The sequence below is a fragment of the Pseudophryne corroboree genome, chromosome 4 (assembly GCF_028390025.1).
Source record: "Pseudophryne corroboree isolate aPseCor3 chromosome 4, aPseCor3.hap2, whole genome shotgun sequence".
In the NCBI taxonomy this organism is placed as follows: domain Eukaryota; kingdom Metazoa; phylum Chordata; class Amphibia; order Anura; family Myobatrachidae; genus Pseudophryne; species Pseudophryne corroboree.
Window position 1 is genome coordinate 842700678 of NC_086447.1, and position 144179 is coordinate 842844856.

Here is a 144179-nt window from a genome sequence, read left to right on the forward strand (position 1 = left end):
CTTACAATTTTTTTGTCCGTTTCTCCATGTGACCACAGCCTCCTATGGATTTTTCTGAAATGCGGTTGCCAAAAAATCGCTGAACTACGTGAGCACCCCCGTATTGCATGCAACTCAGAATCGGGCCCACATTGCGCCTGCAGTTTGTGATGCAATTGCAGCCTACTCTCTCATTGGTCCCAATGCAATGGTTTCATCATATCAACATAGCTGCGTTTGTTGAGATTGCCAAGCCGTAACACCAGATACAACTGTAATACAGCCAGCACTACTGCGAATACTAATAGTACATTGCTATGCTAATGCATCCTACTGAACCGCTTGCTAGTTTCCTCTAACACATTTTTCATTACAGTATAGAACGTTTAGTGGAGATTCTATTGTTAGCCGGTGTCTACTGCGATGTGATATTGGTTTTATTCACACCATCTTACAAATGAAAATTACCTTTGGAAAAGGAAAAAGTAGATTCTGACAGGAGCAGGCCCATTAATCATTTAGGGAAACGGGTGTCGTTCCATCTGTTGTCAGTCGGCTGAGTCACGTAGAGCTTCAATCATCTGCCATTCTGCTTCCACAAATGTGACAACACTTATGAGTCTTTTGTTGCCAGGCTGGATGTAATGACACCAAAGCTTTCTATGATTGTGCTGGTTAGAGAATATGTGAAAAATACAAATTGCATTATCAGAAAGCTAAAATGAAAATCCTGAGCGTTCTGTACTTCAGATGGAGCCAACTGCGTAGATTGCTCCGCTTACGCATTACTGGCAGCGTTACCATTGCTGTCTGAAAACAGGATACTGCATCATTAATCACGTAATAACTAAAAATAAATTCACTTCAGTTGAACGAAATAAACCATGTAATAACTGATAGGAAAGGAGGTGTTACCACTAGTTTATGCTGAGACCGGGTATCATACGTGTGTTCTACCATCTTGGTGGCTTTGCAAGTGAATGCAGTGGCCAATCAGATGCAGGAATTCAGGTTATACCATTCATAGGTGAGGGCAAGGGCGTAGCTACCATAGGTGCAGGCAGTGCAGCTGCTATGGGGCCCAGAGCTGAGAGGGGCCCACCTTCCATGTCACAGTTATGTGTGATATACATTTTTTGCCATTGGGTGGTACGTAGGGGTCCTTTCAAACTTTGTCCTTGGGGCCTACAATAAATCTAGGTATGCCCCTGGACCTGCTCATTGTAGTGTGCTATAAAATGAGCTGGAGGGCATTATAATGTTATATAATATGAACTAGGGCACTGTAATGAGGCACAATATGAATGGGGAGCACTATATATGATAATGTGAATTGGGGATACTATGCGGCATAATGTGTACTGGCAGCTCTGAAATGTGACATAGGGTGAACTTAACCACTACTATGATTCATAAAAGAAACTAGGTCACTACTATGGGGCATAACATTAAATAAGGCTCTACTAAGGTTCAGAAAATGAACTAGGGCACTATTATAGGGCATAAAATTAACAACTGCGGCAGAAAAGTGTCTCTCTAGAAGCATTGGGATGGGGGCCCCTTCAGAATCTTGCTATGGGGCCCACAAAGTTCTGGCTATGCCCCTGGGTAAGGGCAGGACCTGTGAAGCCTCACCTAGCTGGTAAGATGCATGCTGATTATAATCAGAGGCTGTACTGCAGTGAGTGGTGGGGTGTGTGGTCGCTATGGTTCCCAGGTGCCTTATGTCAGCTCCCCTTGTTTTCTGAAGAGAGTGTAGTGGAATCATCTTCTGAGCTGCCCGCACATGCTCAGAAAACACAAACCCCATGCTCCGATGTAGAATCAGGGGTTGGAGGTAAATGCAGTAGCACCAGGTTACAAATATAGCTATGGTAGTTGGCGATGCAGTCAAAAAAAACCTCAGCAAACCTATTATTCTTAAAGAGAAATAGGTTAAAATTTATTTTTAGTAATACATAACAGTTTATTAAAACACACAGAAATAAACATTAAAAAAAACTAACTAAACATGTTAAATGTAAGAAGACAAAATGTGTATGTTATAAAGTAAAACAGTAAATGTAAGCCTCCAAGCTCTGGAGGTGCGAGACTTTTGACAAGTCTGCCCATTTTTTAAAAGCAGCAATCACTTACAGAGTGGTACTTGGCGATGCCCAGTCCTACCCCTAATTTGACACGCACATGTAAAGTATGTGAAATATATATATATATATATATATATATATATATACATACATATACAGTATATATGAAAAAATGTATAACTAAGCGCACAGGTGTTGAATAATCACACATGATTGAGGGGATCTTAATGAAGTCCATGCTATGGACGAAATGCATTGGGACTCTGCTGTACCTAGGAATACCACCTTGGTCAGATAAGCTTCTATAATTTTGACCTTTTGTACGTGTGCTACTTACTATCACCTGCTATTTGCTACTTACAGTATGTTTTTAATCAAATGAAAACTGTGTTAAACTTGCATTTAGTGGTGGCAAAAGAGATTTTATTTTGGGATTGCTTTCCCCCACCCACACACAGTTATCGCTCATTTGTTTTTAAACAAATATGCAGTGTTAAGACAATACACACGATGTTCTCTACATTTGTACCTTGGCAATATGGTGGTCATGTGACCGAAGACACAAATAAGAAGCTAAGTTATTTTCCCCAAAAATATTTATTTACTTTAGCACTTTTTTTGATTTGCTCTAATAGGCACTTTAAGCATACCATTGACCCTATGTATGTGTATGTGTATATATATATATATATATATATATATATATATATATATATATATACACACACACACACACACACACAGTGGGGATTGAAAGTTTGGGCACCCCAGGCAAAAATTAATTTTAATGTGCAAAAAGATGGAAAAATCTCCAAAAGGTATCAAATTACAGATTAGACATTCTTATAACATGTCAAAAAAAGTTTGATTTTATTTCCATCATTTACATTTCAAAAGAACAGAAAACAAAAAATGGCGTCTGCAAAAGTTTGGACACCCTGCAGAGTTAATACCTTGTACTGCCCCCTTTGGTAAGTATCACAGCTTTTAAACGCTTTTTGTAGCCAGCCAAGAGTCTTTCAATTCTTGTTTGAGGTATCTTCACCCATTCTTCCTTACAAAAGTCTTCCAGTTCTTTGAGATTCCTGGGCTGTCTGTGACGCACTGCTCTTTTAAGGTCTATCCATAGATTTTCAATTATGTTGAGGTCAGGAAATTGTGAAGGCCATGGCAAAACCTTCAGTTTACGCCTCTTGATGTAATCCACCGTGGATTTTGAGGTGTGTTTAGGATCATTATCCATTTGTAGAAGCCAGCCTCTCTTTAACTTCAGCTTTTTCACAGATGGCATCAAGTTAGCGTCCAAAATTTGCTGGAATCTTATTGAATCCATTTTTCCTTCTACTCATGAAATGTTCCCTGTGCCACTGGCTGCAACACAACCGCAAAGCATGATTGATCCACCCCCATGCTTAACAGTTGGACAGAGGTTCTTTTCATTAAATTATGTGCCCTTCCTTCTCCAAACGTACCTTTGCTCATTCCGGCCAAAAAGTTCTATTTTAACCTCATCGGTCCATAGAACTTTATTCCAAAATGCATCAGGTTCATTTGCAAACTTCTAACGCTGATTTTTGTGGTGAGGACGTAGAAGAGGTTTTCTTCTGATGACTCTTCCATGAAGACCATATTTATATAAGTATCTCTTTATAGTGGAATAGTGTACCACAACTCCAGTGTCTGCCAGATCTTCCTGGAGGGATCGTGCAGTCAAACGTGGATTTTGACTTGCTTTTCTCACAATCCTGCGAGCTGTTCTGTCTGATATTTTTCTTGGTCTTCCAGATCTTGCTTTAACTTCCACTGTTCCTGATGACTGCCATTTCTTAATTACATTCCGAACAGAGGATATGGGCATCTGATAATGCTTTTCTATCTTCTTATAGCCTTCTCCTGTTTTGTGAGCGTCAACTATTCTCAGTTTCAGTGTTCTACACAACTGCTTAGAGGTACCCATGGTGCTGATTGTTGGCGCAAGGTCAGATGAGTCTGGGCTTTTAAAACCTTTGAGATTGACATCACCTGGTCTTTCCAGACGATGATTGAGAACAATCCATGACACTGCCAGGTCTCAGCTGTCCAAAGGGGGCAGTACAAGGTATTAACTCTGCAGGGTGTCCAAACTTTTGCAGACGCCATTTTTTGTTTTCTGTTCTTTTGAAAGTGTAAATGATGGAAATAAAATCAATCTTTTTTTGACATGTTATAAGAATGTCTAATCTGTAATTTGATAACTTTTGGAGATTTTTCCATCTTTCCTTGGCTTCTTTTTGCACATTAAAATTCATTTTTGCCTGGGGTGCCCAAACTTTCAAACCCCACTGTATATCAGTGTCAGGGGAAAAGGTACCACCTCTTGGGGTAGATGGCAGCTTGCAGCAGCTGAGAGATCACACAAGTCAGTTGTTTTGGTGCAGAAAAACAGAAGAACACAAGAAGTTTTTTTTACCAGGCACAGCTCGCTGGATTTCAATAGCAGGTATCTGTTACAGAGACTTCATAGCCTCTTTTTCCCCAATCACTGTGAGAGACTAAGGGGGTATTCAATTAGTGCCGCTTTTTCGGCAAGTCGAAAAAACTGCATTTTTCTACAGTTTTTAGGTCGAACTTACATTCGACCTATTCAATGTCATTGTTACTCATTTATGGTGTGCTGACAAGCGGGACAGAGGCACACTGATGAGCGGAATCGGCTGTGGTTGTGACGAGCGGAAGTGACGCTCAGGAGGGTGCACGCGCGAGCCAAGGAGCGCACCGAGCAAGCCGGGCACCGAGGGAGCCGAAATAACGGAGCCAACAGCGGGGGAGAAGGGTGCCAAGCGGTGGTGAGAGGCGGAGCAAGGTGCCAGGAGTGTCAAGTGCCAGGAGGGGTCTGGCTGAGGCTGGAACCAAGAGCAGGGTTCTGGGAACAAGGTGCCACAGGCTGCTGGAAGGAGCCAACATAGGGGAAGCAGGTACATGTGAGTAGGTACTGCTGCAGGTGGTCCTGACTCCCACCAGAAACATAAGTATCATTTTGATTACTGTATTGACTGTTTTGCATTGATACATCATTATACATTGTATGACATTTACTTTTCTGTGGTTGAAAATAGTTTCTCTTCACAGCTAGGCTATAGTACCGTATTATATTACATAGTTTGTATTGTATTGTTTTTCTGAAGGTAACAGGGAGTTAGTTTTTTAAACACAATGGGAGGGGCCGTGATTGAGAATCTTACTCAGTGCATGTCGTACAAGATGTACGCGCACCTGGAGCAACCGTCCAAGTGCGAGTACATCTGCGTGAGGTGTGTGTGAACGGTTGCCCTGGAAACCCAGGTGACTGAGGAATATTCACAATCTCGAGCAGAGCTTAGATAGAACGGTGGAGGAGTTGCAGGGGGGACACCGGTAGAGGACAGTCAGGTAGCCAGCTGGGTCACGGTTAGAAGGAAGAAAAAGAGGGGGAGGCAGGACATCTCTGAACTGGCAAACCCCAATAAATTCGCCCGATTGGACGAATGTCCGGGGGATGGCAGTGAGGAAATGACGGAGCTGGAGGATACCGTTCCCTCTAGCAACCGGAGGAGCAGTCCCTCCGGCACAAAGGGGATAAGAGAAAGCGAGGTACCTAGTCAGATTGTGGTGGTAGGGGATTCTATTATTAGGAAGACAGACAGGGCAATCTGCTACCGGGACCATGATCGCCGTACAGTCTGTTGTCTCTTGGGTGCACGGGTACAGCACATTGCGGGTAGAAAGATTGTTGGGGGGGGGGGCGGGAATGACCCGGCGGTCTTGGTGCACGTTGGCACCAACGACAAAGTTAGTGATAGGTGTGATGTCCTTAAGAAAGATTCTAGGGACCTAGGCCAGAAAGTAAAGGCAAGGACATCTAAGATAATTTGCTCAGAACAGTGGCGTAACTAGAAATTTTTCTCCCCCAAGCCAAAAAATTCTTCGGCGCCCCCCCCCCCCCCCCCCCCCTTCATGCTCCATAATTGGGAGCAAGAAAGGGCTAAATATGCGCGCGCCGAAGGCGCGCGCGCCAAAAAAAAGGGGCGTGGTTTTGTTGGAGTGGGCGTGGTTTCGCATAAAGGGGCGTGGTATTGCAGGAAAAGACTACCTTATACCCCAGTTTTGTAACCTGCACGCCCATACGTTGGCCACCACAGGAAAGAAAAATAATCCTGATTCATGCCCCTTACATTATTTGTCATTTTTCCTCCTTATAGTAATGCCCAGTATACATTATGCCACATACTGCAATGGCCCTTAGACATTATGCCGCACACAATAATGCACGACACAATATGCACACACTGTAATGCCCCCGACACATTATGCCACACACCGTAATGTCTGTGACACATTATGCCACACACCGTAATGCCTATGACACATTATGACAGGAATCGCAATGCCCGTTATACATTATGCTACACACTGCAATGCCCCCGATACATTATAGCACATACAATGTCTGTGACACATTATGACACACACCGCAATGTCCGTGATACATTATGCCACACACTGCAATGCCCGATACATTATAGCACATACAATGCCTGTGACACATTATGCCACACACTGCAATGACCTTGAGACATTATACCACAATGCCCGTGATATAGTATACCATACACCGTAATGCCTGTGACACATACCGCAATGCCCTGCCCGTTATACCCTATGCCACACATCGCAATGCCCGTTATGTATTATGCCACACTGCAATGACCCTGAGACATTATACCACATACCACAATGCCCGTGATATAGTATACCACACACCGTAATGCCTGACACATTATGACACACACCGCAATGTCCGTGATACATTATGCCACACACTGCAATGACCCTGAGACATTATACCACATATCACAATGCCCGCGATATAGTATACCATACACCGTAATGCCTGACACATTATGACACACACCGCAATGTCCGTGAAACATTATGCCACACACCGTAATGCCCATTACACATTAAGTCCTACAGTAAGGCTTCTAATTACTTTTCAATTACCTGCTCGTTGTCAGGGGTTTCATGCACTGGGTGTCATGCTCGTTGCCAGGGGTTTCATGCTCTTGGTTCCATGCACGGTGCCAGGGGTTTTCATGCTCAGGGTGTCATGCTCGTTGCCAGGTGTTTCATGCACTGGGTGTCATGCTCGTTGCCAGTTGTTTCATGCACTGGGTGTCATGCTCGTTGCCAGGTGTTTCATGCACTGGGTGTCATGCTCGTTGCTAGGAGGTAGTCCTTGTTGCTAGGGCTGTGCTCCCAGTGCCACATATGTCCCCAGTGCCAGATATTCCCCCACGGTGCCAGGTACTTACATGCCCCAGTGCCAAATATAGTCGTCGTCCCCATGTGCCAGGTACACATATACCCCCCAGTGCCACATATGCCCCCAGTGCCACATATGCCCCCAGTGCCAGATATGCCCCCCCAGTGCCAGATATGCCCCCCCAGTGCCAGATATGCCCCCCCAGTGCCAGATATTCCCCCCCAGTGCCAGATATTCCCCCCGTGCCATATATGCCCCCAGTGCCAGATATCCCCCCCAGTGCCATATATGCCCCCAGTGCCAGATATTCCCCCCCAGTGCCATATATGCCCCCAGTGCCAGATATTCCCCCCCAGTGCCATATATGCCCCAGTGCCAGATATCCCCCCCAGTGCCAGATATTCCCCCCAGTGCCATATATGCCCCAGTGCCATATATGCCCCAGTGCCAGATATCCCCCCCCCAGTGCCAGATATTCCCCCCAGTGCCATATATGCCCCAGTGCCAGATATCCCCCCCCCCCAGTGCCAGATATGCCCCCAGTGCCAGATATTCCCCCCAGTGCCAGAAATGCCCCAGTGCCAGATTTTCCTCCCCCCCCCCGTGCCATATATGCCCCCAGTGCCAGATATTTACCCCCCCCGCCGTTGCTTTTTGGAGGGACACGGAGGGCACAGCTCGTCTCTCCTGTGTCCCTCCTGCTGCATCATCTCCGGCGGCCGCGGGTCTAATAGGGGGAAGTGCCGGTTCGTGAGCCAATTAGAGCTCACGGACGGCACTTCCCCCTATTTGACCCGCGGCCGCCGGAGATGATGCAGCAGGAGGGACACCGTGAGGCGCGCTGTGTGCCCTCCGTGTCCCTCCAAAAAGCGGCGGAGGGAAGGAGACTGCAGACTGACATGCGGACGCTCGTCCGCATGTCAGTCTGCTGTAAATCAGTGGCGCCCCCGCAGCCCCTCACCCCCAAGCCACCGCGAGGACTGCGGGGGCAGTAGTTACGCCACTGGCTCAGAAATATTACCTGTGCCACGTGCTAGTCCAGGGAGGCAGAAGGAGATTAGGGAGGTAAATGTGTGGTTTAGAGATTGGTGTAGGAAGGAGGTGTTTGGAACACTGGACGGACTTCTCAGTCAGGCGCCATCTTTTTTGTCGCGATGGATTGCACCTGAATGAGGAGGGGGCAGCAGTGCTGGGAGGTTGGATGGTTAGAAGGTTGGAGGAGATTTTAAAGTAGGTGCCTGGGGGGAGGGATTAGAAAGAATTAGTGGGACAACTAAAGATCCAAGAAAAGAGGGATGTGTAAAGTATAATGGGGGTGGAGGGGGGGGGGTGAGGAGAAAATTAGTCAGCAATGGCAAATTAAGGGAAAATCAAGCTCCTAAGGAAATGTTATCTACAACAAAACTTGCAGATCAGGGACTTACTAAACTTAAGTGTATGCTTAACAAGAAGCCTAACAAGTAAAATGGAGGAATTAGAAATAATTGCACTTAATGACCAATATGATATAACAGGCATTACAGAGACATGGTGGGACGATTCTCACGACTGGGCAGCAAACATGGAGGGGTACACCCTCTTCAGGCAGGATAGGACTAATAAAAAGGGAGGGGGTGTTTGTCTTTATGTTAAGCCATTCTTAAAACCATATTTAAAACCATATTATAAGGAGGTCATTTACGAGGGGATTGGAGATAACGTGGAGTCATTATGGGTTGAGATTTCGATCATTACTTAGAAGTTTGGTTAGAAGTGATCTTCCAATTAAAAAAAAAAAAAAAGGTATTAGAAGCACTAAGGGGTTCCACCGCTGTGGATCTTGTTTGGGCTGCAAAGAAATTAAAACAGATAGTGGTAAAAAATTAGAGAAACTGGGAATCAATGGGCAGACACATGAAATATGTGATTTTGTGACATGCAATGCGAAATTTTTTATCTATGTGATAGAATGTACTTGTCATTTATTTTATATAGGGCGAACATCAAGGCCCTTAAAGATACGAGTTGGGGAACACCTCAGAAATATATGGAAGGGCTTAGAGATTCATGCCCTTTCAAATCATTTTAAAAAATATCATAAGTGTGATCCCAAGCAGTTAGTGAGGTTCGTGGGGATCAAACGGGTAGAGTGTAGCCATTGTCAGAAAAATACTGCTAAATTTGCTCGCAAAAATGGAAATGCAATTTATCTATAAGTATAATACCCTGATACCTACGGGATCAAACTCTGACTTCGAGTTAAAATATTTTTTTGTAATTGGAGGTCTAGTTCTAAAGTGAGCTTATAATTGTGGATTTATTATTATAGATTACATGTATTTAGTAATACCAATGCTCCCATCTGAATATTGTCCATGTTTTATATGTAGGGTTGAATGATGGATCATATACTATGTTTTAGACTGATGATAATGACTTCTATAAAACCTTGGATTATATCACAGTGGCTCGTTGCATAACGATTGTACACAGGAAGTGATGTTATTCTATAATGAACGAGGACCCATCGCCATGGAAACCTAACAACCAGAACGGAGGGAGGAGATGACGTCCCCGCAGTGTCAAGGGGGAAGTGACGCTCCGTTCCCGAATGGGCACAGGGGGGATGTTATGGTTTCCTAGTAACAAGAACTGGACAGGAGCGCTGCGAAGATCATGAGCGCTACTGCCGATGTAGATGCTGTGGCGTAGAGCCACTGTGTGAGATCGATGTAAAGTAGAGATAGGATGTTTATAATTATGGCGAATATTGTGGCCTGGATTATATGCTGCACGGGGGTCATGTGACCAACGGTGGTAACCTAGTAACGAGGATATACATATGGAGGGAGCCATGTAAGATTCAGGTGTCCGATGTAAGCTGTAATGAGTATTTCTGATTGGATGAACTGGAAATAAAAGGGATTGTTTTACTGTGAGCACATTCGCCTTGAAAAAGAGCCCAGGGGAGCTTGAAACGCGTTGGTGCTGCACAAGGGACTGTTTCTGATGTGTCCAGAGGGGTGACAATCAGGATCCAGAACGCTGCTACCCGGAATGCCATCTGGAGTCTTTTGTTTACACCTGTTTGAGGACTGATTTCAGTCCTCTAACTTTCCGGTAATTACAACCTCTTGACCCTTCTATGAAACTTTTCCTGTGCTACATGTGCTTTTTTTACATCAATTGATCTATATGATCTATTTTATGGATTTTTTCATGTTTTTACGTGTGGTTTTTTAGAATCAATTGTGCTCTGTTTGTCTTTATGAAATTAAAAAACTTATTGCACGAGATTTCCCCATTTTTCTGTTTTTTATGACAACGTTGAATACTATAGCGGGAGTGGAAATAAAATAGGGGGTTCTCCAAAAGGAGCACCTGGAGTTGATTCTACATGCTGGAAACAAAGTTTATTACAGGAACGTATACATCATATTTTATTGAACCTGTGGTGTTATGTCTGTGAAATCAATGTTATTGCATATACAAAGCTGTGACTTATTTGTTTGAGAGCGCCTAGTACATAGGACACAATTTATTTGGATTTTATAGTGTTTCTCTGGGGTATAGGAATTACCCCATAAGTGTGCCTAGTGTTAAGGCAGCTCCAGTTTTGCGCACCAGGGAGAGTCTCAGATTTTATAGCTATTAAACGAGGAAGTAGTCCGGGAGAGACTAAGTAAAATTAAGATAAATAAATCTCCTGGGCCGGATGGACTTCACCCCAGGGTTCTTATGGAACTTAACTCTGAGCTATCAAGACCCCTATATTTGATTTTCAGTGAGTCAATTACATCAGGAATGATAACGAAGGCCTGGCGTATAGCAGAGGTAGTCCCAATATTTAAAAAAGGAATTAAAACTCATCCCGGTAACTAAAGACCGGTAAGTTTGAAATCTATAGTGGGGAAAATACTGGAAGGTATATTAAGGGATAGCATACTAGAGTATTTGGATACCTCCAAGGTTATTACTAGGAATCAACATGGTTTTGTTAAAGACAGGTCATGTCAAACTAACTTAATGAGCTTCTACGAGAAAGTGAGCGATAATATTGATCAGGGTAAAGCAGTGGATGTGGTCTTTTTGGACTTTGCTAAGGCCTCTGACAAAGTCCCACACAAGAGACTAATTTTCAAATTAAGAGAGCTTGGGGTAGGATACACTATTTGTACATGGGTGAGTAATTGGCTGTATAACAGGGAACAGCGAGTGGTGAGTAATGGGATGTTCTCTGAATGGGCCTCAGTGCTCAGTGGAATACCGCAGGGTTCAGTACTCGGGCCACTGCTGTTTAACATATTCATTAATGACCTAGGAGTGGGCCTAGAAAGCACAGTGTCAATTTCCGCAGACAATACTACACTATGCAGAGTAATTAATTCAGACAAGGATGTTGAGTCTCTACGGAATGATTTATCTAGACTTGAGGTCTGGGCAGACAAATGGAGAATGAGGTTCAATATAGACAAATGTAAAGTTATGCACTTTGGGGCTAAGAACAATAGGGCAGCCTACAAACTAAATGGGGAAATGTAGGGATAATTGTAGTTAAAAGATTGGGGGTGCTTATCGATAATAGACTTAGTAGCAGTATGCAACGTCAAAATGCAGCAACAAAAGCATATAAGGTATTAGCATGCATAAAACGGGGAATGAAGACAAGGGATGAAAGTGTAATCCTGCCACTGTATAAATCATTGGTGCGGCCACACCTGGAATATTGTGTACAGTTATGGGCACCTCACTATAAAAAAGATATCTTGGAATTCGAAAAGGTTCAGAGGCGAGCCACCAAACTGGTTAAGGGGATAGAGGCACTAAATTATGAGGAAAGACTAAAAAGGTTAGATATGTTCACACTGGAAAAGAGGCGACTGAGAGGGGACATTATTAATATTTATAAATACATAAAGGTACAATTCAAGGATTTATCAGACGATCTGTTAATAAAATAAATAAAAAAACGCTACACAGGACACGCAGGACACCCCCTCAGGTTAGAAGAAAAAAAATGTAATTCACGGCAGAGAAAAGGGTTCTTCACAGTAAGAGCAGTAAGGATTTGGAATTCTCTGCCAGAGAGGGTAGTAATGGTGGACTCAATCAATAAGTTTAAAAATGGACTAGATAAATTCCTAATTCAAAGAAATACCCAAGGATACAAGTTAATTGCTATAAAATTTTGTAAATACAAGTTGAAATCGATGGACATTTGTCTTTTTTCAGCCTCAACAACTATGTAACTATGTAATGCCCATGCTGTTTTTTTTCGACTGGTCGAAAAATCCGGCACTGGCGAAAACCATGTGTATCGGCAAATTTGCCGCCAATACACGTGTGAGATGAGCGGATTCGGTTTTACTCGGTTTTACTCGGTTCTCAAAACCGAATCTTATTGGCTATCCAAAACACGTGACATCCGTGAGCCAATAAGATTCGGTTTTGAGAACCGAGTAAAACCGAGTAAAACCGAATCCGCTCATCTCTAGTGTTTTGACATATTCACGGGTGTATTTGCCTGTTTTTTGGCGCAATTCTCAACCATGCCGATTCGACAAAAAAAAGTGAAACGGTATGGGCGAAAATGGATTAAAAAACGGGTGGTTGAAGACCAGTCAAAAAAAACGGCACTTAATTGAAAACCCCCCTATTAATCAGTCTGACAGCCTTTGTAACACACCCAGACAGCTGAAAGCCCTAAGTAGCCATCAGTGAGGCTAACAGTCCCAAGATCCAGCCTGGGCCTAAATGGATGGAGAACCCTCCTTCTCTTCTTCTATCCAGCCCCAGGAACCCTGTCTGGATTTTAGTAAAAGCCAAAAGCTCTCAGCAGAGCCAATACAATATTCCTGGGGTTTTAAAGCACATACAGTAGGTAAGAAACATGGGGCAAATATACCTGCCTTCCACCACTATTCCAGTTATCTTGTCACAATATATAGACACCTCTGCCGCCTGCTGTATATACTTATCCTGTTCCTTTTCCAATGCAGAATGGTTCTCTGTCCAGGTCTGTCTCATTGCTTGCTGCATGTAAAAGGACAGACCCTTCCACATTATTTTATACTGGCCTCCCTACCCCCTGATCAAGCTCTGTTCAGTCCACACCCCCTCTATTAATTTTGGGATGCAAAGAATGTTAAGAAGTTGAATGGCCAAAAAGTGCTACTGATTTTTAAAATCAGCTTTGCATTTCAGCAAGATACATCACATATATAATATCAAACACATATGGAGAAAAGACAGGTGTAGATTTCAATGCACACTGGCATCCTGTTGTTCTTATATAGGCCTCCCATGAGCTGAATATTGTGGCAGGAGAGGTACTTTGCCACCTGTAAGCTACACACAGGGTCCTGGGGGTGGATGGGAAGTGTGGATGGATTGAGTTCCCATCCATTTGGCCCAGACCAGGTCTTATAGGCTTCTTAGCACAAGAAGAGGCTTCATCAGCCAGCACCTGGGTGCTGGGTTTAAAGCAGAGTCTCTTCCATGAGTCAGGGCTCCTGAAGGCAGTTAGTGTCCAGGTGATAGGCCTGCTAGGGACAGTAGGACCCGGAGGGCTGTGCACTAGTGTCAGGATACCGGGACCTGAAGGGTTCCTTATTAAGTTAGAGGGAGTGAGGCAGGGCCTAACCTCACTGGTAGTTTATACTAAAGACAGTGATCTTTGTTTATGTATATCTTTGTTTCCCCTGGTGTACAGCCATGCCTCTGTGACTATGTGCTAATGCCAGTATCAGCCCTTCCCCTGGTGTACAGCCATGCCTCTGTGACTATGTGCTACTGCCAGTATCAGCCCTTCCCCTGCTGTACAGCCATGCCTCTGTGACTATGTACTAATGCCAGTATCAGCCCTTCCCCTGGTGTATAGCCATGCCTCTGTGACTATGTACTAATGCCGATATCGGTTTGGGTTTGACATGCCGGCAGTCGGGATACCAGTATCTCGATAGTGAGAATACCCCCCCAACCCTAACTCTGCCCCCCAGCAGCTTAACCCTCCGTGGTAGTGCCTGAACCTACCCCCCACTTCCCAGCAGCCTAACCTAACCCTCCTAAACCTAAGTCCCCCCGCCTCCATTGCAGGCCGGCAGACGATCGTTTTGGATCCCGGCACCAGTGTTGTGCCCCTTGTCAGGATGCCGACGTCGCCTTTCCAAGACGTATCAATTCCACTGTTGGCATTTTGACTGCCGGGACCCCGTCCGCCGGGATTCTGACTGGATCCCCCCGGTATCAGCCCTTCCCCTGGAAAACAGCCATGTCTCTGACTGTATAAGGACTGAGGCACGCACTTTGAGCACCCATTGTACCTGCCCTGTGCTAGGTGCACAGTCTCCATTACAGTATGGCATCTGATGGGGGGGATTAAGTGTTGTATACGCAACCACTTCAACACTCCCATAACAGGCCAAAGGACGGACCATCCCTCTGCATCTGAATAACCACATCCCTGTCACTGTGAGCAAACGCCCAGCACATATCCAGTACATTTCTGATACTGCTTGTCTCCATGGCAACTGTGACTCTATGCGTACTCACTGTGTGACGCATGTGCCGTAAATTTTTAGGGTTTTTTCGGCGCAAATGCAGTAACATAAAATGACTCATATGTACATGATATGTACACAATGGTGTTAAAACTCTACATTTAAGAAGTTGTATTAAATAAATCCGCTGTGCATTCAATGCATCTAGTCGCACTACAGCATCACACTGTCAGTGATTTAGAGGTGGTGACGACTCCTTTATTTCTGCAAATGGAGGAGTGTCGCCACCATTGCAAGGGAAAGGATGAGGCCAGGATCTCAGTCAGAGGACTAAAATTTCCTGGCCTTCAGGATAGAGGAGAGCGAGTGTCCAGAAATATTAACAGGGTTAACCATGGCTATATGGAGTAGAAGCAGTATGGTACAGCAGCAATGGAGCAATATATCACAGAAATAAGTATATAGTGGTCCTCCAGGTGTATGTGGGTGTCACAATATTGGAGGCACTTATGGAGTGTGAGACTGGCAGCACTTACTGCTGAGCACAGGAGAGAAGCTGCACACACACAGCACAGTGCCACCTCAGACACGCAGACCCAGCAAGGGAGGTAAGATGGCGGCTCCGTGGCGGGAAAGTGAGCCCGCGGTGGTCAGCTCCCCAGACCCGGCAAGGAGAGGCTCCACTGTCGCACCCACTGCAGTCCGTCAGAGCCCAGGGTCCTCAGCCGCCAGCCGGAGCGGCCAGGAGATAGCCGCGACCGGAAGTAGGTAGCCGCGTCCGGAAGTAGCGCTGCGCTTGGCACAGGATTGCCAGGTGGGGCCGGCGGCTGCGTCCCCCACACAGGCCGCAAAGGAGAGTTAGGAAGGGCAAGGAAGCATTGCAGGCACAGCCTCACCACACTCACCGGAGGGTGAGTATGTATTCATACACCTGCACAGCAAGTTGCAAACAGCTCAGCGCCAGGGATCAGGATGTTATAAACAGATGTATGGAGGGAGCTACAGCTTAGTGCTGCTACTCCATGCAGATCCAAGCCTCGCCTCCCCAGTTGCTTGTTTTTTATTTGTGAGGCTGTACTCATGCAGAGCTTTTTTCTGTTATATTACTTTGCCCATAATTGTTTTTCTTGTCAACTCAAAAAGGCTAACTGGTTTAAAACTTCATCTGACTTCAGAGCACGATCTTGAGGGGGGTTTCTAAGCAATCTGACTAGATTGCTTAGAAATGAAGCACGGATCTCTCCGTCTGTATGCCCCATAGTGATAGCGATGCGCGGCCCTGCACGTCGCTATCGCTGGTTCTAGATTAGCCTGCATGCAAGCCAATCTAGTTACATCGCTCACTTCACCGCTGGGTGAAATGAGCGCTCCACCCCCCCCCCCCCCCCCCCTTCACAGCACACATTGCGTTGCGCTGAGCGGGGGGAAGAGATGTGTGCTGAGCAGTCTGTGCTAGATCGCTCAGCACACATCTCTCCGTGTGTACCCCCTTTATACAGGCCCCATGTAAACGTCACTGCCTAAGTACATTAATTGTTGTCCTTAATTGTCCTTCCTTGCTTTATCACCATTACGATTAAGTTTTATGTTATCCCAGGGACATGTCTTTCTGAGAAACACGGACAAAAGCCAGAAAAGATACAGTCAGCACGTACAAGTCAATAACTCCAAGGCCAACTAAAGGCAGACAATGCTTTTGCTTTTAATGATAAGACAATAATTTATTTCAATTATACATATGACGTAAATCCCAAATATACATAGTATGTGTTATTAATTTTACATACAGTATAATGGAGAGATAGTGCTGAATATGCAAACTATATATAAGCCAGGCACCACTATCTAATTATGGGGACGATCAGTCCTGAATCAGCGGACAATTATTATTCTTACAAGGTTCTGATGATAGAATATGGAGGTTTAATAAATTAGCACTGCTTTCGCTTGTTTGTCCACTTTGATACCACTCTGATTTGTCTTTAGTCTTGTGGATGGTTCCACACTATTGATATTGCACTTTGCCTCGCTCGTGGCTAAGTGAATTGACCCCCTTACTGTTAATCTTAGGGGATACGGTCGTTAGATCGACAGTCATTAGGTCGACCACTATTGGTCGACATGCAGTAGGTCGACAGGGTTGCTAGGTCGACCGGGTCTATAGGTCGACATGTGATGGATCAACATGAAAAAAGGTCGACATGAGTTTTTCACAATTTTTTCTACTTTTTCATAATTTACGATCCACATGGACTACAATCGGGAATGGTAACCTGTGCCCGAAGCATGGCGAGCGAAGCGAGCCATGCGAGGGGACACGGTGCACTAATTGGGGTTCCCGGTTACTCTACGAAGGAAACACCACCAAAAAAATTCAGGAAAAAAAAAATGGGTCGACATTTTTTCGTGTCAACCTATAGACCAAGTCGACCTAGCAACCCTGTCGACCTACTGCATGTTGACCAATAGTGATCGACCTAATGACTGTCGACTTAAGTGTGGTCGACTCAACGACCCATACCCAATCTTAGAAACCTTTTGTGGTTTATGTAATTCTTTAGCAGATATTCTTAATTTAAAAAACTGATAACACAGTGAAGCAGGCTGCATGTCTGCACTCCCCCTCTCCCCTCCCTGCAATGATCCCAGCATCCACACCGTGCCTTGCATCTGAAAGCCGCGTACCTGTCACAAAAACATAAGCAGACACACCTGGAACAAGGATCTGGGTGGAATGCTTGTGAAATTGATCCTGGCGAGAACACGGGTGTATGACTGAAACCTCATGTCTAGGATTACTGCTATGGTATGGATGTGACTTCATGTAGAGCAGAAAAGGGACAATGGGCCTAATTCAGATCTGATCGCTTGCTACGGGTTTTTTGCAGTCCAGCGTTCGCATAGTCGCCGCCCAGCTCACAGTGTAAGCAGCATGATCAACCCATTAATGGGCATCACTGAAAAGCATCTGGCACTGGGCAAGATTGCCTGGTCAATTAGCTACATAATCGTACAAGTTGTTAGAATAAAACTGAAGTTTATTAATAGAGATATATATCACACAGACAAAGAATGGTACAAATTGGGGGGTGGGGGGGGGCAAAGGAAATTGGGCACAGAAGTGGGATGGTTAGGTCGTGGCAGAGGATTTGCACCAAGCCCACACCTGGGTCCCTGGTGAGTACAGCAATCACCTATATGTATGTAAGAAGGCTGAAATATCCACACAACGTTGCTTCTCCTTTTTGCATGTAAGCACATACTGAGGCACCTTCTTGCAGCCAGCCCGCATCAGCAAAATAGTGGTCGCTAAAGTCCAGCAAATACAACCACGTAACCTGCCAAAGCAAACTGTGCAGTGCGGCGCCCTTACCAGGGTGATAACAGAAGAGAAGTTCACTATCTAATGATCTTTCATTATAACCTACTGTGCATTTCAGATGTTAAGATGTAGCTCAGTGGGAGGAAAGAAAAGACCTACAGTACATTTTGCATTTATATCTTACCAATGAATAAATGTGTTGTAATGTTAAATATGTTGCATATCAAAGAAAGTCAGCCAGACAACGATTCGCTGAAGCGCACAGTTCCAGAGGTCCCTTTGATCATCTGCGGCTACACAGCGAGACAAGTACAAATTGGATACAGAGCTTGCGCCACGCACCATGCATCAACGCTTTATAGGATCTGTGCTGGAACATTGCCGAGACCTCATTTATTACAGCATGGAGATTTTATACAAGAATCCTATATTTCCTTTCCCGTATTGGTTCCTCTGTGCACAGAATGTACTGCACGTGTATTAAAGGCCTGATTCAGCATGGATCGCTTAAGCAAAATCTTTCTCTAATGGGCAAAACCATGGGGCGTCATTCTGACCTGATCGCTCGCTGCAGTTCTTCGCAGCGATCAGGTCAGAACAGCGCATGCGCCGGAACCGCTGATTGACAGGCATTTGGCTGCCGTTCTGTAGGCGCGGTCTGGCCAACGCAGGCATGACCGGATCGTGCAGGGGGGGCGGGCCGCAGCGGCTGCGTGACGTCACACGCAGTCGCTGCGAGCCGGGCAGCGACGAGAAGCTCCCGCCCAGCACGCAAAAGCTACGCTGGCCGGGAGCTACTCCTGAAGTGCAAAAACATCGCCGCTGTGTGATGCTTTTGCACTTCTGCGACGGGGCAGGGACTGACATGCGGGGCGGGCTAGCCCTGTGCTGGGCATCCCCCCGCATGTATGTGCTCCTGATCGTAGCTGTGCTAAATGCACAGCTGATGGGGTGAATACCATCAGCCAACCAAAAGCGGATGGACAGTACTGCTGTTAGTTGCCATCACTGCATATTTACATCAGTGTTCCAACACGCACAAGACGCACACACACTTGCCTTCTGTTCTGGAACATCTAGGAGGCTCCCTGAAACTCCCAGATGCTAACAAGAGTAGTCAAGTCTCCTAGCAGGCTGCCTATCGGCCAATTATGCCGTTTTTACAGTGGCGTTAATCACGAGGGCCCTATGATAATGTAATCACGCTCCCTGCTATGTATTGCCGACGTGGCTAATCCCTCCCGTAGGGAGAGGCCAGAAAGTCAGCAAATGTGGCAAGATATACCACTCCTAACAATGCTACTGGCAGATGCATCCAAGCAGGAGTGGATTTAGGCACGGGCAAGCAGGGTGGGCTCCCGGGACGCTGTGCGCAGTGGCAGGGAAGCAGGAGCGGGGTTGGTGAGTATTTTTTTTTGTGTGTTTGTAAGTGGCACTGCAAGGGGGCATCTCTACTGGCGGCACGTCTAATGGGGGCATGTCTACTGGGGGCACATCTAGGGGGCATTACTACAGGGGCATCTCTACTGGGGATACATCTAATCAGGGCATCTCTACTGAGGGCACATCTAAAGGGGCATAACTACAGGGGCATCTCTACTGATGGCTCATCTAATGGGGGCATCTCTACTGGGGATACATCTAAGGGGGCATAACTACAGGGGCATCTTTACTGGGAGCACATCTAATGGGGGCATCTCTACTGGGGGCACAACTACAGGGGCATCTCTACTGGGGGCACATCTAAGGGGCATAAATACAGGGGCATCTCTACTGAGGGCACATCTAATGAGGGCACATCTAATGGGGGCAAATCTACAGGGGGCATCTCTACTGGGGGCACATCTAAGGGAGCATCTCTACTGGGGGCATATCTAAGGGGACATTTCTACTGGGGGCACATCTAAGGGGACATTTCTACTGGGGGCACATCTACTGGGGGGAGGGGGGGGGGGGGGGGCAAAGGAAACTTTTGCCCTGGGCGTCACAAGGTCTAACACCGGCCCTGCATCCAAATCTAATCTTATCCAAGTCTCAGATATACGTATGAACCTGCCCTTGCTATGCCTGTGCATGCAAACACAAAAGCAATACCCTCTACTGTGGATTTAATCCAAGTGAGATAATACAGTTGGTGGAAGATGCAGAACTACAGATGGTGACAAACAAAGCCTGGGCTGTAATAATTGTAACATATCTCATGATCAAAATTTGCATAATGTGGACTTTCTGATAGATCACAACAAAACAATATAGTATTTATTTTAGGTATTACCTGTTATATAGTGCACACAAATTCTGCAGCACTTATCCAGAGAATTCACATCAGTCCCTTCCCTAGTGGAGCTTGCAATCTATATTCTTGCGGTGGCTTAAAAGAGGAGGGAATCTACGGGGGGGAATTCAACTGCTGGCAAAGGAAGCGAATTGCCGCTGCCGTGACCTTTAAACACCAACAAACTCAGCCTGATTCACCCTTTGCCCAGCTAATTCGCACCCTATGGGGTAGCGAACATTTTTGAGCAAGATCCTGTTGCCATAAGGTGCAGCAGGTATCATGCAGATTCCCCCCTATGTCCAGTCTCAGGTGTGTGTAGACTCTGGCACTGAGACAGTGGCGTAAGTTTGTCCCAGGTGCTCGGAGGCAAGGAAAATATTGATATATATATATATATATATATATATATATACACACACACATTTGCTCCTGCATAGAAAGCCTTCTGATTCTAACTACATGATGAAGCTACTACAAAACCGTTGCAACTAGGCAGATCTATGTAGTGGTCCAGCCACACACTACATAGATCTGCTCAGTCACTCACAATGCTGATTATTTCTCTGACAATTAGTTTGCAAGTGTCATATCCAGGATTAAAACCCACAACCTATTACACTAGAAGCATGCACCTTACTGATGGAGATATCTGCTGTTGCATAGGAAGTATGAGAATTCTAACTATATGAAGTTACTTGTAATTGTCAGAGAAATAACTTCATATAGTTAGAATTCTCATGCTTCCTTTATAGGGGCAAATAGCTTCATCAGTAAGGTGTCTACTTCCAGTGTATCTATAATAAAGAGGGTGTGATTTGTAAGGTGTAGTGACTAGTGGGGAAGTCGGCTACGGAAGAGATACCGGCTGCTGTCAATGAACTTAATTGATTAATGTCGCTGAACACATGTAACAGGAGGAGAGGTGCCCCCCTTCAAAGCAGGAGCCCGGCGGCAGCTGACTCCGTTGCCTCCCAGAGTTCTGCCTCTGCACGGAGAGTCTATTGCACACGCGCTGGTCCATGAGAAAATGAAGTCCACAACATGTTCCTAGTGACTTCTCTACTGTACATGATTTAAAACGTATTATTGATGGATTCCACCCTAATATTAAATTATATATTTTCCATTGAAATGAAACACCAAATCAAGTTCTGTTTAATGTTCCGAAATAAAGGTCTACATGTATCAATGCTTTGAGAGAGATAAAGTACCAATCAACCAGCTCTTAACTGTCATTTTCCTGCGTCTTCTTACATGTAGCCTCAATACGCCATATAATGCTAGACGCCTGGTGTGAGTGAGCCGCTAGGTCCCGCGCAACTCTGCTAACGTGCGTTTTTTTGTTTAGTTTTTATGCTATAAATTTAGTTTTTTGCAATGCGACTAGGATGCAGAAGGAGACTGTGCTGATTAACTTGTTATATGACACTTGTATATTGTGTATGACTGAGACTGTATACGGAGCAGAACACTTATAATGGAGAAAAGCAGACTCAAGGGGGTACACACAGGGAGAGATGTGTGCTAAGCGATCTATCACAGACCGCTCAGCACACATCTCTCCCCCCGCTCAGCACACAGTGCGATGGGGGGGGGGGGAGGCAGGACGCTCACTTCACCGAGCGGTGAAGTGAGTGATCTACTAGATTGTGCCTGCATGCAGGCCAATCTAGAACCGGCTATAGCACAGCGCGGCTACAGGGCATACACACCAAGAAATACATGCTTAATTTCTAAGCAATCTAGTCAGAAATTAAGCACGGATCTCTCCGTGTGTACTTCCTTTAGTCACACTGGATTGCGAATAAGACACATTTTTGGCAAAAATGATGCCTGACCCTTGAAGAAACTCATGGGACCTGGCGTGCAGTAAAGATGTATGAGGACACATGTGTACATGGCAGTTAGGAGCTGGTTGGCTGGTACTTTATCTCTCTCCAAGCTAGGATACATCCAGCCCATAGTATAATACATACAACAAATCAGTAGCTTTCTTCAAAAATGTCAAGAAAAAAACAAACAAAACACTTCTGCCCTCAGATATAAGTGGGTATTGCCAGGGGCGTAGCCAGAACTTTGTGGGCCCCATAGCAACATTTTGTGGGGCCCTTGCTTCTAGAGAGACACCTCTCTGCAGCAGTTGCTAATTTTATGCCCCATAATAGTGCTTTAGTTCATTTTCTGAACGATAGTAGTGCTTTAATTAATGTTATGGCCCATAGTAGTGCTTTAGTTTATTTTATGAATCATAGTAGTGCCCTAGTTCACATTATACCCCACATTGTAGGGCCACCAGTACACATTACACAACAGTACCTAATACACATTATGACATGCAGTGCCCTAGTTCATATTATGCCATACTATAGTGCCTCCACTTCATACTGTGCCACATTACAGTGCCCCAGCTCATATTATGTAACATTATAATACCCTCCTGTTAACTTTATACCACATTACATTGGGAGTCATTCCGAGTTGATCACTCGCTAGCAGTTTTTAGCAGCCGTGCAAACGCATAGTCGCCGCCCACGGGGGAGTGTATTTTCACTTTACAGGAGTGTGAACGCCTGTGCAGTCGAGCGCTTGCAAACACATTTTGTGCAAAAGAATTCCAGCCCTGTAGTTACTTATCCTGTGCGATGATTGCTGCGACGAGTGACACGGTAATGACGTCAGATACCGGCCCAGCAAACACCCGGCTACGCCTGCGTTTTTTCCAAACACTCCCAGAAAACGGTCAGTTGACACCCATAAAAGCCCTCTTTCTGTCAATCTCCTTGCGTTCGGCTGTGTGATTGGAATCGTCGCTAGAACCAGTGCAAAACCACAAAGGACTTTGTACCCGTACGACGCGCTTGCGCATTGCGGTGCATACGCATGCGCAGATTAGCCGTTTTTTTTTACTGATCGCTACGCAGCGAACAACGGCAGCGAGCGATCAACTCGGAATGACCCCCATTGAGCGGGTCCAGGGGCATAACTAGATATACTGTAGACACCATGGCAAAAGTTTGTAAGGGCCCTTATGTACTACCCAATGGTGAAAAATGTATATAACATATGTAACTCTGACAAGCAAGATGGGCCCCTCTCAGCTCTGGGCCCCATAGCATCTGCACTTATGGTAGCTACGCCCTTGGGTATTGCACAGCCGCAGGGATGCAGCTATGCAAAATTCAAATGCAGCAAGAGGCATCTGTAGGAGATAGACACCTCCTGGATGCATCTACTAGATCACTGGATCACTATTTTGAAAATCAGTCGTGATTCGCGATGTTTGCAGGCAATGGTCGGTCCGCATACTGCCCCCCACATGCTTCACATGCTACAACTGACAAGAGAAAATACAAGTTGACCCCTGTATACACAGCATGACTGAGTATGCAGGGGCACCGCGGCAATGATTCCGATCGCAGGAAACGCAGGTGACGTCTTGGCCGGCCCCAAAAACGACCATGACACGACTGCATTTCCAGTGACACCGTACCCCAATGCCGCATTGACGCCCCCGGTCGCCCGTCGCCTGTCAACCATGATGCGATTGCATCCTACCGGGATGCGATCGAATAATGATTTATCGCGCACTTCAGCCGCTTCGCATGTGCAGACGGACAGTAAGCGGCCGTTGTGCGATCGCAGCAGCTGCATTCCAGTCTGAATAAGGCCCAAAATCCCTTTTTGTATCTTCACTTTAATTAATTTCTGCATAGAAGTCTATACAGTTATTTACTCCAATAAAGAAAGATAATGGGGTATATGCAATTGCGGTCGAATTCCCGAAAATGTCGAAAAACGGGACATTTTCGCCAAAAAAAAAAATTCGACAAAGCAATTCAGTACTTTTCGCCAAAAAAACGGACTTTCCAAATTCGACTTTTAGAAATTCGACATTTGTCAAATTCGACATTTCTGTAATGGTACAAATGCGGCAATTCGACAAAAGTATATTCAATTGAAGATTGTAAATTCGACAACAGTGCTTTTAGACAGTAAATTCGTCATTTTCAATCCGCCACACTTTGCTGGCGGAATCTAATAAAAAAAAATTAAAAGTTTTTTTTTTGTGTTTTTTTTATTGGTAATAGCATATCTATTTATATTAGAAGGGATTAGGTACTTGGTTTGTCAGCTCAGACGCGCATAGCCAATCAGCAGAGTGCCACGACGTTGCGCTCGCTGATTGGCTGAAGGGACCCTCTGTGACAGGAGTCATGTGGGGTCCCGGCATTCGTGGAAAGGGGTCCCATGTGTAAACATGGGACCCCTTTCAGTCAGTTTGGTCCGGGTTGCCGTTTTGATGTTTTGCCAAGTACGTGGATTACAAATCACAGGACACTGGATCAGGTGAGTATAATTTTATTCACAGGTACCCCGGATCGTCGGATCAGGAGACGTGGCAGTCGGCGTGTCAACATAGGTAAGTATGTATGTGTCGGCATGTATGAAATAAAGTTTTACTTTCACGGTGTGTGTCTCCTGTTTTTATTTGGGTATTTTTTTCCCAGTAGAACTACAGGTACCAGCGGGCCCGTTTTTCCACCCGCATGCTGGTACTTGTGGTTTCCAAGTACCAGCTTGCGGGGGAGGCTTGCTGGGACTTGTAGTTCTTCTGTAAAAAACAATATTCTATCATTTTACTCAAGGCTATCAGCCCCCCATCCGCAGCCCTTGGATGGGGGGGACAGCCTCGGGCTTCACCCCTGGCCCTTGGGTGGCTGGGGGGGGGACCCCTTGATTGAAGGGGTCCCCACTCCCCCAGGGTACCCCGGCCAGGGGTGACTAGTTGGATATTTAATGCCACGGCCGCAGGGCGCTGTATAAAAGTGACCCCCGGCTGTGGCATTATCTGTCCAGCTAGTGGAGCCCGATGCTGGTGTAAAAAATATGGGGGACCCCTACGCTTTTTGTCCCCCGTATTTTTTGCACCAGGCGCAGAGCCCGGTGCTGGTTTTAAAAATACGGGGGATCCCCTGTCAGTTTTTTCCCCGGATTTTTAGAACCAGGACCGGCTCGAAGAGCCCGAGGCTGGTTATGCTTAGGAGAGGGGACCCTACGCAATTTTTTTTCGGTGTTTTTCCTGTTTTTTTTACATTTTTACAAGTCTAATCAAAATCCGTCAAATCGGCCGTTTTTCGACAGCGGGACTGTCGAATCCGTTTTTTATTGAATATGTTGAATTCCGGCACCCACCTGCCGGAATTCGACGGTCGAATTGTGTCGAATTAAAAAACGGGCGAAAAATTACCGTGATTCGCCGGCAATTGCATATACCCCAATATTGGTCAATCTTATTGGGAGGGCTGAATCGTTATTACATTCTTGTTTTATCACCAGAGGGTTTTCTAGAAGCCAGCTCATCTCTTTCCTCCACACTGTTCATGAAATCAGTACTCTGAGAACTATTTCACAATGCATAACCCCATCTACCTGGCCACTGAAGCATAATAAACATAGATTCATTAGCTTAGTACTCCCACGCACGGCTGTACAGAGAATAGCATACCTGATGACAGATTTCTATTTTAGAGTTTGTCTGCACATTGTTACTGCACTTACAGAACATTACAATTGAATAATGCCGACGGCACAGTGTTCATTAGAGAATTTTGTGGAGCGAGTGAGAACCCCAAGGTCATGAGAATTACAGACTCTTTTGGGATTAGTCACTCTCCATATACAATAGAAAATGCATTATATTACATTATACATATGATTTTTCTTTATGATGGGACTTTATTTTTCATTTGGAAACACTTCTTCCTGCAACTTGTATCACCAGCTACTTAACTGACCAGGAAGACACTTACCTGGACCATAGGGCATTCACTAGTGTAGGTGAGTACTGCCATATTTTCATGGAAAACATGCACTGTACCTACCGAAATTTACCTGACGATAAGAAACTAGTGACAAGACGGGTGTCAATCTTGGTACGGCATTGTTTATCTTGATAACGACTGACCTGCAGAGATGGAACATAGCAGTGGAGAGTTGGGACCCTGGGGTGACATACTGGTAATGCCAAGCCATTTTTTTTTAGCTCTGGGCCCCATAAAGGCTGCACATGCAATCTATATAAAACAGTAGCATCTTCAATGAGGGAATAAAGGAAGGGCAGCCTGCAGCCTACAAAGCACTCAGTCAGTCAGTGCCGGTGGCAAGCTTCCGCAGAGCAACCCAGAGCGCCATTAGGACATTTCAGACACTCCACTGATCCTGGCACCAGAGGTGATGATTTATGTTTTTTCTGGTGGATGCTCAAACCTGTGACGCCCGCCAGCGAGGGGGCATGGCCTCGCAGGAAAAAGACTACCTTACACCGCAGTTTTTGACCCAGCACCATCAGACCTCGGTAACCACAGGAAAAAAAAAAAATTCCACCATATTAAGCCACACACCGCAATGCCGTGATACAATATGCCCTACAGTAAAGCTTCTAATTACTTTTAAATTACCTGGTCGCTACTAAGAGTTTCACACGCTGGATTTCATGCACGTTGCCAGGGGTTTCATGTGCTGGGTGTCATGCTTGTTGCCAGGGGTTTCATGGGCTGGGTATCTTGCTCGTTGCCAGGGGTTTCATGCTCTGGGATCCATGCTCATTGCCAGGGGTTTCATGCTCTGGGACGGGTGTCATGCTCGTTGCCAGGGGTGTGTAATGCTAGTTGCCAGGGATAATGCTCGTTGTCAGGGGTGTGTACAGTCAGCCATCCCGCCCGCCAGCTCCCCGTCATAGTACTCCACTTGGGGGGGCGGAGTTTTGCAAAATTGACGCGTTGCATCGTGATGTCATTCCGCAAAACTCTGCCGCCCCCCCCCCTTCCCCGAGCGGAGTACTATGACAGGAAGGAGGGGGTGCAGTCGGGACAGGGGAAAAGTGCCACAGCAAACAAAAACGGCACTGCCTGTTGCACTCGCTTATGGTCCCGGGACCAGACGTGGGTGCTCATCATTTTTTGTAGGTGCTCAGGCCCGGGAGCACCCACAGAATAGGCACCTATACCTGGCACCCTTAGCGGTCAGCACGTGATGCATTATCATCCTATATAGTCTGGTGCGACTGATGATGATGATAATAAATACGCCCCCAAATAAGATGATAAATTGAGTTACATTATGACTATTACACAGATAAACATAATGTATTGTAATCTATAGAAGCTGTCTTCTCAACCTTCAGATGTTGTCATTGTTTGAGAAACAGACATTCTTCCGGCAGTCCATTATTAACAACAGCAAGCCCTTCAGGCTGACTCCTTTCTAAGGAGTGATAAATCTAGATTATCCTGTTCTAAACCTACTCAATAAACACCATGAAAGCCTAAGTGAATGACACTAGATAACGCCAGAAGCCACGCTTGGTGTAATGTCAGTTTCATCAGGAAGTAAACAAAATCACAAAAACAAAGCCTCAGGCCAGTAGTCAGCACCTCTACTAATTCCATTAGGTGCAAAGCCCCATCAAATACACATACCAAAAATATCATTTCAGCATTTCACAAACATAACTTCGAATCACATCACTGGCAAAGCGGGCAAACAAGCAGGTTTAGCTTTACACAAGTGTCACAGTGAACCCAAAAAGAATAATTACAAGAACTGACCTCTGTATACTGGCCCTCATTCAGCTTCTGTAGCAGTTTTGCTAAAATAACAAAACTGTACTGCTTATAATCACATGCCAGGGGCTGCCCAGCACAGGGCAAGGCAGCCCAGTATGTTAAGTGTCGCCCAGCGATGCGATCGAATCTCAGAAAATGGTAAATTATGGTAGTGTGTTGCCAACGCAGCACCGTTATGTTTTCTCTAACGTCCTAGTGGATGCTGGGGACTCCGTAAGGACCATGGGGATAGACGGGCTCCGCAGGAGACAGGGCACTTTAAGAAAGAATTTGGATACTGGTGTGCTCTGGCTCCTCCCTCTATGTCCCTCCTCCAGACCTCAGTTAGAATCTGTGCCCGGACGAGCTGGGTGCTACCTAGTGAGCTCTCCTGAGCTTGCTATAAGAAAGTATTTTGTTAGGTTTTTTTATTTTCAGAGAGATCTGCTGGCAACAGACTCTCTGCAGCGTGGGACTGAGGGGAGAGAAGCAGCCCTACTCACTGAAGATAGGTCCTGCTTTTTAGGCTACTGGACACCATTAGCTCCAGAGGGATCGTACACAGGATCTCACCCTTTGTCATCCGATCCCGGAGCCGCGCCGCCGTCCCCCTCGCAGAGCCGGAAGACAGAAGCCGGTGACAGAACCAAGAAGACTTCAAAATCGGCGGCAGAAGACTCCAGTCTTCAAACTGAGGTAGCGCACAGCACTGCAGCTGTGCGCCATTGCTCCCACATTAAACCCACATATTCCGGTCACTGTAGGGTTCAGGGTGCAGGCGCAGGATGGGGCGCCCTGGGCAGCAATTAGGAACCTCTTGGCAAAAGTGAGCATATATACAGTTGGGCACTGTATATATGCATGAGCCCCCGCCATTATTTTACACAGAAACGCGGGACAGAAGCCCGCCGCTGAGGGGGGCGGGGCTTCTTCCTCAGCACTCACCAGCGCCATTTTCTCTCCACAGCTCCGCCGAGAGGAAGCTCCCCAGGCTCTCCCCTGCAGAAACACGGTAGAAGAGTGTAAAAAGAGAGGGGGGGCACATAAATTAGGCGCAAAAGCTTTATATACAGCAGCTACTGGGTTAACACTAAGTTACTGTGTGATTCCTGGGACATATAGCGCTGGGGTGTATGCTGGCATACTCTCTCTCTGTCTCTCCAAAGGGCCTTGTGGGGGAACTGTCTTCAAAAAGAGCATCCCCTGTATGTGTGTGGTGTGTCGGTACGCTTGTGTCGACGAGGAAGGCTATGTGGAAGCAGAGCGGGAGCAAATGAATGTGGGGTCGCCGCCGACACCTGATTGGATGGATATGTGGAAGGTTTTAAATGATAATGTTAATTCCTTGCATAAAAGGTTGGATAAAGTTGAAACCTTAGGACAGTTGGGGTCGCAGCCCGTGCCTGATCCTATGTCGCAGAGGCCGTCAGGGTCTCATAAGCGCCCACTATCCCAAATTGTTGACACAGATACCGACACGAAGTCTGACTCCAGTGTCGACTATGATGATGCAAAGTTACAGCCTAAATTGGCTAAAGCTATACGTTATATGATTATAGCAATGAAGCAGGTGTTGCACATCACAGAGGAAACCCCAGTCCCTGACAAGAGGGTTCATATGTATGGGGAAAAAAGGCAGGAGGTGACCTTTCCCCCCTCACACGAGCTCAATGAGTTATGTGAAAAGGCTTGGGAATCTCCAGATAAAAAACTGCAGATTTCCAAACGGATGCTTATGGCGTATCCTTTCCCGCCAACGGACAGGTTACGCTGGGAATCCTCCCCTAGGGTGGACAAAGCTCTAACACGCTTATCCAAGAGGGTAGCCCTGCCGTCACAGGATACGGCCACCCTAAAAGATGCTGCGGATAGAAAGCAAGAGGGTACCCTGAAGTCCATTTACACACCTTCAGGTACCTTGCTAAGACCGGCAATTGCGTCGGCCTGGGTGTGTAGTGCTGTAGCAGCATGGACGGATACCTTATCTGAGGATCTGGATACCTTAGACAAGGATACTATATTAATGACCCTGGGGCATATAAAAGACGCCGTCCTGTATATGAGAGATGCTCAAAGAGACATTAGCCTACTGGGCTCTAGAATAAATGCAATGTCGATTTCTGCCAGAAGGGTCCTGTGGACTCGGCAATGGACAGGCGATGCCGACTCAAAAAGGCACATGGAGGTTTTACCTTACAAGGGTGAGGAATTGTTTGGGGAGGGTCTCTCGGACCTGGTCTCCACAGCTACTGCTGGAAAGTCAAATTTTTTGCCATATGTTCCCTCACAACCTAAGAAAGCACCGTATTACCAAATACAGTCCTTTCGTTCACAAAAAGGCAAGAAAGTCCGAGGTGCGTCCTTTCTTGCCAGAGGCAAGGGTAGAGGAAAGAAGCTGCACAACACAGCTTGTTCCCAGGAACAGAAGTCCTCCCCGGCTTCTACTAAATCCACCGCATGACGCTGGGGCTCCACAGGCGGAGCTAGGCCCGGTGGGGGCGCGTCTCCGAAATTTCAGCCACAAGTGGGTTCACTCCCAGGTGGATCCCTGGGTAATAGAGATTGTATCTCAGGGATACAAGCTGGAATTCGAAGAGATGCCCCCTCACCGATACCTCAAATCGGCCCTGCCAGCTTCCCCATTAGAGAGGGAAATTGTGTTAGCTGCAATTCACAAATTGTATCTAGAGCAGGTGGTGGTCAAGGTTCCCCTCCTTCAACAAGGAAAGGGTTATTATTCGACCATGTTTGTGGTTCCGAAACCGGACGGTTCGGTCAGACCGATATTGAATTTAAAATCCCTGAACATATACCTGAAAAGGTTCAAGTTCAAGATGGAATCGCTCAGAGCGGTCATCGCAAGCCTGGAAGGGGGGGATTTTATGGTGTCTCTGGACATAAAGGATGCATACCTTCATGTCCCCATTTATCCACCTCATCAGGCGTACCTCAGATTTGTGGTACAGGATTGTCATTACCAATTCCAGAGGTCGCCGTTTGGTCTCTCCACGGCACCGAGAATATTTACCAAGGTAATGGCGGAAATGATGGTGCTCCTGCGAAAGCAAGGGGTCACAATTATCCCATACTTGGACGATCTCCTCATAAAGGCGAGGTCCAGAGAGCAGTTGATGATCAGCGTAACACGCTCTCGGGAAGTGTTACAACAGCACGGCTGGATTCTAAATATTCCAAAGTCGCAGCTGATTCCTACGACGCGTCTGCCCTTCCTGGGCATGATTCTGGACACAGACCAGAAGAAGGTTTTTCTCCCGACCGAGAAGGCTCAGGAACTCATGACACTGGTCAGAGACCTCTTAAAACCAAAACAGGTGTCGGTGCATCACTGCACGCGAATCCTGGGAAAGATGGTGGCATCATACGAGGCCATTCCCTTCGGCAGGTTCCATGCGAGGACCTTTCAATGGGATCTGTTGGACAAGTGGTCCGGATCACATCTACAGATGCATCGGCTGATCACCCTATCCCCCAGGGCCAGGGTGTCTCTTCTGTGGTGGCTGCAGAGTGCTCACCTTCTCGAGGGCCGCAGATTCGGCATTCAGGACTGGGTCCTGGTGACCACGGATGCAAGCCTTCGAGGGTGGGGGGCAGTCACACAGGGAAGAAATTTCCAGGGTCTGTGGTCAAGTCAGGAGACTTGCCTTCACATCAATATCCTGGAACTAAGGACCATATACAACGCCCTAAGTCAAGCAGAGACCCTGCTTCGCGACCAATCGGTGCTGATTCAGTCAGACAACATCACCGCAGTGGCTCATGTAAACCGCCAAGGCGGCACAAGGAGCAGGGTGGCGATGGCGGAAGCCACCAGAATTCTTCGCTGGTCGGAGAATCACGTAAGAGCACTGTCAGCAGTGTTCATTCCGGGAGTGGACAACTGGGAAGCAGACTTCCTCAGCAGGCACGACCTCCACCCGGGAGAGTGGGGACTTCATCAAGAAGTCTTCGCGCAGATTGCAGGTCGGTGGGAACTGCCACAGGTGGACATGATGGCAACCCGCCTCAACAAAAAGCTACAGAGGTATTGCGCCAGGTCAAGAGACCCTCAGGCGATAGCTGTAGACGCACTAGTGACACCGTGGGTGTTCCAGTCGGTTTATGTATTTCCTCCTCTTCCTCTCATACCCAAGGTGCTGAGAATCATAAGAAAAAATAAGAATTTACTTACCGATAATTCTATTTCTCGGAGTCCGTAGTGGATGCTGGGGTTCCTGAAAGGACCATGGGGAATAGCGGCTCCGCAGGAGACAGGGCACAAAAAAGTAAAGCTTTTACCAGATCAGGTGGTGTGCACTGGCTCCTCCCCCTATGACCCTCCTCCAGACTCCAGTTAGGTACTGTGCCCGGACGAGCGTACACAATAAGGGAGGCAATTTGAATCCCGGGTAAGACTCATACCAGCCACACCAATCACACCGTACAACTTGTGATCTAAACCCAGTTAACAGTATGATAACAGAAAGAGCCTCTTAAAGATGGCTCCTTAACAATATAACCCGAATTTGTTAACAATAACTATGTACAGTATTGCAGATAATCCGCACTTGGGATGGGCGCCCAGCATCCACTACGGACTCCGAGAAATAGAATTATCGGTAAGTAAATTCTTATTTTCTCTATCGTCCTAAGTGGATGCTGGGGTTCCTGAAAGGACCATGGGGATTATACCAAAGCTCCCAAACGGGCGGGAGAGTGCGGATGACTCTGCAGCACCGAATGAGAGAATTCCAAGTCCTCTTTTGCCAGGGTATCAAATTTGTAGAATTTTACAAACGTGTTTTCCCCCGACCACGTAGCTGCTCGGCAGAATTGTAATGCCGAGACCCCTCGGGCAGCCGCCCAAGATGAGCCCACCTTCCTTGTGGAATGGGCCTTAACAGATTTAGGCTGTGGCAGGCCTGCCACAGAATGAGCAAGTTGAATTGTGTTACAAATCCAACGAGCAATCGTCTGCTTAGAAGCAGGGGCACCCAACTTGTTGGGTGCATATAGTATCAACAGCGAGTCAGATTTTCTGACTTCAGCCGTCCTTGAAATGTATATTTTTAAGGCTCTGACAACGTCCAACAACTTGGAGTCCTCCAAGTCGCCAGTGGCCGCAGGCACCACAATAGGTTGGTTCAGGTGAAACGCTGATACCACCTTAGGGAGAAAATGCGGACGAGTCCTCAGTTCTGCCCTATCCGAATGGAAGATTAGATAAGGGCTTTTATAAGATAAAGCCGCCAATTCAGATACTCTCCTGGCGGAAGCCAGGGCCAGTAACATAGTCACTTTCCATGTGAGATATTTAAAATCCACCTTTTTCAATGGTTCAAACCAATGGGATTTGAGGAAATCTAAAACTACATTTAGATCCCACGGTGCCACCGGAGGCACCACAGGAGGCTGTATATGCAGTACTCCTTTAACAAAAGTCTGTACCTCAGGAACTGAGGCCAATTCTTTTTGGAAGAATATTGACAGGGCCGAAATTTGAACCTTAATAGATCTCAATTTGAGACCCATAGACAATCCTGATTGTAGGAAATGTAGGAAACGACCCAGTTGAAATTCCTCCGTCGGAACACTCCGATCCTCGCACCACGCGACATATTTTCGCCAAATGCGGTGATAATGTTTCGCGGTGACTTCCTTCCTTGCCTTAATCAAGGTAGGAATGACTCCTTCTGGAATGCCTTTCCCTTTTAGGATCTGGCGTTCAACCGCCATGCCGTCAAACGCAGCCGCGGTAAGTCTTGAAAGAGACAGGGACCCTGTTGTAGCAGGTCCCTTCTCAGAAGTAGAGGGCACGGGTCGTCCGTGACCAACTCTTGAAGTTCCGGGTACCAAGTCCTTCTTGGCCAATCCGGAGCCACTAGTATTGTTCTTACTCCTCCTCACCGTATAATCTTCAATACCTTTGGTATGAGAGGCAGAGGAGGAAACACATATACTGATTTGTACACCCAAGGTGTTACCAGTGCGTCCACAGCTATTGCCTGTGGATCTCTTGACCTGGCGCAATACTTGTCCAGTTTCTTGTTGAGGCGAGACGCCATCATGTCTACCATTGGTCTTTCCCAACAGTTTATTAGCATGTGGAAGACTTCTGGATGAAGACCCCCCTCTCCCGGGTGAATATCGTGTCTGCTGAGGAAGTCTGCTTCCCAGTTGTCCACGCCCGGGAAGAACACTGCTGACAGTGCTATTACGTGATTCTCCGCCCAGCGAAGAATCTTGGCAGCTTCTGCCATTGCACTCCTGCTTCTTGTGCCGCCCTGTCTGTTTACATGGGCGACCGCCGTGATGTTGTCCGACTGAATCAACACCGGTTTTCCTTGCAGGAGTGGTTCCGCCTGGCTTAGAGCATTTTAGATTGCTCTTAGTACCAGAATGTTTATGTGAAGAGACTTTTCCAGGTTCGTCCATACCCCCTGGAAGTTTCTTCCTTGTGTGACTGCTCCCCAACCTCTCAGGCTGGCGTCCGTGGTCACCAGGATCAAATCCTGTATGCCGAATCTGCGGCCCTCCAATAGATGAGCCTTTTGCAACCACCACAGAAGATATACCCTTGTCCTTGGCGACAGGGTTATTCGCAGGTGCATCTGAGGATGCGACCCTGACCATTTGTCCAACAGATCCCTTTGGAAAATTCTTGCATGGAATCTGCCGAATGGAATTGCTTCGTAAAAAGCCACCATTTTTCCCAGGACTCTTGTGCATTGATGTACAGACACCTTTCCTGGTTTTAGGAGGTTCCTGACAGGTCGGATAACTCCTTGGCTTTTTCCTCGGGAAGAAAAACCTTTTTCTGAACCGTGTCCAGAATCATCCCTAGGAACAGCAGACGTATCGTCGGAAAACAGCTGCGATTCTTGGAATATTTAGAATCCAGTCGTGCCGTCGAAGAACTACTTTAGATAGTGCTCTTCCGACCTCCAACTGTTCTCTGGAACTTGCCCTTTTTAGGTCGTGCAAGTAAGGGATAATTTAGATGCCTTTTTTCTTTGAAGAAACATCTTTTCGGCCATTACCTTGGTAAAAAGGCCCGGGGTGCCGTGGATAATTCAAACGGCATCGTCTGAAACTGATATTGACAGTTCTGTACCACGAACCAGAGGTACCCTTGATGAGAAGGACAAAATTTGGACATGGAGGTAATCCTTGATGTCCAGGGACACCATATAGTCCCCTTTTTTCCGGTTCGCTATCACTGCTCTGAGTGACTTTATCTCGATTTGAACCTTTTATGTAAGTGTTCAAAACATTTTAGATTTAGACTATGTGTCACCAAGCCGTCTGGCTTCAGTACCACAATATAGTGTGGAAAAATAATACCCTTTTCCTTGTCGTAGGAGGGGTACTTTGATTATCACCTGCTGGATATACAGCTTGTGAATTGTTTCCAATGCTGCCTCCCTGTCGGAGGGAGCCGTTGGTAAAGCAGACTTCAGGAACCTGCGAGGAGAAGATGTCTCGACTCTCCAATCTTTACCCCTGGGATAATACTCGTACGATCTAGGGGTCAACTTGCGAGTGATCCCACTGCGCCCTGAGACTCTTGAGACTACCCCCCCACCTTGAGTCCGCTTGCACGGCCCCAGCGTCATGCTGAGGACTTGGCAGACGCGGTGGAGGGCTTCTTTTCCTGGGAAAGGGCTGCCTGCTGCAGTCTACTTCCCTTACCTCTATGTCTGGGCAGATATGACTGGCCTTTTGCCTGCATGCCCTCATGGGAAAGGAAAGATTGAGGCTGAAAAGACGGTGTCTTTTTTAGCTGAGATGTAACTTGGGGTAAAAAAGGTTGGATTTCCCAGCTGTTGCTGTGGTCCCCAGGTCCGATGGACCGACCCCCAAATAACTCCTTCCCTTTATACAGCAATACTTCCATCTGCCGTATGGGATCTGTATCACCTGACCACTGTCGTGTCCCTGACATCTTCTGGGAGATATGGACAACGCACTTATCTTGATGCCAGAGAGCAAATATCCCTCTGTGCATCTCACATACATATATATAGAATGCATCCTATTAAATGCTCTACATGAATAAAATATTTTCAGTCAGGGAATCCGACCAAGCCAACCCAGCACTGCATCTCCAGGCTGATGGCGATCGCTGGTCGCAGTATAACCACCGTATGTGTGTATATACTTTTTAGGATATTTTTCCAGCTTCCTATCAGCTGGCTCCTTGAGGGCGGCCGTATCTGGAGACGGTAACGCCACTTGATAAGCGTGTGAGCGCCTTATCACCCTAAGGGGTGTTTCCCAACGTACCCTAATTTCTGGCGGGAAAGGGTATAACGCCAATATTTGCTATCGGGGTAACCCTACGCATCATCACACACTTCATTTTATTTTATCTGATTCAGGAAAAACTACAGGTAGTTTTTTCACTCCCACATAATACCCTTTCTTGTGGTACTTGTAGTATCAGAAACACGTAACACCTCCTTCATTGCCCTTAACGTGTGGCCCTAATGAGAAATACGTTTGTTTATTCACCGTCGACACTGTATTCAGTGTCCGTGTCTGTGTCTGTGTCGACCGACTGAGGTAAATGGGCGTTTTTAAAAACCCCTGACGGTGTTTCTGAGACGCCTGGACCGGTCCTAATAGATTGTCGGCCGTCTCATGTCGTCAACCGACCTTGCAGCGTGTTGACATTCTCACGTAATTCTCTAAATAAGCCATCCATTCCGGTGTCGACTCCCTAGAGAGTGACATCACCATTACAGGCAATTTCTCCGCCTCCTCACCAACATCGTCCTCATACATGTCGACACACACGTACCGACACACAGCACACACACCGGGAATGCTCTGACAGAGGACAGGACCCACTAGCCCTTTGGGGAGACAGAGGGAGAGTCTGCCAGCACACACCAAAAACGCTATAATTATATAGGGACAACCTTATATAAGTGTTTCTCCCTTATAGCATCTTTTATATATATACAATATCGCCAAAATCAGTGCCCCCCCTCTCTGTTTTAACCCTGTTTCTGTAGTGCAGTGCAGGGGAGAGCCTGGGAGCCTTCTCTCCAGCTTTTCTGTGAGAGAAAATGGCGCTGTGTGCTGAGGAGATAGGCCCCGCCCCTTTTTCGGCGGGCTCGTCTCCCGCTATTTTTGAAGTTAGGCAGGGGTTAAATATCTCCATATAGCCTCTGTGGGCTATATGTGAGGTATTTTTTGCCTCTAATAAGGTTTTTATTTGCCTCTCAGAGCGCCCCCCCCAGCGCTCTGCACCCTCAGTGACTGTTGTGTGAAGTGTGCTGAGAGGAAAATGGCGCACAGCTGCAGTGCTGTGCGCTACCTTTATGAAGACTCAGGAGTCTTCAGCCGCCGATTTTGGACCTCTTCTCTCTTCAGCGTCTGCAAGGGGGCCGGCGGCGCGGCTCCGGTGACCATCCAGGCTGTACCTGTGATCGTCCCTCTGGAGCTAGTGTCCAGTAGCCAAGCAGCAAATCCACTCTGCACGCAGGTGAGTTCACTACTTCTCCCCTAAGTCCCTCGTTGCAGTGATCCTGTTGCCAGCAGGACTCACTGTAAAGTAAAAAACCTAAGCTAAACTTTCTCTAAGCAGCTCTTTAGGAGAGCCACCTAGATTGCACCCTTCTCGTTCGGGCACAAAATCTAACTGGAGTCTGGAGGAGGGTCATAGGGGGAGGAGCCAGTGCACACCACCTGATCTGGTAAAAGCTTTACTTTTTTGTGCCCTGTCTCCTGCGGAGCCGCTATTCCCCATGGTCCTTTCAGGAACCCCAGCATCCACTTAGGACGATAGAGAAAGAGGAGTGAGAACAATACTCATTGTTCCGGATTGGCCAAGAAGGACTTCGTATCCAGAGCTGCAAGAAATGCTCACAGAGGACCCATGGCCTCTGCCTCTAAGACAGGACCTGTTGCAACAGGGGCCCTGTCTGTTCCAAGACTTACCGCGGCTGCGTTTGACGGCATGGCGGTTGAACGCCGGATCCTAGCAGAAAAAGGCATTCCGGATGAGGTTATTCCTACGCTGATAAAGGCTAGGAAGGACGTGACGGCTAAACATTATCACCGTATATGGCAAAAATATGTTGCTTGGTGTGAGGCCAGGAATGCCCCTACGGAGGAATTCCAGCTGGGCCGGTTCCTTCACTTCCTACAGTCGGGAGTGACTTTGGGCCTAAAATTGGGTACCATTAAGGTCCAGATTTTGGCCCTATCCATTTTCTTTCAAAAAGAACTGGCTTCTCTTCCTGAAGTCCAGACGTTTGTAAAGGGAGTGCTGCATATTCAGCCTCCTTTTGTGCCTCCAGTGGCACCTTGGGATCTTAACGTGGTGTTGAGTTTCCTGAAGTCACACTGGTTTGAGCCACTCAAAACCGTGGAGTTAAAATTTCTCACGTGGAAGGTGGTCATGCTATTAGCCTTGGCTTCAGCTAGGCGTGTGTCAGAATTAGCGGCTTTGTCACATAAAAGCCCCTATCTGGTTTTCCATATGGACAGGGCAGAATTGCGGACCCGTCCACAATTTCTGCCAAAAGTGGTGTCATCCTTTCATATGAACCAACCTATTGTGGTGCCTGTGGATACTCGTGACTTGGAGGATTCAGAGTTACTAGATGTAGTCAGGGCTTTGAAGGTTTATGTAGCCAGAACGGCTAGAGTCAGGAAAACTGAGTCGCTGTTTATCCTGTATGCACCCAACAAGCTGGGTGCTCCTGCTTCAAAGCAAACTATTGCTCGCTGGATCTGTAACACGATTCAGCAGGCTCATTCTGCGGCTGGATTGCCGCTTCCAAAATCAGTAAAAGCCCACTCCACAAGGAAGGTGGGCTCTTCTTGGGCGGCTGCCCGAGGGGTCTCGGCATTACAGCTTTGCCGAGCGGCTACTTGGTCAGGTTCGAACACTTTTGCAAAGTTTTACAAGTTTGATACCCTGGCTGAGGAGGACCTTGTGTTTGCTCATTCGGTGCTGCAGAGTCATCCGCACTCTCCCGCCCGTTTGGGAGCTTTGGTATAATCCCCATGGTCCTTACGGAGTCCCCAGCATCCACTAGGACGTTAGAGAAAATACGATTTTACTTACCGGTAAATCTATTTCTCGTAGTCCGTAGTGGATGCTGGGCGCCCGTCCCAAGTGCGGACTTATTCTGCAATACTTGTATATAGTTATTGCTTAAATAAGGGTTATGTTTGGTTGCATCAGGGTTGATCTGATGCTCCGTTGTTGTTCATACTGTTAACTGGGTAAGTTTATCACAAGTTATACGGTGTGATTGGTGTGACTGGTATGAGTCTTACCCTGGATTCCAAAATCCTTTCCTTGTACTGTCAGCTCTTCTGGGCACAGTTTCTCTAACTGAGGTCTGGAGGAGGGACATAGAGGGAGGAGCCAGAGCACACCAGTATTCAAATTCTTTCTTAAAGTGCCCTGTCTCCTGCGGAGCCCGTCTATCCCCATGGTCCTTACGGAGTCCCCAGCATCCACTACGGACTACGAGAAATAGATTTACCGGTAAGTAAAATCTTATTTTCTATCACAGGAAACGCAGGCGTAGTCATCGGGCATCCCAAAAACAGCCATGACACACCAGCATTTTCTGGTCCCCACTCTCCCAACGCTGCGTCACCGACCCTGAATGCCCGCTGCCTGTCACTCACATTGCGATCGTATCCTTCTTGGATGTGATTGCGTTGTGAGTGCCCGCGCACGGGAGCGCTGCCGGCTCTGCACATGCGCAAATGGCCGAAAAGCATCCACTTGCGTTTTTAGCAGATTAACGACTGAAGCTGAATGAAGCCTATGTACACTATCATGGGATTATATTACAAACTCACCTAAATTAAGGAGGGAATTCCATTGCCGGCAAAGGGTACACATTGCTGTTGCACCAGCATTTGAATACCGTCTCGCATCCTTCGCCAACCTGGCCAGCGAATGCCCATTTGCACAAAGATGCTCATTACCCTATGGGGTAGCAGAAAATAAGAATTTACTTACCGATAATTCTATTTCTCGGAGTCCGTAGTGGATGCTGGGGTTCCTGAAAGGACCATGGGGAATAGCGGCTCCGCAGGAGACAGGGCACAAAAGTAAAGCTTTCCGATCAGGTGGTGTGCACTGGCTCCTCCCCCTATGACCCTCCTCCAAGCCAGTTAGGTACTGTGCCCGGACGAGCGTACACAATAAGGGAGGAATTTTGAATCCCGGGTAAGACTCATACCAGCCACACCAATCACACCGTACAACTTGTGATCTAAACCCAGTTAACAGTATGATAACAGCGGAGCCTCTGAAAAGATGGCTCACAACAATAATAACCCGATTTTTGTAACTATGTACAAGTATTGCAGATAATCCGCACTTGGGATGGGCGCCCAGCATCCACTACGGACTCCGAGAAATAGAATTATCGGTAAGTAAATTCTTATTTTCTCTATCGTCCTAGTGGATGCTGGGGTTCCTGAAAGGACCATGGGGATTATACCAAAGCTCCCAAACGGGCGGGAGAGTGCGGATGACTCTGCAGCACCGAATGAGAGAACTCCAGGTCCTCCTTAGCCAGGGTATCAAATTTGTAGGATTTTACAAACGTGTTTGCCCCTGACTAAATAACCGCTCGGCAAAGTTGTAAAGCCGAGACCCCTCGGGCAGCCGCCCAAGATGAGCCCACCTTCCTTGTGGAATGGGCATTTACATATTTTGGCTGTGGCAGGCCTGCCACAGAATGTGCAAGCTGAATTGTATTACACATCCAACTAGCAATAGTCTGCTTAAAAGCAAGAGCACCCAGTTTGTTGGGTGCATACAGGATAACAGCAAGTCAGTTTTCCTGACTCCAGCCGTCCTGGAACCTATATTTTCAGGGCCCTGACAACATCTAGCAACTTGGAGTCCTCCAAGTCCCTAGTAGGTGCAAGGCACCACAATAAGCTGGTTCAGGTGAAACACTGACACCACCTTAGGGAGAGAACTGGGGACGAGTCCGCAGCTCTGCCAGTCCGAATGGACAAACAAATATGGGCTTTTTTGAGAAAAAAAACCACCAATTTGACACTCGCCTGGTCCAGGCCAGGGCCAAGAACATGGTCACTTTTCATGTGAGATGCTTCAAATCCACAGATTTGACTGGTTTTAAACCAATGTGATTTGAAGAATCCCAGAACTACGTTGAGATCCCACAGTGCCACTGGAGGCACAAAAGAGGGTTGTATATGCAATACTCCCTTGACAAAGTTCTGGACTTCAGGAACTGAAGCCAATTCTTTCTGGAAGAAAATTGACAGGGCCGAAATTTGAACCTTAATGGACCCCAATTTGAGGCCCATAGACACTCCTGTTTGCAGGAAATGCAGGAATCGACCGAGTTGAAATTTCTTTGTGGGGCCTTCCTGGCCTCACACCACGCAACATATTTTCGCCACATGTGGTGATAATGTTGTGCGGTCACCTCCTTTCTGGCTTTGACCAGGGTAGGAATGACCTCTTCCGGAATGCCTTTTTCCCTTAGGATCCGGCGTTCCACCGCCATGCCAACAAACGCAGCTGCGGTAAGTCTTGGAACAGACATGGTACTTGCTGAAGCAAGTCCCTTCTTAGCGGCAGAGGCCATAAGACCTCTGTAAACATCTCTTGAAGTTCCGGGTACCAAGTCCTTCTTGGCCAATCCGGAGCCATGAGTATAGTTCTTACTCCTCTACGTCTTATAATTCTCAGCACCTTAGGTATGAGAAGCAGAGGAGGGAACACATACACCGACTGGTACACCCACGGTGTTACCAGAACGTCCACAGCTATTGTCTGAGGGTCTCTTGACCTGGCGCAATACCTGTCCCGTTTTTTGTTCAGACGGGACGCCATCATGTCCACCTTTGGTATTTCCCAACGGTTTACAATCATGTGGAAAAAACTTCCCGATGAAGTTTCCACTCTCCCGGGTGGTCTGCTTCCCAGTTTCCATTCCCGGGATGAAACACTGCTGACAGTGCTATCACATGATTTTCCGCCCAGCGAAAAGTCCTTGCAGTTTTTGCCATTGCCCTCCTGCTTCTTGTGTCGCCCTGTCTGTTTACGTGGGCGACTGCCGTGATGTTTTTCCCACTGGATCAATACCGGCTGACCTTGAAGCAGAGGTCTTGCTAAGCTTAGAGCATTATAAATTTACCCTTAGCTCCAGTATATTTATGTGGAGAAAAGTCTCCAGACTTGATCACACTCCCTGGAAATTTTTTCCTTGTGTGACTGCTCCCCAGCCTCTCGGGCTGGGCTCCGTGGTCACCAGCATCCAATCCTGAATGCCGAATCTGCGGCCCTCTAGAAGATGAGCACTCTATAACCACCACAGGAGAGACACCCTTGTCCTTGGATATAGGGTTATCCGCTGATGCATCTGAAGATGCGATCCGGACCATTTGTCCAGCAGATCCCACTGAAAAGTTCTTGCGTGAAATCTGCCGAATGGAATTGCTTCGTAGGAAGCCACCATTTTCTACCAGGACCCTTGTGCAATGATGCACTGTTTTTAGGAGGTTCCTGACTAGCTCGGATAACTCCCTGGCTTTCTCTTTCGGGAGAAACACCTTTTTCTGGACTGTGTCCAGAATCATCCCTAGGCACAGCAGACGTGTCGTCGGGATCAGCTGCGATTTTGGAATATTTAGAATCCACCCGTGCTGTTGTAGCAGTATCCGAGATAGTGCTACTCCTACCTCCAACTGTTCCCTGGACTATGCCCTTATCAGGAGATCGTCCAAGTAAGGGATAATTAAGACGCCTTTTCTTCGAAGAAGAATCATCATTTCGGCCATTACCTTAGTAAAGACCCGGGGTGCCGTGGACAATCCAAACGGCAGCGTCTGAAACTGATAGTGACAGTTCTGCACCACGAACCTGAGGTACCCTTAGTGAGAAGGGCAAATTTGGGACATAGAGGTAAGCATCCCTGATGTCCCGGGACACTATATAGTCCCCTTCTTCCTGTTCGTTATCACTGCTCTGAGTGACTCCATCTTGATTTGAACCTTTGTAAGTGTTCAAAAAAATTTTTAGATTTAGAATAAGTCTCACCTAGCCTTCTGGCTTCAGTACCACAATATAGTGTGGAATAATACCCCTTTTCTTGTAGTAGGAGGGGTAATTTAATTATCACCTGCTGGGAATACAGCTTGTGAATTTTTTCCCATACTGCCTCCTTGTCGGAGGGAGACCTTGGTAAAGCAGACTTCAGGAGCCTGCGAAGGGGAAACGTCTCGACATTCCAATCTGTACCCCTGGGATACTACTTGTAGGATCCAGGGGTCCTGTACGGTCTCAGCGCCATGCTGAGAACTTGTCAGAAGCGGTGGAACGCTTCTGTTCCTGGGAATGGGCTGCCTGCTGCAGTCTTCTTCCCTTTCCTCTATCCCTGGGCAGATATGATCTTATAGGGACGAAAGGACTGAGGCTGAAAAGACGGTGTCTTTTTCTGCAGAGATGTGACTTAGGGTAAAAACGGTGGATTTTCCAGCAGTTGCCGTGGCCACCAGGTCCGATGGACCGACCCCAAATAACTCCCCTTCCTTTATACGGCAATACACCTTTGTGCCGTTTGGAATCTGCATCACCTGACCACTGTCGTGTCCATAACATCTTCTGGCAGTTATGGACATCTCTTGATGCCAGAGTGCAAATATCCCTCTGTGCATCTCGCATATCTAGAAATGCATCCTTTAAATGCTCTATAGTCAATAAAATACTGTCCCTGTCAAGGGTATCAATATTTTTAGTCAGGGAATCCGACCAAGCCACCCCAGCTCTGCACATCCAGGCTGAGGCGATCGCTGGTCGCAGTATAACACCAGTATGTGTGTATATACTTTTTATGATATTTTCCAGCCTCCTGTCAGCTGGTCCTTGAGGACGGCCCTATCTATAGACGGTACCGCCACTTGTTTTGATAAGCGTGTGAGCGCCTTATCCACCCTAAGGGGTGTTTCCCAACGCGCCCTAACTTCTGGCGGGAAAGGGTATACCGCCCATAATTTTCTATCGGGGGGAACCCACGCATCATCACACACTTTATTTAATTTATCTGATTCAGGAAAAACTATGGTAGTTTTTTCACATCCCACATAATACCCTCTTTTGTGGTACTTGTAGTATCAGAAATATGTAACACCTCCTTCATTGCCTTTAACGTGTGGCCCTAATAAGGAATAAGTTTGTTTATTCACCGTCGACACTGAATTCAGTGTCCCTGTCTGTGTCTGTGTCGACCGACTAAAGTAAACGGGCGTTTTAAAACCCCTGACGGTGTTTTTGAGACGTCTGGACCGGTACTAATTGTTTGTCGGCCGTCTCATGTCGTCAACCGACCTTGCAGCGTGTTGACATTATCACGTAATTCCCTAAATAAGCCATCCATTCCGGTGTCGACTCCCTAGAGAGTGACATCACCATTACAGGCAATTGCTCCGCCTCCTCACCAACATCGTCCTCCTACATGTCGACACACACGTACCGACACACAGCACACACACAGGGAATGCTCTGATAGAGGACAGGACCCACTAGCCCTTTGGAGAGACAGAGGGAGAGTTTGCCAGCACACACCAAAAACGCTATAATTATATAGGGACAACCTTATATAAGTGTTTTCCCTTATAGCATCTTTTTTATATATTTCTAACGCCAAATTAGTGCCCCCCCTCTCTGTTTTAACCCTGTTTCTGTAGTGCAGTGCAGGGGAGAGCCTGGGAGCCTTCCCTCCAGCCTTTCTGTGAGGGAAAATGGCGCTGTGTGCTGAGGAGATAGGCCCCGCCCCTTTTTCGGCGGCCTCGTCTCCCGCTCTTAACGGATTCTGGCAGGGGTTAAATATCTCCATATAGCCTCCGGAGGCTATATGTGAGGTATTTTTAGCCAAAATAGGTTTTCATTTGCCTCCCAGGGCGCCCCCCTCCCAGCGCCCTGTACCCTCAGTGACTGCCGTGTGAAGTGTGCTGAGAGGAAAATGGCGCACAGCTGCAGTGCTGTGCGCTACCTTTAGAAGACTGAGGAGTCTTCTGCCGCCGATTCTGGACCTCTTCTTATTTCAGCATCTGCAAGGGGGCCGGCGGCAAGGCTCCGGTGACCATCCAGGCTGTACCTGTGATCGTCCCTCTGGAGCTGATGTCCAGTAGCCAAGAAGCCAATCCATCCTGCACGCAGGTGAGTTCACTTCTTCTCCCCTAAGTCCCTCGTTGCAGTGATCCTGTTGCCAGCAGGACTCACTGTAAAATAAAAAACCTAAGCTAAACTTTTCTAAGCAGCTCTTTAGGAGAGCCACCTAGATTGCACCCTTCTCGGCCGGGCACAAAAATCTAACTGGCTTGGAGGAGGGCCATAGGGGGAGGAGCCAGTGCACACCACCTGATCGGAAAGCTTTACTTTTGTGCCCTGTCTCCTGCGGAGCCGCTATTCCCCATGGTCCTTTCAGGAACCCCAGCATCCACTAGGACGATAGAGAAACTTTAGTGCGAGATTCCACTGCCGCAAAGTGCAGCAAGTGCCGCGTACATTCGGCCGGGTGAAGGATTCGCCGGCAACTGAATTCCTCCCTAAGTGTGAAGTGTGTCCTGTATAATGGGGAGATGTATCAAGCAGAGTAGAGAGTGGAGAAGTGGAAAAGTTACCCATAGCATCGGATTAGAGGTAACATTTATCAAGTGCATCAAAATGCCTCATCCTGTTCTCCATTACCGTTTTTGTATCTTTATTCTAGATTTCTCTGTTCTGACAAAGGGAATGAGAGGCTGATCCAGCCCTACAAGTTCTTCACCTCCAGCACAATACAAATTAGTGTAGGCTCCAGAGACTAACAAAGCGAGCATAAAAAATATTATAGAGTAAGGAGTAGATCATTTACCACATACAGACATAACAGCAAACGAAAAAAACAGAACACATAATATCAACCAAGACTCCACTCCACTCACACACAAATCTTTTAGGGACAGTTCGGAAGGACCCTGCGCTCAAAAGACTGGTCAGAGCGCAGTAATTCAACACACTCAGCTGCCATCACCCACGATAACATTAAAAAAGGTGTCATGGGTCACCTCTAAATAACAAGTGCACAAGCACGACAACCCCAACATTCACACAATGGGGGTCATTCTGAGTTGTTGATTAGGCATAAAAGCGGCACTTCTGCGCATGCGGCGCAATGCGCATGCGCGATGTACTTTCACAACAGCCAAAGTAGTTTCACACAAGGTCTAGTGACGCTTTTCAGTCGCACTGCTGGCCGCAGAGTGATTGGCAGGAAAGGGGTGTTTCTGGGAGGTAACTGACCGTTTTCAGGGAGTGTGCTGAAAAACGCAGGCGTGTCAGATACAAACGCAGGTGTGCCTGGGAGAACGCAGGCGTGGCTGGCCGAACGCAGGGCGTGTTTGTGACGTCAAAACAGGAACTAAACAGTCTGAAGTGATCGCAAGCTAGGAGCAGGTCTGGAGCTGCTCAGAAAATGCACAATATTTTTTTGTAGCCGCTGTGCGATCCTTTCGGTCGCACTTCTGCTAAGCTAAGATACACTCCCAGAGGGCGGCGGCCTAGCGTTTGCACGGCTGCTAAAAGCAGCTAGTGAGCGATCAACTCGGAATGAGGGCCAATACGCGGTTTGCCACCTGCTTCAGCAAATAATAACAGTCTATTACATAGTCTTGCGGTCTCACTTGGGTTCTGGGAACATATATGAATTAACTAAACAAAGAACAGCTATATTTACAAAAAGGTACAGTGCTTATTTAGAAAAGAATGCCAACAAGAAACGGTTACAAAATACATACAGGCAAGCAAACAAAATAAACATGACACACAGCCAATCTGTCCCGGGAGAAACAGAAGGAAATTGCAGAGACTACAGGTTTCAAACATCTATGCCAAGCACAGATTCTCCAAAGTCTGAACGCAGAACAGGTGATCATACCTTTATCAGCAGAGTATCACACCATGGGTAAAGTCACATAAGTCCCTGCTAATTGGCTGGATAGATACTTGAGGCTAGGATCCTCCCTGACTTGCGCATATAACTCGAATTTACATAATTGGGAATAATTTGCTGATCTAGAAAATGGGGTGCCCATATTACTCGCTGCTATTTTAACTACAAAATGACACTAAATATGATACATTGTGAGGTGGGATTGGCCTAGATACTTCAAATTCGACCCGATCGCTCGCTGCAGTTTGTCGCAGTGCAGCAATCGTGTCGGAACCGGCGCATGGCACTCGTCGCTGCCTAGCGATTGCCTCTGAGTCAGAGGCGGTCGCTGGGCGGGAGGGGGCTGAACGGCGACGTTAGGAGGCGCGGTCCGGCCAACGCAGGCATGGCCGGACCGTTGGGGGGGGCGGGCCACAGCGGCTACGTGACATCTCATGCAGTCGCTACGGCCAGTGGCAGCGACAAACTACTCCAGGCCAGCCGCAGGAGCTGCGCACACTACTGAGCCTCATTTTGACTTGTTTTAAGGACATTACATCAAAGTTGGATCAGCCTGTAGTGTGTTTTTCCACTAAAATTTTGAGTGTGACTCCCAATCCAGACCTTCATGGGTTAATAAATTTGATTTCCATTGATAATTTTTGTGTGATTTTGTTGTCAGCACATTCAACTATGTAAAGAACAAAGCATTTAATAAGAATATTTCATTCATTCAGATCTAGGATGTGTTATTATAGTGTTCCCTTTATTTTTATTTTTCTGAGCAGTGTGTATATATATATATATATATATATATATATATATATATATATATATATACACACACACACACACACACACACACACACACACACACGCTCTCTTTCACGGTCTATTTCTTATAGACTACATTAGTTTTATCCAGGAATATCAGAATACCCCAAGAGAGCTGCAATCTACTGTATATTATTTATATATTGCATTAGTGTGGTTTCACAATAACTGAAGTGCCTGAATTGATTTCCTTTATTTAGGATTATCATCATTATTTAGAATTCTTTACCTCACCTGTATTGCTCTGTGATGGCAGCGATAAAGCAGGAGATAGATCAAGACATAAATCTTCTCCCAATGTTCCAGGTGAAGGCTCCTGTTGCAGGAGCCCTTCTGATATATCATACGTACAGGACAGATCCAAGACACTGCTACATTCAGACGTCTGGCTGGGCGCTGCTCCTCTCTCTTCCATCCCTCTGCCAAAGCAAACCATGCAAAGTGTTACACAGAAATACAGGTACATATTCTGTACATCACTAAAAGGTACCACAATTCCTGTTGCTGAAGCATAACAACAATCTGCAACAATTTGGAAACTGCTAATCAAATGCAGATGTATGAATGGCCTGATGAAGAGATGAATGCAAACCTGAAGTAACTGCTCCCACAATGTGTTCATGGAACTAAGGGGGTAATTCAGACTGGATCGCTGCATGCAGCAGCGTTCACAGTCTGGTGTGCGCACGAGCAGCGGTCGCACTACACGTGCGCACACAGTGAGATGCGAAAGCCTCTTACTGGTGCAATCGCGGTCACGGGTGTGTTGGCAGCGTTGGGGAGGGGTTTGGCGGCGTTGGGGGAGGGGGGGGGGCGGTCCGAACAATGCAGGCGTGTCCGGACCCAAAACATAGCGGGTAGCTGCCCGCCTCCTACCTAGGCAGGGACCTACTCGGGGGGGGGGACTGGTAGGTCCAAGAATGCCGGGCGGACTAGCCCTGTGCTAGCCATCCCCCTGCATGCCTTAGATTGTGATCGTAAAACGAGAATTATGGTAAGAACTTACCTTTGTTAAATCTCTTTCTGCGAGGTACACTGGGCTCCACAAGGATAGACATTGGAGTGTAGAGTAGGATCTTGATCCGAGGCACCAACAGGCTCAAAGCTTTGACTGTTACCAGAATGCACAGCGCCGCCTCCTCTATAACCCCGCCTCCCTGCACAGGAGCTCAGTTTTTAGTTAACCAGACCAATGCAGTAGCAGGAAAAGAGACGACAACGGTTAGTAGCCACATACACCACACTCTCACGACAAGAGAAGTGTCAGCGGCTAATGCCATACCAACCCAAAGAAGCTAAGTGCGTCAGGGTGGGCGCCTTGTGGAGCCCAGTGTACCTCGCAGGAAGAGTTTTAACAAAGGTAAGTTCTTACCATAAATCTCGTTTTCTGCTGCGGGGTACACTGGGCTCCACAAGGATAGACATTGGGGATGTCCTAAAGCAGTTCCTTATGGGAGGGGACACACTGTAGCGGGCACAAGAACCCTGCGTCCAAAGGAAGCATCCTGGGAAGCGACAGTATCGAAGGCATAGAACCTTATGAACGTGTTCACAGATGACCACGTAGCCGCCTTGCACAATTGTTCAAGGGTCGCACCACGGCGGGCGGCCCGAGAAGGTCCAACAGACCGAGTAGAATGGGCCGTAATGTGAGCAGGAGCAGAGAGGCCCGCCCTCACATAAGCATGTGCAATCACCATTCTAATCCACCTGGCCAAAGTTTGCTTGTGAGCAGGCCAGCCCCGTTTGTGAAATCCAAATAGCACAAATAGAGAATCAGATTTCCTAACAGAAGCAGTTCTCTTCACATAGATACGGAGAGCCCGTACCACATCCAAAGATCTCTCTTTGGAAGACAGATCAGGAGAAACAAGTGCCGGAACCACAATCTCCTGTTTAAGGTGGAAGAAACCACCTTAGGTAAGTATCCGGTACGAGTCCTAAGAACCAAGAAAAATATGTGTATGTTGTCCTGCGCTGCAATTTCAAGCTGCCGTTTAAAATCGATGGGATTCACCCTCCAAAATCCCCACAAACATATACAACAAATACAAAGATGATTGAAAACAGGCGCTATCTAAAGAATTAAAACTTTAAAAAAAATAATGCAAATCCACTCCAAACTTTTGTGGCTTCCTCCATATCAGTGCACAGGTGTTAACGTGGGGTTGAAAAGACACTTACATAGCAGTTCAACCTCGCGTTCCTTAAAAGGTGTCTTTAAACAGGTCTGGGTGGAATCAATTCTATCACAAATAGCGGTCACACAAAATGACACTTAAATTTAATTTCTGTCTCGAATGCACTGAAATGTTTCTTTCAAACGACCCCCATACGTAATGGACAGGAAGCAGCCAAACCAACGTACATAAAAATACACTGGTTTTATTCATAAAATAGAACAAACATAAAAACTGCAGCAACAGCGTCCCATGGGGGGTAGATGTTCGTCACAGCATGGATAACTTCAACACGTTTCAAGGATTCCCCTTTAGGCACTTCTTGATAAAGGGGAAAGAATCCTTGGAGTCCTAAGAACCGCCCGGTCACGGTGAAATATCAGATATGGGGAACTACAGGACAAGGCACCCAAATCCGACAATCTTCTAGCTGAGGCAATAGCCAGCAGAAACACCACCTTAAGGGAAAGCCACTTAAGATCAGCTGAACCAAGAGGTTCAAACGGAGACTTTTGTAACGCCTCCAAAACCACCGACAATCCCAAGGAGCCACAGGCGGGACATATGGAGGCTGGTTACGCAACACACCCTGAGTAAAGGTATGCACATCAGGTAAGGCCGCAATTTTTCTCTGAAACCACACGACTAGGCAGATATTTGAACCTTGAGGGAGGCCAGACGAAGCCTAAGTCCAGGCCCTGCTGAAGAAAAGCCAACAACTTGGCTATACTAAACTTGGAAGCGTTATAATCGTTAGATGCGCACCAAACAAAGTAAGAATGCCAGACCATATAGTAAATCCGAGCCGAAGCCGGTTTCCGGGCCCGCAACATAGTTTGAATGACCGCCTCAGAAAACCCTTTAGCCCTTAAGACGGAAGCTTCAAGAGCCACGCCGTCAAAGACAGCCGGGCTAGGTCCTGGTAGACATAAGGGCCCTGAACGAGGAGGTCTGGGTGTTGTGGAAGTAGAATTGGACGCTCTGACGATAGGCCTTGCAGGTCTGAGAACCAGTGCTGTCTGGGCCACGCTGGAGCTATGAGAAGCAGATGTCCTTTTTCTTGCTTGAACTTCCGAATTACCCTGGGCAGGAGTGACACCGGAGGGAACACGTACGGCAGCCGAAACCTCCACGGCACCGCCAGCGCATCCACGAATGCTGCTTGAGGATCCCTTGTCCTTGTTCCGAAGACCGGAACCTTGTGATTGTGTCGAGACGCCATCAGATCTACGTCTGGAAGGCCCCACTTTTCCACTAGGAGTTGAAACACTTCTGGATGGAGGCCCCACTCGCCGGCATGTACATCCTGACGACTGAGAAAGTCAGCTTCCCAATTCAGGACTCCCGGAATGAATATTGCCGATATGGCCGGTAGATGGCGTTCTGCCCAATGTAAAATCCGTGAGACTTCCTTCATTGCCAAACGGCTTCGAGTGCCGCCTTGATGATTTATATAAGCCACTGTGGTGGCGTTGTATGACTGTACTTGAACAGGACGGTTCTGAATTAAATGCTGGGCCAGGTTCAATGCATTGAAGACCGCCCGCAATTCCAGAATGTTGATCGAGAGGAGGGATTCCTCCTTGGTCCACCGACCCTGAAGGAAGTGCTGCTCCAGCACCGCGCCCCAACCTCTTAGACTGGCATCTGTCGTCAACAGGACCCAGTTGGATATCCAGAATGGACGGCCCCTGCACAATTGTCGGTCCTGGAGCCACCAGAGCAGCGACAGACGGACTTCCGGAGTCAATGAGATCATGTGAGACCTGATCCGGTGAAGCAGGCCGTCCCACTTGGCTAGAATCAGCTTCTGGAGGGTGCGAGAATGGAATTGAGCATACTCCACCATGTGGAATGCTGATACCATGAGGCCCAGCACCTGCATCGCCGAATGTATCGACACTTGCGGACGAGAAAGGAAGCAACGAATCCTGTCCTGAAGCTTCAGGACTTTCTCCTGAGACAAGAACAACCACTGGTTGCGAGTGTCCAATAGCGCTCCCAGGACCCATTCGGTTTCGGGACTAGAAACAGCAGAGAATAGTACCCCCAGCCCCTCTGCGCAAGAGGCACCTGTACTACGACTCCTGTATCCAGGAGGGTCTGTACCACCGAATGTAGAGTGTTTGCCTCTGTCTGGTCCAACGGGACGTCTGTTTGGTAAAATCGATGAGGGGGTCGGTTTTTGAAGGCTATGGCGTAACCTCGAGTGACGACTTCCCGTACCCAGGAATCTGAAGTGGTCTTCAACCATTCCTGGGTATACCCTAGAAGCCGGCCCCCACCCTGGGATCCCCCAGGGGGAGGCCCGCCCCGTCATGCGGCAGGCTTATCGGTCTTGGAAGCTGGCTGACTGGCCGCCCAGGCTCTTTTGGGCTTTGGCTTACCAGGTTTGGAAGTGCGGGCCTGCTTGTTGTACGCCTGACCTTTTGCTTTACCTGAAGGACGAAAGGAAGTACCTTTAGCCTTCGACACAGAGGGAGCGGTACTTGGCAGAAGCCAAGTCAGCCACAATCTTATTTAAGTCCTCCCCAAACAGAATATCTCCCTTGAAAGGGAGTACCTCCAGGGTTTTTCTAGAGTCCAGATCCACAGACCAGGATCTCAGCCACAATATCCGGTGAGCCAGGACTGACGTAGTAGAGGCCTTGGCTGCTAGGATACCGGCATCAGAAGCCGTCTCTTTAATATAGCGAGAAGCTGTGACAATATAAGACAAGCATTGCCCAGCATGGAAGAGATTTCAGCTTCTAACTCCAAGGCCCATGCTTCAATAGCCTCTGCAGCCCATGTTGCTGCAATAGTGGGCCTTTGTGCAGCACCCGTGAGGGTGTAAATACCTTTCAGACAGCCCTCCACACGTTTATCCGTAGGCTCTTTTAGAGACGTGACGGTAGTGACAGGTAGAGCTGAGGAAACCACCATCCTAGCCACATGTGAGTCTACTGGAGGAGGCGTTTCCCAATTCTTAGACAGCTCTGGTGCGAGGGGATAGCGAGCCAGCATCTTCTTTTGAGGCACAAACTTCGTACCCGGTTTTCCCAGGGTTCCTGACGTATATCCACTAGGTGGTCAGAGTGAGGTAAAACTTGTTTAACCACCTTCTGACGCTTGAACCTATCTGGTTTCTTAGGAGTGACGGATGGCTCGGGATCTTCCGTAATCTGCAGAATCAACTTAATAGCCTCCAAAAGATCAGGAACATCCACATGTGAACTACCCTCCCCATCAGCCGTATCCGAGTCAGAACCTGTGGGGTTAGTGTAAGTGCCGTCTTCATCAGACGAGGTGTCAGTGACAGCAGTGGATTGTGAGGAGACAAGAGCTCGCTTAGAGGACCCCTTGGGCTTAGGCGAGCGATGGTCAGACTTTTTAGTAGTCAGGGACTGGTTCAGCTTCCTCAATTGAGCAGATAAATCGTCCGCCCACAGCGGGTTAGCTGCAGGGACCACATACGGCTGTACCGGCATAGGGAGTCCCATAGGGGGTGTTAATTTATTAACTAGCGTATGTAGAAGCGTGGAAAAAGCGGCCCATGGTGGGTCATTATGTACCCCCATTGCCACAGTCCCACTGGTGGGCAAGGAGCCCCCAGAACCAGAGCCCCCAGCTGCTATATTTTCCTCATAGGGGTCTGTGGCTTCAGCAACACCTGTAGCGTGTTCAGACCCAGAGCCGTTACCCTCAGAAGCAGACATGATATAACTTGCAGTATCAGGTAACTTAGTACAATTATCAGCAGCACAATACCTCTTACCCAAACCCCTGCGCACTGTAGTCAGCACTAGCAGAGATAAAGGAGAGATACAGTGACTAAATCACATAGAAAAATACGTATTAAAGTATTTCTTTGTGAAAATCCTATAAAACCTGACGCAGCAAGCCCCCTCAGGTTATAGAATATAGGGTTAGCAAGTTGAGTGAAAGACACGAAATGGACACCACTCAGCTAGCTAATGCACACACAGATAGTCACAGTTTGTACAATGCAGAGGTTATTACTAACAATAATACTGCACTGGACTAGCTTGTATATATATATATATATATATATATATATATATAGTCTTCAGTATGCCGGCTGTCGGGATCCCGGCGCACAGTATACCGGCGCCGGGATCCCGACAGCAGGCATACCGACACTTATTCTCCCTCGTGGGGGTCCACAAGCCCCCTGGAGGGAGAATAAAATAGCGTGGCGCGCATAGTGCGCCATCGTGCCCGCATAGCGCGCCACCGTGCCCGCAGCGAGCCCGCAACGGGCTCATTTGCGCTCGCCACACTGTCTGTAAGCCGGCGGTCGGGCTCCTGGCGCCGGTATGCTGGTCGCCGGGAGCCCGACCGCCGGCATACCGTAGTGAACCCATATATAGCTATGTAGTCAATAGATATAACACTGCACAGTAAGAACTGGATGTATATCACAGGGTAATTGTACTAGAAAACCCTGACTAAATGCACTCTTTCTTAACTAGCACTGTCTAAAAAGGCAGGTAGAATACTTAAGTGTCATGTAAAGTCACAGCACTGACAACCAGGCTGCTTTACACAGGAGGATTTGCCCAAGCAGTCCCAGGAACAGTGAAGCTGAGATATAATGGCGCCCAGACACTGACAGGGAGTGAGGGAGAGACAGATATGCAGCTCCAGGGCGGGAACATTTGCGGGAAATGGCGCTCTAGGGCTGGGGGAGGAGCTTCAGGTCTAAGCCTTATCCCCCTGCTGGCAAAATCACCGGGTACTGTGGGCTACTGAAAATGGTTTAGAGAGAAAACCTGACCTGCACCCATGCCCTGGTGATCTAGTGGGATCGCCTGTACTGCCACAGTGTCCACCGCCAGCGCACGCGGGCCGCCTCCCACTGACCGCGCCAGATCGCGATAAAGACCGGGTCCCGCAAGCGGGACCCACTTACCACCTCCCGAAGCGCGGCCACGCGATCCCGGAGAGCCCCCGTCGTGTGTGCCCGACTGTGAAGAAAACCGGAGCCTCCTGCTGTAGTTACCCGGCAACCAGGGCCTGGGAGTGTACAGCGCCGCTGGGGAGAGTTGGAGCTGCAGCAGTGAATGTCTTCTGACATTTACCACCGCTGCTGCCCTTGTAGTCTTCACCTTTTTCTTCAAAAAAAGCCTTTCTTAGGGCTGCCTGGAGCAGCCCCTCTGTTATGTGCCTGCTTACTGCAGCACCAACTACAAAACTGAGCTCCTGTGCAGGGAGGCGGGGTTATAGAGGAGGCGGCGCTGTGCATTCTGGGAACAGTCAAAGCTTTGAGCCTGTTGGTGCCTCGGATCAAGATCCTACTCTACACTCCAATGTCTATCCTTGTGGAGCCCAGTGTACCCTGCAGCAGAAAATAAGAATTTACTTACCGATAATTCTATTTCTCGGAGTCCGTAGTGGATGCTGGGGTTCCTGAAAGGACCATGGGGAATAGCGGCTCCGCAGGAGACAGGGCACAAAAAGTAAAGCTTTAGGATCAGGTGGTGTGCACTGGCTCCTCCCCCTATGACCCTCCTCCAAGCCTCAGTTAGGATACTGTGCCCGGACGAGCGTACACAATAAGGAAGGATTTATGAATCCCGGGTAAGACTCATACCAGCCACACCAATCACACTGTACAACCTGTGATCTGAACCCAGTTAACAGTATGATAACAGCGGAGCCTCTGAAAAGATGGCTCACAACAATAATAACCCGATTTTTGTAACTATGTACAAGTAATGCAGATAATCCGCACTTGGGATGGGCGCCCAGCATCCACTACGGACTCCGAGAAATAGAATTATCGGTAAGTAAATTCTTATTTTCTCTATCGTCCTAGTGGATGCTGGGGTTCCTGAAAGGACCATGGGGATTATACCAAAGCTCCCAAACGGGCGGGAGAGTGCGGATGACTCTGCAGCACCGAATGAGAGAACTCCAGGTCCTCCTTAGCCAGGGTATCAAATTTGTAGGATTTTACAAACGTGTTTGCCCCTGACTAAATAGCCGCTCGGCAAAGTTGTAAAGCCGAGACCCCTCGGGCAGCCGCCCAAGATGAGCCCACCTTCCTTGTGGAATGGGCATTTACATATTTTGGCTGTGGCAGGCCTGCCACAGAATGTGCAAGCTGAATTGTATTACACATCCAACTAGCAAAAGTCTGCTTAAAAGCAAGAGCACCCAGTTTGTTGGGTGCATACAGGATAACAGCAAGTCAGTTTTCCTGACTCCAGCCGTCCTGGAACCTATATTTTCAGGGCCCTGACCACATCTAGTAACTTGGAGTCCTCCAAGTCCCTAGTAGGCGCAAGACACCACAATAAGCTGGTTCAGGTGAAACACTGACACCACCTTAGGGAGAGAACTGGGGACGAGTCCGCAGCTCTGCCCTGTCCGAATGGACAAACAGATATGGGCTTTTTTGAGAAAAAAACCACCAATTTGACACTCGCCTGGTCCAGGCCAGGTCCAAGAGCATGTTCACTTTTCATGTGAGATGCTTCAAATCCACAGATTTGACTGGTTTTAAACCAATGTGTTTTGAGGAATCCCAGAACTACGTTGAGATCCCACAGTGCCACTGGAGGCACAAAAGGGGGTTGTATATGCAATACTCCCTTGACAAACTTCTGGACTTCAGGAACTGAAGCCACTTCTTTCTGGAAGAAAAATCGACAGGGCCGAAATTTGAACCTTAATGGACCCCAATTTGAGGCCCATAGACACTCCTGTTTGCAAGAAATGCAGGAATCGACCGAGTTTAAATTTCTTCGTGGGGCCTTCCTGGCCTCACACCACGCAACATATTTTCGCCACATGTGGTGATAATGTTGTGCGGTCACCTCCTTTCTGGCTTTGACCAGGGTAGGAATGACCTCTTCCTGAATGCCTTTTCCCTTAGGATCCGGCGTTCCACCGCCATGCCGTCAAATGCAGCTGCGGTAAGTCTTGGAACAGACATGGTACTTGCTGAAACAAGTCCCTTCTTAGCGGCAGAGGCCATAAGTCCTCTGTGAGCATCTCTTGAAGTTCCGGGTACCAAGTCCTTCTTGGCCAATCCGGAGCCATGAGTATAGTTCTTACTCCTCTACGTCTTATAATTCTCAGTACCTTAGGTATGAAAAGCAGAGGATGGAACACATACACCGACTGGTACACCCACGGTGTTACCAGAACGTCCACAGCTATTGCCTGAGGGTCTCTTAACCTGGCGCAATACCTGTCCCGTTTTTTGTTCAGACGGGACGCCATCATGTCCACCTTTGGTAATTCCCAACGGTTTACAATTATGTGGAAAACTTCCCCATGAAGTTCCCACTCTGCCGGGTGGAGGTCGTGCCTACTGAGGAAGTCTGCTTCCCAGTTTCCATTCCCGGAATGAAACACTGCTGACAGTGCTATCACATGATTTTCCGCCCAGCGAAAAGTCCTTGCAGTTTTTGCCACTGCCCTCCTGCTTCTTGCGCCGCCCTGTCTATTTACGTGGGCGACTGCCGTGATGTTTTATCCCACTGGATCAATACCGGCTGACCTTGAAGCAGAGGTCTTGCTAAGCTTAGAGCATTATAAATTTACCCTTAGCTATATTTATGTGGAGAAAAAATAAGAATTTACTTACCGATAATTCTATTTCTCGGAGTCCGTAGTGGATGCTGGGGTTCCTGAAAGGACCATGGGGAATAGCGGCTCCGCAGGAGACAGGGCACAAAAAGTAAAGCTTTACGATCAGGTGGTGTGTACTGGCTCCTCCCCCTATGACCCTCCTCCAGACTCCAGTTAGGTACTGTGCCCGGACGAGCGTACACAATAAGGGAGGAATTTTGAATCCCGGGTAAGACTCATACCAGCCACACCAATCACACCGTACAACTTGTGATCTGAACCCAGTTAACAGTATGATAACAGCAGAGCCTCTGAAAAGATGGCTCACAACAATAATAACCCGATTTTTGTAACTATGTACAAGTATTGCAGATAATCCGCACTTGGGATGGGCGCCCAGCATCCACTACGGACTCCGAGAAATAGAATTATCGGTAAGTAAATTCTTATTTTCTCTATCGTCCTAGTGGATGCTGGGGTTCCTGAAAGGACCATGGGGATTATACCAAAGCTCCCAAACGGGCGGGAGAGTGCGGATGACTCTGCAGCACCGAATGAGAGAACTCCAGGTCCTCCTTAGCCAGGGTATCAAATTTGTAGGATTTTACAAACGTGTTTGCCCCTGACTAAATAGCCGCTCGGCAAAGTTGTAAAGCCGAGACCCCTCGGGCAGCCGCCCAAGATGAGCCCACCTTCCTTGTGGAATGGGCATTTACATATTTTGGCTGTGGCAGGCCTGCCACAGAATGTGCAAGCTGAATTGTATTACACATCCAACTAGCAATAGTCTGCTTAAAAGCAAGATCACCCAGTTTGTTGGGTGCATACAGGATAACAGCAAGTCAGTTTTCCTGACTCCAGCCGTCCTGGAACCTATATTTTCAGGGCCCTGACAACATCTAGCAACTTGGAGTCCTCCAAGTCCCTAGTAGGTGCAAGGCACCACAATAAGCTGGTTCAGGTGAAACACTGACACCACCTTAGGGAGAGAACTGGGGACGAGTCCGCAGCTCTGCCCTGTCCGAATGGACAAACAAATATGGGCTTTTTTGAGAAAAAAACCACCAATTTGACACTCGCCTGGTCCAGGCCAGGGCCAAGAGCATGGTCACTTTCCATGTGAGATGCTTCAAATCCACAGATTTGACTGGTTTTAAACCAATGTGATTTGAGGAATCCCAGAACTACGTTGAGATCCCACAGTGCCACTGGAGGCACAAAAGAGGGTTGTATATGCAATACTCCCTTGACAAAGTTCTGGACTTCAGGAACTGAAGCCAATTCTTTCTGGAAGAAAATTGACAGGGCCGAAATTTGAACCTTAATGGACCCCAATTTGAGGCCCATAGACACTCCTGTTTGCAGGAAATGCAGGAATCGACCGAGTTGAAATTTCTTTGTGGGGCCTTCCTGGCCTCACACCACGCAACATATTTTCGCCACATGTGGTGATAATGTTGTGCGGTCACCTCCTTTCTGGTTTTGACCAGGGTAGGAATGACCTCTTCCGGAATGCCTTTTTCCCTTAGGATCCGGCGTTCCACCGCCATGCCGACAAACGCAGCTGCGGTAAGTCTTGGAACAGACATGGTACTTGCTGAAGCAAGTCCCTTCTTAGCGGCAGAGGCCATAAGACCTCTGTAAGCATCTCTTGAAGTTCCGGGTACCAAGTCCTTCTTGGCCAATCCGGAGCCATGAGTATAGTTCTTACTCCTCTACGTCTTATAATTCTCAGCACCTTAGGTATGAGAAGCAGAGGAGGGAACACATACACCGACTGGTACACCCACGGTGTTACCAGAACGTCCACAGCTATTGCCTGAGGGTCTCTTGACCTGGCGCAATACCTGTCCCGTTTTTTGTTCAGACGGGACGCCATCAAGTCCACCTTTGGTATTTCCCAACGGTTTACAATCATGTGGAAAAAACTTCCCGATGAAGTTTCCACTCTCCCGGGTGGAGGTCGTGCCTGCTGAGGAAGACTGCTTCCCAGTTTCCATTCCCGGGATGAAACACTGCTGACAGTGCTATCACATGATTTTCCGCCTAGCGAAAAGTCCTTGCAGTTTTTGCCATTGCCCTCCTGCTTCTTGTGTCGCCCTGTCTGTTTACGTGGGCGACTGCCGTGATGTTTTTCCCACTGGATCAATACCGGCTGACCTTGAAGCAGAGGTCTTGCTAAGCTTAGAGCATTATAAATTTACCCTTAGCTCCAGTATATTTATGTGGAGAAAAGTCTCCAGACTTGATCACACTCCCTGGAAATTTTTTCCTTGTGTGACTGCTCCCCAGCCTCTCGGGCTGGCCTCCGTGGTCACCAGCATCCAATCCTGAATGCCGAATCTGCGGCCCTCTAGAAGATGAGCACTCTATAACCACCACAGGAGAGACACCCTTGTCCTTGGATATAGGGTTATCCGCTGATGCATCTGAAGATGCGATCCGGACCATTTGTCCAGCAGATCCCACTGAAAAGTTCTTGCGTGAAATCTGCCGAATGGAATTGCTTCGTAGGAAGCCACCATTTTTACCAGGACCCTTGTGCAATGATGCACTGTTTTTAGGAGGTTCCTGACTAGCTCGGATAACTCCCTGGCTTTCTCTTCCGGGAGAAACACCTTTTTCTGGACTGTGTCCAGAATCATCCCTAGGCACAGCAGACGTGTCGTCGGGATCAGCTGCGATTTTGGAATATTTAGAATCCAGCCGTGCTGTTGTAGCAGTATCCGAGATAGTGCTACTCCGACCTCCAACTGTTCCCTGGACTATGCCCTTATCAGGAGATCGTCCAAGTAAGGGATAATTAAGACGCCTTTTCTTCGACGAAGAATCATCATTTCGGCCATTACCTTGGTAAAGACCCGGGGTGCCGCGGACAATCCAAACGGCAGCGTCTGAAACTGATAGTGACAGTTCTGCACCACGAACCTGAGGTACCCTTAGTGAGAAGGGCAAATTTGGGACATAGAGGTAAGCATCCCTGATGTCCCGGGACACTATATAGTCCCCTTCTGGTTCGTTATCACTGCTCTGAGTGACTCCATCTTGATTTGAACCTTTGTAAGTGTTCAAAATTTTTTAGATTTAGAATAAGTCTCACCTAGCCTTCTGGCTTCAGTACCACAATATAGTGTGGAATAATACCCCTTTTCTTGTAGTAGGAGGGGTAATTTAATTATCACCTGCTGGGAATACAGCTTGTGAATTTTTTCCCATACTGCCTCCTTGTCGGAGGGAGACCTTGGTAAAGCAGACTTCAGGAGCCTGCGAAGGGGAAACGTCTCGACATTCCAATCTGTACCCCTGGGATACTACTTGTAGGATCCAGGGGTCCTGTACGGTCTCAGCGCCATGCTGAGAACTTGTCAGAAGCGGTGGAACGCTTCTGTTCCTGGGAATGGGCTGCCTGCTGCAGTCTTCTTCCCTTTCCTCTATCCCTGGGCAGATATGATCTTATAGGGACGAAAGGACTGAGGCTGAAAAGACGGTGTCTTTTTCTGCAGAGATGTGACTTAGGGTAAAAACGGTGGATTTTCCAGCAGTTGCCGTGGCCACCAGGTCCGATGGACCGACCCCAAATAACTCCTCTTCCTTTATACGGCAATACACCTTTGTGCCGTTTGGAATCTGCATCACCTGACCACTGTTGTGTCCATAAACATCTTCTGTATGGACATCGCATTTACTCTTGATGCCAGAGTGCAAATATCCCTCTGTGCATCTCGCATATATAGAAATGCATCCTTTAAATGCTCTATAGTCAATAAAATACTGTCCCTGTCAAGGGTATCAATATTTTTAGTCAGGGAATCCGACCAAGCCACCCCAGCTCTGCACATCCAGGCTGAGGCGATCGCTGGTCGCAGTATAACACCAGTATGTGTGTATATACTTTTTATGATATTTTCCAGCCTCCTGTCAGCTGGTCCTTGAGGACGGCCCTATCTATAGACGGTACCGCCACTTGTTTTGATAAGCGTGTGAGCGCCTTATCCACCCTAAGGGGTGTTTCCCAACGCGCCCTAACTTCTGGCGGGAAAGGGTATACCGCCCATAATTTTCTATCAGGGGGAACCCACGCATCATCACACACTTTATTTAATTTATCTGATTCAGGAAAAACTATGGTAGTTTTTTCACATCCCACATAATACCCTCTTTTGTGGTACTTGTAGTATCAGAAATATGTAACACCTCCTTCATTGCCCTTAACGTGTGGCCCTAATAAGGAATACGTTTGTTTATTCACCGTCGACACTGGATTCAGTGTCCCTGTCTGTGTCTGTGTCGACCGACTAAAGTAAACGGGCGTTTTAAAAACCCCTGACGGTGTTTTTGAGACGTCTGGACCGGTACTAATTGTTTGTCGGCCGTCTCATGTCAACCGACCTTGCAGCGTGTTGACATTATCACGTAATTCCCTAAATAAGCCATCCATTCCGGTGTCGACTCCCTAGAGAGTGACATCACCATTACAGGCAATTGCTCCGCCTCCTCACCAACATCGTCCTCATACATGTCGACACACACGTACCGACACACAGCACACACACAGGGAATGCTCTGATAGAGGACAGGACCCACTAGCCCTTTGGAGAGACAGAGGGAGAGTTTGCCAGCACACACCAAAAACGCTATAATTATATAGGGACAACCTTATATAAGTGTTTTCCCTTATAGCATCTTTTCTATATATTTCTAACGCCAAATTTAATGCCCCCCCTCTCTGTTTTAACCCTGTTTCTGTAGTGCAGTGCAGGGGAGAGCCTGGGAGCCTTCCCTCCAGCCTTTCTGTGAGGGAAAATGGCGCTGTGTGCTGAGGAGATAGGCCCCGCCCCTTTTTCGGCGGCCTCGTCTCCCGCTCTTAACGGATTCTGGCAGGGGTTAAATATCTCCATATAGCCTCCGGAGGCTATATGTGAGGTATTTTTAGCCAAAATAGGTTTTCATTTGCCTCCCAGGGCGCCCCCCTCCCAGCGCCCTGCACCCTCAGTGACTGCCGTGTGAAGTGTGCTGAGAGGAAAATGGCGCACAGCTGCAGTGCTGTGCGCTACCTTTAGAAGACTGAGGAGTCTTCTGCCGCCGATTCTGGACCTCTTCTTATTTCAGCATCTGCAAGGGGGCCGGCGGCAAGGCTCCGGTGACCATCCAGGCTGTACCTGTGATCGTCCCTCTGGAGCTGATGTCCAGTAGCCAAGAAGCCAATCCATCCTGCACGCAGGTGAGTTCACTTCTTCTCCCCTAAGTCCCTCGTTGCAGTGATCCTGTTGCCAGCAGGACTCACTGTAAAATAAAAAACCTAAGCTAAACTTTTCTAAGCAGCTCTTTAGGAGAGCCACCTAGATTGCACCCTTCTCGGCCGGGCACAAAAATCTAACTGAGGCTTGGAGGAGGGTCATAGGGGGAGGAGCCAGTGCACACCACCTGATCCTAAAGCTTTACTTTTTGTGCCCTGTCTCCTGCGGAGCCGCTATTCCCCATGGTCCTTTCAGGAACCCCAGCATCCACTAGGACGATAGAGAAATGTGTTTTTTGCACATCTACGATCAGCTCTGAATTAGGCCCATTATGCACAGTCACATGCGTCTCTGCAACCAGACTGCCCCCCTCCGTATGCCGGGCATCATAGTTGTCAGTATCGTCAGTGTGCACTTGCAGCAAAGCATCAGGTAAGCACAGCACTGCATAGCCCAAAGTCCCGCTGACGCACCCTCGGTGAGCTTACAGTAGCCTACGTGTGAGTTCCCCATTACCACCCAGTGGAGCTCCAGCCAAGTTGCATACGGCTCAGTATTGCCGGTACTTGCACAAGCAAGATAAGTCTGCAAACCGTATTTTCCAAAAATATCCAATTAGTAGAGTTTAATTAAAGTATTACAAAATAAACCATTAACATACAGGATATGAAATGTGTTCAATCTGTGCATATTATCAATTTATGCAGGTATATACTACATTGAAGATGATGTATTCACCCATAATGAAACTTGTCCATAAAACCTGATACCTATAAATGATGCTGGAATTAAACAGAAATTTTAAGACAAATATAGGTGTTGAACCGATCAATAGTGATGCATTAAACTCTGGAGGCCAGCAGTGTGGGTTGATAGAAGATAAAAAACAAAACAAGCAGAATAAAATAAACAAAAACACTACTTTAAAAACAAAGCAAACAAAAAACCCACAAACCTTGGCTGGGTGAGTAGGGGCTATGCCATGATGGGCACTTTTATCATGGATTTACACAGCAAAGGTAGAACCCTTGTTTTAGTCTGTAGGGCGAGGTCTAAACAAGTGGTTCTCAACCTCAATCCTCAAGATTCCCACTGGATCATGTTTTGAGGATTTCTGTCTTGGGAGCAGATGGGATAATTACTGGCCCAGCAAAATACATGAACTCAACTCTACATGATTAAAGAAATCCACAAAACATGACCTGTTGGTGGCACTTGAGAACTGGAGTTGAAACCCCTGATCTATATCAATACTTTAGGTTTTGCCCCTATATAAAAAGTTCTATGCAACAGATCTTTGCCACCAGGCCACTTATGATTAGTGTGGTTACAACTTTGGTGACAATTCCCAGTACATTTAGCACATAATTTTATACGTGTTGGCCCTACACAAGCGTTCAAATCAGGCAGATACAACCATTTGGTTCTGGGCCAAGCAGACGGACCACACGGAGCCTTGTAAGCATGGTCAGCACAGGACAGGTAAGCTGGGCACACACTGAACGAGCACGTCAGCGGGTGTGTACCCGATACGTATTTAACTTACGTTGCTCACAGACATATTGCGTTGGCCCTGCAGAACAGCCTATTGGAGATATAGCTACATAAAATCGGGGCATCTGGCCGTGTGTAAGAGCACTTGCTGCAGGGATCATCGGTGACTGACATCTCAAATGGTCGCGCACATTTAAATTCCCGCCCAGTTGTGAGGTGAGGCACGACACATTGGTTGGACGATTGCTAAGTGTGTATTCACTTACCAATTGTCAGATAGGTTGGCTGATCCATCGGCCAGGTTTGTAGCCAGCTGTAATGTGGATTGACAGTGAATTTTCGCTCATGTTCATAAATCTAGTTTACTGACTGACTTAGGTTTATTCAGGCCCTTTCTGAGGCCACATATGTATTGCTGTGTGTTCTTCCACTTTTAAGAATTTTAATCAGTTGTCTTCATAAATAATGTTTCAGTGAATTCTTTGTACACACAAAACAATTTATCTTTAATAGACAATTTATGATGACCATGCAGAATTGTTATTTTCAAAGTATGATAACACTCATATAAACACAATTGTTTTCAAGTATTGCCTGTCAGAGCAACGATACTTAGATGATTATATTAAAGTAAGATATTCTGGGTTCACAGATCATCACTTTAGGGAGCCAATTCAATTGTTGTGCCCCTTGGCTACCACTCGATAATAGAAAAATTGTTATGGTAATAGAAAGAATGAAATAATGAAAAAATTAATGAAGCGGCGTCCTGCTCAGGCCTCTTACCGGTAAAAGGTTAAATGTTATATTCCCGTTGTTCAGAACCTTGTGGCAAATGCTGCAGTTCAGAGTGTCCTTCTTCCTTATAAGCGCTGGATCCCCGCCGGTAATAACACCCAGAAAGTCCTTGGTCCGGTCTTGCGGGCATTTTCGCCCATTATTTAATCCTTTTTCACCCATGCAGTTTCACTTTTTTTTTTTTTTGTCAAATCTGCATGGGCGAAAATTGCGCCAAAAAGGGCAAAAACGCCCGTGAAGTCCCCAAAACACGTGTATCAGCTGCAAATTCGCCGATACACTTGGTTTTTGCCAGTGCCGGATTCTTCAACCAGACGAAAAAATAGGATTTTGAATTACCTACCGGTAAATCCTTTTCTCGTAGTCCGTAGAGGATGCTGGGGTCCATATTAATACCATGGGGTATAGACGGGTCCACCAGGAGCTATTGGCACTTTCAGAGTTTAATAGTGTAGGCTGGCTCCTCCCTCTATGCCCCTCCTACCAGACTCAGTCTAGAAACTGAGCCTGAGGAGACGACATACTTCGAGTGAAGGAATTACACGGATAGTGGCGAGATTCATACCAGCTCACACAACATACAAATCCGGCTAACATGCCGGAAAACTCAGCAACAGCTGAAACAGTACTGGAACAGTAAACAACGCAGAACTTACCTAGAAACCAGGCAGTACTGAACTATAAAACCAATGCAGGAAAACGAAGCGCTGGGCGGGCGCCCAGCATCTTCTACGGACTACGAGAAAAGGACTTACCGGTAGGTAATTAAAATCCTATTTTCTCTTACGTCCTAGAGAATGCTGGGGTCCAAATTAGTACCATGGAGATGTACCAAAGCTCCCAGTACGGGAGGGAGAGCGCGGAGGCTCCTGCAACACTGCTTGACCAAACGTGAGGTCATCAGAGGCCAAAGTATCGAACTGGTAAAACTTAGCAAACATGTTCGAACCAGACCAAGTAGCAGCTCGGCAAAGCTGTAAAGCTGAGACACCCTGGGCAGCCGCCCAGGAAGAACCCACTTTACGAGTAGAGTGGGCCTTAACCGATTTCGGACATGGCCATCCTGCCGTAGAATACGCATGCTGGATAGTGAACCTGATCCAGCACGAAATCAACTGCTTAGGAGCAGGACACCCAATTTTCTTGGGATCGTAGAGGACAAAGAGAGAGTCAGTTTTTCTATGACGAGCTGTCCTCTTCACATAGATCTTTAAAAACCTGACAACATCCAAAGCCTTTGAAGCAATCGAGGAGTCAGTAGCCACTGGCACCACAATAGGTTGGTTGATATGGAAAGCCGATACACCTTAGGCAGGAAATGTGGACGAGTCCTAAGATCCGCCCTGTCTTCATGGAAGATCACATAAGGCAGCGGTGGCCAACCTGTGGCTCTTGAGCCACATGTGGCTCTTTCTTTATTCAAATGTGGCTCCCAACACTCTAAATCATGTGACCACAACAGATACAGAAACCGCTGCACTCCAGCCAGACGCACAGCAGCATTACAGGGACTGAAAACTGAAGGAGTCAGATAATAGAGGTGAGACACCCACAAGCAAACAGAGGACACATTAGGGACTACTGCAATGGCATGAGTTGATGGGGGGCTATAGTGATACATGAGGGTGTGCTAGAGTGACACATGGCAGAGCTGGCTGGAGAGACACAGGAGGGTCCTGGCTGGAGTGACGCGGGAACAGCTGGAAGTAGTGACACATGGGAGAGCTGACTGGAGTGATATAGGAGGGTGGTAGCAGTAGTGACACATGGGAGAGCTGGCTGGAGTGACATAGAAGGTTGGTAGCAGGAGTGACACTGGGGGAGCTGGCTGGAGTGATATAGGAGGGTGGTAGCAGTAGTGACACATGGAAGAGCTGGCTGGAGTGACAGGAGGGTGTTGGCTGGAGTGACACATGGGAGACCTGGCTGGAGTGACACAGCAGGGTCTTGGCAGTAGTGACACCTGGGAGAGCTGGCTGGAGTGACATGGTGGAGCTGGCTGGAGTGACATAGGAGGGTGCTAGCAGGAGTGACACATGGAAGAGCTGGCTGGAGTGACACATGGAAGAGCTGGCTGGAATAACAGGAGGGTGTTGGCAGTAGTGACACATGGGAGACCTGGCTGGAGTGACACAGCAGGGTCTTGGCAGTAGTGACACATTGGAGACCTGGCTGGAGTGACACAGCAGGGTCTTGGCAGTAGTGACACATGGGAGAGCTGGCTGGAGTGACACGGGGGAGCTGGCTGGAGTGATATAGGAGGGTGCTAGCAGGAGTGACACATGGGGGAGCTGGCTGGAGTGACAGGAAGGTGTTGGCTGGAGTGACACATGGGGGAGCTGAAGTTTATTATGTGAATCTAGCTTTTTCAATTATTTTATGTGAAAGTGGCTTTTTCAATGGATCTGGCTTTAAAAAAATTATTTTATGGCGTTCTGGCTTTTTCAATGTGTTTTATACCGGGGGTGTGGTCTAGCAGGCACAAGGCCACATTCCATTTTTGCATGCGCTCCATCCGCTCGATGTTGGCTCTTTGACGTACCTAACAAGGTTTTTTGGCTCTTTGTCACTGACTGGTTGGCCTCCCCTGACATAAGGGCTTTTACAAGATAAAGCACCTAATTCCGACACGCGTCGGGCAGAAGCCAAGGCCAACAAAGTGACCGCCTTCCACGTGAGAAACTTGATGTCAGCCTCCAGCAGAGGCTCAAACCAAGCTGATTGCAGAAACTGCAACACCACATCTAGATCCCAGGGTGCCGTTGGCGCCACAAAGGGAGGCTGGATGTGCAGAACCCCTTTCAAAAAGGTCTGAACCTCAGGGAGAACAGCCAATTGTTTTTGAAAAAAGATGGACAAAGCAGAGATCTGGACCTTGATGGATCCTAATCTCAGGCCCACATCCACTCCCGCCTGAAGGAAAAGGAGAAAACGTCCAAGTTTAAACTCCACTGCAGGAAATTTTCTTGATTCACACCAAGAAACATATTTCTTCCAAATACGGTGGTAATGTTTAGACGTTGCCCCCTTCCTAGCCTGAATCAGGGTAGGAATGACTTCACTCGAAATACCTTTCTGAGCTAAGATCTGGCACTCAACCGCCATGCCGTCAAACGTAGCCGTGGTAAGTCTGGATAGGCGAACGGCCCCTGCAGTAGCAGATCCTCCCGAAGAGGTAACGGCCTTGGATCTTCCAGCAGAAGATCCAGTAGATACGCATACCAAGCCCTCTTTGGCCAGTCCGGTGCAATGAGGATTGCCAGAACCTTTGTTCTTCTTACCAGCTGAAGAACCTTTGGAATCACAGGAAGTGGAGGGAACACATACACTGACGGGAACACCCACAGAGTTACCAGTGCGTCCACCGCCACTGCCTGAGGGTCTCATGACCGGGAACAGTACCTCCCCAGCTTCTTGTTGAGGCGGGAGGCCATCATGTCTATGTGAGGAACCCCCCACCAACTGGTTACCTCCTCGAACACCTCCGGATGGAGGCCCCACTAACCTGGATGGAGATCGTGCCTGCTGAGGAAATCTGCTTCCCAGTTGTCTACTCCCGGAATGAAGATTGCTGACACCGCTACAGTGTGCCTTTCCGCCCAGAGGAGGATTCTTGACACCTCTGACATTGCAGCCCTGCTCTTCGTTCCGCCTTGTCAGTTTATGTAGGCTACAGTGGTCACGTTGTCCGGCTGCACCTGAACAACCCGATCCTGTAGAAGGTGTGCTGCTTGCAGAAGGGCGTTGTACACGGCTCTTAGCTCCAGGATGTTTATTGGGAGAAGGGATTCTTGATTCGACCACCTTCCTTGAAAGGTTTCCCCCAGAGCGACTGCTCACCAACCTCTTAGACTTGCATCTGTGGTTAAAAGGATCCAGTCCTGAATTCCGAACCTTCGGCCTTCCAGAAGATGTGGAAGTTGTAGCCACCAGAGGAGTGAAATCCTGGATTTCGGAGACAGGCGTATCCTCTTGTGCATGTGTAGGTGAGAGCCCGACCACTGGTCCAATAGGTCCAGCTGAAAAAGGTCGAGCATGAAACCTGCCGTACTGCAGAGCCTCGTAGGCGGCAACCATCTTCCCCAGAAGGTGGATGCATTGATGAACCGATACCCGGGTAGGCTTTAAGACATCCCAGACCATTGTTTGAATCACCAATGCTTTCTCCAATGGGAGAAATACCCTCTGCACTTCCGTGTCGAGGATCATTTCCAGGAAAGACAGCCTCCTTGTCGGTTCCAGATGAGACTTTGGAAGGTTTGGATCCAACCGTGCTTCCTGAGCAGCTGTGTCATGAGCATGATGGATCGCAACAACCTCTCCCTGGACGACGCCTTGATCAGGAGATCGTCCAGATATGGAATTATGTTCACCCCCTGTTTGCGGAGGAGAACCATCATCTCCGCCATCACCTTGGTGAAGATCCTTGGTGCTGTGGAGAGGCCAAACGGCAGCGCCTGGAACCGATAGTGATCGTCCAACAGTGCAAACCTGAGATATACCTGATGCGGCGACCAAATGGGAATGTGGAGGTAAGCATCCTTGATGTCCAGCGACACCAGGAACTCCCCTTCCGTCAGTCCTGAGATGACAGCTCTCAGAGATTCCATCTTGAATTTGAACTCCCTGAGATAAGGGTTCAAAGGCTTTAAGTTTAGAATAGGCCATACCGAAACCATCCGGTTTCGGTACCACAAAAAGGTTCGAATAATAACCCTTGTTCCACTGCTGAGGTGGAACTGGAACAATGACCTCTGACACCACCAATTTTCTGATGGCCTCCAGAAGAATTGTTCTGTCTGCCAGCAGAGCTGGCAAGCCTGACTTGAAGAAACGGTGAGGTGGGGGATCTTGAAACTCCAGTCTGTACCCCCTGGACACTATATCCAGGACCCAGGGGCCCAGGCCAGACGACACCCCGACGTGGCTGAACTGCCGGAGTCTTGCCCCCACCTGACCTTCCCCCAGGCCTAGCTGTCCCCGTCATGCAGAGGACTTAGGGGTATCAGAAGCGGGCTTCTGGGTTTGGGAACCTGTGGGAGCAGGTTTCGTTCCTTTAGCACGACCACCTCTGAAGGTGTTCGAAGGCTTGTTCTTTCTAGACCTCGCGGGCCGAAAGTACTGTGACGTGGCTGGTGTATAAGGCTTCTTCATAGCCGGTGCAGCTGAGGGGAGAAAAGGAGGAGACTTACCCGTGGTAGCCGTGGCAATCTACGCATCCAGCATCTCCCCAAAGAGAGCCTGACCTGTATAGGATAGGCCCTCCACGCTCTTCCTGGATTCCATGTCCGCAGACCATTGGCGCAGCCAGAGACCCCTGCGAGCCGAGATGGACATGGAGGAGATCCCTGCAGAGATGGAACCCAGGTCCTTCATGGAATCTCCCAGGAACCCTGCAGAATACTGAATATGGTGTAAAAATAAATCAACGTCACCTCTATCCAGCGAAGCCGACTTCTCCTGCAGAGTGATTGACCACCTGGCAATAGCTTTTGCAATCCAAGCACAGGCTATAGTAGGCTGTAATATAGCCCCGGAAGCCGTGTAAATGGATTTTAGCGTAGCATCCACCTTGCAATCTGCCGGGTCCTTCAACGCGGTACGGTAGATCCCGGGACTGGCAACACCACCTGTTTGGACAGCCTGGATACAGAGGCGTCGACTATCGGTGGGGACTCCCATTTCTTTCTATCTTTCTCTGGGAAGGGAAAAGCAACCAAGACCCTCTTAGGGATCTGAAATTTCTTTTCCGGAGTTTCCCAGGCTTTGGATGCCGGGAAGGTGAGGGGGGGGGGGGGGGGGGGCTTCTTATTATCTGTAAAAAAGGCCTGCTCAGGAGCTGTGTCAGAACTATGTAAAACATCCCTTACAGCTTCAATCATCATCTGCACCCAGGCTCGGACTGGCCCACAAGGGTACAGGGGAAACCACCGGTAGGCCCCACTGCCAGGGGGGCCCTCCTCCTCTAGGGATCAGGTTCTAGACTGTGCACTTGAATTATATATTATACATGTGTTACCTTATACTGCACAGGATTATGATGTATTCTCTACAGTACATTGCTGTCATTAATCTGGCGCATTATCATGCATGCACTAGCATGAATTACTATATAAATCATCAAGGAGTCCAGACCAGGTACTCTATAATGGTTAGCCAAACCTCTGTGGTGGCTGGCCACACCTCTAATCATGGGCCCCTACCACTGCATACCCCAGGTGGGTCCTTCATGCTCCAGTCCGACACTGACTGCACCCCCTTAGCAAGTGATGCTGTCCCCCTTGACACATCCCCGTCACTGTCTGCAGTGTCAGAGTCGGTGTCCGTGTCATCCTGCATAAGCATTGCAAGTGCACGTTTCTGAGAATGTACCGCAGAGGACCCAGCGGAAGCAGTATCAGACCATACAACCATAGAGGATTGTAGGACCTGAGTGGCATGCTTAGTCCTAGCAACCCTATCAGAAATCTGAGAAATAGTCCCCCTCAGATAGTCTAACCATTCTGGCTCTCTAGCCGGGATCTGCGCTACAACAGTGCAATCCTGATTACATGGTATGGAGTCTTCCTGGGAAGACAAATCCTCTGCAGCATATGAAACAGTGTCCCTAGACATTTTGTCACACACTCCAAACACCCCACAAACACACAGGGTATTTACTAGATAGAGTTTTCCCCCAAGAATGGCAGAGAGACACAGAGATTGGAGCCAACCCACACACAGCGCTATTAGATGGTGTAGGGAGACCCTAACCAGCGCTGACTGTGTCCCTTAATAGGTGACACAGCCTAAATACAGCCTCCCCTCCTTTCTACAACCCCCTGGTACCGTACAGATAGCTGGAGTTGCTCTGGAGGGACCTGGACATCCACTGGCAGTTATTGCAGGCAGGAAAAATGGAGCTGAACGCTGCTGGATCCGCTCTGAGAAGCTCCTCCCCTTCAATGGCGCTGTCTTCCCGCTCTCGAAGATTATACTGGCCTGAGGAAATCTGCGCTGGCTGAGATCCGCGGACCCCGACAGGCTGGAAATGGTCAGTGCAGGGTTCTGTGCTGGCTCAGGGTGCCCCTCACAGCGCCGCACCGCAGAGCCGTCAGGGAGCGCGGTTAATACCGCGCTCCCACCCTTAAAGCTGCCCTTTTCACACTGACCCCCCCCCCGCTTGTAAGGGGGGACAGTGACTAACTCGACACACTTCAGCACTGTGAGGGGGTGGTGGCTGGCTGCCGGGGTGAGCGTTCCCCTGTGGCAAGGCGTGATCTGTTCCCTCTGGAGCTCAATGTCCAGTCAGCGGAGGTAGTGGCTCAAGACCCCGCAGGGCGGACACTGCTCGCCCCCTCAGTCCCTCGATGCAGGGAGGCTGTTGCTAGCAGCCTCCCTGTAAAATAACAAACTCAAAAAAAAAAAAACTTTTACTAGAGAAGCTCTGTAGAGCTCCCGTAGCTGTGACCGGCTCCTCCGGGCACATTTTCCAAACTGAGTCTGGTAGGAGGGGCATAGAGGGAGGAGCCAGCCCACACTATTAAACTCTTAAAGTGCCAATGGCTCCTGGTGGACCCGTCTATATCCCATGGTACTAATATGGACCCCAGCATCCTCTAGGACGTAAGAGAAAACAGCACGGGCATTGAATAGGTCAAATGTAAAATCGACCTTAAAACGGGCGAAAAGTGCAGTTTTTTCGACTGGTCAAAAAAATGGCACTTATTGAATACACCCCTTTCCTCTTTTCACAGAGCAATTCAATTGTTGTTCTACGTTTGGACACCCATTAGCTGTGGAAGAGACATTTCTTCTCGCTGCCTCCAGAGGCGACGAGAAGAAATGTGCGAAAAGTAACGTTTGGGTGCTCTACGCAGGTCATTATTTGTGGCTAAACCCCGTCTATTTGGGCATTCATTACTTTTATAATGTGCCCAATCGGAGCAACATTTGAATTGCTCTGACAGGCGCCCCCCAAAAAATATAATTGCCCCCTAGATGTTTTATGTATCACTCACACTAAATTATAATTGGATACGCTTATAAAATATAATAACATTGCATTTCAAGGCTATTGGGAATTACATTTCACAAACATGATTATGCTATTTCAGCGTCATAGTTATTGATAATGAAAAAAAAACATACAAGTCAATTTCACATTAATTTTACTGACAACATTAAAAATAAGAATTTACTCACCGGTAATTCTATTTCTCGTAGTCCGTAGTGGATGCTGGGAACTCCGTAAGGACCATGGGGAATAGCGGGCTCCGAAGGAGGCTGGGCACTCTAGAAAGATTTATGACTACCTAGTGTGCACTGGCTCCTCCCACTATGACCCTCCTCCAAGCCTCAGTTAGGACACTGTGCCCGGACGAGCTGACATAATAAGGAAGGATTTAGAATCCCGGGTAAGACTCTTACCAGCCACACCAATCACACCGTACAATTCGTGATACTATATCCAGTTAACAGTATGAAAAACAACTGAGCCTCTGAACAGATGGCTCAACAATAACCCTTTAGTTAACAATAACTATTTACAAGTATTGCAGACAATCCGCACTTGGGATGGGCGCCCAGCATCCACTACGGACTACGAGAAATAGAATTACCGGTGAGTAAATTCTTATTTTCTCTGACGTCCTAGTGGATGCTGGGAACTCCGTAAGGACCATGGGGATTATACCAAAGCTCCCAAACGGGCGGGAGAGTGCGGATGACTCTGTAGCACCGAATGAGAGAACTCCAGGTCCTCCTCAGCCAGGGTATCAAATTTGTAGAATTTTGCAAACGTGTTTGCCCCTGACCAAGTAGCTGCTCGGCAAAGTTGTAAAGCCGAGACCCCTCGGGCAGCCGCCCAAGATGAGCCCACCTTCCTTGTGGAATGGGCATTTACAGAGTTTGGCTGTGGTATGCCTGCCACAGAATGTGCAAGCTGAATTGTACTACAAATCCAGCGAGCAATAGACTGCTTAGAAGCAGGAGCACCCAGCTTGTTGGGTGCATACAGGATAAACAGCGAGTCAGATTTTCTGACTCCAGCCGTCCTGGAAACATATATTTTCAGGGCCCTGACAACGTCTAGCAACTTGGAGTCCTCCAATTCACTAGTAGCCGCCGGCACCACAATAGGCTGGTTCAGGTGAAACGCTGACACCACCTTAGGGAGAAATTGGGGACGAGTCCTCAACTCTGCCCTATCCATATGGAAAATCAGATAAGGGCTTTTACATGATAAAGCCGCCAATTCTGACACTCGCCTGGCTGAAGCCAAGGCTAATAACATGACCACTTTCCACGTGAGATATTTCAGATCCACGGTTTTTAGTGGCTCAAACCAATGTGATTTTAAGAAACTCAACATCACGTTGAGATCCCAAGGTGCCACAGGAGGCACAAACGGGGGCTGAATATGCAGCACTCCTTTCACAAATGTCTGAACTTCAGGTACTGAAGCTAGTTCTTTTTGAAAGAAAATCGACAGAGCCGAGATCTGTACTTTAATGGAGCCTAGTTTTAGGCCCATATCCACTCCTGCTTGCAGGAAATGCAGAAATCGACCTAGTTGAAATTCCTCTGTTGGGGCCTTATTGGCCTCGCACCATGCAACATATTTCCGCCATATGCGGTGATAATGCGTTGCCGTAACATCTTTCCTGGCCTTAATAAGCGTAGGAATGACTTCTTCCGGAATACCCTTTTCCTTTAGGATCCGGTGTTCAACCGCCATGCCGTCAAACGCAGCCGCGGTAAGTCTTGGAACCGACAGGGCCCCTGCTGTATCAGGTCCTGTCTGAGCGGTAGAGGCCACGGGTCCTCTGAGAGCATCTCTTGAAGTTCCGGGTACCACGCTCGTCTTGGCCAATCCGGAACCACGAGAATTGTGTTTACTCCTCGCTTTCTTATTATTCTCAATACCTTTGGAATGAGAGGCAGAGGAGGGAACACATAAACCGACTGGTACACCCACGGTGTCACTAGAGCGTCCACAGTTATCGCCTGAGGGTCCCTTGACCTGGCGCAATATCTTTTTAACTTTTTGTTGAGACGGGACGCCATCATGTCCACCTGTGGTTTTTCCCAACGGTTTACCAGCATCTGGAAGACTTCTGGGTGAAGTCCCCACTCTCCCGGGTGGAGGTCGTGTCTGCTGAGGAAGTCTGCTTCCCAGTTGTCCACTCCCGGAATGAACACTGCTGACAGTGCTAGTACATGATTCTCCGCCCATCGGAGAATTCTTGTGGCTTCTGCCATCGCCATCCTGCTTCTTGTGCCGCCCTGTCGATTTACATGGGCGACTGCCGTGATGTTGTCTGACTGGATCAGCACCGGCTGGTGTAGGAGCAGGGATCTTGCTTGACTTAGGGCATTGTAGATGGCCCTTAGTTCCAGAATATTTATGTGAAGGGAAGTCTCCTGACTCGACCATAGTCCTTGGAAGTTTCTTCCCTGTATGACTGCCCCCCAGCCTCGAAGGCTGGCATCCGTGGTCACCAGAACCCAGTCCTGTATGCCGAACCTGCGGCCCTCTAGAAGATGGGCACTCTGCAGCCACCACAGTAGAGACACCCTGGTTCTTGGAGACAGGGTTATTAAGCGATGCATCTGAAGATGCGATCCGGACCACTGGTCCAACAGGTCCCACTGAAAGATTCTGGCATGGAACCTGCCGAAGGGAATTGCTTCGTAAGAAGCCACCATCTTTCCCAGGACCCGTGTGCAGCGATGCACTGATACCTGTTTTGGTTTCAGGAGGTCTCTGACTAGAGATGACAACTCCCTGGCTTTCTCCTCCGGGAGAAACTTTCTTCTGGACTGTATCCAGAATCATACCCAGGAACAGTAGCCGTGTCATCGGAACCAGCTGTGACTTTGGGATATTCAGAATCCAGCCGTGCTGGTGCAGCACCTCCTGAGATAGTGCTACTCCCACCAACAACTGTTCCTTGGACCTCGCTTTTATTAGGAGATCGTCCAAGTACGGGATAATTAAAACTCCCTTTTTTCGAAGGAGTATCATCATTTCCGCCATAACCTTGGTAAATACCCTCGGTGCCGTGGACAGGCCAAACAGCAGCGTCAGGAATTGGTAATGGCAATCCTGTACCACAAATCTGAGGTACTCCTGGTGAGGATGGTAAATGGGGACATGCAAGTAAGCATCCTTGATGTCCAGGGATACCATGTAATCCCCCTCGTCCAGGCTTGCAATAACCGCCCTGAGCGATTCCATCTTGAACTTGAATTTTATTATGTACGTGTTCAAGGATTTTAAATTTAAAATGGGTCTCACCGAACCGTCCGGTTTCGGTACCACAAATAGTGTGGAATAATAACCCCGGCCTTGTTGAAGTAGGGGTACCTTGATTATCACCTGCTGGGAATACAGCTTGTGAATTGCCGCTAGCACCGCCTCCCTGTCTGAGGGAGCAATCGGCAAGGCAGATTTTAGGAACCGGTGGGGTGGGGACGCCTCGAATTCCAGTTTGTACCCCTGAGATACTATTTGCAGGATCCAGGGATCCACCTGTGAGCGAGCCCACTGATCGCTGAAATTCTTGAGGCGACCCCCCACCGTACCTGGCTCCGCCTGTGGAGCCCCACCGTCATGCGGCGGACTTGGAAGAAGAAGCGGGGGAGGATTTTTGCTCCTGGGAACCTGCTGTTTGTTGCAGCCTTTTTCCCCTACCTCTGCCTCTGGACAGAAAGGACCCGCCTTTTCCACGCCTGTTTTTCTGGGTCCGAAAGGACTGAACCGGATAAAACGGCGCCTTCTTAGGCTGTGAGGGGACATGGGGTAAAAATGCTGACTTCCCAGACGTTGCTGTGGAAACTAGGTCCGAGAGACCATCCCCAAATAATTCCTCACCCTTATATGGCAACACTTCCATGTGCTTTTTAGAATCTGCATCTCCTGTCCACTGGCGAGTCCATAAGCCTCTCCTAGCAGAAATGGACAATGCACTTACTTTAGATGCCAGTCGGCAGATTTCCCTCTGTGCATCTCTCATATATAAGACTGAGTCTTTTATATGGTCTATGGTTAACAGGATCGTGTCTCTGTCTAATGTGTCAATATTTTCTGACAGTTTATCTGACCACGCAGCGGCAGCACTGCACATCCAGGCTGACGCAATAGCTGGCCTAAGTATAATGCCTGAGTGTGTATATACAGACTTCAGGATCGCCTCCTGCTTTCTATCAGCAGGTTCCTTGAGGGCGGCCGTATCCGGAGACGGTAGTGCCACCTTTTTAGACAAACGTGTGAGCGCTTTGTCCACCCTGGGGGGTGTTTCCCAACACCACCTATCCTCTGGCGGGAAAGGGAACGCCATTAGTACCTTCTTAGGAATTACCAATTTTTTATCCGGGAAAGCCCACGCTTCTTCACACACTTCATTTAATTCATCTGATGGGGGAAAAAATAAGAATTTACTTACCGATAATTCTATTTCTCGGAGTCCGTAGTGGATGCTGGGGTTCCTGAAAGGACCATGGGGAATAGCGGCTCCGCAGGAGACAGGGCACAAAAAGTAAAGCTTTTCCAGATCAGGTGGTGTGCACTGGCTCCTCCCCCTATGACCCTCCTCCAGACTCCAGTTAGGTACTGTGCCCGGACGAGCGTACACAATAAGGGAGGATTTTGAATCCCGGGTAAGACTCATACCAGCCACACCAATCACACCGTACAACTTGTGATCTAAACCCAGTTAACAGTATGATAACAGAGGAGCCTCTGAAAGATGGCTCCCTAAACAATAACCCGAATTAGTTAACAATAACTATGTACAAGTATTGCAGATAATCCGCACTTGGGATGGGCGCCCAGCATCCACTACGGACTCCGAGAAATAGAATTATCGGTAAGTAAATTCTTATTTTCTCTATCGTCCTAGTGGATGCTGGGGTTCCTGAAAGGACCATGGGGATTATACCAAAGCTCCCAAACGGGCGGGAGAGTGCGGATGACTCTGCAGCACCGAATGAGAGAACTCCAGGTCCTCTTTTGCCAGGGTATCAAATTTGTAGAATTTTACAAACGTGTTCTCCCCTGACCACGTAGCTGCTCGGCAGAGTTGTAATGCCGAGACCCCTCGGGCAGCCGCCCAAGATGAGCCCACCTTCCTTGTGGAATGGGCCTTAACAGATTTAGGCTGTGGCAGGCCTGCCACAGAATGTGCAAGTTGAATTGTGTTACAAATCCAACGAGCAATCGACTGCTTAGAAGCAGGCGCACCCAACTTGTTGGGTGCATACAGTATAAACAGCGAGTCAGATTTTCTGACTCCAGCCGTCCTTGAAATGTATATTTTTAAAGCTCTGACAACGTCCAACAACTTGGAGTCCTCCAAGTCGCTTGTAGCCGCAGGCACTACAATAGGCTGGTTCAGGTGAAACGCTGATACCACCTTAGGGAGAAAATGCGGACGCGTCCGCAGCTCTGCCCTATCCGAATGGAAAATTAAATAAGGGCTTTTATAAGATAAAGCCGCCAGTTCAGATACTCTCCTGGCGGAAGCCAGGGCCAGTAACATAGTCACTTTCCATGTGAGATATTTCAAATCCACATTTTTTAGTGGTTCAAACCAATGGGATTTGAGGAAATCTAAAACTACATTTAGATCCCACGGTGCCACCGGAGGCACCACAGGAGGCTGTATATGCAGTACTCCTTTGACAAAAGTCTGGACCTCAGGGACTGAGGCCAATTCTTTTTGGAAGAATATTGACAGGGCCGAAATTTGAACCTTAATAGATCCCAATTTGAGACCCATAGACAATCCTGATTGCAGGAAATGTAGGAAACGACCCAGTTGAAATTCCACCGTCGGAGCACTCCGATCCTCGCACCACGCAACATATTTCCGCCAAATGCGGTGATAATGCTTCGCGGTGACTTCCTTTCTTGCCTTAATCAAGGTAGGAATGACTTCTTCTGGAATGCCTTTTCCTTTTAGGATCTGGCGTTCAACCGCCATGCCGTCAAACGCAGCCGCGGTAAGTCTTGAAAGAGGCAGGGACCCTGTTGAAGCAGGTCCCTTCTCAGAGGTAGAGGCCACGGATCGTCCGTGACCATCTCTTGAAGTTCCGGGTACCAAGACCTTCTTGGCCAATCCGGAGCCACTAGTATCGTTCTTACTCTGCTTTGCCGTATGATTCTCAATACCTTTGGTATGAGAGGCAGAGGAGGAAACACATACACCGACTGGTACACCCAAGGTGTTACCAGCGCGTCCACAGCTATTGCCTGCGGATCTCTTGACCTGGCGCAATACCTGTCCAGTTTTTTGTTGAGGCGAGACGCCATCATGTCCACCATTGGTCTTTCCCAACGGTTTATTAGCATGTGGAAAACTTCTGGATGAAGTCCCCACTCTCCCGGGTGAAGATCGTGTCTGCTGAGGAAGTCTGCTTCCCAGTTGTCCACGCCCGGGATGAACACTGCTGACAGTGCTATCACGTGATTCTCCGCCCAGCGAAGGATCCTGGCAGCTTCTGCCATTGCACTCCTGCTTCTTGTGCCGCCCTGTCTGTTTACATGGGCGACTGCCGTGATGTTGTCCGACTGGATCAACACCGGTCTTCCTTGAAGCAGAGGTTCCGCCTGGCTTAGAGCATTGTAGATTGCTCTTAGTTCCAGAATGTTTATGTGAAGAGACTTTTCCAGGCTCGACCACACTCCCTGGAAGTTTCTTCCTTGTGTGACTGCTCCCCAGCCTCTCAGGCTGGCGTCCGTGGTCACCAGGATCCAATCCTGTATGCCGAATCTGCGGCCCTCCAATAGATGAGCCCTCTGCAACCACCACAGAAGAGATACCCTTGTCCTTGGAGACAGGGTTATCCGCAGGTGCATCTGAAGATGCGACCCTGACCATTTGTCCAACAGATCCCTTTGGAAAATTCTTGCATGGAATCTGCCGAATGGAATTGCTTCGTAAGAAGCCACCATTTTTCCCAGGACTCTTGTGCATTGATGTACAGACACCTTTCCTGGTTTTAGGAGGTTCCTGACCAGGTCGGATAACTCCTTGGCTTTTTCCTCGGGAAGAAAAACCTTTTTCTGAACCGTGTCCAGAATCATCCCTAGGAACAGCAGACGAGTTGTCGGCATTAATTGGGATTTTGGAATATTCAGAATCCATCCGTGCTGCTTTAGCACCTCTTGAGATAGTGCTAATCCCATCTCTAGCTGTTCTCTGGACCTTGCCCTTATTAGGAGATCGTCCAAGTATGGGATAATTAATACGCCTTTTCTTCGAAGAAGAATCATCATCTCGGCCATTACCTTTGTAAAGACCCGAGGTGCCGTGGACAAACCAAACGGCAGCGTCTGAAACTGATAGTGACAGTTTTGTACAACGAACCTGAGGTACCCCTGGTGTGAGGGGTAAATTGGAACGTGGAGATACGCATCCTTGATGTCCAAGGATACCATAAAGTCCCCTTCTTCCAGGTTCGCTATCACTGCTCTGAGTGACTCCATCTTGAACTTGAACTTCTTTATGTACAGGTTCAAGGACTTCAGATTTAGAATAGGCCTTACCGAGCCATCCGGCTTCGGTACCACAAATAGAGTGGAATAATACCCCTTCCCTTGTTGTAGAAGAGGTACCTTGACTATCACCTGCTGAGAGTACAGCTTGTGAATGGCTTCCAAAACCGTCTCCCTTTCGGAGGGGGACGTTGGTAAAGCAGACTTCAGGAAACGGCGAGGTGGATCTGTCTCTAATTCCAACCTGTACCCCTGAGATATTATCTGCAGGATCCAGGGATCTACCTGCGAGTGACCCCACTGCGCGCTGTAATTTTTGAGACGACCGCCCACCGTCCCCGAGTCCGCTTGAGAAGCCCCAGCGTCATGCTGAGGCTTTTGTAGAAGCCGGGGAGGGCTTCTGTTCCTGGGAAGGAGCTGCCTGTTGCTGTCTCTTCCCTCGACCTCTGCCTCGTGGCAGATATGAATAGCCCTTTGCTCTCTTATTTTTAAAGGAACGAAAGGGCTGCGGTTGAAAAGTCGGTGCCTTTTTCTGTTGGGGAGTGACTTGAGGTAGAAAGGTGGATTTCCCGGCTGTAGCCGTGGCCACCAAATCTGATAGACCGACTCCAAATAACTCCTCCCCTTTATACGGCAAAACTTCCATATGCCGTTTTGAATCCGCATCGCCTGTCCACTGTCGCGTCCATAAAGCTCTTCTGGCCGAAATGGACATAGCACTTACCCGTGATGCCAGTGTGCAGATATCCCTCTGTGCATCACGCATATAAAGAAATGCATCCTTTATTTGTTCTAACGACAGTAAAATATTGTCCCTGTCCAGGGTATCAATATTTTCAATCAGGGACTCTGACCAAACTACCCCAGCACTGCACATCCAGGCAGTCGCTATAGCTGGTCGTAGTATAACACCTGCATGTGTGTATATACTTTTTTGGATATTTTCCATCCTCCTATCTGATGGATCTTTTAGTGCGGCCGTCTCAGGAGAGGGTAACGCCACTTGTTTAGATAAGCGTGTTAGCGCCTTGTCCACCCTAGGAGGTGTTTCCCAGCGCTCCCTAACCTCTGGCGGGAAAGGGTATAATGCCAATAATTTCTTTGAAATTATCAGCTTTTTATCAGGGGCAACCCACGCTTCATCACACACGTCATTTAATTCTTCTGATTCAGGAAAAAATAAGAATTTACTTACCGATAATTCTATTTCTCGGAGTCCGTAGTGGATGCTGGGGTTCCTGAAAGGACCATGGGGAATAGCGGCTCCGCAGGAGACAGGGCACAAAAAGTAAAGCTTTTCCAGATCAGGTGGTGTGCACTGGCTCCTCCCCCTATGACCCTCCTCCAGACTCCAGTTAGGTACTGTGCCCGGACGAGCGTACACAATAAGGGAGGATTTTGAATCCCGGGTAAGACTCATACCAGCCACACCAATCACACCGTACAACTTGTGATCTAAACCCAGTTAACAGTATGATAACAGAGGAGCCTCTGAAAGATGGCTCCCTAAACAATAACCCGAATTAGTTAACAATAACTATGTACAAGTATTGCAGATAATCCGCACTTGGGATGGGCGCCCAGCATCCACTACGGACTCCGAGAAATAGAATTATCGGTAAGTAAATTCTTATTTTCTCTATCGTCCTAGTGGATGCTGGGGTTCCTGAAAGGACCATGGGGATTATACCAAAGCTCCCAAACGGGCGGGAGAGTGCGGATGACTCTGCAGCACCGAATGAGAGAACTCCAGGTCCTCTTTTGCCAGGGTATCAAATTTGTAGAATTTTACAAACGTGTTCTCCCCTGACCACGTAGCTGCTCGGCAGAGTTGTAATGCCGAGACCCCTCGGGCAGCCGCCCAAGATGAGCCCACCTTCCTTGTGGAATGGGCCTTAACAGATTTAGGCTGTGGCAGGCCTGCCACAGAATGTGCAAGTTGAATTGTGTTACAAATCCAACGAGCAATCGACTGCTTAGAAGCAGGCGCACCCAACTTGTTGGGTGCATACAGTATAAACAGCGAGTCAGATTTTCTGACTCCAGCCGTCCTTGAAATGTATATTTTTAAAGCTCTGACAACGTCCAACAACTTGGAGTCCTCCAAGTCGCTTGTAGCCGCAGGCACTACAATAGGCTGGTTCAGGTGAAACGCTGATACCACCTTAGGGAGAAAATGCGGACGCGTCCGCAGCTCTGCCCTATCCGAATGGAAAATTAAATAAGGGCTTTTATAAGATAAAGCCGCCAGTTCAGATACTCTCCTGGCGGAAGCCAGGGCCAGTAACATAGTCACTTTCCATGTGAGATATTTCAAATCCACATTTTTTAGTGGTTCAAACCAATGGGATTTGAGGAAATCTAAAACTACATTTAGATCCCACGGTGCCACCGGAGGCACCACAGGAGGCTGTATATGCAGTACTCCTTTGACAAAAGTCTGGACCTCAGGGACTGAGGCCAATTCTTTTTGGAAGAATATTGACAGGGCCGAAATTTGAACCTTAATAGATCCCAATTTGAGACCCATAGACAATCCTGATTGCAGGAAATGTAGGAAACGACCCAGTTGAAATTCCACCGTCGGAGCACTCCGATCCTCGCACCACGCAACATATTTCCGCCAAATGCGGTGATAATGCTTCGCGGTGACTTCCTTTCTTGCCTTAATCAAGGTAGGAATGACTTCTTCTGGAATGCCTTTTCCTTTTAGGATCTGGCGTTCAACCGCCATGCCGTCAAACGCAGCCGCGGTAAGTCTTGAAAGAGGCAGGGACCCTGTTGAAGCAGGTCCCTTCTCAGAGGTAGAGGCCACGGATCGTCCGTGACCATCTCTTGAAGTTCCGGGTACCAAGACCTTCTTGGCCAATCCGGAGCCACTAGTATCGTTCTTACTCCGCTTTGCCGTATGATTCTCAATACCTTTGGTATGAGAGGCAGAGGAGGAAACACATACACCGACTGGTACACCCAAGGTGTTACCAGCGCGTCCACAGCTATTGCCTGCGGATCTCTTGACCTGGCGCAATACCTGTCCAGTTTTTTGTTGAGGCGAGACGCCATCATGTCCACCATTGGTCTTTCCCAACGGTTTATTAGCATGTGGAAAACTTCTGGATGAAGTCCCCACTCTCCCGGGTGAAGATCGTGTCTGCTGAGGAAGTCTGCTTCCCAGTTGTCCACGCCCGGGATGAACACTGCTGACAGTGCTATCACGTGATTCTCCGCCCAGCGAAGGATCCTGGCAGCTTCTGCCATTGCACTCCTGCTTCTTGTGCCGCCCTGTCTGTTTACATGGGCGACTGCCGTGATGTTGTCCGACTGGATCAACACCGGTCTTCCTTGAAGCAGAGGTTCCGCCTGGCTTAGAGCATTGTAGATTGCTCTTAGTTCCAGAATGTTTATGTGAAGAGACTTTTCCAGGCTCGACCACACTCCCTGGAAGTTTCTTCCTTGTGTGACTGCTCCCCAGCCTCTCAGGCTGGCGTCCGTGGTCACCAGGATCCAATCCTGTATGCCGAATCTGCGGCCCTCCAATAGATGAGCCCTCTGCAACCACCACAGAAGAGATACCCTTGTCCTTGGAGACAGGGTTATCCGCAGGTGCATCTGAAGATGCGACCCTGACCATTTGTCCAACAGATCCCTTTGGAAAATTCTTGCATGGAATCTGCCGAATGGAATTGCTTCGTAAGAAGCCACCATTTTTCCCAGGACTCTTGTGCATTGATGTACAGACACCTTTCCTGGTTTTAGGAGGTTCCTGACCAGGTCGGATAACTCCTTGGCTTTTTCCTCGGGAAGAAAAACCTTTTTCTGAACCGTGTCCAGAATCATCCCTAGGAACAGCAGACGAGTTGTCGGCATTAATTGGGATTTTGGAATATTCAGAATCCATCCGTGCTGCTTTAGCACCTCTTGAGATAGTGCTAATCCCATCTCTAGCTGTTCTCTGGACCTTGCCCTTATTAGGAGATCGTCCAAGTATGGGATAATTAATACGCCTTTTCTTCGAAGAAGAATCATCATCTCGGCCATTACCTTTGTAAAGACCCGAGGTGCCGTGGACAAACCAAACGGCAGCGTCTGAAACTGATAGTGACAGTTTTGTACAACGAACCTGAGGTACCCCTGGTGTGAGGGGTAAATTGGAACGTGGAGATACGCATCCTTGATGTCCAAGGATACCATAAAGTCCCCTTCTTCCAGGTTCGCTATCACTGCTCTGAGTGACTCCATCTTGAACTTGAACTTCTTTATGTACAGGTTCAAGGACTTCAGATTTAGAATAGGCCTTACCGAGCCATCCGGCTTCGGTACCACAAATAGAGTGGAATAATACCCCTTCCCTTGTTGTAGAAGAGGTACCTTGACTATCACCTGCTGAGAGTACAGCTTGTGAATGGCTTCCAAAACCGTCTCCCTTTCGGAGGGGGACGTTGGTAAAGCAGACTTCAGGAAACGGCGAGGTGGATCTGTCTCTAATTCCAACCTGTACCCCTGAGATATTATCTGCAGGATCCAGGGATCTACCTGCGAGTGAGCCCACTGCGCGCTGTAATTTTTGAGACGACCGCCCACCGTCCCCGAGTCCGCTTGAGAAGCCCCAGCGTCATGCTGAGGCTTTTGTAGAAGCCGGGGAGGGCTTCTGTTCCTGGGAAGGAGCTGCCTGTTGCTGTCTCTTCCCTCGACCTCTGCCTCGTGGCAGATATGAATAGCCCTTTGCTCTCTTATTTTTAAAGGAACGAAAGGGCTGCGGTTGAAAAGTCGGTGCCTTTTTCTGTTGGGGAGTGACTTGAGGTAGAAAGGTGGATTTCCCGGCTGTAGCCGTGGCCACCAAATCTGATAGACCGACTCCAAATAACTCCTCCCCTTTATACGGCAAAACTTCCATATGCCGTTTTGAATCCGCATCGCCTGTCCACTGTCGCGTCCATAAAGCTCTTCTGGCCGAAATGGACATAGCACTTACCCGTGATGCCAGTGTGCAGATATCCCTCTGTGCATCACGCATATAAAGAAATGCATCCTTTATTTGTTCTAACGACAGTAAAATATTGTCCCTGTCCAGGGTATCAATATTTTCAATCAGGGACTCTGACCAAACTACCCCAGCACTGCACATCCAGGCAGTCGCTATAGCTGGTCGTAGTATAACACCTGCATGTGTGTATATACTTTTTTGGATATTTTCCATCCTCCTATCTGATGGATCTTTAAGTGCGGCCGTCTCAGGAGAGGGTAACGCCACTTGTTTAGATAAGCGTGTTAGCGCCTTGTCCACCCTAGGAGGTGTTTCCCAGCGCTCCCTAACCTCTGGCGGGAAAGGGTATAATGCCAATAATTTCTTTGAAATTATCAGCTTTTTATCAGGGGCAACCCACGCTTCATCACACACGTCATTTAATTCTTCTGATTCAGGAAAAACTATAGGTAGTTTTTTCACACCCCACATAATACCCTGTTTAGTGGTACCTGTAGTATCAGCTAAATGTAACGCCTCCTTCATTGCCAAAATCATATAACGTGTGGCCCTACTGGAAAATACGGTTGATTCGTCACCGTCACCACTGGAATCAGTGCCTGTGTCTGGGTCTGTGTCGACCGACTGAGGCAAAGGGCGTTTCACAGCCCCTGACGGTGTTTGAGGCGCCTGGACAGGCACTAATTGATTGTCCGGCCGCCTCATGTCGTCAAACGACTGCTTAAGCGAGTTGACGCTATCCCGTAATTCCACAAATAAAGGCATCCATTCTGGTGTCGACCCCCTAGGAGGTGACATCCCCATATTTGGCAATTGCTCCGCCTCCACACCAATATCGTCCTCATACATGTCGACACACGTACCGACACACAGCAGACACACAGGGAATGCTCTACACGAAGACAGGACCCACTAGCCCTTTGGGGAGACAGAGGGAGAGTCTGCCAGCACACACCAAAAAAAAAAGCGCTATATATGACAGGGATAGCCTTATAATAAGTGCTCCCTTATAGCTGCTTTATATATATCAAAATATTGCCATTAAATTTGCCCCCCCTCTCTGTTTTACCCTGTTTCTGTAGTGCAGTGCAGGGGAGAGACCTGGGAGCCGTCCTGACCAGCGGAGCTGTGAGAGGAAATGACGCCGTGTGCTGAGGAGATAGGCCCCGCCCCTTTTCCGGCGGGCTCGTCTCCCGCTATTTTGTGAATCCAGGCAGGGGTTAAATATCTCCATATAGCCTCTGGGGGCTATATGTGAGGTATTTTTAGCCTTTTAATAGGTTTTCATTTGCCTCCCAGGGCGCCCCCCCCCAGCGCCCTGCACCCTCAGTGACTGCGTGTGAAGTGTGCTGAGAGGAAAATGGCGCACAGCTGCAGTGCTGTGCGCTACCTTTAGAAGACTGCAGGAGTCTTCAGCCGCCGATTCTGGACCTCTTCTTACTTCAGCATCTGCAAGGGGGCCGGCGGCGCGGCTCCGGTGACCATCCAGGCTGTACCTGTGATCGTCCCTCTGGAGCTGATGTCCAGTAGCCAAGAAGCCAATCCATCCTGCACGCAGGTGAGTTCACTTCTTCTCCCCTCTGTCCCTCGTTGCAGTGATCCTGTTGCCAGCAGGAATCACTGTAAAATAAAAAACCTAAGCTAAACTTTCTCTAAGCAGCTCTTTATGAGAGCCACCTAGAATTGCACCCTTCTCGGCCGGGCACAAAAATCTAACTGGAGTCTGGAGGAGGGTCATAGGGGGAGGAGCCAGTGCACACCACCTGATCTGGAAAAGCTTTACTTTTTGTGCCCTGTCTCCTGCGGAGCCGCTATTCCCCATGGTCCTTTCAGGAACCCCAGCATCCACTAGGACGATAGAGAAACTACGGGTAGTTTTTTCTCTCCAAACATAATACCCTTTTTAGTGGTACCTGTAGTTATATCAGAAATGTGTAACACCTCTTTCATTGCCTCAATCATGCAGTGAATGGCCTTAGTGGGCATCAGGTTAGACTCATCGTCGTCGACACTGGTGTCAGTATCAGTGTCGACATCTGGGTCTGCTTGCGGTAGCGGGCGTTTTAGAGCCCCTGACGACCCATGCGACGCCTGAGCAGGCACGAGCTGAGAAGTCGGCTGTCCCACACTTGGCATGTCGTCAATTTTCTTATGTAAGGTGTCTATACGTGCACTCATTACTTTCCATAAGCTCATCCACTCAGGTGTCTGCCCCGCAGGGGGTGACATCCCTTCTAAAGGCATCTGCTCCGCCTCCACATCATTATCCTCATCAAACATGTCGACACAGCCGTACCGACACACCGCACACACACAAGGAATGCTCCGAATGAGGACAGGACCCACAAAAGCCCTTTGGGGGGACAGAGTGAGAGTATGCCAGCACACACCAGAGCGCTATATAATGCAGGGACTAACTGAGTTATGTCCCCTATAGCTGCTTTTTCTATATATTATATACTGCGCCTAAATTTAGTGCCCCCCCTCTCTGTTTTTACCCTGTTCTGTAGTGTAGACTGCAGGGGAGAGCCAGGGAGCTTCCTTCCAGCGGATCTGTGAAGGAGAAATGGCGCCAGTGTGCTGTGAAAGATAGCTCCGCCCCTTTTCCGCGGACTATTCTCACGCTTTTTTCCATATTCTGGCAGGGGTATTTTCCACATATATAGCCTCTGGGACTATATATTGTGGAATTTTTGCCAGCCAAGGTGTTATTATTGCTTCTCAGGGCGCCCCCCCCCAGCGCCCTGCACCCTTAGTGACCGGAGTATGAAGTGTGTATGAGGAGCAATGGCGCACAGCTGCAGTGCTGTGCGCTACCTTGGTGAAGACTGATGTCTTCTGCCGCCGTTTTTCCGGACCTCTTCTTGCTTCTGGCTCTGTAAGGGGGACGGCGGCGCGGCTCCGGGACCGAACACCAAGGACTGGGCCTGCGGTCGATCCCTCTGGAGCTAATGGTGTCCAGTAACCTAAGAAGCCCAATCCGGCTGCAAGCAGGCAAGTTCGCTTCTTCTCCCCTTAGTCCCTCGCTGCAGTGAGCCTGTTGCCAGCAGGTCTCACTGAAAATAAAAAACCTAAATCTATACTTTCTTTCTAAGGGCTCAGGAGAGCCCCTAGTGTGCATCCAACCTCGGCCGGGCACAAAATCTAACTGAGGCTTGGAGGAGGGTCATAGTGGGAGGAGCCAGTGCACACCAGGTAGTCATAAATCTTTCTAGAGTGCCCAGCCTCCTTCGGAGCCCGCTATTCCCCATGGTCCTTACGGAGTTCCCAGCATCCACTAGGACGTCAGAGAAATAATAATAAAATGTTAGAGTATTGTGTAATGGCATTAGGAAAGAGCAGGTGCAGGGTATTAAATAGACTGGAGTCACAGAAATTCTCACGCATTAAAAAGCTCTCAGATTGTAAAATACAGCTGTAGCTATTTCCTGTCCAGCCGCCTAGGAAGGTGGCCAAATGCACAGTTCTCATTTCATACAGACTCTTCTATATTGTTTCCTTGTGATCAGTGTATTGGGGGTAATTCTAAGTTGATCGCAGCAGGAATTTGGTTAGCAGTTGGGCAAAACCATGTGCACTGCAGGGGAGGCAGATTTAACATGTGCAGAGAGAGTTAGATTTGGGTGTGGTGTGTTCAATCTGCAATCTAAATTGCAGTGTTAAAATAAAGCTGCCAGTATTTACCCTGCACAGAAACAAAATAACCCACCCAAATCTAACTCTCTCCGCAAATGTTATCTCTGCCCCCCCTGCAGTGCACATGGCTTTGCCCAACTGCTAACAAAATTCCTGCTGCAGTGTTAAAGGATCACCTAACACAACCTCAGCCATTAAATAATACAATACAGCTGTTGTTAATTCATTTTATCATTCACAAAGGGCACTGAATGGTACAATAACCCTCGGTATCATCTGCATATACAACGCAAAATACATTTCAGTATATAGGGCCTCATTCAGAGTTGATCGCTCACTAGCAACTTTTGGCTGTGCTGCGATCAGATAGTCGCCGCCTACAGGGTAGTGTATTTTTGCTTTGCAAATGTGCGAACGCTTTTGCAGCAGACGGCACAAAATAGTTTTTTTGCAGTTTCTGAGTAGTTCTGGACTTACTCAGCACTTGCGATCACTCAGTCTTTTTGGTCCCAGAATTGATGTCAGACACCCGCCCTGCAAACGCCTGGACACGCCTGCGTTTTCCCAAACACTCCCAGAAAACGGTCAGTTGACACCTATCAACGCCCTCTTTCTGTCAATCACCTTGCGATCGGCTGTGCAAATGGATTTTTCTTTAAATCCATTGCCCAGCACCGATCATCTTTGTACACATGCGACGCACCCGCGCATTGTGGTGCATATGCATGCATAGTTTTGCTGAGTTTTAACCTGATCACAGCGCTGCAAAACATTGCTAGCGAGCGATCAAATCGGAATGAGGACCATAGTCTACGCCAGGTATAGGTAACGTCCGGCGTGCCAGCTGCTTGGAACTACATTTCCTATATTTGCAAGCAGTGCCACACTTTTACCATGCCCGAACAGCAAAACGGTGAGTGGTCATGCTGGGATGTGTAGTTCCCCAGCAACTGTATTGCCATAGGTCGCCTACCCCCACTTTATGCATTTGAGAGGTGCCAGGCAATGTACTGGGTAGCTGGGTGCAGTGCGGCCATCTAGGGTTACCATAGGCAGTATCAGGACGGAGATAATCCCCTTTTCGGCTACTGCACCTTTATCCTCCCCACAGCCCTTCAACGCCCAGCTCCTGGGCCTTCCTACTCCCTGCACCCATCTCCTACAGAGTGTGGCTAGTTACTGTGGGCTGGCCCCTCTTCTGGGACCAGCCCTGCGTCCTTCTGACCTCCCACCTCTCCTCATTTCCCACTGGGTTCAGCTGAAAATGTACCCTGCAAAGTCTTATTACCATCCATGCACAGCCTTGGGTAGGATGTGACCTATGAGTGGGTCCTGTTTCTTTATCTTCTACATGAAGGTAAGTTACTCACATGTTACAACTTACGTATTAGGGGCACATTTATTTTGCACAAATCCCCTGAAAACCCTTAAAATGTAAGTATTCCCTGAAAGAATTACATGGGTTCTGCAGCAGGAATCAAAGGTATCCACTACCCTTTCCCAGTTCCCGACTGCAATGGCGACGGCGTTCGCCACTGTAGCCCATGGGCTACATACCGCATAATTTACGGTCACTGGCGCATGCAGTAGGTCTACAACATGAAGTAAATCGATCGCTGATACAATCACTTTACACATCACAGGGACAGTCTCCTATCGAAGCATCGATCCCTTGATGTGATTTTTAATGCATCTGGGTGGAAATTAGTTTCATACTGCCCGAGGGTGTGGTACAGAAGTTAGACAGTATAAAGATAGACAGTCACTAGGTCTACACCAATGGTCAAACGGTCAACGCAATTTATTGGGACACGCCAAGGATAACGCTGCAGCGATCGGGATCCCAGCGTTGACATAGTGACCGCCAGGATCCCGAGCACCGGTCACATGACCGGATCCCCTCCTACCACATATACACACACATTCATGTTAGGGTTTTTTTTGTTTGGGGCCAATTAAAAGACCAGTATATTTGGATTGTGGGAGGAAACCGGAGAAAATTCACGCAAGCACAGGGAAAATATACAAACTCCACACAGTTAGGGCCATGGTGGGAGTCGTACTGTGAGGCAGTAATGCTAACCATTACACCATCTCTCACCGTCAGTGAGGTGCAAAAAGAATTGACTGGTTCAATGCGAGTTGCTAATTGGATTGCAAAAAAGAATGTATTAATAATCCATATAGCAATGTGAATAATACATAGAATACACCATTGTGCAGGTACTAATAATAACATAACAAATACAGAATGTATTAATAACCCATATAGCAATATTTCTTATACATAGTACACCATTGTGCAGGTAGTAACAATAACATAACAGGAAGAGAAACATGAGGAATCAGGCATGGTTGTAATGGTAATGACTATACATTACAGCCTAAGCAGAAATATGTTCTGATCAGTTTGAAATAGTCAGTACTGTAACCTATGGAGCTGGTAGCTTTATTGTGAGGGGAAAAAAGAAAGTGAATTATAAATACTCCTACAGCATTAAAGCCATCTAAGGACCCTGATAATAAGCAGCTGGAGGACTGTGTGCTGCACTGGAGATTATGCAATTGCAGACATGTTTAACCCCTGGAGTGCCGCAAGCACAGCTACTACAGGTATGGACAGGTTTGCAGATAGAAAGCCCATATAAAAAGCACTGTACCTACATGGTTTCACGCTGTATGAGAGGAGACTGCTGGGATGTGAGCTTTCACTTTCAGCAGACTGGCAGTGAGATACAGTATACTGCAGCTGCTGTCCCGGGATCAGGAAGGCTCACAGCAGCTCTGCAGTTGATAGATCTAGACTGCAGCAGACAGCATAATCGATCTGAAAATCTTTGATGCCGGCAAAGCAGCTAGCACAGATTCCACACAGCGTGACAGCGGGGACTGATTGCAGCTGGCTGAGGGAGCTGAATGGAGGTTTCGCGCCTGCTTCAAATCCGGCGCCAAGGGCACATCCCCCATCTCACTCAAACCCCCAGAAAAAATAAGATTTTACTCACCGGTAAATCTATTTCTCGTAGTCCGTAGTGGATGCTGGGAACTCCGTAAGGACCATGGGGAATAGACGGGCTCCGCAGGAGACTGGGCACTCTAAAAGAAAGATTAGGTACTATCTGGTGTGCACTGGCTCCTCCCTCTATGCCCCTCCTCCAGACCTCAGTTAGGATACTGTGCCCGGAAGAGCTGACACAATAAGGAAGGATTTTGAATCCCGGGTAAGACTCATACCAGCCACACCAATCACACCGTATAACTCGTGATACTATACCCAGTTAACAGTATGAAATATAACTGAGCCTCTCAACAGATGGCTCAACAATAACCCTTTAGTTAGGCAATAACTATATACAAGTATTGCAGACAATCCGCACTTGGGATGGGCGCCCAGCATCCACTACGGACTACGAGAAATAGATTTACCGGTGAGTAAAATCTTATTTTCTCTGACGTCCTAGTGGATGCTGGGAACTCCGTAAGGACCATGGGGATTATACCAAAGCTCCCAAACGGGCGGGAGAGTGCGGATGACTCTGCAGCACCGAATGAGAGAACTCAAGGTCCTCCTCAGCCAGGGTATCAAATTTGTAGAATTTAGCAAACGTGTTTGCCCCTGACCAAGTTGCTGCTCGGCAAAGTTGTAAAGCCGAGACCCCTCGGGCAGCCGCCCAAGATGAGCCCACTTTCCTCGTGGAATGGGCTGTTACTGATTTAGGATGCGGCAATCCAGCCGCAGAATGCTCCAGCTGAATTGTGCTACAAATTCAGCGAGCAATAGTCTGCTTAGAAGCAGGAGCACCTATTTTGTTGGGTGCCTACAGGATAAAAAACGAGTCAGTTTTCCTGACTCCAGCCGTCCTGGAAATATAAATTTTTAAGGCCCTGACTACGTTCAGTAACTTGGAATCTTCCAAGTCCCTAGTAGCCGCAGGCACTACAATAGGTTGGTTCAAGTGAAAAGCTGATACCACCTTAGGGAGAAACTGGGGACGAGTCCTCAATTCTGCCCTATCCATATGGAAAATCAGATAAGGGCTTTTACATGACAAAGCCGCCAATTCTGACACACGCCTGGCCGAAGCCAAGGCCTATAACATGACCACTTTCCACGTGAGATATTTCAAATCCACAGTTTTAATTGGCTCAAACCAATGTGATTTTAAGAAACTCAACACCACGTTGAGATCCCAAGGTGCCACAGAAGGCACAAAAAAAAAAGGGCTGAATATGTAGCACTCCCTTTACAAATGTCTGAACTCCAGGCAGTGAAGCCAGTTCTTTCTGGAAGAAAATCGACAGAGCCGAAATCTGGACCTTAATGGAACCCAAATTTAGGCCCATAGTCACTCCTGACTGTAGAAAGTGCAGAAAACGACCCAGCTGAAATTCCTCTGTTGGGGCCTTCCTGGCCTCACACCACGCAACATATTTTCGCCAAATACGGTGATAATGGTTTGCGGTTACTTCTTTCCTGGCTTTTATCAGCGTAGGAATGACTTCCTCCGGAATGCCCTTTTGCTTTAGGATCCGGAATTCAACCGCCATGCCGTCCAACGCAGCCGCGGTAAGTCTTGGAACAGACAGGGCCCCTGCTGTAGCAGATCCTGTCTGAGCGGTAGAGGCCATGGGTCCTCTGATATTATTTCTTGAAGTTCTGGGTACCAAGCTCTTCTTGGCCCATCCGGAACCACGAGTATCGTTCTTACTCCTCGTTTTCTTATTATTCTCAGTACCTTTGGTATGAGAGGCAGAGGAGGGAATACATAAACCGACTGGTACACCCACGGTGCCACTAGAGCGTCCACAGCTATTGCCTGAGGGTCCCTTGACCTGGCGCAATATCTAGTTTTTTGTTTAGGCGGGACGCCATCATGTCCACCTGTGGCCTTTCCCAACGGTTTACAATCAGTTGGAAGACTACTGGATGAAGTCCCCACTCTCCCGGGTGTCGGTCGTGTCTGCTGAGGAAGTCTGCTTCCCAGTTGTCCACTCCCGGAATGAACACTGCTGACAGTGCTAAGACGTGATTTTCCGCCCATCGGAGAATCCTTGTGGCTTCTGCCATCGCCAGCCTGCTTCTTGTGCCGCCCTGTCGGTTTACATGGGCGACTGCCGTGATGTTGTCTGATTGGATCAGTACCGGCTGGTTTTGAAGCAGAGGCCTTGCCAGACTTAGGGCATTGTAAATGGCCCTCAGTTCCAGAATATTTATGTGTAGGGACGACTCCTGACTTGACCAAAGTCCTTGGAAATTTCTTCCCTGTGTGACTGCCCCCCAGCCTCGAAGGCTGGCATCCGTGGTTACCAGGACCCAGTCCTGTATGCCGAATCTTCGGCCCTCTTGAAGATGAGCACTCTGCAGCCACCACAGTAGAGATACCCTGGTCCTTGGAGACAGGGTTATCAGCCGATGCATCTGAAGATGCGATTCTGACCACTTGTCCAAGAGGTCCCACTGAAAGGTTCTTGTATGGAACCTGCCGAATGGAATTCTGCTTCGTAAGAAGCTACCACTTTTCCCAGGACTCGTGTGCAGTGATGCACCGATACCTGTTTTGGTTTCAGGAGGTCTCTGACTAGAGATGACCGCTCCTTGGCTTTCTCCTGCGGGAGAAACACTTTTTTCTGTTCTGCGTCCAGAACCATCCCCAGGAACAGCAGGCGTGTGGTAGGAACCAGCTGTGACTTTGGAATGTATAGAATCCATCCGTGCTGTTGTAGCACTTCCCGAGATAGTGCTACTCCGACCAACAACTGCTCCATGGACCTCGCCTTTATAAGGAGATCGTCCAAGTACGGGATAATTAAAAACTCCCTTTTTTCGAAGGAGTATCATCATTTCTGCCATTACCTTGGTAAAGACCCTCGGTGCCGTGGACAGTCCAAACGGCAGTGTTTGGAATTGGTAATGGCAATCCTGTACCACAAATCTGAGGTACTCCTGTTGAGGATGGTAAATGGGGACATGTAGGTAAGCATCCTTGATGTCCAGGGATACCATGTAATCCCCCTCCTCCAGGCTTGCAATAACCGCCCTGAGCGATTCCATCTTGAACTTGAATTTTTTTATGTATGTGTTCAAGGACTTCAAATTTAAAATGGGTCTCACCGAACCGTCCGGTTTCGGTACCACAAACAGTGTGGAATAGTAACCCCGTCCTTGTTGAAGTAGGGGCACCTTGACTATCACCTGCTGGGAATACAGCTTGTGAATTGCCTCTAGCACAGCCTCCCTGCCTGAGGGAGTTGTCGGCAAGGCAGATTTGAGGAAACGGCGGGGGGGAGACGCCTTGAATTCCAGCCTGTACCCCTGAGATACTACTTGAAGGATCCAGGGATCCACCTGTGAGCGAGCCCACTGATCGCTGAAATTTTTGAGGCGGCCCCCCACCGTACCTGGCTACGCCTGTGGAGCCCCCGCGTCATGCGGTGGACTCAGAGGAATCGGGGGAAGAATTTTGATTCTGGGAACTGGCTGACTGGTGCAGCTTTTTCCCTCTTCCCTCGTCTCTGTGCAGAAAGGAAGCGTCTTTGACCCGCTTGCTTTTCTAATGCCGAAAGGATTGTACCTGATAATACAGTGCTTTCTTAGGCTGTGAGGAAACCTGAGGTAAAAAATTTTCTTCCCAGCTGTTGCTGTGGATACGAGGTCCCAGAGACCATCCCCAAACAATTCCTCACCCTTATAAGGCTCTATGTGCCTTTTAAAGTCAGCATCACCTGTCCAGTGTCGGGTCTCTAATACCCTCCTGACAGAATGGACATTGCATTAATTCTGGATGCCAGCCGGCAAAATATCCCTCTGTGCATCCCTCATATATAAGACGACGACTTATGTTCGCAAAATAGTATCCCTGTTTGACAGGGTTACAGACCACGCTGCAGCAGCACTATCTGCAGGTCTCAGTCTAGTACCTGAGTGTGTAAATACAGACTTCAGGATAGCCTACTGCTTTTTATCAGCGGGTACCTTCAAAGTGGCCGTATCCTAAGACGGCAGTGCCACCTTTTTTGACAAACGTGTGAGCGCCTTATCCACCCTAGGGGATATCTCCCAGCGTAACTTATCCTCTGGCGGGAAAAGGTACGCCATCAGTAACTTTTTAGAAATTACCAGTTTCTTATCGGGGGAACCCACGCTTTTTCACACTTCATTCACTCATTTGATGGGGGAACAAAACACTGCCTGCTTTTTCTCCCCAAACATAAAACCCTTTTTTAGTGGTACTTGGGTTAATGTCAGAAATGTGTAACACATTTTTTATTGCCGGGATCATGTAACGGATGTTCCTAGTGGATTGTGTATATGTCTCAACCTCGTCGACACTGGAGTCAGACTCCGTGTCGACATCTGTGTCTGCCATCTGAGGGAGCGGGCGTTTTTGAGCCCCTGATGGCCTTTGAGACGCCTGGGCAGGCGCGGGCTGAGAAGCCGGCTGTCCCATAGCTGTTACGTCATCCAGCCTTTTATGTAAGGAGTTGACACTGTCGGTTAATACCTTCCACCTATCCATCCACTCTGGTGTCGGCCCACAGGGGGCGACATCCCATTTATCGGCATCTGCTCCGCCTCCACATAAGCCTCCTCATCAAACATGTCGACACAGCCGTACCGACACACCGCACACACACAGGGAATGCTCTGACTGAGGACAGGACCCCACACAGCCCTTTGGGGAGACAGAGAGAGAGTATGCCAGCACACACCAGAGCGCTATATAATATAGGGATAAACACTATCACTGAGTGAATTTTCCCCAATAGCTGCTTGTATAAACAATATTGCGCCTAAATTTAGTGCCCCCCTCTCTTTTTAACCCTTTGAGCCTGAAAACTACAGGGGAGAGCCTGGGGAGCTGTCTTCCAGCTACACTGTGAAGAGAAAATGGCGCCAGTGTGCCGAGGGAGATAGCTCCGCCCCTTTTTCGCTGACTTTTCTCCCGCTTTTTTATGGATTCTGGCAGGGGTAATTATCACATATATAGCCTCTGGGGCTATATATTGTGATTATTTTGCCAGCCAAGGTGTTTTTATTGCTGCTCAGGGCGCCCCCCCCCCAGCGCCCTGCACCCTCAGTGATCGGAGTGTGAAGTGTGTATGAGGAGCAATGGCGCACAGCTGCAGTGCTGTGCGCTACCTTGGTGAAGACTGAAGTCTTCTGCCGCCGATTTTCCGGACCATCTTCATGCTTCTGGCTCTGTAAGGGGGACGGCGGCGCGGCTCCGGGAACGAACGCCAAGGACGGGTCCTGCGGTCGATCCCTCTGGAGCTAATGGTGTCCAGTAGCCTAAGAAGCCCAAGCTAGCTGCAAGCAGGTAGGTTCGCTTCTTCTCCCCTTAGTCCCTCGTTGCAGTGAGCCTGTTGCCAGCAGGTCTCACTGTAAAATAAAAAACCTAACATATACTTTCTTTCTAGGAGCTCAGGAGAGCCCCTAGTGTGCATCCAGCTCAGCCGGGCACAGAAATCTAACTGAGGTCTGGAGGAGGGGCATAGAGGGAGGAGCCAGTGCACACCAGATAGTACCTAATCTTTCTTTTAGAGTGCCCAGTCTCCTGCGGAGCCCGTCTATTCCCCATGGTCCTTACGGAGTTCCCAGCATCCACTAGGACGTCGGAGAAATGGGACTGTCCCGCTGGAATCGAGACAGTTGGGAGGTATGCAATGTGTGGGGATTGCCGCCCCTCCCTTAATCCGGCCCCGAGCCCAGGTGCTTCATTTTTAGGGGCGTGGCCATGCCTCCTGAAGTGTTGGCCACACCCCTACATATGTAAAAATAAACGGTGAAAAACCACTGCACAGGGGGCACTGCATGCTACAAAGGGGGACATTTGTCCACCTCATCAATGCTTAGGGTTGCCACCTCATCCCTTTAATTCTGGATACATTAATTACACAGGTTCTGTGGCTGATTAAAACCAGGTGAAACGGAGTCTTGAAGTCAGCCAACCACAGAACCTGTGTAATTAATATGTGTCCGGAATTAAAGGGATGAGGTGGCAACCCTATCAACGCTGCAAGGGGAGACAACTGACCCAGGCAGGGGCGAAACGGGTGTGGTATGGAAGGTAGATAGTAACTAGGTCGACAGTGTCTAGGTCGACCACTATTGGTTGACAGTAACTAGGTCGACAGGTCAAAAGGTCGACATGCGGTTTTTGTGTATTTTTGGTGTTGTCTTCGTAGAGTGACTGGGAACCCCAATTAGTGCACCGTATCCCCTTGCATGGCTCGCTTCGCTCACCATGCTTCGGGCAAGGTTACTCGTTTCGCTCAGCACAGGTTACCGTTCCAATCGTAGTCCACGTGGACCGTTAAGTATCAAAAGGTTCAAAAAAAAGAAAAAAATTGTGAAAAACTCATGTCGACCTGTTGACCTAGAACATGTGGACCTAGTTACCCTGTCAACCTAGAAACCCCGTCGACCTAGTTACTGTCGACCAATAGTGGTCGACCTAGTTACTGTCGACCTAGAGACCGGATCCCGGGCGAAACTCCCAGAGGAAATACAGCCCCGGTGTGGTTCACATGGGGATCCAAGTGTGACGGCTGCTCTTCTAACTACGCTCTGCGGCGCACCCACTGCTTCTGCTGCAGCGTTAATCTGCCTTGTCCCAGGAGCCTTGCTAACACCTGCAATAGGGGACAGGACAGCTCCCGTCTGGTACTGCTCAGTCTGCGCTGCAGCAAGCGACAGTGCACCCTTCACTGCTGCTGGACTATGAGATCATACCCACCGGTGAACACTGGTCCTGCATGCTGCAGATAGCTGACTCTCCTGAATCTGAACCTGTCCCACCGGCCGTTGTCACACAGCATAGCTTGAGCCCCATAGGCAAACGCAGGGGGGGGGGGGGGGGGGTTCCGGTTGCCTGGAAACCCCCCTCCTCTTGGCAAGTGGCTCAAATTATGAAAACAATAGCAATGGTATATAATATGATAACTAGAGCTACCACCACATCATGCAGTTTAAGGGACAGAGCAGAGCTGCTGCACATGCCCAGTGTCAGCATCTTCTTCTACCAAGTTTGCTGTGTGAATCCTCAATCAGTACACTGGACAAGAGAGTAGCTACCAGGAAGAAAAGACAGGAGCCTTACCATGAGGTGGGAGAATGTGGGCTTAAACAGTGCAGGACTGGTTCTATTATGTTCGTGTATTTATTTATTATGGGATGTTTAATCTTTTTCCTGACCACTTATTTATAATATTTAAATATGTAATACAACCTATACTATAGGGGTGGTCTTCTGTATGCCGACTGACGGGATCCCGGCGCACAGGATACCGGCGCCGGGATCCCGACAGCCGGCATACCGACACTTATTCTCCCTCGTGGGGGTTCACGACCCCCCTGGAGGGAGAATAAAACAGTGTGGCGCGCCACCGTGCCCGTAGCGTGGCGAGCGCAGCGAGTCCGCAAGGGGCTCATTTGCTCTCGCCACACTGTCGGTAAGCCGGCGGTTGGGCTCCCGGCGCCGGTATGCTGGTCGCCGGGAGCCCGACAGCCGGCATATCGTAGTGAACCCTACTATAGACCACAGGTTCTCAAACTCGGTCCTCAGGACCCCACACGGTGCATGTTTTGCAGGTCTCCTCACAGAATCACAGGTGAAATAATTAGCTCCACCTGTGGACCTTTTAAAATGTGTCAGTGAGTAATTGATACACCTGTGCACCTGCTGGGTTACCTGCAAAACATGCACCGTGTGGGGTCCTGAGGACCGAGTTTGAGAACCTATGCTATAGACCATCTTTAGTGTTAAATATTCCATACAGTATACATTAATGTCCAGGGTCTTTACTAGGTTCTTCTACCACTCCCCCAGACTCCCACACTTGCTCCAACGTTCCGCAGAGTAGGAGATTGTGTACTGCATTTGGAAACCCCACTCTAGAAATTCTGCGCTTGCCACTGAGCCCTGCCAATTCACTACAGGTTCTGGTCCCTCTAGGCTGGCTGAGAGCACTATCGATGTATACAATTCTCAGGCCCCGGTTAAAATTTACCCCCCCCCCCCCCCCCCCAAGGTGCCATTGGCCACAAGTGCAAGCTACATTTAATACAAAATATTGCTTTGTTCTTCTAGTCATGCACTTTAAAACTAAGCTGATTTTCGCACCTTAGTTGCACTTACCTTCAGCTCTAAGTCAGGCCCCTTGTGTACAGTTCCATTTGCACTACTTTTCAAAGAAACTGATAAAGTGGTAACGTCTATAACAAGTAATCTAATCTTGTTATGTTTCATTATTACTACTAAGAATTAAACGATTAATGACGCTTGGACTCTCAACCCTGAAACAATACTTCACCCATGATAACAACATAATCAGCAGAATGATTGATGACAGGGATACTGCAGGGGTCTATGGGGGTCATTCTGACCCGTTCGCATGCTGTAGTTTATCGCAGCGGTGCGATTGGGTCAGAACTGCGCATACACCGGCGCCGCAGTGCTTCGGGCCACTACGATCGCCTCTGCCTGATTGACAGGCAGAGGCGGTCGCTGGGTTGGGGGGCCGAACGGCGGCGCTTGGCCACCGTTTCGTGGGCGCGGTCCGGCCAACGCAGGCGTGGCCGGACCGAACGGGGGGCGGGCTGCAGCAGCTGCGTGACGTCACACGCAGCCATTGCGGGCCGGGAAGCGATGAGTAGCTCCCGGCCAGCACGCTAAAGCTGCGCTGGTCGGGAGCTACTCTTGAAGTGCAAAGGCATCGCCGCTGTGCGATGCCTTTGCACTTCTGCGGGGAAGGGGCGGCACTGACATGCGGGGCGGGCTAGCCCTGTGCTGAGCGTCCCCCCGCATGTCAGTGTGAATGATCGAAGCTGTGCTAAATTTAGCACAGCTACGATCATCTCGGAATGACCCCCTATGTACTAAGCTTTGGCAAGAGATAAAGAGGACGGAAATAAGTACCAACCAGCTCCTAACTATAATTTCTCTTACGTCCTAGTGGATGCTGGGGACTCCGTAAGGACCATGGGGTATAGACGGGCTCCGCAGGAGACATGGGCACTCTAAAGACTTTAGATGGGTGTGCACTGGCTCCTCCCTCTATGCCCCTCCTCCAGACCTCAGTTAGATCCTGTGCCCACTGGAGTACTCTTGGGATATGGACGGCTTCCGCAGGAACAGGGCACTGAATATTTAAATTTAGAACTCTCCACCCCTCCATATCCCAGAGTACCTCAGTGTTTTTTCTGTGCTCAACGTAGCAACAAGGCTTGTGTGGAGCTCAACCACACTTCTTTTGAATATATATTTTTTTTCATTTTTTTTTTCATTTTTACTAACTTCAGCACATCCCTTCCCAGTTTATATAAAAAACCTGGGTCCGGGATAGTGCCGCTGCACGGAGGCAGCGCATGGCGTGTCGGTCCTCACATAGAGCACCCTCACGGCCACACGCAGCTCACTCCTGACTGCAAGAGCTGAACGGAGCTTACACACAGAAGCCCCGTCACAGCCTCACTACAGGACACGGTATGCTGGGGGGACGGGACGGTCAGCGCGCGCTGCCGCCCCGCTGTGTGGGGTCCGTGTTTCCTGTCACCGCCGCCCGCACCCGCCCCGGTTTGTAGCCGCCCGACCCAGCCGCTCTGACCGCCGATATACGCTCCGATCAGCGCATGACCCGAACCTCCGCCGCTAAGACCCTCCAGCCGCCGCTCACACCTGCCGGCCGCCGCTGCAGGACCGCTCTCCACTACAGCGCTCCCCGGCTCCCTGCACCCGATCTCGGACTGCCGGAAACCCGTTCCCTGGTAACTCCCGCTCAGACAGCGGTAACCGCAGGGGGGGGAGAAAAAGGGGGGAAAAGTAGGCGGCATGCATAACATGGGGCTGCATGGGTTCCAGCAATAATACATAGGCTGTTAAGCCTATATTAACAGGTTACTTTGCTGCAATAGTTACAGGTTATTAGGTGTATACCCTGCACTGTAATTATTAGTGTAAGCATGGCATGGTTGCCATTTTAACCATGCTTCCTGTTTGTGATTCCAGAACGTTCCTGTCCTACATCTCTACTCCACCGGAGGCGCAGAGGTGTTAGTGGGAATTTTGAATCAAATTTCATATAGTACTGGCCACGTGCACTGCACTTCGGCCATATATATATTATACACTCCTTAGTACACTTTTACTGAGTCGTGCAAGTGTCTGTCTTTGTATATTGGCCCTCATTCCGAGTTGTTCGCTCGCTAGCTGCTTTTAGCAGCATTGCACACGCTAAGCCGCCGCCCTCTGGGAGTGTATCTTAGCTTAGCAGAATTGCGAACGAAAGATTCGCAAAATTGCGAATAGACATTTCTTAGCAGTTTCTGAGTAGCTCGACACTTACTCTGCCACTGCGATCAGTTCAGTCAGTTTCGTTCCTGGTTTGACGTCACAAACACACCCAGCGTTTGCCCAGGCACTCCCCCGTTTCTCCAGCCACTCCCGCGTTTTTCCCAGAAACTGCAGCGTTTTTTCACACACTCCCATAAAACGCCCAGTTTCCGCCCAGAAACACCCACTTCCTGTCAATCACACTCCGATCACCAGAACGAAGAAAAATCCTTGTAATGCCGTGAGTAAAATACATAACTTTTGAGTAAAATAACTAAGCGCATGCGCTCTGCGAACATTGCGCATGCGCAGTAAGCGACTAATCGCAATATAGAGAAAATCGGCAACGAGCGAACAACTCGGAATGAGGGCTATTGTATTGTCTATCTGCATAATGAGCAAAGACACCAGCCAAATCTAAAAAGCAGTTTCACTGCAATGTCTGTAAGAGTGTGTTACCGGACGGATCTACCACATGTTCAGTATGTTTTGTGGATTCGGTTACGAATACTATTTCCGCTCCGGTTTCGAAGCCGGTTTCATTTCCGGAACGGATGTCATGGCTGGGTTGCAATCAGAATTGGCCGCCGCCGCTCGACACGAGCGGGAAGCGGCAAGATCTGAGTCGCGGTTGAGATCGCCAGAACTACCGGAGGGGTCTCAGCCTTGCCAAAGGTCCAAGTCCACTTTGGGTAGAAGAGATAAATATCATTTTTCTAATGATTTACCAGTTTCTGCTATGTTGCTTTCTGACGATTCTATGCCTGCACTCACTGCGCAAGATGAGGGTGAGGAGGGCGAAGTAGACCAGCAGTCAGATAGTGAAGATTTTGACAGCCCAGGCATTGATAATCTCATCAGAGTGGTGCGTCAGTCTCTGAAGTTTACAGAAACTGAAGAGCCTCTGACAAATGATGAAGTCGTCTTTACTAAACTAAAGAGATCTCCAATGTGTTATCCTGTTTCGGAATCTCTTAATAAGATGTTAGTAGAAACACGGAAGAATCCAGATAAACTGTTTTCTATACCTCGCAGATTTAAGTTTAGCTACCCGTTTCCAGAGTCTGTGACATGTACATGGGAGAATCCGCCAATGGTGGATTCGTCTGTGTCAAAACTTACAAAGAAATTAACCATACCAGTACCAACGGCTACTACGCTTAAAGACCCTTCAGACCGTAAAATAGAAGCTATGCTAAAGTCCATGTATATAGCAGCAGGAGTGTTGCTTAGACCTGGGTTGGTTGGCATTTGGGTCACTAAGGCGCTAATTGTATGGATAACAGAACTCAAGTCTGTCCTACATGACGATCACCTTATACTTCTTGCTGATCAAATCTGTGAAGCTGCTGAGTATTTATGTACAGCTTCTACTGACGTCTGTCAGCTCACTTCTCGCATTTCATCGTCGCTAGTTACAGTACGACGAGCACTCTGGCTGCGTTCTTGGCAAGGGGAGGCAGAGGTCAAAAGAGGTATAGAGGCGTTACCTTACGGTGGCGAGAAGTTGTTTGGTCCTGAATTGGATAAATGGATTTCTGAGGCTACGGGAGGAAAGTCTGTTTTCTTACCATTGCCTCCGACGGTACCAATACGGAAATACTCTGGTCCGGCATTCAAATCCTTTAGACCTCAACCCTTTCGGGGGCCGTGGTAGAGGAACAGCCACGCCTGGTAGACGAGGTCGAGGACGTGGTTTCCAACAAACCAACACCAGTCGTCAGGACGCTAAAGTCAACGACAAGCCAGTGGCATGACGGGCTCCCAGCCCATCTCGGATCTCCAATTGTGGGAGCACGCCTTCAGACGTTCCATTTGGCGTGGTTCCAGACATCCACAGATGGGTGGATCCGCAATTTAGTGTTAAAAGGTTACAAAAATAGAGTTTGACTGTCTCCCGCCACTGCGGTTTTTCAAGACAGGACTGCCTCTGTTGGACGACAAGAGGGCGGTTCTGCAAATTGCCATTCAGTCCCTGCTGGATTCAGCAGTTTTGATTCCGGTCCCTGCACAACAACAAGGTCAGGGTTATTATTCCAGTCTGTTTGTGGTACCAAAGCCGGATGGCCCCGTCAGGCCAATATTGAACCTAAAGGGTCTCAATCAGTATGTCACTTACTACAGATTCAAGATGGAATCTCTGCGGTCAGAAATTGCAGGTTTAGAGCCACAGGAATTCATGATTGCGCTAGATCTCAAGGATGCGTACTTACACATTCAGATTTGGCCACCTCATCAGAGGTTCTTGCGTTTTGCGATACAGCAGAACCATTACCAGTTTCAGACTCTACCGTTTGGCCTCTCGTCAGCGCCTCGGGTATTCACCAAAGTGATGTCTGTGATGGTAGCTCATCTCAGATCCCTGGGAGTGATAATAGTTCCGTACTTGGACGATCTGCTCATCAAAGCTCCGTCTCAACAGATGCTCCTCCAACATGCGTTGCTAACGTACAAAGTACAAGTTCAGCACGGTTGGATTATCAACTTCAAGAAATCACATCTAATTCCATCTCAACGACTTCAATTCCTAGGTATGATTCTCGATACGGTAAATCAAAGAATTTACCTGCCGGAACAGAAAGTACAGATTATTCGTCATCTGGTACAATTAGTGCTCTAGCCACGCACAGTCTCGGTACATTTGTGCATTCGCCTCTTATGCACAATGGTGGCCGCTTTTCAAAACGCTTCAGTTCGGAAGATTTCACTCACGTCCTTTTCAACTGGATGTGCTCGCACAGTGGTCGGGCTCGCATCTGCAGATTCACCACAGGGTGAGGTTGTCGCCACGGGCCAGGGTATCTCTACTCTGGTGGCTCAAAGTACACAATCTAACTGCAGGGAAACGGTTCGGCGCCTGGAATTGGATAATTCTAACGACGGACACGAGTCTCAGAGGTTGGGGAGCTGTAGTTCAAAATTGTCAGCTCCAGGGTCTCTGGGCGGATCACGAAAGATTGCTGTCTATAAATGTCCTGGAACTCCGGGCAATTTACAATGCGCTACGACAAGCAGTGCACATGCTTCGGTCTCAGACTGTCCAGGTGCAGTCAGACAACGCGACGGCGGTCGCGTACATCAACAAGCAAGGAGGAACGAGAAGCCGCATGGCAATGCGGGAAGTAGCTCGAATCCTCAATTGGGCCGAGCATCACCAAGTGATATTGTCGGCAGTGTTCATTCCGGGAGTGGACAACTGGGAGGCGGATTATCTCAGCCGTCGGGATTTTCATCCAGGAGAATGGGCATTAAATCCAGAAGTGTTTCACATGTTGGTCCAGAGGTGGGGTTACCCACAAGTGGATCTGATGCCATCTCGCCACAATCACCAAATGCCCCAGTATGTGTCCAGAACGCGAGATCCAAAGGCAGTGGCGGTGGATGCTCTCACAATCGCGTAGCCTTTCAGCCTCGTGTATCTGTTTCCACCGTTTCCGCTGCTTCCTCTGTTGCTAAAACGGATCAAAAGAGAGTCCGCCACAGTCATACTAGTGGCGCCTCATTGGCCTCGGAGAGCTTGGTTCTCGGATCTACGCGGACTACTCGCAGACGATCCTTGGCCGCTCCCACTACGTCCGGACCTGTTACAACAGGGTCCGTTTCTTTACCCCGATTTAGCGCGGCTGCGTTTGACGGGGTGGCTGTTGAGACCGCCCTCTTAAGAATAGAGGGTATTCCAGAATCGGTTATACGAACCATGTTACGAGCTAGGAAGCCAGTTACGGCAGCTCATTATTACAGAATTTTGGCGTGCCTATATAGGTTGGTGTGAAGCTCGGAAGTTTCCGACTTCATCTTTCAAGTTATCCCGTCTTTTCCTATTTCTACAGAGGTTCTACAGGGGTTAGATGGAGGACTGCGTTTATCTACACTAAAGGTGCAGGTATCTGCTTTGTCAATTTACTTTCAAAGAAGATTGGCTTTATTGCCGTCTGTACACACTTTTCTGCAAGGTGTCCTCACAGTACAGCCTCCATTCATTCCACCTACAGCGCCATGGGACTTGAATCTGATTTTAGATTTCTTACAGTCTTCATATTTTGAACCCTTACAACAGGTGGATATTAAGTTTCTCACTTGGAAAACAATTTTTCTCCTAGCCTTAGCTTCAGCATGGCGTGTTTCAGATTTGGGTGCCTTGTCATGCAAGCCACCGTATTTGGTGTTTCATGATGACAGAGCGGAACTTCGGACGAATCCCGCTTTCTTACCAAAGGTAGTGTCATCTTTTCACATCAATCAACCAATAGTAGTTCCTGTGTTAACAGGACATTCTGGAACTTTGGATGTGGTACGCGCATTACGCGTTTATGTATCAGGAACGTCTACAGTTCGTAAGACGGATACGTTGTTTGTTCTCTATGATGCTGCCAAGATGGGTTGGCCAGCTTCTAAGCAGACCTTATCCAGATGGATTAAACTGACTATACGTCAGGCTTACCTTCATGCTAGGTTACAGCCGCCTACATCAGTAACCGCTCATTCCACGCGTTCTGGGGGAACATCATGGGCAGCTGGTCGTGGGGCTTCTACGACGCAGCTTTGCCGTGCGGCTACATGGTCATCAGTGCACACGTTTGTGCGCTTTTACAAGTTTGATACGTTTGCGGCATCAGCATCTAGCTTTGGCCGCATAGTGTTACAGGTGCCAAACAGCTCTCCCGCCCACGGGGGAAGCTTTGGTACGTCCCAAGAGTACTCCAGTGACCCCTAGTGGATGAAAAAGAAAATAGGATTTTGGTACTTACCAGGTAAATCCTTTTCTTTGAATCCATAGGGGGCACTGGACGCCCACCCAGAGCAGTTTTACCTGAAGTTCAGGGGATCTTATGGTAACACATTCTCACCGACTGGTTCAAAGTTTCAAGTTCTATCGGTTATGGTATCAACTGTTTAGTTGTCAGTAACGTTATGTGTCAACTTTATTGTTGTCCGTTATGTTATATGTAATTCTCCATTGTCAACCTCTCTATAGCTCCTGTTCGGCTCAGTAAAAAACACTGAGGTACTCTGGGATATGGAGGGGTGGAGAGTTCTAAATTTAAATATTCAGTGCCCTGTTCCTGCGGAAGCCGTCCATATCCCAAGAGTACTCCAGTGCCCCCTATGGATTCAAAGAAAAGGATTTACCTGGTAAGTACCAAAATCCTATTTCTCTGACGTCCTAGTGGATGCTGGGTACTCCGTAAGGACCATGGGAATAGACGGGCTCCGCAGGAGACTGGGCACTCTTAAAAGAAAGATTAGGTACTATATCTGGTGTGCACTGGCTCCTCCCTCTATGCCCCTCCTCCAGACCCCAGTTAGAATCTGTGCCCGGCCAGAGCTGGATGCACCTAGTGGGCTCTCCTGAGCTTACTAGAAAAGAAAGTATTTGTTAGGTTTTTTATTTTCAGTGAGATCTGCTGGCAACAGACTCACTGCTATGAGGGACTGAGGGGAGAGAAGCAAACCTACCTGCTTGCAGCTAGCTTGTGCTTCTAAGGCTACTGGACACCATTAGCTCTAGAGGGATCGAACACAGGGCCCGACCTCGATCGTCCGTTCCCGGAGCCGCGCCGCCGTCCCCCTTGCAGAGCCAGAAGACGGAAGAACCAGGAGAAAATCGGCGGCTGAAGACTCCGGTCTTCAATAAGGTAGCGCACAGCACTTCAGCTGTGCGCCATTGCTCCCACAGCACACCACACGCTCCGGTCACTGGTGGGTGCAGGGCGATGGGGGGGGGGCGCCCTGGGCTGCAATAAGTATACCTTTTTGGCAAATGTGCACATAATACAGTTTTAAACTGTATATGTGCCTAATCCCCCGCCATACACATTATTAAAAAAGCGGGAGAAGCCCGCCGCGAAGGGAGCGGGGCTATCTCCCTCAGCACACCAGCGCCATTTTTCTTCACAGCTCCGCTGGAAGGGCACTCCCCAGGTTCTCCCCTGCAGTATACACTACAAGAAGGGTAAAAAAGAGAGGGGGGGGCACATAAATTTAGGCGCAAAAGGTGATATAAGCAGCTATTGGGGGAAAATTCACTTTGTGTTAGTGTAAATCCTTCTGTTATATAGCGCTCTGGTGTGTGCTGGCATACTCTCTCTCTGTCTCCCCAAAGGACTTTGTGGGGTCCTGTCCTCAGTCAGAGCATTCCCTGTGTGTGTGTGGTGTGTCGGTACGGCTGTGTCGACATGTTTGAGGAGGACGCTTACGTGGAGGCGGAGCAGGTGCCGATAAGTGTGATGTCGCCCCCTGCGGGGCCGACACCAGAGTGGATGGATATGTGGAAGGTATTAACCGACAGTGTCAACTCCTTGCATAAAAGGTTCGATGACGCAGCTTTGGGACAGCCGGCATCTCAGCCCGCGCCTGCCCAGGCATCTCAGAGGCCATCAGGGGCTCAAAAACGCCCGCTACCTCAGATGGCAGACACAGATGTCGACACGGAGTCTGACTCCAGTGTAGACGAGGATGAGACAAATGTACAGTCCACAAGGGCCATCCGATGCATGATTACGGCAATGAAAAATGTGTTGCACATTTCTGACATTAACCCTGTTACCACCAAAAAATTGTATTATGTTTGGGGAGAAAAAGCAGCCAGTGACTTTTCCCCAATCTGATGAGTTAAATGAATTGTGTGAAGAAGCGTGGTGTTCCCCAGATAAGAAATTAGTGATTTCTAAGAGGTTACTAATGGCGTACCCTTTCCCGCCAACGGACAGGTTACGTTGGGAAACATCTCCTAGGGTGGACAAGGCGCTCACACGCTTATCAAAAAAGGTGGCACTGCCGTCTCAGGACACGGCCGCCTTAAAGGAGCCTGCAGATAGAAAGCAGGAGGCTATCCTGAAGTCTGTGTATACACACTCAGGTACTATACTGAGACCTGCAATTGCTTCAGCATGGATGTGTAGTGCTGCAGCTGCTTGGTCTGATACCCTGTCAGATAACATTGATTCCCTTGACAGGGATACTATTTTGCTAACCATAGAGCATATTAAAGACGTTGTCTTATATATGAGGGATGCACAGAGGGACATTTGCCGGCTGGCATCTAGAATTAATGCAATGTCCATTTCTGCCAGGAGAATATTATGGACTCGGCAGTGGACAGGTGATGCTGATTCTAAAAGGCACATGGAGGTTTTGCCTTATAAGGGTGAGGAATTGTTTGGGGACGGTCTCTCGGACCTCGTATCCACAGCAACAGCTGGGAAGTCGACTTTTTTACCTCAGGTTCCCTCACAGCCTAAGAAAGCACCGTATTATCAAGTACAGTCCTTTCGGCCTCAGAAAGGCAAGCGGGTCAGAGGCGCGTCCTTTCTGCCCAGAGGCAGGGGTAGAGGGAAAAAGCTGCACCAGACAGCCAGTTCCCAGGAACAAAAATCCTCCCCTGCTTCCACTAAGTCCACCGCATGACGCTGGGGCTCCACAGGTGGAGCCAGGTGCGGTGGGGGCGCGTCTCCGGAACTTCAGCGACCAGTGGGTTCGCTCACAGGTGGATCTCTGGGTTCTACATGTGGTATCTCAGGGATACAAGCTGGAGTTCGAGGAGTCTCCCCCTCGCCGTTACCTCAAATCAGCCTTGCCAGCTGCTCCCAAGGAAAGGGAGGTAGTACTGGCGGCAATTCACAAGCTGTACCTTCAGCAGGTGATAATCAAAGTTCCCCTTCTTCAACAGGGACGGGGTTACTATTCCACAATGTTTGTGGTACCGAAACCAGACGGTTCGGTGAGACCCATTCTAAATTTAAAATCCTTGAACACTTATATAAGGAAGTTCAAGTTCAAAATGGAATCGCTCAGGGCGGTTATTGCAAACCTGGAAGAGGGGGATTTTATGGTGTCACTGGACATCAAGGATGCTTGCCTACATGTCCCCATTTACCCACCTCACCAGGAGTACCTCAGGTTTGTGGTACAGGACTGTCATTACCAATTCCAGACGTTGCCGTTTGGTCTCTCCACGGCACCGAGGGTATTTACCAAGGTAATGGCCGAAATGATGATACTCCTTCGAAAGAAGGGAGTTATAATTATCCCGTACTTGGACGATCTCCTTATAAAGGCAAGGTCCAAGGAGCAGTTGTTAGTCGGAGTAGCACTATCTCGGGAAGTGCTAAAACAGCACGGCTGGATTCTGAATACCCCAAAGTCGCAGCTGATTCCTGCGACACGTCTGCTGTTCTTGGGCATGATTCTGGACACAGAACAGAAGAAGGTGTTTCTCCCGGAGGAGAAGGCCCAGGAATTGTCATCTCTGGTCAGGAACCTCCTGAAACCAAAACAGGTGTCGGTGCATCACTGCACGCGAGTCCTGGGAAAGATGGTAGCTTCTTACGAAGCAATTCCCTTCGGCAGGTTCCATGCAAGGATCTTTCAGTGGGATCTGTTAGACAAGTGGTCCGGATCGCATCTTCAGATGCATCGGTTGATCACCCTGTCCCCGAGGGCCAGGGTGTCTCTGCTGTGGTGGCTGCAGAGTGCTCATCTTCTCGAGGGCCGCAGATTCGGCATTCAGGACTGGGTCCTGGTGACCACGGATGCAAGCCTCCGAGGTTGGGGGGCAGTCACTCAGGGAAGAAACTTCCAAGGACAGTGGTCGAGTCAGGAGACTTCCCTACACATAAATATTCTGGAACTAAGGGCCATTTACAATGCCCTGAGGCAAGCAGAACCCCTGCTTCAAAACCAACCGGTGCTGATTCAGTCAGACAACATAAACCGACAGGGCGCACAAGAAGCAGGATGGCGATGGCAGAAGCCACAAGGATTCTCCGATGGGCGGAAAATCATGTGCTAGCACTGTCAGCAGTGTTCAACAAAAAGCTAAAAAAATATTGCGCCAGGTCAAGGGACCCTCAGGCGATAGCTGTGGACGCACTAGTGACATCGTGGGTGTACCAGTCGGTTTATGTGTTCCCTCCTCTTCCTCTCATACCCAAGGTACTGAGCATAGTAAGAAAGAGAGGAGTAAGAACTATACTCATCGTTCCGGATTGGCCAAGAAGAACTTGGTACCCAGAACTACAAGAAATGATCTCAGAGGACCCATGGCCTCTGCCTCTCAGACAGGACCTGTTACAGCAGGGGCCCTGTCTGTTCCAAGACTTACCGCGACTGCGTTTGACGGCATGGCGGTTGAACGCCGGATCCTAACGGAAAAGGGCTTTCCGGATGAAGTGATTCCTACGCTGATAAAGGCTAGGAAAGACGTGACAGCACAACATTATCACCGTATATGGCGAAAATATGTTGCTTGGTGTGAGGCCAGGATGGCCCCAACAGAGGAATTTCAGCTGGGTCGATTTCTGCACTTCCTACAGTCAGGAGTGACTATGGGCCTAAAATTAGGGTCCATTAAAGTCCAGATTTCGGCCCTGTCTATTTTCTTTCAAAAAGAACTGGCTTCACTGCCTGAAGTTCAGACGTTTGTTAAGGGAGTGCTGCATATTCAGCCCCCTTTTGTGCCTCCAGTGGCACCTTGGGATCTCAACGTTGTGTTGGATTTCCTAAAATCACATTGGTTTGAGCCACTTCAGACCGTGGAGTTGAAGTATCTCACGTGGAAGGTAGTCATGCTGTTGGCCTTGGCCTCAGCTAGGCGTGTGTCAGAATTGGCGGCTTTGTCCTGTAAAAGCCCATATCTGATTTTCCATATGGACAGGGCAGAATTGAGGACTCGTCCCCAATTTCTCCCAAAGGTGGTATCAGCGTTTAATTTGAACCAACCTATTGTGGTGCCTGCGGCTACTCGGGACTTGGAGGATTCCAAGTTGCTGGACGTAGTCCGGGCCCTGAAAATCTATGTTTCCAGGACGGCTAGAGTCAGAAAAACTGACTCGCTGTCTATCCTGCATGCACCCAACAAGCTGGGTGCTCCTGCTTCAAAGCAGACTATTGCTCGCTGGATCTGTAGCACGATGCAACTTGCACATTCTGCGGCTGAAAGCGAGGGGGATTGGCACTGCGCTAACGGAAGGTGCTCTCACTTTACTGAAAATGCAGCTCAGGGAAAGGGTGCGGAATCACTACCTAATTCCGCTATGATAGTTAGAAATATAGGTGGTTTTTTCCCAGCGCAAAGAGAATAAAGATGAGTAACACACGTAAATTTGAAAAAATTATATAATTATTTTATTTTAAAAAAGAAAAAGAGAATTTTGACAGGTATAAATATCTTATGATGTATCAATTATGGTAGTTCTTACTAATAAATTCAAGACTACTGTATGTTAAAAAATTCCGCGAGGAAAGAACTGTATGTGTGAATGGAATTAATTTAAAGACACCTATTTCCGGAAAACAAACAAATAGACAAAATACATAAAAACATATAAACCATATAAAATGCAGAACTTAGGTAATTCAACGTCCACCGTCTGTGTATAATTATAACTCCGTATGGTATGGAAAACAGAATGGGACGTTTTGATATAGAGAGAAGTGCACTTTTTTAGCGGCTTACCTTCTCTTATGAAGGATAAAAAAGAAGAAAATTTCTCTATCTGAAATACACTTTTAAATGAGTACCAGATTAAAAGTCCATATTTGGATCAGTCCCATAAAGGTGTGTATTGAAAAAAATATATATGATCCACAAAAGTTGGTGTTTGCTTCAGAGGCTTTCTGATCGTACCTTATTTTCCCATATGGTCAGAGTTCCTTGCTGCTGGGATAGGAGTCCCAATTGGGATGTCCCCCTAAGGCAGGAGAGTCTGGAGTCCGCCGGCGGAGATCCTGTGTGAGCCGTTCCTCAGCGCTGAGCGGCAAGAGTCAGGATCGCAGATCTGCTATCCTGAGGAAGCCTTTTTTCGAAGGTGAAACGCGTCGATTACAGATCCCATCGATCCTGACTCTTGCCGCTCAGCGCTGAGGAACGGCTCACACAGGATCTCCGCCGGCGGACTCCAGACTCTCCTGCCTTAGGGGGACATCCCAATTGGGACTCCTATCCCAGCAGCAAGGAACTCTGACCATATGGGAAAATAAGGTACGATCAGAAAGCCTCTGAAGCAAACACCAACTTTTGTGGATCATATATATTTTTTTCAATACACACCTTTATGGGACTGATCCAAATATGGACTTTTAATCTGGTACTCATTTAAAAGTGTATTTCAGATAGAGAAATTTTCTTCTTTTTTATCCTTCATAAGAGAAGGTAAGCCGCTAAAAAAGTGCACTTCTCTCTATATCAAAACGTCCCATTCTGTTTTCCATACCATACGGAGTTATAATTATACACAGACGGTGGACGTTGAATTACCTAAGTTCTGCATTTTATATGGTTTATATGTTTTTATGTATTTTGTCTATTTGTTTGTTTTCCGGAAATAGGTGTCTTTAAATAAATTCCATTCACACATACAGTTCTTTCCTCGCGGAAGTTTTTAACATACAGTAGTCTTGAATTTATTAGTAAGAACTACCATAATTGATACATCATAAGATATTTATACCTGTCAAAATTCTCTTTTTCTTTTTTAAAATAAAATAATTATATAATTTTTTCAAATTTACGTGTGTTACTCATCTTTATTCTCTTTGCGCTGGGAAAAAACCACCTATATTTCTAACATTCTGCGGCTGGACTGCCGCATCCTAAATCAGTAAAAGCCCATTCCACAAGGAAGGTGGGATCTTCTTGGGCGGCTGCCCGAGGGGTCTCGGCTTTACAACTTTGCCGAGCTGCTACTTGGTCGGGATCAAACACTTTTGCAAAATTCTACAAGTTTGATACCCTGGCTGAGGAGGACCTTGAGTTTGCTCATTCGGTGCTGCAGAGTCATCCGCACTCTCCCGCCCGTTTGGGAGCTTTGGTATAATCCCCATGGTCCTTACGGAGTACCCAGCATCCACTAGGACGTCAGAGAAAATAAGAATTTACTCACCGGTAATTCTATTTCTCGTAGTCCGTAGTGGATGCTGGGAGCCAGTCCCAAGTGCGGACTTTCTGCAATACTTGTATATAGTTATTGCTTAACTAAAGGGTTATTGTTATGAGCCATCTGTTGAATGAGGCTCAGTTGTTGTTCATACTGTTAACTGGGTATAATTATCACAAGTTGTACGGTGTGATTGGTGTGGCTGGTATGAGTCTTACCCTGGATTCCAAATCCTTTCCTAGTAATGTCAGCTCTTCCGGGCACAGTTTCCCTAACTGAGGTCTGGAGGAGGGGCATAGAGGGAGGAGCCAGTGCACACCAGATATAGGGGTACATTTACTAAGCAGTGATAAGAGTAGAGAAGTGAGCCAGTGGAGAAGTTGCCCATGGCAACCAATCAGCACTGAACATCTACAATTTGCATACTATAAAATGATACAGAGCTGCTGGTTGGTTGATGGGGAAATTTCTCCACTGGCTCACTTCTCCGCTCTTATCACTGCTTAGTAAATGTACCCCATAGTACCTAATCTTTCTTTTAAGAGTGCCCAGTCTCCTGCGGAGCCCGTCTATTCCCATGGTCCTTACGGAGTACCCAGCATCCACTACGGACTACGAGAAATAGAATTACCGGTGAGTAAATTCTTATTTTCTCTAATGTCCTAAGTGGATGCTGGGGACTCCGTAAGGACCATGGGGAATAGCGGCTCCGCAGGAGACTGGGCACATCTAAAGAAAGCTTTAGGACTATCTGGGGTGCACTGGCTCCTCCCCCTATGACCCTCCTCCAAGCCTCAGTTAGATCTCTGTGCCCGAACGAGAAGGGTGCACACTAGGGGCTCTCCTGAGCTTCTTAGTGAAAGTTTTAGTTTAGGTTTTTTATTTTCAGTGAGACCTGCTGGCAACAGGCTCACTGCATCGAGGGACTAAGGGGAGAAGAAGCGAACTCACCTGCGTGCAGAGTGGATTGGGCTTCTTAGGCTACTGAACATTAGCTCCAGAGGGACGATCACAGGCCCAGCCATGGATGGGTCCCAGAGCCGCGCCGCCGGCCCCCTTACAGAGCCAGAAGACAGAAGAGGTCCGGAAAATCGGCGGCAGAAGACATCCTGTCTTCACCAAGGTAGCGCACAGCACTGCAGCTGTGCGCCATTGCTCCTCAGCACACTTCACACTTCGGTCACTGAGGGTGCAGGGCGCTAGGGGGGGGGCGCCCTGAGCAGCAATAAAAACACCTTGGCTGGCGAAAATACATCACATATAGCCCCCAGGGCTATATGGATGAATTTTAACCCCTGCCAGAGTCCATAAAAAAGCAGGAGAAAAGTCCGCGAAAAAGGGGCGGAGCCTATCTCCTCAGCACACTGGCGCCATTTTCCCTCACAGCTCAGTTGGAGGGAAGCTCCCCTGGCTCTCCCCTGCAGTCACTACACTACAGAAAGGGTTAAAAAAGAGAGGGGGGCACTAATTAGGCGCAGTATTAACAATACAGCAGCTATAAGGGGAAAAACACTTATATAAGGTTATCCCTGTATATATATAGCGCTTTGGTGTGTGCTGGCAAACTCTCCCTCTGTCTCCCCAAAGGGCTAGTGGGGTCCTGTCCTCTATCAGAGCATTCCCTGTGTGTGTGCTGTATGTCGGTACGTTTGTGTCGACATGTATGAGGAGAAAAATGATGTGGAGACGGAGCAGATTGCCTGTAACAGTGATGTCACCCCCTAGGGGGTCGACACCTGAGTGGATGAACTGTTGGAAGGAATTACGTGACAGTGTCAGCTCTGTATAAAAGACAGTGGTTGACATGAGACAGCCGGCTACTCAGCTTGTGCCTGTCCAGACGTCTCATAGGCCGTCAGGGGCTCTAAAGCGCCCGTTACCTCAGATGGCAGATATAGACGCCGACACGGATACTGACTCCAGTGTCGACGGTGAAGAGAAAAATGTGACTTCCAGTAGGGCCACACGTTACATGATTGAGGCAATGAAAAATGTTTTACACATTTCTGATAATACGAGTACCACCAAAAAGGGGTATTATGTTCGGTGAGGAAAAACTACCTGTAGTTTTCCTGAATCTGAGAAATTAAATGAGGTGTGTGATGATGCGTGGTTTTCCCCCGATAACAAGAGGTTAGGGTGCGTTGGGAAACACCCCCTAGGGTGGATAAAGCGCTCACACGCTTGTAAGGGCTCTACCCTCTCCTGAGATGGCCGCCCTTAAGGATCCTGCTGATAGAAAGCAGGAGGGTATCCTAAAATGTATTTACACACATACTGGTGTTATACTGCGACCAGCAATCGCCTCAGCCTGGATGTGCAGTGCTGGGTTGGCGTGGTCGGATTCCCTGACTGAAAATATTGATACCCTAGATAGGGACAGTATATTTTTGCCTATAGAGCATTTAAAAGATGCATTTCTATATATGCGTGATGCACAGCGGAATATTTGCCAACTGGCATCAAGTCTAAGTGCGTTGTCCATTTCTACCAGTAGAGGGTTATGGACACGTCAGTGGTCAGGTGATGCGTATTCCAAACGGCATTTGGAAGTATTGCCTTAATAAGGGGAGGAGTTATTTGGGGTCGGTCTTTCAGACCTGGTGGCCACGGCAACAGCTGGGAAATCCACGTTTGTACCCCAGGTCGCCTCTCAACATGAGAAGACGCCGTATTATCAGGCGCAGTCTTTTCGTGGACAAGCGGGCAAAATGTTCCTCATTTCTGCCCCGTGACAGAGGGAGAGGAAAAAGGCTGCAGAAATCAGCCAGTTCCCAGGAACAGAAACCCTCTCCCGCCTCTGCCAAGCCCTCAGTATGACGCTGGGGCTTTACAAGCAGAATCAGGCACGGTGGGGGGCCCGTCTCAATGAATTTCAGCGCGCAGTGGGCTCACTCGCAAGTAGACCCCTGGATCCTTCAGGTGATATCTCAGGGGTACAAATTAGAATTCGAGACGTCTCCCCCTCGCCGTTTTCCTAAAGTCGGCTTTACCGATGTCTCCTTCTGACAGGGAGACAGTTTTGGAAGCCATTCACAAGCTGTATTCCCAGCAGGTGATAATCAAGGTACCCCTCCTGCAACAGGGAACGGGGTATTATTCCACACTGTTGTGGTACCGAAGCCGGACGGCTCGGTGAGACCGATTCTAAATCTAAAATCTTTGAACACTTACATACAGAGGTTCAAATTCAAGATTGAGTCACTCAGAGCAGTGATTGCGAACCTGGAAGAAGGGGACTACATGATGTCTCGGGACATCAAGGATGCTTACCTTCATGTCAAAATTTACCCTTCTCACCAAGGGTACCTCAGGTTTATGGTACAGAACTGTCACTATCAGTTCAGACGCTGCCGTATGGATGGTCCACGGCACCCCGGGTCTTTACCAAGGTAATGGCCGAAATGATGATATTCCTTCGAAGGAAGGAAATTTTAGTTATCCCTTACTTGGACGATTCCCTGATAAGGGTAAGATCCAGGGAACAGTTGGAGGTCGGTGTAGCACTATCTCAGGTAGTGTTGCGGCAGCACGATTGGATTCTCAATATTCCAAAATCGCAGCTGGTTCCGACGACTTGTCTTCTGTTCCTAGGGATGATCCTGGACACAGTCCAGAAAAAGGTGTTTCTCCCGGAGGGGAAAGACAGGGAGTTATCCGAGCTAGTCAGGAACCTCCTAAAACCGAGCCAAGTCTCAGTGCATCAATGCACAAGGGTTCTGGGTAAAATGGTGGCTTCCTACGAAGCAATCCCATTCGGCAGATTCCACGCAAGAACTTTCCAGTGGGACCTGCTGGACAAATGGTCCGGGTCGCATCTTCAGATGCATCAGCGGATAACCCTGTCACCAAGGACAAGGGTGTCCCTCCTGTGGTGGTTGCAGAGTGCTCATCTTCTAGAGGGCCGCAGATTCGGCATTCAGGACTGGGTCCTGGTGACCACGGATGCCAGCCTGCGAGGCTGGGGAGCAGTCACACAGGGAAGGAATATCCAGGGCTTATGGTCAAGCCTGGAGACATCACTTCACATAAATATCCTGAAGCTAAGGGCCATTTACAATGCTCTAAGCTTAGCAAGACCTCTGCTTCAAGGTCAGCCGGTGTTGATCCAGTCGGACAACATCACGGCAGTCACCCACGTAAACAGACAGGGTGGCACAAGAAGCAGGAGGGCAATGGCAGAAGCTGCAAGGATTCTTCGCTGGGCGGAAAATCATGTGATAGCACTGTCAGCAGTATTCATTCCGGGAGTGGACAACTGGGAAGCAGACTTCCTCAGCACGACCTCCACCCGGGAGAGTGGGGACTTCACCCAGAAGTCTTCCACATGATTATAAACCGTTGGGAAAAACTCAACAGGTATTGCGCCAGGTCAAGGGACCCTCAGGCAATAGCTGTAGACGCTCTGGTAACACCGTGGGTGTACCAGTCAGTGTATGTGTTCCCTCCTCTGCCTCTCATACCCAAGGTACTGAGATTGATAAGATGGAGAGGAGTAAGCACTATATTCGTGGCTCCGGATTGGCCAAGAAGGACTTGGTAACCGGAACTTCAAGAGATGCTCACGGAGGATCCTTGGCCTCTACCTCTAAGAAGGGACCTGCTCCAACAAGGACCCTGTCTGTTCCAAGACTTACCGCGGCTGCGTTTGACGGCATGGCGGTTGAACGCCGGATCCTGAAGGAAAAAAGGCATTCCGGATGAAGTCATCCCTATCCTGATCAAAGCCAGGAAGGATGTAACCGCAAAACATTATCACCGCATTTGGCGAAAATATGTTGCGTGGTGCGAGGCCAGTAAGGCCCGACGGAGGAAATTCAACTGGGTCGATTCCTACATTTCCTGCAAACAGGAGTGTCTATGGGCCTGAAATTGGGGTCCATTAAGGTTCAAATTTCGGCCCTGTCAATTTTCTTCCAAAAAGAACTAGCTTCAGTCCCTGAAGTTCAGACGTTTGTAAAAGGGGTACTGCATATACAGCCTCCTTTTGTGCCTCCAGTGGCACTTTGGGATCTCAATGTAGTTTTTTGGGTTCCAAAAGTCACATTGGTTTGAACCACTTAAATCTGTGGAGTTAAAATATCTCACATGGAAAGTGGTCATGCTGTTGGCCCTGGCCTGGGCCAGGCGCGTGTCAGAATTGGCGGCTTTATCCTGTAAAAGCCCTTATCTGATTTTCCATTCGGACAGGGCGGAATTGAGGACTCGTCCTCAGTTTCTCCCTAAGGTGGTTTCAGCGTTTCACCTGAACCCAACCTATTGTGGTGCCTGCGGCTACTAGGGACTTATAGGACTCCAAGTTGCTAAACGTTGTCAGGGCCCTGAAAATATATGTTTCCAGGACGGCTGGAGTCAGAAAATCTGACTCGCTGTTTATCCTGTATGCACCCAACAAGCTGGGTGCTCCTGCTTCTAAGCAGACTATTGCTCGTTGGATTTGTAGTACAATTCAGCTTGCACATTCTGTGGCAGGCCTGCCACAGCCAAAAATCTGTAAATGCCCACTCCACAAGGAAGGTGGGCTCATCTTGGGCGGCTGCCCGAGGGGTCTCGGCTTTACAACTTTGCCGAGCAGCTACTTGGTCAGGAGCAAATACGTTTGTAAAATTCTACAAAATTGATACCCTGGCTGAGGAGGACCTGGAGTTCTCTCAATTGGTGCTGCAGAGTCATCCGCACTCTCCCGCCCGTTTGGGAGCTTTGGTATAATCCCCATGGTCCTTACGGAGTCCCCAGCATCCACTTAGGACGTTAGAGAAAATAAGAATTTACTTACCGATAATTCTATTTCTCGTAGTCCGTAGTGGATGCTGGGCGCCCATCCCAAGTGCGGATTGTCTGCAATACTGGTACATAGTTATTGTTACCAAAAAATCGGGTTATTGCTGTAGTGAGCCATCTTTTCTAGAGGCTCCTCTGTTATCATGCTGTTAACTGGGTTCAGATCACAAGTTGTACAGTGTGATTGGTGTGGCTGGTATGAGTCTTACCCGGGATTCAAAATCCTTCCTTATTGTGTACGCTCGTCCGGGCACAGTATCCTAACTGAGGCTTGGAGGAGGGTCATAGGGGGAGGAGCCAGTGCACACCAGATAGTCCTAAAGCTTTCTTTAGATGTGCCCAGTCTCCTGCGGAGCCGCTATTCCCCATGGTCCTTACGGAGTCCCCAGCATCCACTACGGACTACGAGAAATAGAATTATCGGTAAGTAAATTCTTATTTTTTCAGGGAGCGCTGCTGGCAACAGGCTCCCTGCATCGTGGGACTGAGGGGAGAGAAGCAGACCTACTTAAATGATAGGCTCTGCTTCTTAGGCTACTGGACACCATTAGCTCCAGAGGGTCGGAACGCAGGTCTCACCCTCGCCGTTCGTACCGGAGCCGCGCCGCCGTCCTCCTCACAGAGCCGGAAGATAGAAGCCGGGTGAGTATGAGAAGAAAGAAGACTTCAAAGGCGGCAGAAGACTTCGGATCTTCTATGAGGTAACGCTGCGCGCCATCGCTCCCAACACACACACACACTGGCGGCACTGTATGGGTGCAGGGCGCAGTGGGGGCGCCCTGGGCAGCAATTATTAACCTTTTAGGGACACTGGCAGAGATATACACTGCGGAGGCAGTATATGGCAAAAACCCCCGCCAGTATAAAGATTTGAGCGGGATCGAAGCCCGCCGGTGAGGGGGCGGAGCTTGATACCTCAGCACTAACCAGCGCCATTTTCTCCACAGCACGCTGCAGAGAAGCTGGCTCCCCGGACTCTCCCCTGCTGAACACATACAGTGGGCAAAAAAGAGGGGGGGGGGCACATTTATTTGGCGCAGTGAGTATATTTATAAAAGCGCTGTACTGACTGGGATTTTATTCCAGTATCCGGTGGCGCTGGGTGTGTGCTGGCATACTCTCTCTCTGTCTCTCCAAAGGGCCTTATTGGGGGACTGTCTCTATATCTATATATATATATATATATATATATATATATTTATTTCTCTAACGTCCTAGTGGATGCTGGGGACTCCGTAAGGACCATGGGGGATAGACGGGCTCCGCAGGAGACATTGGAACTTTAAGAAAGAATTTAGGTTCTGGTGTGCACTGGCTCCTCCCTCTATGCCCCTCCTCCAGACCTCAGTTTGATACTGTGCCCAGACGAGCTGGGTGCTTTTCAGTGAGCTCTCCTGATTTTGCTGAGAGAAAGTATTTTGTTAGGTTTTTTATTTTCAGGGAGCTCTGCTGGCAACAGACTCCCTGCATCGTGGGACTGAGGGGAGAGAAGCAGCCCTACTCTCTGAAGCTAGGTACTGCTTCTTAGGCTACTGGACACCATTAACTCCAGAGGGATCGTACGCAGGATCTCACCCTCGCCGTCCGATCCCAGAGCCGCGCCGCCGTCCCCCTCGCAGAGCCGGAAGACAGAAGCCGGGTGAGTATGAGAAGCAAAGAAGACTTCACAGGCGGCAGAAGACTCCGTTCTTCACTGAGGTAACGCACAGCATTGCAGCTGTGTGCCATTGCTCCCACACACCTCACATACTCCGGTCACTGTAAGGGTGCAGGGCGCAGGGGGGGGCGCCCTGGGCAGCATTTGGGACCTCTTTTGGCAAAAGTTTAACATATATACAGCTGGGCACTGTATATATGTATGAGCCCCCGCCAAAAATTGCATATTTAAGCGGGACAGAAGCCCGCCGCCGAGGGGGCGGAGCTTCTTCCTCAGCACTCACCAGCGCCATGTTTTCTCCACAGCTCCGCTGAGAGGAAGCTCCCCAGGCTCTCCCCTGCAGATACACAGTAGAAGAGGGTAAAAAGAGAGGGGGGGCACATAATAGGGCGCAAAAATCAATATAAAACAGCAGCTACTGGGTTAACATTAAGTTACTGTGTTATTCCTGGGTTGATAGCGCTGGGGTGTGTGCTGGCATACTCTCTCTCTGTCTCTCCTAAGGGCATTGTGGGGGAACCGTCCTCAAAAAGGGCATTCCCTGTGTGTGTGGTGTGTCGGTACGCTTGTGTCGACATGTCTCTATGTGGAAGCAGAGCGGGAGCAAGTGAATGTGGTGTCTCCGCTGACGGCGCCGACACCTGATTGGATGGATATGTGGAAGGTTTTAAATGATAATGTTAATTCCTTACATAAAAGGTTAGAAAAAGCTGAAGCCTCAGGACAGTCAGGGTCCCAACCCGTGCCTGGTCCTATGTCGCAGAGGCCGTCAGGGTCTCAGAAGCGCCCACTATCCCAAATTGTTGACACAGATACCGACATGGATTCTGACTCTAGTGTCGATTACGATGATGCAAAGTTACAGCCAAAATTGGCTAAATCCATCCGTTATATGATTATAGCAATTAAGGATGTGTTGCACATCACAGAGGAAATCCCAGTCCCTGACAAGAGGGTACATATGTATGGGGAAAAGAAACCGGAGGTAACCTTTCCCTGCTCACACGAGCTAAATGAGTTATGTGAAAAGGCTTGGGAATCTCCAGATAAAAAACTGCAGATTTCCAAAAGGATTCTTATGGCGTACCCTTTCCCGCCAACGGACAGGTTACGCTGGGAATCCTCCCCTAAGGTGGACAAAGCTTTAACACGCTTATCCAAGAAGGTAGCCCTGCCGTCACATGATACGGCTACCCTCAAAGATGCTGCGGATCGCAAACTGGAGGTTACCCTGAAGTCCATTTGTACACATTTAGGTACCTTACTGAGGCCGGCGATCGCGTCGGCCTGGGTGTGTAGTGCTGTAGCAGCATGGACGGATACCGTATCTGAGGAAATTGATACCTTAGACAAGGATACTATATTGTTGACCTTGGGGCATATTAAAGACGCTGTCCTATATATAAGAGATGCTCAAAGAGACATTAGTCTACTGGGTTCTAGAATAAATGCTGTGTCAATTTCTGCCAGAAGGGTCCTGTGGACTCGGCAATGGACAGGTGATGCCGACTCAAAAAGGCATATGGAGGTTTTACCTTACAAGGGTGAGGAATTGTTTGGGGAGGGTCTCTCGGACCTGGTCTCCACAGCTACTGCTGGAAAGTCAATTTTTTTTGCCATATGTTTCCTCACAGCCTAAGAGAGCACCGTATTATCAAGTGCAGTCCTTTCGATCACAGAAAAACAAGAAAGTCCGAGGTGCGTCCTTTCTTGCCAGAGGCAGGGGCAGAGGAAAGAAGCTGCACAACACAGCTAGTTCCCAGGAACAGAAGTCCTCCCCGGCCTCTACAAAATCCACCTCATGACGCTGGGGCTCCGCAAGCGGAGCTAGGCCCGGTGGGGGCAAGTCTTCGAAATTTCAGCCACAAGTGGGTTCACTCCCAGTTGGATCCCTGGGCAATAGAGATTGTGTCTCAGGGATACAAGCTGGAATTCGAGGAGATGCCCCCTCACCGATACCTCAAATCGGCCCTGCCAGCTTCCCCCCACGAGAGGGAAATAGTGTTAACTGCAATTCACAAATTGTATCTTCAACAGGTGGTGGTCAAGGTTCCCCTCCTTCAACATGGAAGGGGTTATTATTCGACCATGTTTGTAGTCCCGAAACCGGACGGTTCGGTTAGACCCATATTGAACTTAAAATCCCTGAACATATACCTGAAAAGGTTCAAGTTCAAGATGGAATCGCTGAGAGCGGTCATCGCAAGCCTGGAAGGGGGGCCTGTGGTGGCTGCAGAGCGCTCGCCTTCTCGAGGGCCGCAGATTCGCCATTCAGGACTGGGTCCTGGTGACCACGGACGCAAGCCTCCGAGGTTGGGGTGCAGTCACACAGGGAAGAAATTTCCAAGGTCTGTGGTCAAGTCAAGAGACTTGCCTTCACATCAACATCCTGGAATTAAGGGCCATATACAACGCCCTACGTCAAGCGGAGACCCTGCTTCGCGACCAACCGGTTCTGATTCAGTCAGACAACATCACCGCAGTGGCTCATGTAAACCGCCAAGGCGGCACAAGGAGCAGAGTGGCGATGGCGGAAGCCACCAGAATTCTTCGCTGGGCGGAGATTCACGTAAGCGCACTGTCAGCAGTGTTCATCCCGGGAGTGGACAACTGGGAAGCAGACTTCCTCAGCAGACACGACCTCCACCTGGGAGAGTGGGGACTTCATCAGGAAGTCTTTGCACAGATTACAAGTCGGTGGGAACTGCCACAGGTGGACATGATGGCATCCCGCCTCAACAAAAAACTACAGAGGTATTGCGCCAGGTCAAGAGACCCTCAGGCGGTAGCTGTAGACGCCCTGGTGACACCGTGGGTGTTCCAGTCGGTCTATGTGTTTCCTCCTCTTCCTCTCATACCCAAGGTGCTGAGGATAATAAGAAAAAGAGGAGTGAGAACAATACTCATTGTTCCAGATTGGCCACGAAGGACTTGGTATCCAGATCTGCAAGAAATGCTCACAGAGGACCCGTGGCCTCTTCCTCTAAGACAGGACTTGTTACAACAGGGGCCCTGTCTGTTCCAACACTTACCGCAGCTGCGTTTGACGGCATGGCGGTTGAACGCCGGATCCTAGCAGAGAAAGGCATTCCGGATGAGGTCATTCCTACGCTGATAAAGACTAGGAAGGACGTCACAGCTCAACATTATCACCGTATATGGCGAAAATATGTTGCTTCGTGTGAGGCCAGGAATGCTCCTACGGAGGAATTCCAGCTGGGCCGTTTCCTACACTTCCTACAGTTCGGAGTGAATTTGGGCCTAAAATTGGGTTCCATTAAGGTCCAGATTTCTGCCCTATCCATTTTCTTTCAAAAAGAGTTGGCTTCTCTACCTGAAGTTCAGACGTTTGTAAAGGGAGTGCTGCATATTCAGCCCCCTTTTGTGCCTCCAGTGGCACCTTGGGATCTTAACGTGGTGTTGAGTTTCCTGAAATCCCACTGGTTTGAACCACTCAAAACGGTGGAGTTGAAATATCTCACGTGGAAGGTGGTCATGCTATTAGCCTTGGCTTCGGCTAGGCGTGTGTCAGAGTTGGCGGCTTTGTCACATAAAAGCCCCTATCTGGGTTTCCATGCGGATAGAGCAGAATTGCGGACCCGTCCACAATTTCTCCCAAAAGTGGTTTCATCCTTTCATATAAACCAATCTATTGTGGTGCCTGTGGCTACTACTGACTTGGAGGATTCCGAGTTACTTGATGTGGTCAGGGCTTTGAAGGTTTATGTAGCCAGAACGGCTAGGGTCAGGAAAACAGAGTCTTGGTTTATCCTGTATGCTTCCAACAAGCTTGGTGCTCCTGCTTCAAAGCAAACTATTGCTCGCTGGATCTGTAACACAATTCAGCAGGCTCATTCTGCGGCTGGATTGCCGCTGCCAAAATCAGTTAAGGCCCATTCCACTAGGAAGGTGGGCTCTTCTTGGGCGGCTGCCCGAGGGGTCTCGGCATTACAGCTTTGCCGAGCGGCTACTTGGTCAGGTTCAAACACTTTTGCAAAGTTCTACAAGTTTGATACCCTGGCTGAGGAGGACCTTGTGTTTGCTCAATCGGTGCTGCAGAGTCATCCGCACTCTCCCGCCCGTTTGGGAGCTTTGGTATAATCCCCATGGTCCTTACGGAGTCCCCAGCATCCACTAGGACGTTAGAGAAAATAAGATTTTACTTACCGGTAAATCTATTTCTCGTAGTCCGTAGTGGATGCTGGGCGCCCGTCCCAAGTGCGGACTTCTTCTGCAATACTTGTATATAGTTATTGCTTCAATAAGGGTTAAGTTATGGTTGCATCAGGGTTGGACCTGATGCTCTGTTATTTGTCATACTGTTAACTGGTTGTTATCACATGTTATACAGTGTGATTGGTGTGGCTGGTATGAATCTTGCCCTGGATTACCAAAATCCTTTCCTTGTACTGTCAGCTCTTCTGGGCACAGTTTCTCTAACTGAGGTCTGGAGGAGGGGCATAGAGGGAGGAGCCAGTGCACACCAGAACCTAAATTCTTTCTTAAAGTGCCCATGTCTCCTGCGGAGCCCGTCTATCCCCCATGGTCCTTACGGAGTCCCCAGCATCCACTACGGACTACGAGAAATAGATTTACCGGTAAGTAAAATCTTATATATATCCCTGAGTGTGTTGGGGTGTCGGTACGTGTGTGTCGGCATGTCTGAAGCGGAAGGCTCATCTAAGGAGGAGGTGGAGCAGATGATTGTGGTGTCTCCGTCGGCAACGCCGACACCTGATTGGCTGGATATGTGGAATGTTTTAAATGCAAATGTGTCTTTATTACATAAGAGAATGGACAAAGCAGAGTCCAGAGAAAAGTCAGGAAGTCAAGCCATGGCTTTGGCTGTATCACAGGGCCCTACAGGGTCTCAGAAACGTCCCCTGTCCCAAGTAGCAGACAATGATACCGACACGGATTCTGACTCCAGTGTCGACTACGATGCAGCGAGGTTACACCCAAGGGTGGCCAAAAGTATTCATTATATGATTATTGCAATAAAAGATGTTTTACATATCACAGATGACCCCTCTGTCCCTGACACGAAGGTATGCATGTTTAAGGAAAAGAAACCTGAGGTAACCTTTCCCCCATCTCATGAGCTGAACGCGTTATTTGAAAAGGCTTGGGAAACTCCAGACAAGAAACTGCAGATTCCCAAGAGAATTCTTATGGCGTATCCTTTCCCTGCACAGGACAGGTTATGGTGGGAATCCTCGCCCAAGGTGGACAAGGCTTTAACGCGCTTGTCCAAAAAGGTGGCGCTACCATCTACAGATACGGCAGCCCTCAAGGACCCTGCTGATCGCAGACAGGAAACTACCCTAAAATCAACTTATGCACATACGGGTGCCTTGCTCAGAACGGCAATAGCGTCAGCTTGGGGTTGTAGCGCTGTAGCAGCTTGGGCAGATACCTTGTCATCTGACATTGATACCCTAGATAGGGATAGCATTTTATTGACCTTAGGTCATATTAAAGACGCAGTCATATATGAGAGACGCTTCCAGAGATGTTGGGCTGTTAGGTTCAAGAGCCAACGCCATGGCGATTTCTGCTAGGCGAGCCCTGTGGACCCGTCAATGGACGACTGATGCCGACTCAAAGAGACATATGGAAGTTTTGCCTTACAAGGGTGAGGTTTTATTTGGGGAAGGTCTCGAGGACCTGGTTTCCACAGCTACCGCGGGTAAATCTACCTTTTTACCTTATGTTCCCCCACAGCAAAAGAAAACACAGCAATATCAGATGCAGTCCTTTCGGTCACATAAGTCCAGAAGAGGTCGGGACTCTTCCTTTCTCGCCAGAGGTAAGGGTAGAGGGAAAAGAATGCCTGCTACGGCTAGTTCCCCGGAGCAGAAGTCCTCCCCGGCTTCTACTAAATCCACCGCATGACGCTGGAGCTCCACTGAGGGAGTCCGCGCCGGTGGGGGCACGTCTTCGACTCTTCAGTCAGGTCTGGGTTCAGTCAGATGTGGATCCTTGGGCGATGGAAATTGAATCCCAAGGCTACAAGCTGGAATTCGAAGACGTGCCTCCTCGACGATTTTTCAAATCGGCTTTACCAGCTTCTCCCCCAGAAAGGGAGATAGTTTTAGCTGCAATTCAAAAACTTTGTCAACAATAAGTGATTGTCAAGGTGCCCCTAGTTCAACAGGGGAAGGGGTACTATTCAACCCTGTTTGTGCTCCCGAAACCGGATGGCTCGGTCAGACCCATTCTAAATCTAAAATCCCTAAACCTGTACTTGAAAAAGTTCAAATTCTAGATGGAATCGCTCCGGGCAGTTATCGCCAGCCTGGAGGGGGGGGATTTTATGGTGTCACTAGACATAAAGGATGCATACCTTCATGTCCCCATATATCCCCCTCATCAGGCATACCTGAGATTCGCTGTACAGGGCTTTCCACGGCCCGAGGATTTTTACCAAGGTAATGGCGGAAGTGATGGTGCTCCTGCGCAAGCAGGGAGTCACAATTATCCCGTACTTGGACGATCTCCTGATAAAAGCGAGATCGACAGATCAATTGCAGAAAAGCGTGTCACTCTCCCTGAGAGTGCTGCAGCAGCATGGCTGGATTCTAAATCTACCGAAGTCACAGTTGATTCCAACTACTCGGCTATCTTTCTTAGGCATGATTCTGGACACGGAACAAAAGAGGGTTTTTCTCCCGATGGAAAAAGCCCAGGAACTCCAGAACATGGTCAGAGACCTGGTAAAACCAAAAAAAGTGTCAGTCCATCAATGCACTCGAGTACTGGGAAAAATGGTGGCGACCTACGAGGCCATCCCCTTTGGCAGGTTTCATGCGAGGACGTTTCAGTGGGACCTTCTGGACAAGTGGTCGGTGTCCCATCTACAGATACATCAGAAAATAAGCCTGTCCCCCAGGGCCAGGGTGTCTCTCCTGTGGTGGCTGCAGAGTGCTCACCTTCTCGAAAGGTCGCAGTTTCGGCATTCAAGACTGGGTTCTGGTGACCACGGACGCGAGCCTCCGAGGTTGGGGAGCAGTCACACAAGGAAGAAATTTTCAGGGACTATGGTCAAGCCAGGAGGCTTGTCTACATATCAACGTACTGGAATTGAGGGCCATATACAACGGCCTACGACAAGTGGAGACTCTTCTTCGCGACCTACCGGTTCTGATTCAATCAGACAACGTCACAGCTGTGGCTCATGTAAACCGCCAAGGCGGGACAAGGAGCAGAGTGGCAATGGCGGAAGCCACCAGGATTCTTCGCGCTCTGTCAGCGGTCTTCATTCCGGGAGTGGACAACTGGGAAGCAGACTTCCTCAGCAAACACGATCTCCATCCAGGAGAGTGCGGACTTCATCAAGAAGTTTTTGCAGAGATAACAAGTCAGTGGGGACTTCCACAAATAGACATGATGGCGTCACGCCTCAACAAGAAGCTTCGGAGGTATTGTGCCAGGTCAAGGGACCCTCAGGCAGTAGCGGTGGATGCCCTGGTGACACCATGGGTGTTTCAGTCGGTCTATGTGTTCCCTCCTCCTCCGCTCATCTCAAAAATACTGAGAATCATAAGACGAAAAAAAGTGCAGACAATACTCATTGTTCCGAATTGGCCTCAAAGGGCCTGGTATTCATATCTTCAGGAAATGCTCACAGAGGATCCGTGGCCTCTTCCTCTCAGGGAAGACCTATTACAGCAGGGACCCTGCGTGTTCCAAGACTTACCGTGGTTACGTTTGACGGCATGGCGGTTGAACACAAAATCCTAGCGGGAAAAGGTATTCCGGAGGAAGTCATCCCTACTCTGATTAAGGCTAGGAAGGAGGTGACGGCGAAACATTATAACCGCATCTAGGAGGAAGTATGTATCTTGGTGTGAAGCCAAGAATGCTCCTACTGAAGAATTCCATCTGGGCCGTTTTCTCCACTTTCTACAGACAGGAGTGGATATGGGCCTAAAGTTAGGCTCCATTAAGGTACAGATTTCGGCCCTATCAATTTTCTTTCAGAAGGAATTGGCTTCTCTCCCAGAAGTCCAGACTTTTGTAAACGGAGTGCTGTACATCCAGCCTCCTTTTGTGCCCCCAGTGGCACCATGGGACCTTAACGTGGTGTTACAGTTCCTAAAATCTCACTGGTTTGAGCCTCTTCAAACGGTGGATTTAAAATTTCTCACTTGGAAGGTGGTCATGTTGTTGGCCTTGGCATCTGCACGACGGGTGTCCGAATTGGCGGCTTTGTCTCACAAGAGACCCTATCTGATTTTCCATGTGGATAGAGCAGAATTAAGGACTCGTCCTCAATTTGTGCCTAAGGTGGTTTCATCTTTTCATATGAACCAACCTATCGTGGTGCCTGTGGCTACGGGTGACTTGGAGGATTCCAAGTCCCTTGATGTAGTCAGGGCCTTAAAGATTTATGTAGCCAGGGCGGCTCGGGTTAGGAAAACAGAGGCACTGTTTGTCCTGTATGCAGCCAACAAGCTTGGCGCTCCTGCTTCTAAACAGACTATTGCTCGCTGGATCTGTAACATGATTCAGCAGGCTCATTCTACGGCTGGATTGCCGTTACCAAATTCGGTAAAGGCCCATTCCACTAGGAAGGTGGGCTCTTCTTGGGCGGCTGCCCGAGGGGTCTCGGCATTACAGCTGTGCCGAGCGGCTACTTGGTCGGGTTCAAACACTTTTGCAAAGTTCTATAAGTTTGATACCCTGGCTGAGGAGGACCTTGTGTTTGCTCAATCGGTGCTGCAGAGTCATCCGCACTCTCCCGCCCATTTGGGAGCTTTGCTATAATCCCCATGGTCCTTACGGAGTCCCCAGCATCCACTAGGACGTTAGAGAAAATAAGATTTTACTTACCGGTAAATCTATTTCTCGTAGTCCGTAGTGGATGCTGGGCGCCCGTCCCAAGTGCGGACTTCTTCTGCAATGCTTGTATATAGTTATTGCTTAAATAAGGGTTATGTTATAGTTGCATCAGGGTTGACCTGATGCTCTGTTGTTGTTCATACTGTTAACTGGGTAAGTTTATCACAAGTTATACAGTGTGATTGGTGTGGCTGGTATGAATCTTGCCCTGGATTACCAAAATCCTTTCCTTGTACTGTCAGCTCTTCTGGGCACAGTTTCTCTAACTGAGGTCTGGAGGAGGGACATAGAGGGTGGACTCAGAGCACACCAGAATCTAAATTCTTTCTTAAAGTGCCCAGTCTCCCGCGGAGCCCGTCTATTCCCCATGGTCCTTACGGAGTCCCCAGCATCCACTACGGACTACGAGAAATAGATTTACCGGTGAGTAAAATCTTATTTTTTATATGATGATGATTTTTATCTACAAAAGGTGGGAACGGCCATGGGCACCAGGTTCGCTCCAAGTTACGCCAACATTTTTATGGGTTGTTGGGAAAATGAAAAAATATGGAACAACAACCCATTCGGAGCAAACCTGGTGTCCTGGCTACGTTACATAGACGACGTTTTTTTCATATGGAACGGCAATAAAGAATCACTTGAGAATTTTCATACATATCTTAATGCCAATGATGTCAATATTGAATTTACATTCATAGATAGCGACAACACAGTGAACTTCCTGGACATCACTTTATATGTGGAAGATGGTCAAATACACACCAAGTGTTTTACCAAACCTACAGATTCAGGCACATTTCTTCAAGCAATGAGTTGCCATCATCCCAACTGGCTGCAGGGGTGTATCTACCTATTGGCCAGGATGGCACTCGCCAGGGGCGCCAGGGAAGGAGGGGGCGCCATCCGGCTGTGCCATCCATGGCCAGGGGGTAAAACCAAGTGGTACTGTTAGACTTGGTGACTGTCTGTTAGTGCCGGCGCCAGTGTCCGGCAGCAGCGCACTGCACCTCGCTTGTAATCAGACTCAACATAAACTACAGCTCCCAGCAGCCCTTGTTGCTGGGAGCTCCCGGCACCAAGGGCTGCTAGGAGCTGTAGTTTACTTTAAGTGTGATTGATCACTAGTGCTGAGCTGTGCTGCCGGACACTGGCGCCGGCAGTGACAGACAGTCCCCAGGTACAGTCAGAGCCGGATTATTGGGAGGAGGGGGGGTCAAGGCACAGGACAGCACTGCCCTGTATTGGGCTAGGACAGAGTGGAAGCACAGGGATGGGACTACACGACACTCACTGTCAGGCAGCCCAGCAGCATGGAGGAGAGGGAGAGAGGACAATGAGCTACTAAAGTACATGCAGTCAGCGTACCCTGTCTGTAATGTGGGGGGTGGGGGCGATAATATATAGTCTGTCTGTATGTGTATCTATGACTGAATTTATGTATGTATCTGACTGTGTATGAATGTATGTTTGTGTGTGTGTGTATAAGTATCTACTGTATTTATGTGTGTTTTAGTGTGTGACTATGTATGTGAATAAGTGTGTAACTATGTACAGTATGTATGGGATTGTATTTGTATATACTGCATGTGTGACTGTACAGTATCATATGTATGTGTTTTGTGTGTGACTATGTATGTAAGAATATATGTGTGTGCCTATGGGCAGGATCAGATATACTAATGGCAAATGTGGTTTGACCGCATTCCCCATATAAAAGTAGGAATATATTTATTAGCACTGGTCCACATTTCCACTTTCTATTTGCATTCCCCATATGCCCTTTATAGACTGTGTTTTCTATAGGGGTATGACTGTGTGGCGTAACGTGAATAAGAGACACTACTGTGCGTTGTAATAAGATACTGTGGGGCATAATTTGAATTGTAAGTACTATTGTGTGGCCATGCCCCTTCCCCACAAGGCCACGTTCCTTTTTTGACACGCCTCCCTTATTTCAAATATATGTGTGTTGGGGGGGGGGAGGGCAGCTACTTTGCCAGGGGCGCTCGGACCCCTAGATACACCCCTGACTGGCTGAGGTAAATTCCAGGAAGCCAATTGAGGAGGTTAAAACGCAATTGCTCTAAAAACGAAAATTATTTTCAACAGGCAAAAACAATTAAAAACAAATTTATTGCCTCTGGATACAAAGAAAACCATATTGAAGAAGCCACCAATCAAGTAGAGGAAATAGATAGAAAACAACTGTTAATTAAAAAACCAAAATCAAATGATAGTACAATCTATAATTGGGCTTTTGTAACCACTTACAATAGCCAATACAAACAGTTGGAGAGTATTCTATCCAAACATTGGAAAATTTTAAAACGTGACCCTATTTTAGGAGAGCTGCTGCCGAATAGGCCAAAATGTATCTACAAGAGAGCACCTACAATAGGTTCAAAAGTAGTTAAGAGCCTGCTCCCTTCGGAGAAAACCAAACCAGGCACGATTCACTCCAAAGGCTTTTACAGATGTGGGTCCTGCATTGGGTGTAAAGAGGTTAGTGGGGACAATAAAAAACTAACGGAAGTTCAGATTAATGGTAAAACAGAAATAATAAATGAATTTATAACGTGCAACGTGAAGAACGTAGTCTATGGGATTGAATGCACTTGCGGTCTACATTATATAGGCCGTACATCGAGACCCCTCAAAATTAGATTAGGGGAACATATACAAAATATAAAGAAGGGCCTTCAAACCCATGCTCTATCTGAGCATTTTAGAGTGAAACACAACAGCAAGACATCTGAAATCAAGAGGTTTTTTGGTTTAAAACAGATTCCAGGACATTGCAGACACTAAATACGGCCACTCAATTGGCAAAAACAGAAATGCGATTGATTTTCGAGTTGGGGACGTTAAAACCAGGGATTTCGAGTTAAAATGGTTTTTATAGATTATTTTAAACGGTCCTTCATATTTTTATCCTCCCTTTATAACCTTTTGTTATCCTCATTTCTATTCCCAGTTCTTCAGATTTCCCCTAATCCAATAAGTCTTTTTTTAGTATTTATGAATTATGTATGCACTGTCACTTTATTCCAAGTATCTTATCCACGTTTATCTTCAAACATTCATGATTGTAAAATTGCTAATTCTTATAATATTTAAGATTTAATTACTATAATAGAACGAAACATATAGGAAAGAATGAATAGTAAAGTGCTGTTTTATTATGAGCTACCTAGGACCGCGTTGCCATGACTACAATGGGCGGCACCGTCTCCGGGACAACGAACACTATAAACTGTATGGGAAGAACCCGGGGGCGGAAATGACGCAACATGCCGCCATGGAAACGGCCTGCAAAAGCCCTTAGGACTCTGGGAACTGTAGTTGTTTTCAGCCCGTAACCGGAAGTGACGTCGGGTTACAATGGAGACGCGCCGCAATTCACAGCTGAATGGGGAGTCGCTGAGAAATGAATGTAATAGCCATCAGCTGCTTGGAGGGATTTTATTGGATAAGGGAAGTTTAAATTGCACATGCCTTACAGCTCCACTCACATACTCCTTGAAAAAGACCCCAGACCGGGGTGGAAACGCGTCGGAGGTGACAGCAGAGGCCACCCAGGACGGATGTGTGACGGCGATACCGGACAACTGGCTGCAGCATTTCTTAACATTGAGGGTGCCCGGGACTCGCCTATATTTATACTGTTTTGAACCAAGACTCTGGTAATTGCACTCACCATACCTGTGCTGGATGAATTCGCTGTTTATTTGTTTTATGTGGAGCAGGATTTTGTATATGTATTAATATGTAAATTAAAAAGGTGTTTTTACTGTACTTCACTATATAAACCCTTTTTCTTTGCCTGCATATTATCCGAATATAACCAATAATACTCCGGAAGTGAGCCTGACCAGTATTACCCCGGCAGATCCACAGATCACAGCGCCGGATAAGTGATACCTATTGTTGTTCTTTGCATATTGTGGTGGAGGTTGGAGGAATCCTCCTAATTTGGTATTCACATATTTTGGCTGCATAGTGATAATTTTAGCGCACCATACCATAGTGTCACACCTTTTTCTGTATACATGTCGCTGATTGACAGTCTGATGTCAGTTTGGGATAGAGAGGGGACAGCAACATCCTCTGTTTCTCAAAAAAGGTTCCTTCACTGCCTTTGCGTGGGGATGAATAAGGTTAGGATCTCAGTCAGAGGATGGAGATTTCCTGGCTTCTTACACGGCGGCGGGTGGCTTACACTACCCCATGGGTCTTGCAGCCAGCCTATGGTGTCGCAGTTAATCTAATGCTGTGTCCTAGGACACAGCTCAGATCAGTAATACAGCAGGAGGTGTGATGCCTCCTGCTGTATTACCATATTAGTGCTATCGCTGCTGCTTCCACCTCTGTCCACATCTGAATATGGCCCCAGGTTACCATAAAATGCAATTTACAAACACCCACACTAGCAGACAGGGTTCATAAGCAAACATAGTGGGGTTTCTGGTTGCCCGGAAAACCCCCTCCTCCTGCCCAGTGGCTCAAATTATGACCACAATAGCAATAGAATATAATACTATTATACCCCTTTCAGGCTGACAAATATTTCCCGGGATATTGCACATGAACGCGCATCAACCCGGGAATTTTCTCAGCGTGAAAGGTTACTGAAAGAATATCCCGAGTCAAGCGTCCCGGCATTTCATCCCAGGTCTCGACCTGGGCTGAATCCGGGATCGTCCCGGGATGCAGTGTAGTGTGAATGTGCCCTACCCGGTATTCAGTACATGGGGCTGTAAAAAAGGCCTCTCACTGGAGCTTTCTTGGGCCCAGAAAGGATGATGTCATCATACAGAGCCCGGGGAAGCGTCCTGGAAGCAGAGGAGATAGGCAATATGGCTACCTGGACTGATCAGGAGATCAGAGAGCTGCTCAGCATAACGGGGGAGGAGGAAATAAACAGATAACAAGCACAGTGAAGGATGCTATTATTTATAAAAACATTGCAAAGCTGCTTGAAGCCAGAGGAATTATCCGTACACAACAGCAAGTTGTTAATAAAATGAAGACTCTGAAGAAGCAGGCCCCACCCCTCCATTTGCTTGCCTATTGTGACCTCATCTATGTGAGCCAGAAAAATGTCCATTTCTAATGACATACATATGCATTTGCAGGGATTTCCCGGGATCAGTGTAAACGGGGGTGTCCCAGGTCCATCCCAGGTCTAAGTGCAATGTGAAAGGGTACACACCCGGGATGCTTCCAGGGAAACACATTCCCGGGTGTGACCCGGCTCTGTCAGCCTGAAAGGGGTATTACTAGAGTTTCCGCCACAGCTTGCAGTTAAAAGGAGAGTGGAGCTGCTGCACATGTCCAGTGGCAGAAGCTTCTACCAAGTTTGCTGTTTCTGTGTACAGTGGGGGTAATTCTGAGTTGATCGCAGCAGGAACTTTGTTAGCAAATGGGCAAAACCATGTGCACTGCAGGGGAGGCAGATATAACATGTGCAGAGAGAGAGTTAGATTTAGGTGTGGTGTGTTCAATCTGCAATCTAAATTGCAGTGTAAAAATAAAGCAGCCAGTATTTACCCTGCACAGAAACAAAATAACCCACCCAAATCTAACTCTCTCTGCACATGTCAAAGTAAGATGAGATTTGAATAGGGGTTGTCGGTTCCATTCCGACAAATACATGTCGGAATGGATCCGACTTTAATTGAATATACCCCTATGTCAACTAGAGACTTTTTCTGCAATTTCAACTGTCACAAACATCTTTTTTCCTAGCGAGACTTCTGGTTGCAACTAATGTCAGATGTCACAAACACCTGTTTCTTTTTCCGGGATTTATAGTTTTCTGGAGATTTGTGAAATGCATGCTCGACAAATTTGACAGCTTTTGCAGGTGAGAAAATGGTACGGCTGTGTGTACTGCGGCACCTAATACACCTGCGGGTTTCTGTCAGTTTTCTATTTATTTGTCCATTATTAAACTGCAAAAATAAAAGGCAAAGAATTGTAGGTTTAACATTAATGCCCTTGTCGGCCGCACTGTAGGAAACTTCCAACAGTCTAATTCTTCAGCACCTATGGGGGTAGGGGTTCAACAATATGAAGGGAGGTGCCAGGTATAGTACCCTATGCTGGCCCTACTGAACTGACTATTGGGCCCTACACACTGGGCGATATTAGTGAAAGATCTGAACGATCTCGTTCATTAATGAACGAGATACCGTTCATATCTTTCAGTGTGGAGGCACCAGTGATGAACGATGCACGGCCCCGCGCTCGTTCATCGCTGGTGCCCCGTCGCCTGTGCATGCAGGCCAATATGGATGATCTCGTCCATATTTGCCTGCACTTCTATGGAGCCGGTTGATGGGAGGAGTGAAAAAACTTCACTCCCCCCGTCACTGCCCCCCCCCCGCCGCCGGGTCGGCCGTATCCGCCGCCGGGCAGCTCGGCGGCGGATCGCTCAATGTGTAGGGCCCATATGACTCACCTTAAATATGGTCGAGCTTTTTTGAACATGTTAAAACGTGTTCTACTTCTTACGTATCGATTTTTTTAAACTGGTTTTCGAATTCAGGAATTTCTGACTATTTTTTTTTTATCTAAAAACTGATTTACTGAACTGGTTTATAAATGACACAAAGGAACTGTTAAAACATTTATAGTTCTAGGTAACAGGTATTTATGTAGGAAGCACCTTCAAAAACATCATGCAAAATACAATGCAAAATATACTAATCGGTAACTAGCTCACACCCATGATAACCAGATATCTCTGGTGGTTTACACGATGAATCAATATGAATCTACAGTATATGACATATGAGTAATGGCATTTAGATTTGCTCTTTATCACATTACAACCCAAGGAGGATAAAGTACATCCGGATGTGTTCCTAGACAGATATGAATTTGTACTTTGATACAAAGTTGGGCACTAATGAGTGGTTGCAGGGCTGGATTAAAGGAGGGGCGAGAGGGGAGGACATCCCTTGGGCCCCCAGATATATCCTGGCGAATCGGACACCGGCGGCACTATCAAAGTCGAAGCACAGCATATAGCTGTGTCTCCATTCTCCCACCTATTCGGCAGCTGTCAGCAGTGAGGAAGGGTGCGGTGCCCCAAAAATTGTGAGCCTCCCGCAGCTTCTGGGAGAGTAGGCAAGTATGCTGCAGCCCCCGGCAAGGGACCCCACTATACTGCAGGCCCTATTCTATTGCTCAAAATAAATGTCATAAATATAGCTATCTTTTTGTGATCACATTTTCTGATGCACCGTTTTAACGTAATTTTCTCTGACGTCCTAGTGGATGCTGGGAACTCCGTAAGGACCATGGGGAATAGACGGGCTCCGCAGGAGACTGGGCACTCTAAAAGAAAGATTAGGTACTATCTGGTGTGCACTGGCTCCTCCCTCTATGCCCCTCCTCCAGACCTCAGTTAGAATCTGTGCCCGGCCAGAGCTGGATGCACCTAGTGGGCTCTCCTGAGCTTGCTAGAAAGAAAGTATTTGTTAGGTTTTTTATTTTCAGTGAGATCTGCTGGCAACAGACTCACTGCTACGTGGGACTGAGGGGAGAGAAGCAAACCTACCTGCGTGCAGCTAGCTTGTGCTTCTTAGGCTACTGGACACCATTAGCTCCAGAGGGTTCGAACACAGGGCCTGACCTCGATCGTCCGTTCCCGGAGCCGCGCCGCCGTCCCCCTTGCAGAGCCAGAAGACAGAAGAAGGAGATAAAATCGGCGGCAGAAGACTCCGGTCTTCATTAAGGTAGCGCACAGCACTGCAGCTGTGCGCCATTGCTCCCACTGCACACCACACACTCCGGTCACTGCAGGGCGCTGGGGGGGGGGGGGGAGGGGGCACCCTGGGCAGCAATAAGTATACCTTTTGGCAATATATACACATAATACAGTCTGGAAAACTGTATATGTGTAAAACCCCCGCCATTTTTAGTCAGAAACAGGACAGAAGCCCGCCGCTGAGGGGGCCGGGCCTTCTTCCTCAGCACACCAGCGCCATTTTCTCTTTCGCTGGAAGGAAGCTCCCCAGGCTCTCCCCGGCAGTATCCTGGTACACAAAGGGTGAAAAGAGAGGGGGGGGCACATAAATTTAGGCGCAAAAATTTGTATATACAGCAGCTACTGGGTAAACACTGAGTTGTAGTGTAATCCCTGGGTTATATAGCGCTGGGGTGTGTGCTGGCATACTCTCTCTCTGTCTCTCCAAAGGGCCTTGTGGGGGAACTGTCCTCAAATAGAGCATCCCCTGTGTGTGTGTGGTGTGTCGGTACGCGTGTGTCGACATGTCTGAGGTAAAAGGCTCCTCTAAGGAGGTGATAGAGCGGATATGTGTGTGAGAGGGTGTCTCCGTCGACAACGCCGACACCTGTTTGGATATGTGTAAGTGCTAAGGTGAATTTATTGCACAAAAGGTTAGGGAACAGACAGGAAATCTACCCATGTCTGTCCCTATGTCACAGAGACCTTCAGAGTCTCTCAATGCTCACTATCCGTAATAACAAACACTGGTATCGACATGGAGTTTAACTCCACTGTCGACTACGATAATGCAAAGTTACAGCCAAGATGGCTATAAGGTATTCAATATATGATTATTGAAATAATAGATGATTTGCATATCATTGATGACTCATCTGTCCCTGACATGAGAGTACACATGTTTAAGGGGAAGAATGCTGAGGTAAATTTCCCTCCTCTCATGAGGAAAAAGAGCGGGAATCTCCAGACAAGAGACGGCAGCTTCCCACAAGAGAATTCTCAGGCTGTATCCTTTCCCCACTAGGGCCAGGATATGTTGAGAATCTTCCCCTGGGGTGTCCTGTTTGCACAGATGGTAGCACTTGCTATTCTCAGGGATCCTGCAGATAGCGTGCACATTCTAGTATACTACCCAGACCGGCAATTGTGTCGGCATGGGTTTATAGCGCTGTGGCAGCGTGGACAGGTACCTTATCAGCAGAGATGAGACCCTAGTATGCAATATAAATATATTAAAGATGCTGTCTTAAGTGATAGATATATAGTTATAAAGCATGCCCAAAGAGACATGAGTATACTGGGTCTTAGAGTCAAAGCTATGTCGATCTCTGCTTGACGTGTCCTGTAGAATATGCATTGGACAGATGATGCCGACTTAAGAGGCATATGGAAGGCTGAGGATTGTGTGGAGAATGGTTCTCGGGCCTGGTCTCCACAGCTATAGCTGGTAATTCTGCTAGTTTGCCTTATATTCCTGCACAGCCTAAGAAAGAACGACATTATTAAATACAGCCTTTCGTATAAAGAAACAAGAAAGTCTGAGGGGGCGTCCTTTCTTGTCAGAGCCGGGCAGCTAGTTCCCAGGAACAGAAGTCCCCCGGCCCCTACAAAAATCCACCAATGTCGCTGGGGCTCCACAGGCGGAGCTAGGCCCGGTGGGGACACGCCTTCGTAAGTTCAGCCACAAGTGGGTTCACTCCCTGTTCGATCCCTGGGCAATAGATATTGTGTCTCAGGGATACAAGCTGGACTGTGAGAAGATGCCCCCTCACCGACGGCCCTGCGGGCTTCCCCCCAAGAGAGGCAGCCAGTGTTATCTGCAATTCACAAATTGTATCTTTAACAGGTGGTGGTCAAGGGTCCCCTCCTTCAACAAGAGGGTGTTATTATTAGACCATGTTGTAATCCCGAAACCAGACGGTTCGGTCAGACCCATATTGAATTAAAAATCCCTGAACATATACCTGAGAAGGTTCAAGTTCAAGATGGAATCGCTAAGAGCGGTCAGTGCAAGCCTAAAATGGGGGAGACTTTATTGTGAATCGGGACATAAGGGATGCATACCTTCAGGTCCCCATTTATCCACCTCATTAGGCGTACCTCAGAATTGCGGTACGGGATTGTCATTACCAATTTCAGATGTTGCCGTTTGGTCTCTCCACGGCCCCGAGAATATTCACTATGGTTATGGCGGATATGATTGTGCTCCTGCGGAAGCAAGGTGTCACTATTATCACGTACTTGGACGATCTCCTCATAAAAGCGAGATCAAGAGAGCAGTTGCTGAACAGCGTATCACTTTCTCTGGAAGTGTAACGGCAACACGGCTGGATTCTATATATTCCAAAGTTGCAGTTGTTTCCTACAGCTCATCTGCCTCTCCTAGACACGATCCTAGACACAGACCAGAAAAGGGTTATCTCCCGATAGAGAGAGCTCAGGAGCTCATGACACTGGTCAGGAATCTATTAAAACCAAAACACGTGTCAGTGCATCACTGCACTCGAGTCCTGGGAAGGATGGTGGCATCATACGAGGCCATCCCCATAGGCAGGTTCCATGCGAGGACCTTCCAATGGGACTAACTGGACAAGTGGTCCGGATCACCTCTTCAGATGCATCGGTTAATCACCCTATCCCCCAGGGCCAGGGTGTCTCTCCTGTGGTGGCTGCAGAGTGCTCACCTTCTCGAGGGCCGCAGATTCGGCATTCAGGACTGGATCCTGGTGACCACGGATGCAAGCCTCCGAGGGTGGGGGGCAGTTACACAGGGAAGAAATTTCCAAGGTCTGTGGTCAAGTCAACTGACTTGTCTTCACATCAATATCCTGGAACTAAGGGCCATATACAACGCCCTAAGTCAAGCGGAGATCCTGCTTCGCGACCAGCCGGTTCTGATCCAGTCAGACCGCAGGGGTTCATGTAAACCGCCAAGGCGGCACAAGGAGCAGGGTGGCGAGGGTAGAAGCCACCAGAATTCTTCGCTGGGCGGAGAATCACGTAAGCGCACTGTCAGCAGTGTTCGTTCCGGGAGTGGACATCTGGGAAGCAGACTTCCTCAGCAGGCACGACCTCCACCCGGGAAAGTGGGGACTTCATCAGGAAGTCTTCACGCAGTTTGCAAATTGATGGGAACTGCCTAAGGTGGACTAGATGGCGTCCCACCTCAATAAAAAGCTAAAAAAGGTTTTATGCCGGGTCAAGGGACCCTCAGGTGATAGCTGTGGTCGCACTAGTAACACCGTGGGTGTTCCAGTCGGTCTCCCTCCTCTTCCTCTCATACCCAAGGGCTGAGAATTGTAATAAAAGGAGGAGTGAAAACAATATTCTTTGCTCCGAATTGGCCAAGAAGGACTCGGTACCCGGAGCTGCAGGAAATGCTCTCAGAGGACTCAGGGCTTCTGCCTCTCAGACAGGACATGTTGCAACAGGGGCCCTGTCTGTTCCAAAATTTACCGCGGCTGCATTTGACGGCATGGCGGTTGAACGCTGAATCCTAGCGGAAAAGGGCATTCCGGATGCAGTTATTCCTACGCTGATAAAGGCTAGGAAAGACGTGACAGCAAGACTTTTTCACTGTATATGGCGAAAATAGGTTGCTTGGTGTGAGGCCGGGAAGGCCCTACAGAGGAATTCCAGCGGGGTCGATTCCTGCACTTCCTACAGTCAGGAGTGACTATGGGCCTAAAATTAGGATCCATAAAGGTCAAGATTTCGGCCCTATACATTTTCTCTAAAAATGAACTGGCTTCACTGCCTGAAGTTCAGACGTTGTTCCGGGGGTGCTGCATATTTAGCCTCCTTTTGTGCCACCAGTGGCACCTTGGGATCTTAACGTTGTGTTGGATTTCCTGAAATCCCACTGGTTTGAGCCACTTAAGACCATGGAGCTAAAATATCTCCGTGGAAAGTGGTCATGCTATTGGCCTTAGCTTCGGCTAGGCGTGTGTCAGTATTGGCGGTTTTGTCATGTAAAAACCCTTATCTGATCTTCCATATGGACAGGGCAGAATTGAGGACTCGTCCCCAATTTCTTCCTAGGGTGGGATCATCGTTTCATTTGAACCAGCCTATTGTGGTGCCTGCGGCTACTAGGGACTTGGAGGATTCCAAGTTGCTGGACGTAGTCCGGGCTTTGAAAATTTATGTTTCCAGAAAGGCGGGAGTGAGAAAGTCTGACTCGCTGTTTATTCTGTATGCAGCCAACAAGGTTGGCGCTCCTGCTTCGAAGCAGACTATTGTTCGCTGGATCTGTAGCACGATTCAGCTGGTTCACTCTGCGGCTGGATTGCCGCATCCAAAATGGTGAAAGCCCATTCCACAAGGAAGGTGGGTTCTTCTTGGGCGGCTGCCCGAGGTGTCTCGGCTTTACAGCTTTGCCGAGCTGCTACTTGGTCGGGGTCAAACAAGTTTGCTAAGTTCTACAAGTTTGATACCCTGGCTGAGGAGGACCTTGAGTTTGCTCATGCGGTGCTGCAGAGTCATCCGCACTCTCCCGCCCGTTTGGGAGCTTTGGTATAATCCCCATGGTCCTTACGGAGTTCCCAGCATCCACTAGGACGTCAGAGAAAATAAGAATTTACTCACCGGTAAATCTATTTCTCGTAGTCCGTAGTGGATGCTGGGCGCCCGTCCCAAGTGCGGACTCTCTGCAATACATGTATATAGTTATTGCTTAACTAAAGGGTTATTGTTATGAGCCATCTGTTACTGAGGCTCAGTTGTTGTTCATACTGTTAACTGGGTATGGTTATCACAAGTTGTACGGTGTGATTGGTGTGGCTGGTATGAGTCTTACCCTGGATTCCAAATCCTTTCCTTGTTGTGTCAGCTCTTCCGGGCACAGTTTCCTTAACTGAGGTCTGGAGGAGGGGCATAGAGGGAGGAGCCAGTGCACACCAGATAGTACCTAATCTTTCTTTTAGAGTGCCCAGTCTCCTGCGGAGCCCGTCTATTCCCCATGGTCCTTACGGAGTTCCCAGCATCCACTACGGACTACGAGAAATAGAATTACCGGTGAGTAAATTCTTATTATAGCTTGTGTCAGCTGTTCTCCTAGGAGAGGTGTGTTGGGAACTGTCTCACCTATAAAAGCAAAGTTGCTGTGAGCTTTAGGCCAGGTAGCATACCTTAGGTTTAACACTAATGCGATAGCTTTTTTTTATGGTTGGGAAGCCGAAGCAGCGGTCGGTCATGTGACCGTCAGAATCCTGACTGCCGGTCACATGACACCTCTGTGAGTATTGTAACTGCACTACCCTACATTTCTGCACTCTTAAAAAAATCAAATTTCTCATACGTCCTAGAGGATGCTGGGGTTACATTTAGAACCATGGGGTATAGACGGGATCCGCAGGAGACATGGGCACTTTAAGACTTTGAAAGGGTGTGAACTGGCTCCTCCCTCTATGTCCCTCCTCCAGACTCCAGTTTTAGAATTGTGCCCAGTGAGACTGGAGGCACTACAGGGGAGCTAGGTTTTTTATGTTCACAGGAGGCTGCTGGCAACAGTCTCCCTGCTTCGTGGGACTTAGGGGAGAGAAGTATGACCAACTTCCAGTGAGTTCAATGGCTTTGCTTCTGGCTACAGGACACCAATAGCTCCTGAGTGTACTGATCGCTGGGTACGCCTAGATGCTCACTCCCGCAGCCTGCCGTCACCCCCTTACAGAGCCGGAAGTCAGAAGACAAGTGAGTAGCAGAAGAAAAGACTTCAGTGACGGCATTCTCTGAGGTACCGCG

The 144179-nt window shown here is 48.3% G+C and overlaps 1 long non-coding RNA gene across 1 annotated transcript; it reads right to left on the bottom strand.

The window, feature by feature from the left end:
- Positions 1–450: 450 nt before the first annotated feature.
- LOC134911822 (uncharacterized) lies at positions 451–92101 on the bottom strand. The gene is made up of 3 exons (XR_010176872.1): positions 91854–92101; positions 48030–48214; positions 451–650 (listed from the first exon to the last, which is right to left on the bottom strand). It is a non-coding gene; the product is annotated as an uncharacterized LOC134911822 (long non-coding RNA).
- Between the last annotated feature and the right edge of the window lie 52078 nt (positions 92102–144179).